A 126,188-nucleotide genomic window follows, 5' to 3' on the forward strand; every position below is an offset into this window, starting at 1 on the left:
AGATGGTCCACAAGGACTTGCATTAAAGTGGGGAAAAGGGACTAGGTTAACAAATAGAAATGGCTGAAAATTTTTTAAGCCTTGTTTAGGAGACTGTGTATGCATTTTATGGTCTACCTCCTGTCTGCAGAACACCATTTTCTCAGAGAAAATCTAAACCTGCCCTTTTAATGATTGGAAGTTAAGCAGAGCCCAGAAGCTGTGGCATAACCAGCTCTATTTAATCAGGTAAACTGTTTTGCTCCTCACTAGACTATGCTTGCATGTCATTCACTTCCCTGATTACCTTCTCACCCAGAAAATTGCTGCTCTCCTATTTCTAGATGTAGCATCTCAGCTCATTTTCTTACAATATGAACATAAAGGAGCTGCTGGCAGATATCCCTTATGATGCTCACTTCACACCACAGGTTTGCCATCAAACAAGTGCCTTCACCTTCCAGGCCCATTACAAAGCCTCTCTTTTTCTCATCACTGAGAGAGAGTTTCCTATCTGTGCAATAGTTTGAACTGCTCAGGTAGCAAACACATCCTCCATGAAACCAGCAGCGTGGGGAGAGATGAAATGGCCCTCTGGGGGCTCAGGACAGAACAGGAGTGTTGGTGGCTGCCTGTGTTGGCACACAGGACACCTCACTCCAGCTGGGGTCCAACCTCTGTCAACTGGTACGTGGCTTTACTAAAGATGCAGAAAGACCCAAAAGGGCTCTTCCTTTAAACATGCTCAGGGCAGAACATAGTGGGTTTATTTCAAAGAAAAAATATACAAATTCTCCTTTTTCTAGGACATTTCTTTGATATCTAGCAGGTCTATTTGTAGCAAGTGTTTCCATCAACTCTATGAGACAGCTCCCCAGCCTAACCTATCAATGGTCCACTTACTGCATACAATCAATACATCCTTCTTTCTGAGGCAGCTGGACGTATTAATAAAGCAAAAAACAACCAAATCATAAAAATTAGCTCAAAACACTGCTCCTGGCTTGGTTTCTGCTAGGGGCCACATTGGAGATGAGTCTGAACTCAGACCCTTTCCCTTGGTTTTTTGTGTGCTGAGAACACATCTTGGGGTGCCAGAAATGCCAAAGAAGCTGTGTAAGTCTTCCTTGAGGGCTGCATCCCAAAATAAACCTCCTGTCTTCAGGAGAATTGTACCAACCCATTACACACTGCTGTTGAGAAAGAATTTAGGTCATTAAGATTCAATGAGTAATATATTTGAAAATGCAATTTAAAAGTTTTTCAATCATTCATGAAAACTCTTTTGATGCAGAGTAAAGCTTGATAATGTCTGTGATTGTGCCTTGACTGATGAAAGATCTGAATGGAAACTTGTACAGTAGGTAATATTTATTCTGGCAGTGTGTCAGTAGGCAATGTCTACTGCTTTTATTGCTTTGTGGAATAAAAGTTTTGAATTTTCCTTAGTACTGAACCATTTATTGTCTTGAAATTGGCAGCAGTAACACCCAGCTGGATGCCGGTATGTTTTGTGTTTGCAAGCAGACTGATCCATGGGAAACAATCTAGCAGACAAATCAACCTTGTTATGAATTAAACAAAATCTTTACTTGGGTATGAGACATTTGAGCCTGAGGGATCTATTATTTTGGAAAAGGCCCATAAAAGGACTTTTTAAGACAGGGACTTTGTGAGTCTTTATGATATTCTTAGACTGCCTTTAGTTATGCCTTGCTTTGCATAACACAGTGGATTTTTATAAAACAATAACTTCTATGTAAATGGTACTGGGGTCCAAAACTCTGAGATGAAAGTCAGAACAGTGCTCAGTGCCTAGCCAAACCAGTGAGATGCTTAAATTGTTCTTCTGCCTGTCCCCAGGACAGGAACTGCCATTTCCTATCTGTATCTCCATTGCATAGCACTGAGAAAATCCTTCTTATAAGCAAAGAGAGAGGTAGAACATTTACCCAGAAATAACTGAGTGCTCAGTACCAAAACTAAGCATAGTATGAAGAGATAGTTCTGCATGCTTAGAGCCAGTCCTATCAATTCTCACAGCCTTGTGAATGTCATGGGATCTGATGCTTTCTTAATTCCCCAGCTGATGGTAATCGAGGAACCACATGATAACCTTGACTTCATTTACACAATGAAAAAAAATCACAAGTAAATAACTCACTTTGTGATTGCTGAGTAAATATGAAGCCAGTCTTAAATCCTGAAGGTAAATAAAATCCTGATGGTAATTCTGACCCTTTATTCACTCTTCATGGGTTATCACTCCCAATGTTTCTTAGCTGCTTCTTAGACACAACCACACAAAAAATTGATTCTTCATGAAATATCCTGTAACAGTCTGCATTCACCCCCTGTCAGCAACCTTTATGATTAATTTTTTTTTCTCCTTTGCTGGTCCAAAAGTGTGTGCTGACAATCAGCAATGTGCATTGGATAGTCTCACAATTTACACATGATTTGTTCTCTCTGTAGCTTTAATGAAGGCCTCGTGTACTCTTCTTCTCTGAAAATGTTGTATGCCCCTGCTATTACACATGTACTTTTTGGAAGTAGTTTCCATTCTCACGGACACCCCACATGATTTTGGGGAAGTTGCCCTAAGAGTTCCTCCACACTTTCTGTGTAAAATGTGGATAATTGTATTTCCCTTCCCGATCTGTTTTGGACAGGCTGTTTCTTGGTACAGGTATGTTATATAAAGCCAGGCTTTATAACCCATCTCTGTTTACTTTCTATGTCCCTTGGAGCAGGGACAGGGATTCAGCCTCCCCCTCTGCCAGGCTGGGCTAGAGGAGATGTGACAAAGGGAGGAAGCAGACACGGCTTGTCCCACAGCTGTGCACAGGCTGAGTGCCAGCGATTGCAGCCTGGACACTCACAGGTGAGCAACCTTGCACTGGGTTACATAAAACACCAACTGAGAACAGCTTAAGGCTGTTAATGCTGCTCTGAGCTGGGGCTGACATAATAACCATTACAAAAAAAAAATCAGGTTCAGTCTATAATCTGTGTCAAAGAATTTGTTCTGGGCAGGACTTTAGCCAGTGATTGGGATGATACCATTTGCTCTCTTGTAGCACAGCTTTCAGAGATGGGCAAGCAGATTCTTGTCACATGACTTTCTCTGGACTATGGTAAGCTTCAAAGTTTCCTTATTCTTGCCTTGAATTCATATAGCTTTAAGGTGCTGCTTAACCATAGCTTTAACCATATTTCAGAGTTTGAATGCTTGATATTTGCAGTCAGAAACGTGAAAAAGAAAGAAAAACATAATAGTTTCCGATCATCAAATATTTTGGGTGAGTCATTCGCCTGCATCGCCAGATAAATGCAACAGGACATCCTGTGACCGTTGGGCAGTTTCTTTAACTTCTCCCTTTTTTTCCCTACAACATAAATAGCAAAGTAGGAAAGAAAGTGGCAGTAGAGTCCTGTCTAGGCACTCCTCTTTGCTTGGATTCTCTCCCATGTCAGGAGAGGGAAGTCAGTCACCTCAGGGGTTACTACCTGCGCTGGTGCTGGGATATACAGATGGATTGTGGTCTGCTCCTGGCCAGCAGCAGGTAATTCAAAGGCAAAGCCTCCTGAGTGAGTTTAGAGAAGCTGATGTTATTTTCCGGAGCCTTTTGCCTTCTGGAGGAGTTTCTTCACTGGAGCTCTTCTGGGAAGGACCTGGAAGGGGCATTTCTGTGCTGCCAGTCCTTTCTCTCACCCAAATTCAAGACTAATCATCCCCAGCTAAATTTTTAGGTCTTGCATGCCTAGTAGAAGAGTTTTTAAGAGATCTCACTCATTTCTTTTGGATGCCAGCAAAGGGATACAGATGACCAGAATACCAGTAAAAGTGATGTAACTGAAGTAAAACAAATGCTGCTCCCAGCAAAAGAAAGCAATAAATCAGAACACCATAATTCTGGTCATAGAGTTGGCATATTTAAAGAGAGAGAAGGAAAAGCTGAATAACTGGAAAAATAAAATACTTCTTTCTACTCTATATACAAGCACAGACAGAGCTTTGAACCTTTGACCTATAAAAAGCCAATCTGATCTTATGCAAAGGCCTTGGAAAAAAAAGATCTGATCCAAGGAAGATAAACATCTAGTCGGAAATCTTAGAGTAAGTCTGAGAGACAAGTTTGCATATGTGTGAGTATACATATATAATCACCAAAAATTAAACAGACAGCTTTATGCTGACTGTTCAAGTGAGATGGAATTAGTGGAGAGAGAACAAATCAATAAAGCACAACTTTCAGTAATAGTCCTGGGCAGAATTTTGAAGGCATGACTTCACATGAAATAACTGGAATCTCCTGAGATTTATCTCACTCCTCAAAATCCCTTTTCCAAACTTGTCACTACTATGACACTTAGAAGTTGATGAAACTGGGATTGTCAAGTATTAAAAAGGGTTTTATTTCAATTAAAATTGTCTTTTATGATACATTCTCTTTACATCATGCCAGGAAACCTTCTACTTTGTTTATGCAGTACCTAGCATGGTGGTCCTCTATTGTGGCCATGGTTTCAATTAACTCCACTAATAATTACCAGGAACAAATATATCAATAAATAAGTCTCATAACTTCATGATCCAACAGGGAAATGAAGAAATGAAGCAGTCTAACTGCTATCATGTATGTTTAATTGTGGCACTGCTCTTCCCCTCTCCCATATACACAGAGCTTCAGCAGGCAGAACAATAAAGATCAGGCTCCTTGGTTTCATTTGTTATTTAATCACCACTATCTTCAGGGTGAGACCGTTCCCCATAGTTCTTTTACACACCTCTCATCTGGATTTCTCCCACTCCCTCATTCTTTGAGTGTTTTCCTGATCTGGTCACAGGTATGCTGGCAGCAGGCATTCTGTTCTTTGTATTGGCAAACTTTCCCCCCCCCCCCCCATTTTTCAATCACTGATTCTTTTCCTCTTCCAGTTCCATCTATTTCACAACAGGTTTTGTCAGCAAAACACCTTCTACTCCCTATCTGCTTTCCACATCAGATTCGTGCCTTAAGTCTAGACTGGAAGTCTTTAGGGCAGGGACTGTCTCTAGGTTAACATTTATATATGTTTACTTATCCTCAAAAAGCCCCAGCTTCAAACCTCAAAGTCCAATTACAGTAACTAATATTGGTGTGGGTGAAAAGGTTTTAGCCTATTAATTCCAGGAACCACTCTAAACACCACTTTCTAGCATTAATCAAAAGCTGATGGTTACTATCTGTTTCTTCCTGGCCCTCCTAACCCCTGAGTTCTTCTTTCATCCAGCTTCAGGCTCTGCAGCTTCTCTTGAGACTGCTCAATATTTGCAGTATTGAGCCTTTTCTTTTTCTCTCTTTTATTTGCAATAGCCTTCCTGAATAATTTGGGCTTTCCTGGCTTTTCTTCAAATATTACCTGAACCATATCTTCCTCTTATAATTGTTCTCACACTATTGTTTTCTAAAGCCTTTGATTTAGCTGGCTTAGTAAAATATGCTATGAAAAAAATGCCACAGGAAAAAAGTGTTCCTTTGTCCCAGATGCTATTTGTATTTCTGTAATAGCTGGGAACTCTCTATATAGTTTACCCACTAACCTGCTTTCAGTGTTTGTTGTTGGTGATTGCAGTATCACTTTTCTCTTATGTTCTTATCACCTGGTCTGGTGTAATCTCTGTAATCCTTTACTGCTCCTTGTACTTCAGAGCACACCTAATACTCCAGTTTCAAGTTGTACTTGTTCCCTTTATCTTTGATGACTAACACAGTTGAACCAGTTCACAAAAATAGTCTTTTCTGAGTAGTTAGTTGTAAAATTTTTGTTTAAATCATCTCAGGAAATAAACAGTGGAGCTGGGAAGGTTAGGCTTTTACATTTATGTTTGTCATTTTGCTTATTTATTTTTGTAAAACCTGCTTCAATGTAACCCACTACTGGATAATGTCAAAAAGCAGAACACAAAGCATGTGTAGCAGCATGTTTAAAGGTGTTTTTGTTGTTTTTATATGAGAAGTGGGTAATTCTCATACTTGTTTTTGTATGAGAAGTGGGTAATTCTCCACCTACTGCCTCTGTCTAGCCTTCTTTGACTGGCCAAAATGCATCTCTGTCAGAGAACTGGTGCATGGCTTATGTGGAGATCACACTGCCCCTTTCCTTAGGTGTGGCACAAACAGTCCTCAAGGTTCATGGTCTTGTTTGCAGGCAATGCAAGAGAATGACAAAGCAACAAAGGAAGCTGCCCTTTCGTGGCTTGGCTTTGCCCCAGTCTCCTGGGGCTGGAAGTCTGGGTGCTGGAGCCTGCAGCTGCAGGGCAGGGCTGTCCCAGGAGGTGACATGGCCTCCCAGAAGCTGTGGCCTGTGCCTGGGGCCGCCTGAAGCTCTGGCAAGTGCTGCATGACTGCTTTGCACAGGAGTTTGATCCTGGCTGGTGCACTCAGCCTCAGCTGCTGTCAGAGGCAGGTGCACAGAGTGGTGGCCCTGGGCAGGTGCTTCCTGACCACCCTGGAGCTGAGCCGAGGCACAGACCTGCCTTCACCCACCCAGTCAGGCAAACAAGAACCATCAGAATCTCCTACTGACATCTTTGTGCCTTGCAAACATCTGTGTCTGCCTCTCTCTGCCTTCACATCCTGCCACAGCCCAGTGTGGCAGACGCACTCTCCATCTCTGAATTCCCACATACAGGTAGCATGAGCAGCCCTCAAACCACAGCCAAATGCTAAGAGTGGATTTATTTCATGACCTCTCAAACGAGGCCTGGCCACAGGGACACAGGGACACAGGGTCCCTTTGGCTAAGTTCATCCCAGCTGGCAGCAGGGACAGGGGCTCACTGCCTGCCTCACCAGGACGAAGGATGGCTGTGCATGCCTGACAGGAATTCTCCTCAAAAAAGGCAGAGGATGAACAACAGTAGCCCTAAGAAATAGTGTTTCCCCACATCAACATTTTTAGTGTTCCCAGCTTCAAGGTCACTTTGAGCAAAACTATTCCCTCCTCATTAAGCTTCCTGTTTTAACCCTTTCCTCTCAAGAGTCTCACAAGTGCAACACCCAGGAAAGCAGCCCTGGAATACTGAGTGAAGCTCACCCCCATTGGTAAGGGGCCTGTTGTTCCCCCCAGGCCTTCTCACATTCACACACTCTTCATTTGAAGGTCCAAAATGTTTTGGGATCTCCTTGTCAGTTCCCTCCTGGCACATGCCACAGAAGTGTGGCTGTTGAGTGGAGAAGCTCTCTACCCCACCAAGTTCTTCCTTCCTCTTTCTGTCTCATGCAAGCTGGCAGTTTCTTTGAGCAGTGGGAATCCCATGGGACTCCTTCACAGAGATTTTCACTGTTTCTCTTTTTAAAGAAGTAGCCCACACTGGTTCCTGTTTATCTTCATTTGTAGTCTCCACTATGCAGATAAGGGGGAAGCCACGAGATCAAAAGTAAATGGGCTGCTTAGTCCTTGAAGAATTTATCTGCTGTGCCTGAGGGATCTGTCATTTCAATGACATTTCTAAGTGCCAAAATTAAATATTTTTATCACAGAGTCAATTAGGTTGGAAAAAACCTCTGAGATCATCAGGTCCAATCTTCTCATCCTAAGCAGCTTGTGTTCTGGGCCTGTTCTTTCAGGAAACAGCAGCGTGCAAGGTTTCCTTATGTGCTTACAATTACTGAGCAGCCTTAACTTTGCTCTGCACGCCATAAAAGCAACTTAATACTGCTGTTGGTAGTCAAAATCAGACTCTTGCCAAAACTGCTATTCATAACTCTCCTCTCAAGAAAGAACATATTACAGACTGCAGTCACCATGCAATTCTCAGATATATACATAAAACTTGGAGTTTTTTAATTTGCAATTACAATATTTATTATCATTATACAATTATAATTGTATTATTGCAATTATTGTAATTTTGTCCTTTTTTTCATACACTTTGCCTCATACTTCGTACAGATGTGTCTTAATATCTCTGTTGTTTTATGGTTTTTAAAGATTTTGGTCATTACATTACATTGGATGCTAAGAACTATATTTCAAAATCTGGATTTTAAATATTAAGCAGGGAAATAGCTGCACACAGTGGAAGTGCTGTCCTATGCAGAGATTGGATACAAGATCAGGGTACAATTTGAAGGGTGGGCTCAACCTCATGGGAACCAAGTTGGCTGTGACTCTTCCAGCACATTTCTTGGTCAATAGATTTCTTCTAGCCACTCTCTGCAGATCAGCAAAGAGCTAAAGCAACTTCTTCCTGTTCAAAGACAGCCAGGCATGGGAGAGCATGATGAAAAATTGTGGAGTGGAAGGTGTGCACATGAATAAAAAGAGTGGCCTCACTTTGGGGCTGGAGCTGCTGATGGCTGACCAGGCAGGGAAAAAGGCTTGACTGGGGTGGGTTGAAGAGAAACTTATTTGAGAAGAACGCCTTAAGGAAACAGAGATTAGCAGAACAAAGACATTTAATCTTCAATTTCCCACTCAAATCAGGGCTCGCTTCAAAGTTGCATCAGGTTGCTGAGGGTCCTGTCTAGGATTTCTGAGCATCTCCATGGATGGAGATCCTACAAGCTCTCTGGGCACTTGTTGGTTTAACTACCCTCGTGAAGAAAACTCTCTTCCTTAGATCTATCTGGAATTTTTACAGCTGTAACTTTGGCCATTGCATCTTATCATTTCATTCTGCACATCCAAAAATCTGGCACCTTCTTCCCTATAACACATCTTCAAGTAGCTAAAGATTAAAATTAGACCTTCATCCAGCCATTTCTTCTCCATGATGAACACAGTTACCAGCTTTTCCTCAGGCATCATTGTGATGCCGTTCTCTAAGCATCTTTGTGGCTCTCTGCTGAACCAGCTCCAGTCTGCAAATTGATCACTGATGAGGAAGGGGTGAAAGATAGTGGGGTAGGAGAAAAAGTAGGAGAATAAAGAGAACAAGGAGGGAAACCTTCAAAAAGCAAAGTCCAGAGAATTAGGATTCTGCATGCAAAAGAAAATAGAAGGTAGGAAGGCGAAAAAATAGCATGAGAAAAGTGGCCACATAGTTCCAGCTGTGCTCTGTAGTAGCTCTTTTACTAGATTACTAGAGCATCTCAAGATTTTTTTTCAAAAAGCTTTCATCTGAGAGAGCTGTTGTTCCACTTATTCATTATAAAGGTTAGTGTTGATGTGATTTTCTCTCAAAAATGGCTTACTAGATGTCTAATTAATTTTGCAGTAGTGTGCATGAATTATGGAGAGTGTGAAGTAGGAGGTTATTCACATAAGATATCTGCCCAGAAAAGTGAATGATACTGGTTTTTGCACTAGACTTGTTCTCTCACAAACCCTCATGCTTAAGACTAACAACCCTTAGACAGAGATGTAGGAGTGGCAGATAGTGATTCCCAGGTCCGGATTCCTTTATTTTCTTTATCACAGAAGGCATGTCCATGAACTTGCTGTGCAGCCACAATTCCCATCTGTTTTGAAGAATCCTCATCTTCTGGAAGCCGCTTGCAAAAGAGTCTCATGACAGTTTTTCCTCAAAATGGGCTGTAGCTGTCACTAATAGAAATGTCTCCTACTGCTTTGGGACTACTGTGAACCTTTCCTCTGATCATGAGCTTGACAGATGAACTGGCTGCTGCCTAATGACCCTGTTTCTGTAGCTGGCAGACATTGATTTGACACATCAGGGCAGGCAGGTTCTTTGGAGGCTGGATAATGTCATCCTTGACAATGCACTACATTCATGCAGAGATGATGGCAAAGCAGAGCAACATTTGAGTAATGTCACCAAGCCCCCATGATTTAAACTGTGCGCACATTGGCCTTTTTAGAGGAAATATTTAGTGTTTTACTCAGACAATTATATATTTTACATTTTCAGCAATGACTGCAAATTATTAATTACCTACCCCTGCCATGGATATTGTTTCCATTTAAAAAAATCTTCTTGACTAATCTATTTGATTAGTCATCTAAGTAGATGTCAGTAGTTTTCCAAAACTGTGACCTGTATTGAAATAATATTGTTATCAATAGGGGATGGAATTTCACCAAGGGCAAGTCCTGCCTGACCACCTTGTGACCTTCTAAGTTGGAGTGACTACATCAGTGGACAAGGGAAGGACCACAGATGTCATTTACCTGGACTGCTGTAAAGTCCATGGCATGATCCCCCAACATCCTTGTCTCTAATTTGGAGAGAGATGGATTTGACTAGCTGGATAAGAAATCAAAGGGACAGTTGCATCCAGAGGGTAGTGGTCAATGGCTCAGAGTGTCAATGGACATCAGTCTGAGGTCTGTACTGGGACAGTGTTATTTAATATCTTTATTAATGACATAGACAAAGGAATTGAGTGCACCCTCAGCAAATCTGCAGATGACACCAATCTGAGAGGTGCAGTTGCCACACCTGAAGGACTGGATGTCATCCAGAGGGACCTGGACAATCTCAAGAAGTATGGGAATCTCAATTTAATGAGGTTTAATAAGATCAAGTGCTGGTGCTGCACCTGGCTCAGGGCAGCCCCCTCTCTCAGCACAGGCTGGGGATGAACAGATCCAGAGCAGCCCTGTGAGAAGGACTTGGGGGTGTTAGTGGATGAGACACAGCAATGACCCAGCAATGGCACTCACAGCCCAGAAAGCCAAACATGTCCTGGGCTGCATCCAAAGCAGCCTGGGCAGCAGAGACAGGGAGGGGTTCTGCCCCTCTACTCCACTCTGGTGAGAGCACAGCTGCAGTGCTGCATCCAGCTCTGGGGTCCCCAGCACAGGAAGGACATGGAGCAAGTTGGAACAAGTCCAGAGGAGGGGCCACCAAGATGATTAGAGGGATGGAGCACCTCTCCTATGAGGAAAGGCTGAGAGAATTGAATTTATTTAGTCTGGAAAAGAAAAGGCTTGGGGGTGGTGGAATTGTGAAAAGAGCATGCAAGAAAGATGGAGAGGAGATGAAGGATCTTTTTGCAAGAGCAAAAAGTGACAAGGACAAGGGGAATGACCAAACTGAAAGAGACCATGTTTATCTTAGATATTAGGAAGAAGTTATTTCTGTGGGGGTGGCGAGGCACTGGAACAGGTTGCACGTAGAAGTTGTGGGAACCCCATCCCTGGAATTCCTGTCCCAGGCTGAATGGAGCTCTAAGCAACCTGTTCTAATGAAAAGCATCCCTGCCCATGCCAGGGGGTTGAAACTAGATGATCTTTAAGGTCTTTTACAATCCCAACCATTCTGTGATTCTATGATTCTTTGAATCAAACTGAACTCTTTTGGTGAAAATATCCAAGGTGCTGGGAGTTCCTTAGTAGCTCCACATCTTCTGGATGGTTCTGATACCCTCCATTCTCCTTTAGTAGCCTTCCTGGGAGGTAAAGAACGTGGAAAACATATATTGTCCTTTTTATTTTTCAAGTCCAAAATAATGTAGTTTTTCCTATTTACTTTCACCAGCTTTATTTAGCACAAATGTAAAACTGGAAAAACTCTTTCTATGATAATTTACATAGAAATTTAAATTAGATTAGAATCTACTGTGTATAATATTTTAGTTAAGAACATTAAAGATTGGGTTCATTCAGTTTATCTCTGGGCCTGCACAGTCCATGAGACCACTCACAGCTGCACCTGAAGAAACTCTGTTATAGACAAGCAAATATCAAATTAGCCATAATTATCATTAAGCAATTTGCATGGCTAATGCCATGTATGCTTCTCTGTTGGTTTGGGGACTACACAGTGCAGGTCTGTGTTTCTTTTTGTGAGTGAGCTTGACTTACCTCTGAGTACCAGGAAGCTAAAATTTAACCCTTTATGGGCAAGAGGGCTGCCTCAGCAGCAGCAGTGTGTACACATGCATGGAACCCAATTTCAGGTTGCACAGATGACCTTGTGTTAGTAGTATGAATGGTTCAACTCGTTAATGGAAGTTGTTTAATAAAATTGAATGTTACACACGGACCACAGAAAAAACATTGCCAATATGCTTGTCAATTTACTTCACACGGATGAAAATTAATTTAAATAATAAGACATCTCTTAACAGGCATGCCATCTACAGCAATAGCCTAATCACTCCAGAGCTCAGTCTGAAGTTGCTTTTAACATTTGAGATGTGTTTATAGTACCACCCGTGCCTCCAAGGCTGTTGTCCAACACAACAGTAAAGCTCACTTTAAATACTACTGGACCAATCTTGCAGCAGCTGTCTAATACAGAACACTGCCCTGATACATACAGTGTAATGTTTTGATGGCTTAAATTTAGATCAATGAACTTTAGGCTGGCTTTAAATTAAGATGGTTATAAGTATAAATTCAGTGCTTCTTTTACAGCTTGCACCATTCCAAGAGTCTGCCCAAATACCCTGTCTCTGCCCTGTTCAAGGACAATCATCCTTTGATGTCAGCTGCAAGCTTGCAGTCTTACTTGTGTTGGTCATCTCTAAGGAACACTCATCAGTCAGATATCTTTGTCATGGATCTTACCCTGGATTTCTGCCTTGCCTCATATCTTCTCACCAAATCTTTTCCTTCACCTTTTCCTTTGCCTTGGCATTCTCACAGCCTGCTAATACAGCACCATCACTGACCCACAGCCAAGCCATAAATTTTTGCAAGCCTCAAATACCACTTAAATACAGGTGGTGTTCCTCAGAAACCACCCCGAAGGCTGCTCTGCACGGAAGCTGCCAACAGCTGAGCTGATCCAGTCAGAGCAGAAGCTGCTGGTCTAGACTTTCAAGTAACCTTTGTAAAATTTCATTAGTTGTTTAGATAAGGAAAGAACAAGGATTACTTGTATTCACCTGCTAAACCAATTCAGATGACTGTGGCCAAAAACAGAACAGCAAGAACATGGTAGCCAGTAAGCTCAACAGTCCTGTGGCAGCCAATGGGTGGACACAATAAAGAGGTGGTTGTGATACTAAACAGAGTATCCTAGGACATCCAAAGAGTGGATCCAGGAGACAGAGCTCACATGGACTAGCACAGACTCAGAATAGGTTGATAGCGACCACAGAGAGTATCAGCAATTCCTTCTTCCTCAGAATTTCCTGCTACCTCAGACTTAGCCTTCCTGACTGCTTCATATCTTATCCTAAACACTTCCACACCAGATAACATACCCAAGGCTCAGCAGCTGCTAAGGAACAACTCCTACCAGAACAGGCACTGCCAGCAGGAGACACTGTATGAGCTTTTTGCTACAACCTGATCCAGGAGAAGAACTCTGGTAGTGCCCATCCTCCAGACTCCATGTGTGTGGAAATAGAGCCTGTGTCCAGTTTTGTTCAAGATATGATTTTTATTTTTTGCCTTTGCTTTTCAATTATTTTCTACTTTTTTTACCAGCTGAGACTGTTCTTTGGGGCTGGATGACATCAGAGATGTCCAGGGTTGAAATTCCAAATATTCCAAAGTCTGGGGCAAAGAGCTGCAGAGCTGGAATGGATGAGATGGCACAGCTGGGATTCCAAAGGCACTAGGGCCTGTCTCCAAGAGCAGGATACAAAAAGCTTCATGGGGAAACAAGAACTGGGAACAGGAAAGTCAGAGAAAAGATGATTTACTGCTCATGTCCGACATATGCGTGATTTCAAGTTACAGCAAACAGCTGTCAGCCACTCAACAGAAAGCAATTAGTCAGGTTGTCCCTGACAACGTGACCCTCACAAATTTCACAGGAAATGATCAAGCTGCAGCTGGTGGAGGGACTGGCTGTAGTTCCACTTGTTACACTCCTACCCTGCCACCATCTGCTCTTTTGGCTCTCTGAGTTTTTGTGAAGGACACAGCCTGCAGACAGGAGCGTGGTTTGGAAGGGCAGTTCAGAAGCCCTCCAGCAGCCTTTCAGACATGCTGCACATCAATTTGGGAACCCCACCCTGAGGTGGTAAAGCCAAAGGTCCTAGCAACAGCTAAGTTGCTCCTAAGTGCAAGAACAGGTAAGCAGGCTCATTCAAGATGAGGGTTATTCAGCAACTCCAGGACTCCAAATGGGCTCCGGAGCAGGTTTGTGCATGGCATGGCTGCACAGCATCAGACAGGCAGGAGATATGAAAGATGTGAGTGCTGTATGCCCTGCTAGACCAGCCAGCCCCAGCTGACAGCAGAAAAGGATCTGTGAAATGAACCATGCTAGTGCCTCTCAGGAGTCCTGATGGGGGAAAATTGTGCCGGGTCAGGAGACAGGGAGTGAAAAGATCACCCCTATGAGGTTGCCCTTACAGGCAGCATAGCCTTCCAACACATTCTCTATGTCCACAGAGAGTGCAAGCTGAGAACTTTAGAGATTGCAGGTGTCACCTCCTAACTTGCATAGGTGGCTGTCACCTTCCCAAACCCAAGTTGATGGGTAATGCATCAGAAAAAATTTAGGTTTCTAGGTTTCATATAACCAAGGCAACCTTCTTGATGCTCAGAGTTGCTCCAGTGATAACTACTCTGTGTCACAGATAAGAGCTGCTTCTCACAAACCCTGTTCAAGAAGGGAAGGGGTTTGATAACTTCCATCGTTACCAATTTTTTACTCAGTGGTACCAGCTGCGACTTCATTAACTCAGCTTCCAGAGGTTACCTGATGCTCTGTGCTGTCCCAGAGGAAAATGAAATTAAAATGAAAGCTGCATGTGGTCCATGGATGCTTCATACAGCTGTGACCAGTAATAGGATTATCTGCCCACTGCTACTGCAGCTGTTCAAGGGCAACCTGAGCACTGCTCTGCCCTTGCATGGCAGCAATGCTAACAATGGTCCAGTACCTTTCCACAGAGAAACTTTCTGTACCAAGTATCTGATCCTGGAAAAACAAAGCTACTCTTCAACAACAGCCCACTGTGGAAAATGCCTCCAGTAACACCAATTTGCTTCTGAACTAGCAATCTCTGTGGTGCAGGACCTGCAAGACACAGGCTGAATGCCTCTCCAGGCTGGTAATAGGAGGTGCAATGCCCCAAATACAAGGCAGAAAACAAACAAGCAAACAAAAATATCACCACTGTGTGATCTTGCTAATTTGAAATGATCACACACACCTGCTCCTGGATTAGCTCAAATCTGTTCTTTCAGGTAATTCAATATTAGTGTTCATAGAACTGTGTACTAAATTAAGCATAAATTAAACACATTCTTTATTAGTGTGGGCAGTCTCTTCAGATCAATAAGAATAACTGCAAATGGCCACAAATCTTTAAAAGAGGAAGATTCCTGGAATCACTTGTTGTCAGCTCAACCTTCTCACTGCCTACCTGAATGAACTGTGAAGAACCCATCAGTCCAGCTGCTTTTCTTGTCTCTGTAAGATGATATTCATGAGCACCACAACAACCCTTTATTTGAGCAGTCATTTCTACAGAAAGGCAATTGGGATATTCTGTAGAGTGCATATAGGCCATTTTCAGTCTCCATCAGGATACTCAGGATGCTGTCCCACCAACACAACCTAGTTCAATGCAGATGGTTCTCAAATTGCCTTCCAGTGTTGGACCTGCTTTGATTCACGGAATAACAATTTTTCCACTCACAGCCATGGAACAAGTGGAAACAAAATGCGAAAGATTTCTATGTATAAAAACACATAATGGCAAGTGAATAAAATATTTAAAATCAGCAAAGATGCAGAAGAAGCAGCTTTTACTAACTTTTAGAATTAGAGGATCTCAAGCTGAGTATTTTTTCTATCTGCTGTATTATTATGAGTTGTTCACAGAAACTGGAAGTAACAAGATGAAATAAAAAATGCTGAATTGAGGATTTATGGCCAGAAAGTATCAGTGTAATAAAATGCAAGTGGCTGTGCTTTATGCAGACCACTGCCTACAGGAAAGATGCTAGCTTTTGTAGCTTTAGCCTATTTATTTTGTGAATTGTTAGTCTGAACAACAGGTCAAATACATGTTGAGTCAATATACAAAGTTTACAAGGATCTGTGCATTATTCCCCAAAGCGGTTTTAATATTTTCCAAAATTTTAGTCACAAAATTAGTGAAGATTGTAAATTATTGTCTAATACACTTCAAATAATCATAATGGAACTACCTTTAAAAACTAAGATTTTGTTTGTTTGTTTGAATTTTTCTTTAGTGTCACAAAACTTAATTTTCTCAGGCTCCAAACTGGAAATGAGAGCAGGAACTTATAAATATCCACATATAAGGTGCATTAACTTGTCTCATACTTGAAAGTAAAATTTATTTTCTAATTTATTTTTTGAACAAACAAAAGCAACCCATCTTTAACACATGAAGGGCATATTTAGAATAAAATTTATAAATATTCTACTTATAGGTCAACATGACTTTCTTTAAAATAGTAGGTTGCAATAAGAAAGGAAACGATGAAAAAAAATAATACTAAAGAATATACTGCTTTAATTTTCTCTAGCAGCTCGGAGTGAAAATGACTGCATTACTTGTATCTCATTTTTTAAAATCCACTCTTTACTTCTTGCTTAAAAATTGCTACATTATTATAAAGCTGTGTTGACAATATGCAATTTACTTAAAGATAATGTCTTGAGATAAAATTATGAGAAAAGCAGTACAAGTAGTGACTGTGTAAGTGCAGGAATTTCTAAAGAAAAGACATTCTACTGTGATTCCAAAACTCTGGCTCATACAAAACAGCCAGATGTCTAAATGCTTCAGCTTTACATGTGTCTGTGCTCTATCTTTCCTTGTTCTTTTATGAAGAACTTATATCCTTGCAAATCTACTTTTGAACAAAGTGACCTTTTCCCTGCTTTTTCTTTAATTGAATGAGCCCAGGTATTCCTTGGGATCTCCCTCAAATTATTTCCCTGGTTATGCCATTTATGCTTTACTGACTGTTTTTTAGTCTTCTATTAATGCTTTGCTATTGTATTCAAACATACTGCAGAAAGAGCTCAGCAGCAATGAGATTAAGGAATATAAAAAATATAGAGAGAAGTTGGTTGCCTGTTTTCATTGTCCATGACAAAGTTTGATTTACTGCCCAGAGTCACTGTTCCCTGCAGTTTGTGCCTCTTCATGCCCCCAGACTCAATCCAAACAGGGATCAGCAGCAGCTACCTACACAGGTTTGTAGAGGGATTGGTGGGGACCCTACAAGTCTCATTAAGTCAGTAATTAACAGTGCCCAACCAAATATCATTGGATATTCCTCTGAGTCTACTGACAAATTGTTCAACTCATCCCTGGTCCAGGCCACCTACCACTCTCAAAAAATATTCCAGAGCTGATCTGAAAGTTAAAATGGTGTTGTGGTTTAACCCCAGCTGGCAACTAAGTACCAGGCAGCTGCTCACTCACTGCCCTCTTCCCAATGGGATAGGGAGGAGACCTGGAAAAAGGTAAAAACCCAGGGGTTGAGATAAGAACAGTTTAATAATCAAAACAAAGTAAAAAAGAATAGTAGTAGTAGTAGTAGTAGTAGTAGTAGTAGTAGTAGTAGTAGTAGTAGTAGTAGTAGTAGAGTAGTAGTAGTAGTTCACCTCATGGAGATTTCAGATTTCACCTGAACTACTACTACTAATAATAGTAGTAGTGATGAAAAGGAGAGAGAGAGAGGAGTAAAACCCAAGAGAAAACAAGTGTTGTCCAATAGAGTTGCTCATCACCCACTGATCGGTGCCCAGCCCACCCCAAGATATGATCAGCCCCCTCCTGGCCAACTTCTCCAGTATATAATAATATATATAATATATTTAAATACTGGGTATGACAGGTATGGAATATCCCTTTGGCCAGTTGAGGTCAGCTCCCTCCTGGCTTCTTGTGCACCTGCTCACTGTCAGAGCATGGAAAACTGAAAAGGCTTTGACTTAGGGAAAGCATAAACAACTAAACTACAGTGTGTTACCAACATTATTCTCATACTAAATCCAAAACACTGCACTGCACCAGCTAATAAGAAGAAAATGAGCTCTATCCCAGCAGAAACCAGGACACATGGGCCAGTTTGGGGTTGTCCCCACATTCTGGATGCCAAGAGCAGGGACGTGGACTCCTACATTGCCAGCTGGCCTTCACATTGGAGCAGTGCCTTGCAGCCATGCTTAAATCAGCAGCAGAGACATTGCCTGGGAGTCACATCTTCCCAAAGTGGGAAATCAATTGCTGGGCATGAACACTGGCTGGCTAATGTGACTCACAGTCCTTCCTGCAAGGACTTCCCCTTCAGTGACAGGCTTGAAGTTTCATTCCTGCCCCATTTCACACCATCCCCCAACTCTCTTGATCTATGCACAAAGACATTTAAAATGTGATGAACAGCTGATCTACAGATGTAGTGAGGCTGGAATCAGCTTTTTTCCCCTTTTGATGAATATATAATGAGAGAGAGAGAGCTCCTTTCCTGCTTTCTAAAGTAGATTTTGTAGATATTCTTCTTAACAGTGTTGATAAGTATATAAATGTCATATAAACCTATGACATTTCAAATGATACTAACAACCTGTCTTAAAAAAAAATTATAAAGCACAGTGTATTTATTCGACTCTAACCCTTTTTCATATTAGTTCTTTTAGAGCAGACCTGATGAGTTTGTTCTATGCCTCCTCAATTTACTATTGCACAGCAGTCTATTAAGGGTAATTCAGCACCTCTTTTATTTTTCCAGATTATTCACATTATAGATAGGATTGTATTCTACGAGACTGCTGGAATCTATTATGCCTTTATGAAACTAAATTTTATTTTCACCAATGCTTTGTTAGGAGAAGGTGAATATCAAACTCAGCGGAATAATTAATAATTAAATGAAGATATAAAGAGGAAAGGAGGGAGAGCAAGACAGATGTGAGATTTGTGCACCACTTCTCCAAGAAACTTACAAGATCAAGGTGCTTGTCCTATAGAGGAAAATGGAAACATGAGGTACTAACAGTACACTTCCAAAAAGAAATTTTTCATTTTATATAAACTTTTGGAATCCAAATTTCCTACCAAAGAAATCCCCAAACACAAGACAACGTATATGTAGTCCGATCTTTCCTTTTTGTATAAGCTTTTCATTGGGAAAAAGGTTGTTGTCTGGTTTGTTTATTTTATTGTTCTTTTTTTCTTATTGTTATTGTTATTATGACACATGTTTACCTAAGTTGGGGGAGGAGAGAAAACATTTACCAACTTTCTATAAATAGATCTGGAGGAATTCCTTATTGTCTCACTCTACAATACTTTTAGAGGCCTGTCTAATACTGAGTATTTACACAATATTATTTTAATCATCGACGATAGAATTCAAAGAAGACCAGAAACGATCGCCCACTACTTTTCAGAGCTCCACAGATGCCCAGGGACATCTGGGACTGATCAAGAAATGTGACAGATTACGGTCTCACTGCTTCTGTGGGCTGAGAGGATCAGGGCTGTGTGCCGGAGCCAGGGCATGGGGAGGGGACTGCAGCACACACCAACCAGAAGTGCTTGTGCCAGCTGCACACCGCCAAAGCGCCAGCACCAGAGATCTGTAAGTCCCATTGACATTAATCAGGTTCTCCCCATAAACCCAACAGGGTGTGAGCTGCACTGAGCTATTTTCAGCTATTGGGGTGCCCTGTTAGAAGTCCTCACTAGCTCCCGAGTCCACTCCAACCCACAGTTAGGCCGTACTGGCGGACTTTGGGAGAGTGTACAGAGGTGCCTTTGAGTGTCTTGCATCTTGTAACACTTTTACTGTTTCTCACACTTGATCCATTATCTAAACACTTTTATATGGAAAGCTTAAAGGCTTTTCATTTGAAATTCTGCCTTAGAAACCTCCATGACCTGAACTCGCCCACGTGGTCTGGCAGGACACACATGACACCTTGACTCTGGCTCCTGCAAAGCTTTTCACCTGCATCCTCTGGCTCTTATGTCCGCGCCTTCGTATTTCCTGTTTTGCTGACCTGTGAGATTTTTATTTCACTTTTCACCAGGCTAGTAAATCATTCTTGAAAGAAAAGAAACATTGAAAGATAAGCTTAATTGTTCTTTGTTTCTCTCAACCAAGCCTCCAATGGACCTTAGAAGCTGCTTACAGTGGATTTTTGGGGTTCAAGATGGTTTTTTGGCCGTTGGTAGAACAAGAGAGCCTTTTTTACCTCTCGGACTAACAGGGTTTTATTTCCTGTAACTTTTAGAGGTGGCTCGCTCCCTCTGAGGCAGCTCGGCGGGGCTGACCCCCGACACCCCGCTGCAGCCGCGGCCCCACCTCGTCCCGGCACAGCCTCCAGCCGGAGCAGCCGCCGGGCCGGGCCGCCCCCCGCTCTGCCGCTCTCCCCGCTGTCCACCCCATGCAAATGTTCCCGGCAGCAGGAAGTAACCGGGCTGCGAACCTCCCGCGGCCGCGCCCCGCCCGCGCAGCCACAGCCGCGCTCCGGCCCCGCCGCCCGGCGCCCGGGACAGCCGCTCCGCGCCCCGCGCTGCGCCCGCTGCCGCTCCGCCGGAGCCCCCGGCACTCAGTAAGTGCCTTCCCCGGGAGCGGCGGTGCCGGCTGCTCCCGCGGGGCCGCCCGGCCGCGCCGCTCCGCGCCCCCGCCCCGCTCCGCCCCGCCCGGCGCGGCGGGACCGGGCGCTCCCCGGGCGGCTCTCCCTCGCCTCTGCCCCCGCGAGGAGGTGCCGCTGCCGCCCGAGCTGCCCGGTAGGACTGGATGGGGTCTTAAGGGGAATAACCGCGTTTGGGATGAAATGATCGTTCTCAAAAGCGTGATTTGTCTCATATCCCTTTGCCTGGTTTCTGCTGGGATCCGGAGGGCTCGGGTGCCTTCTGGCTGTTTCGTGCCGGGGAGCGTGTGAAATTAGCTGGTTTAAGTCCGCAGTCGGCGTTTCGAGCCAAAACGATAGCCTTGACTGAGGTGAGGTGATGCGATACCTGGGTATCCCTTCTTACACTGCTTTTTTCTAGGAGCGTGTTTTCTGGTGCGTCCTGCAAGTTAAAGCTTCTTCCTCTTAAGTGTATGTTCAAATGTGCTTGGAATTAAAAGAAAGATGAGAAAATGTTGTTGTGATGTTTGGTGCACGGTGTTTCTTGCAGACTGCTATTATAGGTACTGCATTCCTGAGGAACGGTCTTTAAGGGTTTTCTCCTTACAATTTTAGTTTAGGAGCTGATGCTGTACCTTCAGTAAAGCAGTTAAGTTTCTGTTGAAATTGCATCTTTCAAGGGTTTGCAGTGAATGGGTTGGCACAAACTCATCTTGCTGCCTTGCTCCCGTCTGTTGGCACTAAAGACCAAAGGGATTAACAGTTAAAGCTCTTTTTAGCCAGGTTATATTCCCGTGGATATACATAGGGAGCATAGAGCTGGTTTCATCTGAAACCCCTGGTCAATATCCCATCTTCTGCCTTTCGTGCCCACCTTTGAAGAAAGAGAAACACTCTGACCAATCTTAATGTATTTTAGGACATCGTAGTACAAATTGAAAATTAAAAATTTTTAAGCTTGGTCCCATCAAGTACCTGTAAGACTTTAGCAATTTAGGAATAGTAATGTTAATTGAAAGTATCTGTGAAGTACAAGTGCCATGTAGAAGTCTGCACTCAACACAGTATCACTATAGTTAAAACAAAAAGCAGAAGATACGTGTTGAGAAATTGCAAAGCTATGTTGGGAAAACATAGCTCAGTTTTACCAAAAGGAGAGTGAAATTGTGTTTGTGTGTTTGCGTGTTTCCAACCCAACATTGAGGACAGAATAGGTGTTATCTTTTTAATATGTACTATCAACAGCACTGAAAGTATGGACGAGAAAAAAAATCAAATCATTTTCTCTCAAAGTCGCAACAGGCTAGAAATCAGTTAGATACTGTTAATAGGATATTATGAAACCTTGGAGAAGGATTGAAATTAATGAACTGTGAGATCAAAAGATGTCTCGTTTTATGGATCTCTTCTGAGATTTAAAGCTTTTTTCTTTCTCTGTTTCAACTTTGTGAGCTACAGACTAGTTAGGAAAGAATTCTTTACTTAATAATGTAAAAATCTCTTAATTGTTTGCTGTTGACATAGATTTTTTTAAACCATGACATAGAATGATCATCTTTGTACAGTACTACATCTACAGTAGCTGGCTGGCTTCAAGTTATTCTGCTTTTCTCTATTTTTTAGTAAATAAAAGGTTTTTTCCCACAGAAATATGCAGAAGACATGAGAAGATTTAGGCCTTCCTTTTTAAGCCCCTTGACCAGTGGAGTTGTGCAATGACTCTTTCTGACAAAGCAATCAGTTGTGAAACTTTACAGCACAAAGTTAAACCCTGTTGCCTTTAAGTTGTTTAATACTATGGGGTTTAATGTTACCCTTTTCAAGAGAGTTTCCATAAATGTGAAACAATTCCTTGCAGGTATTTATGAACTGATAAGTATTTATGAATGTGTAAGTAACTATTTCATAGTACTTTCCCCCCCTCAGTTTATCTATGTAATTGAAGTGACCTCTCTTCCTGTGGCCTTTCTGACTCCTGTAAGCTAAATGGCATCACAGAACAGCAAGTGTTGAGGGGAACAGTTCCTGTGACAGGCAATGAAAACAAGTCCAAGGTCTCCTGGCTCAGCTTAGTTCTGTTCTTCAGTGGGGTGCCTCACCAATTCAGAGATGCTACACCTGACCAATCCTTCTTGTGGGGCGCATCAGGGAGCAACATTGACCTCTCTGTAGTTAGCTGGGAAAGTTTAAGTGCTGCAATATTTAATCTCAGATGTTATTCCATTGCTGTCACAAAAAGGAGATGTTTTCCTACCTCTACTCTGCATGTTATTTTGAATCTTAATAGGAATCATTGAGATTTCAGGATGAACACATGTTGATCAGGAGACAATTTTTGTTTTTGTCAAAGGGCTAGGTGATCTGGGAAGGGGATGATATCTTTCCTCCTTTCCATGTGTGCATATCCTGAGTAACTGAGTGACATTTTTTTCTTCTGTTCAGGGAGTTGTAAAGCCATTTTTACTCTTAGGGTTCAGGGAGCCTTTTTCAAACTGAGTGAACACTGAAGACAAGTACATGGGGAATAACTAACTAACTAACTAACTAACTAATGGGGTGGGTGTTAGATATAACCTAGGATTCCTAGCAGTCTGCTGTGATAGCGTGGTTGTACACACACATATCTCTGGAAGAGATATGAGTACAGAGATGGATGTCTGCTGCCGCAGAGATCTCAGAAGGATATGAGCCATCATGTGCTAATGCAAGGAATAGGAGGAGAATCCGTGGGCTGGGGATCCTGGGGGTTGTGTGAGCTTTATATGCAGGGAATGATACTTCCTTTTGAAGCTATGGACTGTGTAAATAATTGCACCAAACCATGTGACTCTGTTAAGCAGCATTTGTTATAGTATTGCCTCTGTAGGATTTCCACCTCTAAGCAAAAAGGCTTCATTCTATAGAAAAACCAGTTGCCCAGCTGAGAATTAGGATTTTTTGTCCTGTTGCTCATATTCCTACTTCCTACTTCTCCCATTTATTTCTCTTCCCTCTTTAATGAGAGTGTAGGAATGCTAGAGATGGTGTAATAAGAAAGGCTTCCAGACTTGCTAAGTCTTACCACAGGAAACTGTAGATAAAAATGTAAAATTGCATTTGTATGAAAACAGTCTTTAATGACGCATGCAGGGTGAAAGAGTCTGCCACCCTGTAAACAGTAGTGGTGCCTTCTCCAAGAAATCAGCCTCTACTAATAAAAGACAAATGCAGTGTAACTGTCCTCAGTGTGACTGTTCCTAGTTTAAACTTCATTGTCCTTCAGGGAAGGATAGAAAGGTCTGTGCTTTCATATTTATTTTTGCCTGATTCAGATACATTTCCTGTTGACATTGTCATTAAATGCTGTAATTTCCGAGACTGAATTATTCACATTTGAGTTCAGCATCTTTCCTGAAAAATGTGGCTTCATGGAACAAAATGTGAAGGCAGAACTCATCATGTACTGGAAGCATTTCCTCCAAATATTTATGGGATACTTGTATTTGTTTTGTGCCCTAAAGAACTACTTATAGAGGTAAATAGATTGGTTACTTTTGTCAGGCAAGTGTCAGACGAGAAATGGTATTTTGACAGTAAGACTTTGCTGGGGAGAAAAGAAAGGAGGATACTAGGGAAAGGTGGAGGGAATAATGGGTAGATCTCATTTCTCTGGTGGGTTAAAAGGGTGGACTAGTTCTGTCTCCCTTAGGTCCAGCTTTGCCTATCTTTTTCAAGCTGCTGGCATCTTAAGTATCTACAATTGGTTCCTGTGTTTGCACAGCACACTTGTCTTACGTCTTCAGTTCAAAGGACTTCAATGATAAACAGTCTGAACAAAGTGTCCTTCTTCCTCTATGGTCCCTGCTGCATGTGGCAAAAGGCTTCTTCTTCCTGTGGTTGTCATATTGCAGAATTTCTTACTTTAATTTGCAAAGGCCGGCTGTGATAGGAAATAGTGCAATCTTAAACTGGAACATGTGATAGTTCACCAAAGGTATTGAACTATGGGATGCAGCTACTCTTCTGCAATGGCACTTTTTGCAGTTTTCTCTATTTTAGAGGGGTGCCCTAAGTATGGAAACGATAAAATTTTGAAGGGAAAGGACACCCTCTGGGATGTGCTTTTAACTTCTCCTTTGTTGGTTTAAAAAAAGCAGTTTCAGGAAGTTTGTCAAAAAAAGCATAATCTGTTAAGTGGGCTTTCTGATGTGGTATCTACAATCTATTGCTTGTTTTTCATGTTTCCTTCATTAGTTTGTACAGATAGGTGTATACAAACCTGTTTAATTTTTTTTTAATGAAATCTTACTTGGGTTTTACCTTAGGTTTAAACTGAAGCAATATGGTATCACAGGAATTAGTACAGAAGTATATTTGGCTGCTAAAGTTTTCTCTTTCCATATATGACTGCACTAGGGGCTTAGAACAAAATAATTACCAAAACTTAAAGACCATGTTTGAATGAATTGCTATGTAGTGGTAACACATTTATAAATCAGTAGGTCTGACCCGTGACTTAGTTCTACTTTATTCATACAAAAAGTATATTTCCTGGTAGTATCAACTGAGTAGGGAAAGATCTGAACAGTAGCACATCTATTGCATATATTGAAATTGCCTGCTAGAGTGTCCCTTGCCAGAATAATGAAGTTTATATTCATTAGATCCAGTGGACAGAAAATTGTTTTCTCCAGGGCAGCCCCAGCCTTACCATGTGTTTTGTTGGATCTTTTAAACCCTTCAGTAAGTACTAAATGCCCTGGGGAGCTTTGATTCAGGTGTGAGTGGACAAGGACTGGAGAACCAGGGTTAAGTGACTGCCAGAGCTGGTGTCAGTGTCACTGAGGAAGTGAAAGTTTTTGGTAAACAAACAGGAAGGGGATGGGCAGGAGAAAGAGGAAATCCTATATTGGATGTTCTGTGTTTGACTTGTTCAAAATACATTGCAAGAGTCATTTGAATGTGCCGTTGTGATGTAGCAGAATGTGCAAATGGGATTCAAAGTACATTTTTGTAACCCCAGGCTTACCATTGCAAAAGATATGCTGAACTGTGCAAAGGCTGGAGGGAAGCATTGCAGCCCATGAGGGGTGTTGGAAAACCTGCCTTTTAAGCAACTCTTCTGCTGGATTGCTGGTGTGGCAATTTGTCCTCCTTTCTCTGTCCAGCTATACCTGCACTGGCTTCAAGAGAGGTTGCAGCAGCTGTCATGGCACCAGTGGAGAAGCACCAAGTCATACTGAGGTGAATTCTAAGCCCACTTATCTTGGGATGTAGATGGCAAGCAGTAGACAGCAGTGCTCCTGCTGTGCCTGACTGGAGAGCTTGCCTCTTCTCAAAATCTCCTGCTAAATTTCCTTGGGAGCAGTTCCCCTCCCTCTGCCATAATGCTTACCAGCGCTTCCAAAAAGTCCTTGACCCACACTGCTTCAAATGTCTTCATTAGTAATGATGTGCTGTTTGTTTGAGGCTTTTACTCCCCAGTTTCCTGGAAAAATCCATGTTTCAGTCTTTACCCTGCTGTAGGAGTACTCCCTACCACAATTTCCTTGTTTTCTTTTTTCTTCTCCCATCATTCTTTTTTTTTTGCCAACATCATTCTGCTGTTTCTTTCTCTCCAATCTTCAGGATTGTCAATGTTATAAACTGTTTATTTCATCTCTTGATTTAGACATCTGCAGCAAATTTTCTTTTCCCTTTCTGGAAGAGTAAGCCTTATCAACTTTCATAATCCAATTATCATTTGTAAACTTCTTATCAGTGAATAGTCATCCAGAAATACATACCCTCAGCCTCTGGAAGAGATATGAGTCCAGTGGAGTACCAGCCTGGCAGGACTGGCATAGCCTTCAAAGTATTTTAAGGCTGTGCCTTGTTTAAGGGCAACTTTGTACTTCTGTAGGTGATCAGCAAGGACTCTTCTGTGTAGAGTACATTTTATGTGTAATGTACATTTATATGTACATTTTATGTAAGTGATCTTTAGAGACAGATAGCTGCTGTTTGATACATCTGATTTAAAATTGTGACCTCAAACTGATTTAAACGGGTTTCTGTCTTGAAAATGGCCAGTGTGGATTGTCCCCTGCCACTTTGTCTGCCCTTCTTGTGATGCTGCTTTGACCTTCTCTGGTCAAGTTTCTTTTCTGTTGCATGCAGGTTTTTGTGTGCTGTGTAGTTGTGCTTGGAAAAAGTTTTTGAGCCAGCACTGACCCTCCTTGTAAACACTTCTGGTTCAGGGAAGCAGAGCATGGATTTATCAGCATGCATGCTGGTCTGCAGAGAAGAAATCAAGTCTTGGTATTGTGTGGATGTGGTGCTGAGACAACAGCTCTTGCTCCAGGGTTGATGTTCTGTGCTCATTGATGTTGGTGTGCCCCATACACTGACTCCACAGAAAGTGAAACTGAAGAAATTTAGCTTTGAGAAGGCAGTGCAAGTTTAGAAGAACCTAGTTCAATGGAGCTGGCACTAGCAGAAAAGAGTTTTGGTAGAGTGAGCAAGTGGGAGAAGGGTGCTTCAGGTAAAATACTTCTGCTCTTAATGGAGCATTTAAGCAAGGCTACAAGTGTCAAAAATGCATCTGAGTAGCTTATTCAAATCATATGTATTGAACTAGGTTTGGATGAGTGAAAGGTCCTTTACCCTACTCCTGCAATAAAAGCAGGTGGCTTGTATGGTATGACACAGGAAGTAATTTCTCCTTGGAGCACAGAATGCATATGTTTGTTACATGTTCTGTATCTTGTCATACTGATTGAGGATATATGCTTTCCTAGGAACTACAATTGTCTCTACCCAATTAGTTATTATCCTTTGCATTCTTATTTGATTCGTTTTTCTCTTTTTGTCTTTTTGCTTCTGCAGTCTTCCTGCTTAATTTGTTTCTCAGTATCAACCCCAATTCTGATTTCTTAAGGATTTTGGCCTCCTCTCCTACACCTTTTCTCATATGGTTTGTGTTGTCCTGAGGACTTCCCATGCGTGGCCAAACAATGAAGAAGTCTTACCAGTTGTTAAAGCATCTTCTTTGCCCAATACTTAATACTGTGGAATTGAAATGCAAGCTGTGGACTCGTTACTGTTCTCCTGAAACAAACTTGGATAACCATTGTGAACACTGATTTAGTTTTAGTTCTTGCTTTGAAAGTTAGCTGCATGGGCTGGGAGGGCTAAAGTCACATTCAAACACTGGGGCTTGTGCACAATCTAAGTTTTTCAAAATATAGCATAATCACATGTCCTGCCTGTGAGCTGTATACTTTTGAACTATGTGGAGTTACAAAGGTTGCAAGCTTTAATGAGCAGCCAATAGTGCTATGAAATTCTTGCAATCTGCAGTATAAATGTAAAAATGATCGTTGTCATGGTCCTCCAGCTGACTGTGAGTATAAATCTGCTAGAACTATTGTGAGTGCTGGCCTATTTTTTAAGGTTTGTGTGCTGCCCTTTGTGCAGAAAGTCCTGGTGTGAGTCTCCTGAAGTTTGTCCAGCTCCTGCAAGCTGTGTGCTGTCACTTGCAGGATCAGAGCCTGGTTCAGTGAAAGTTGCTATGGTTGTAACTGCTAGGTCTTCATCTGCTATCAACTGACCATTAAGCAGGACTTGAAACAACAGAAAATACTAAGTGCTGCACAATCCAGAAGTGGCATTTTGTGAACACAAAAATGTTGGTTGTTTTTAGAGTGAGAAAACAAGAAATTTCAAGGCAAAGTTAAAATAGTAGCAGAGGTCAAATTATTAGTTATTGAAAATGAAATAAATTAGCATATTGAGCAAATTCAACGTGCATCTTTAAATCGGTCCCAAGTCAGATCTTCTGTTTAGTACAGAATAATTTCTCTCAAATAGAAAAGAACTTTAATCAAGTTAATATACCTGCATAGCTGCTGTCCTGGTAATATGGGAAACTGTTCATTCACGCCCTTGAGAAAGATCATCTGCAAAGACATACTTGTGTTTAAAATTGGAGCACTCCTGTTCTTCCTTAGAACCTTTGAAGCAGGAACAGTCAAGTGAACTGTCAGATCAGGTATTTACAATCTTTCCAGCAAAGAGAGCTTTCCAAATTCTCACTCTCACTCCTTTATGAAATAGAAAGCATGTAAAATATTTCTAATTTTGGTTAACTTTAGGGAAACTTCTTATTCTTGCTCATGTGTGTAATAAATGTGAAAAATATGCTTAGAAACTTGGGTGTGAATTCCTATTGATTCAATGACATATGTCCTTCAGTGAGGTATTTCCTTTTACACTCTTACTGCCACCCCAGCTTGAGCATGTAGTTTCACAAGACTTCAGTTAGAGTGTGCTTTCCTCTTTACATGACAAGCTTTCAGACCCAAATTGGTGAAATTTTGCAGCCCCTCAGGATATGTTTGGTAGACTTAAGAGAGGTCTACTTGTATCTATTAAAAAAACTCCTCTGATTTCAAGGACTTAATCTAAAAACCTCCCAAAATTGCAAGTCATAGAGCTCTTTTAATTCTATTTATCATGTTTGCAGCAAACTGTTGGTTCAGATGATACCCTTTGGTGCTACACCACCTGTGACAAATTGCAACAGTTGCTTGAAACATTTTACTAAGTTGGGCGAAAAATCAACTCGTACGTTCCTGGTTTAGATTCATGCCCTTGAAGGAATATAATAACACAGAGTTTAAAGTCAAGTAAAAGAATTGAGTTATAAATAGGCTTCTGTGAAATGCCAGAACCTGGAGGATGTTCTTACACCCCTGAAGTTCAGGGAGATTCCGCTACTTAACATCAGTGAGAACAAGACAAGGTGGTTTCTCCTCTGGATATTTTAGCAGTTGCTAAAGTGCTGAATGCTGGTCTAGTATCCCTGCAAAGATTAAACAGCAAAAAATTTCATTTCTGCCACGTAATTTAGTGGCACCAGATCTGATGCTGATTTTTTTTTTTTTTGAGAACTCTTGCAGTTTCCTCTTGCAACTTGAGCAAACTTGTCCAATGTTTGCAAACTTTCAGGAGGAACTGTACTTTGAGTGTTAGCTCGCGTCAGCATGAATGATTTAACCCCAAATTTTTATCTGAGCGTAGAATTCATTCTTGAATCCATATTACATACCCCAGTACAATGTCCTCTGTTTCAGGAGTGTTCTGTGTTCATCTAGTGCTGTACAGCTAATGAAACACAATATAATCTGCAGGAAGAGTAACTTTTTTTTTTTTGCGATTTAAATGTATGGTGGTGTTTGAAGATAGTGAAAAAAAATCTGCTTCTCTTTTGTGAAGTTCAGTGCTTTAGACATGCTCAAGACATAATATGATGCTATTATAACAAGAATGCTATGCTTAGTCATAAGTACATATCAGCATTCAAACATGGAGGTGACAGCAGATAAAGAAGCCTTCTGACCAATGAAGCAGAATGGCAAATTCAGCATGGGGCAAAGTAATATGAGTTGCACAATGGCAAGGCTGTTACAGTTAGGATCCATTGACACAGAAGTCATTCTGCCCTGATTTAGCCATAACTGTAATAATCCATGTTGAAAGTGGATTGTGGAATGCATGAAACCAGGTAAGGTTTATAAAAATTTATTTATACCCTGGGGATATAGTTACCCAAATCTGAAAGAACAAAAGCTAATATGCACTTCTGTTCTGTTCCCCATTTCTCTTCTATTAAACACACTGAAAACAGAAGATAAACCCAAAGGAGAAGTGGCATACTTTCTATGAGACCACCCTCAAAACCTTCATCAGGGCTTGCTGGCTGTGAATTTGCTGTCCTCCAGCATGTTTATATTGATGTGATGGGGGACTTGGACAGGCTGGGTTGATGGCTTGACGTCAGTTGCATGAGGTTCAACAAGACCAAATATTGGATGCTGCCCTTGGGTTGCAACAACCCCACACAGCGCTGCAGGCTGGGGGCAGAGTGGCTGGAAAGTGGCTTGGCAGAAAAGGACCTGGGGGTGCTGCTCAGCAGCCAGCTGAGCATGAGCCAGCCAGGTGGCCAAGAAGGTCAGTGGCATCCTGGGCTGGAACAGCCATGGCGTGGCCAGCAGGAGCAGGGCAGGGATTGACCCCTGCACTCAGCGCTGGTGGAGCCACACCTCAAATCCTGTGTTCAGTTTTAGGCCCATCTTTACAAGAAGGACATTGAGGTTCTGGAACGAGTCCAGAGAAGGGCAGTGGAGCTGGTGAAGGGTCTGGAGCACAGTCCTATGAGGAGTGGCTGAGGGAGCTGGGGCTGTTTAGCCTGGAGAAAAGGAGTCTCAGAGGAGACCTTATCACTCTCTGCAGTGCCCTGAAAGGAGGTTGTGTGAGGGTAGGCTTTGATCTCTTCTTCCAAGCAGCAAGCAACAGGACAGGAGGAAATTGCTTCAAGTTGTGCCAGGGGAGATTTAGACTGGATATTGGGAAAAATTTCTTAACTGACAGTGTAGCCAGGTGTTAGAACGGGCTGCCCAGGGCAGTGGTAGGATCTCCATCTCTGAAAGCATTCAAAACACCTCTCTAAATGTGGCAGCTGGGGACATGGTTTAGATGTGATGATCTTAAAGGTCTTTTCCTACCTTAACAAGTCCATGATTTTATGTTGTGGTGGTTTCATGATGTTCATGATCTTTGCATTCTATCTACAATACAACAATGGGTTTGAATTACAGGCACAATTCAAAGCAAGCGATCATATCTGCAAAATAGTCTTTATTGCCAAGATATTAATTACTTGAAGGCCACCTTCATAAGTAACTATCCTCTCCCCTAGGTCATAGTAGCTATTAATTAATTTGCTTCAACAAGAGTCCCATCAATCCATTTGTCCAAGCATGTGGAGGTTGAACATTAGGCTGCCTTACTTGAAGGAGACAAGAGTTTCAAGTATCAGCTGCTACCTGCAAATACACCTTCCTTTGCCCCTTCTGGAGAGGGCAGAGTAACAAATTCCAGCAGAAGAGCTCATTAGGGTGCAGCTTGGTGGTGATTCCCCAAACTCATTATAAGTTAGCAAGTTGCTAACTTTGTCCCTTTTTGTCTTCTGAGGCTCAGAAAACAGGAAGAAGCTCTCATTTCTCTTCCACGTGTCACGCTGTAAATGCAGGCATGGGGCACTGCACAGTGATGTGAAGATGATTTGTGTGGCTGTGCCTTTGCTTCCAGTACATCAAAGTGTATATCAAAATCAACACCTGAGTAAAGCCACTGTGGGCATGAACCAGGCCTTTGGGACTCACAGAGAAGCTCTGGTTGCACATCTCTCAACTATACCTTGTTTTGAGAGGCAAAGTATTTGTCTATGAAGGGGAAGGGGAGGATAAATAGCTGGGTAAAGAAGAATAGTTGTGAGTAAAGAAGAATAGTTCCCAGATGTGTGTTCTCCAAAGGAACTGTGTGAAACTTGTCCTATCCTTCCATCATGTCACTTGTTATGAGGATGAAGACCTTGGGGCTACTCTTGGGCCTCATTCCACCAACTTTTTTTTTATGGGTAGTTTCTCATTTTCCTATACCACAGTTATTGCTCTAATCATTAGAAAGGAGTGGAAAAAGATCCTTGTCCTAGTGGCAGGCATAGAAATACATAGCAACATACATACATAAAGTGCAGGGCAAAGATAGACTACTGAAAATTTAGCACACTGCCATTGTTGGCCAAAATCATCAATTTAAAGCTGGAAAAAACGGTATGTGAGTCATGGATACACTCAACCTGGAAAGTAGATGTCGACCTTGGGGTTTGCTAGCTGGATTGGGACACTTCCAAATAGTTAGGAAGAATGTTGATCCTTTTCAGTGTAGTGGTTTGGCCAAATTTTCATTTGGAAATGGAGATTTGGTTAAATGAAGCTGCTGTTTGTTATTACTGAGAGTTTTTACCAATCAAGAAAATGACATTTTTACTTATAGCTTGCATTACACTTTAAAGTCTTTAAAGTATTTTGGGAACCTTTGCTTTAAATTGGTTAATGTGTTGGCACGGCTTTTCTGTTCCATGTCATATGATCCTTTTGAAGAATTTGATAGAAGTATTTATTCTCTTATGTCAAATTAAGATGTTATTTGACCTTTCCCCCTATCTTCAAAAGATATAGTACAGTGGAAAAAAGTTGAGGAAATGGAAGATGTGGTTGCCTGAGGGCTGGCAAAGTGAATTAATTCATTGTTGATATTGATTCAAAATTCTGGAGGATGCAGTTGAGGCAAATGATTGTAATAAAATGAAGCAAGTATTATAAGGTCAGAAAACAGATGTTATTTTAATGTAAGACTTGGTTTAAAATTCGTGCCAAAAATACTAACTAAATGAATATGGAATATTTTCATAATATATAAAGTCTATTATGCAATGTTAGCAAAATTACAATCTTCTGTGGATTAACTTGTGTTTTGGTAATTTTTTTTCTTCAAGTCAATAAACTAGGATCAGCAGTTTGTACAAATTCTGCTTCATTTCAATGTGATGTTTTGTTTCAGGATTTTATTTTCATCCTTCCGAAAGCATTATAACATCATTATACCACCACAGTGACATTATTTTCAGTGTTTCTTGCTGATTTTTATTTACTTTAATGTGTTGGTTTTTTGTTTTTTACCAACTGCCAAAATTCCTTCCTGAAACTAAGACTTTAACTAATCTAGACAAAACTGCAGTGAATTTACAGAAAAATGGAAGATTTTTTTTTTCTTGGCCACAGCTTCCCACCCCTGTTAGAGCTACTTTTCATGTCATCAGCTATGATGATATTTATTTTACGTGTCATTTATGAGCTCCAGCAAAGACTGTGTATTTTAGCCAAGCACTGAATAAAGTTACCCTCTCCCTGGATACTTGAAGGAAAGACAGGCAAAGGCTGGAAAATGACATTTGAATAAAGAAAAGTGTTTACTTTGATAGAATTACTTTTACCAAAGCACTTCTTCCTATTGGAAGTTTGGGATGGGATAACTTAAGTCACTTATTTGCCATTTAGTATAGCAATGTGTTCGTTCATGTTGGTTAATGCATCACTAAAAAGCCTCATCTAGTAAGAAAAAAAATTAATGGGGAGTATAGGGAAAAAAAGATAGATATGATGATATGATATGATATTATATGATATGATGTGATATGATATTGCTGCTCAGAATGGGTCTGCCTTTTCCAGAAACACATCAATACAGCATCAGTATGGCAAGTCCAGATATTTTATCTCACCAAAAGTTCTCAGTTCTTATGTCAGCTGTTGGGACATTTTTTGCTGTATGACTCCTCTGGTCTTGTGAAGACAGACGTAGAGGTAGGGTTGTTCAGCCTGGAGAAGAGAAGGCTCCAGGGAGCAGCTTTCCAGTACCTACAGGGGGATGACAAGAGAGCTGGAGAGGGACTTTTTATAAGGGCATGGAGTGACTGGACATGGGGGAATGGCTTTAAACTGACAGAGAGCAGGTTTAGATTAGATATTAGGAAGTGTACTGTGAGGGCAATGAGGCCCTGGCACATATATGCCAGAGAAGCTGGGGCTGCCCCATCCCTGCAAAAGTTCAAGGTTGGACTGGGCTCTGAGTAACTTGGTCTAGTGGAGGGTGTCCTTGCTCAGAGCAGGGGGCTTGGAACTAGATGATCTGGCAGGTCCCTTCCAACCCAAACCATTTTATTGATTCTAATCCACAGTTCACTTCCAATACAGTTTTATGGCAGCACACCTTTTGGCCCTGTTGTAACTTGAATTTCCATTTTAAGGAAGTGGACTTGAGGTATGAATATTGTAAAGTCCTTATGCCTCATTTCAATATGAAGGCAAATGTGGGAAAGAAAAACAGGACACCAAACAATAGAGGAATGGGTGGTGAGAATTTCATTGAGAACAGCAGTCAGCTTGGTAGAGGATTCAGGGTAGGTGTCTGCCAACCCAGACTGGTTTAGTTGGTTTAATTTGTGCCTTTATGTTGGGAATCAGGTCTTGGAAAAGAAGAGACAGAAATACTGGTACAGGGCTCAAAACTGAGCATTGCAGAGGAAGTAGAAATGTGATAAATGTATCAGTATAGTAGGAATGCAGGTGTTTGGGAGCATGAACGTGGTAGGGTGATACTTTCTGTCACTGATGTAGGAAAGCATAAAAATAATCTGAGATAGCATGGACAGAGTAGGATTTGTCTTGGTCTCAATTGCTAAGGAAGGAATTGTGAAAGAAGTGGAACAAGGGGAAGTGCAGCAGACAGGAACCACTACCAGTCTCTTAGCAGGACCACTTTCTGTTTCCTGGTGTTACATTAGCATTATATTGAGACTTTTAAAATGTACTTTCATTTGCAATGAAAAAATGTGAGGTCCCTTGTGATATTGAGAGGCATTAGAAACACACAGGTGGCTGAGAATATTGTGCACGACAAATAGCCTGGGGAAATGATGGGGAGAAATGTAATATCAGGGTGTAATATAATGCCATAGGAGATAGGAAAGTCTGCTGTGACAATGACAGTAGTTTGTCATTATAAAATGATACAAACCTGGATGTCTTATTGGATGGCCATATGATTATGAAAGGCCAATGTGATGAAAGTGTGAAAATCATAAATTAATTTCTGGGATTTATTGAGTGATGTATTTCAGTAGATGGAAGAAATAGTAATATTATTTACTTCAAGGCGTTGCTGAAAATCATTTTGAAACATCTGGGCAGCTCCAACCTCTTGTAGTTTAAAGGGATGGCTTCAAAGTGAAACACATCTGGAGAAGGGTTGCTAGGATAACCAGTGGAAGTGGAAAAAACTGAGAGGGTTTGGTCTTTAAAGTCGAGAAGACAGGCTGAAAAAGATGTGACTTCTTCCTAATCTCCCAAGAGGATGAAGGGCTAAATGCCATTATTGTCTCCAAAACATTTTTAAGACTGGGACTTAACGTGACAGCTTCTAAGCCAAGCAGAGTGAGGTTCTGAAAAATTTCAGCAATAATATTTTGTTCTTCCCCACCATCACCCATTAATCTCTCTAAAAATGGAGCATGGAAAACTTGCTTCTGAGCTTGTGCCATGTGATTGTGTTGCCTAGAACAGATCTGCCTTTCCCAGAGAGTATTTTGTAGTCCTTTGCTCTAATCATGGTTGATAAACTAGATAGCAATGTTGTCTTGCTGTGACAGACCTTGGAAAATTTGAGGGATTGACTTAAGTGAGATCAGGTATGAGGAAATTTTAAAGTGACATGCTTGTTGCATACTTTTTCACCACAGTAATGTTGGTTACACAGGGGATTAACTTGTTTCTCTTCTTGACCTGTTTATATAGATATTTATGTCAAAATATTATTTTAACTTTGTCTCACCTTTTCCACAAAGAATATTGAAGCAGTTAAAAGAATTCCCCCATTATTTTTACTTTTCTTTTAAATGCTGGCAGCTGGACTGTGGCTTCTCACAACTGAGGAGCAGTGGGAGTCAACACAGGGCAAGTCTGTCATAGCCACGCACCGAGTGGATTCAGGTTATCCGTGCTCCTTTCCATGAGCCTTGCAGGGAGCACATGGTGATGTATGCCCATGCATATCATGTAAGGGATGAATTCCATTTGGGAGACACAGAGATGGAGTCATCCAGACCTACTATAAGCTAAATTTGACAAAATATTAAAATACATGCAACAAGGATTGACTGAGACAAACAGAACCATTTTAGCAGAAAGGCAATGGAGAAAGAAACTGCTTAAGTTCCCCTAGTTATCTGCCAGTGCAAAAACAAGATGTGGGAAGTGAAACAAGCTCAAAATGAAAGCTGACCCCAGATTTCTGCATTTGCATGAGTCTAGTTTGATGACAGTTATCAGACAGTCAGGACTTACAGTAAAATTGCAATGTGTATCTATAGATACTATTATATATTATTCAATTAATATATAGCTATAGATATATGTGGTGAATTGCTGGTATAAGAATAAGGCTGAACAAGCTTAAATCTAACAACTTCTGAGACCAGCGAGAAACAGAAAACAACTTCTCTTCAGTTGCTCTCCAGTTGATGTTTTCATATTGCTCCCAACCACAGATCATGTATTTTTGTCACTCTTATTCTCACTGTGGTCTAGTGGCAAATCTTCACTTGCACAAATATGTGTAGACCAGTACTGATAAGCCATTGCTGAGCTTTGCCACCTCTAGTTAAACTCCTGCTCTGTATTCCTTGGTAGTTGCTTTGCCATGTAATGATGGGTCAGAAATGAACCCAAGTTTCTCAGAAATAGTCCTCCTCATAGTCCCAATAACAGAGATAAAGGAGATCCTTACAACACTTTGCTTCCACAGATGATGTGGAAGCAGATCAACATAAAGTGAAAATAAGCACTGAAGATTAAGGTAAATGAAGTTCTTACATTTAAGATTTTTAAATATTTTTTCATAGAATTATAAATTTGAGCAGTTGATTGAAGTGATATAGAATGTTGGATGAGCTTCTGAGACAGCAGGTGTTTGTGTCTTTGAGTAGAGCAGGCTTACAATCCTTCCTCCCCAGCAGTTTTAATTTAAGCTGATCACTCTGAGTTTTGAGACACTTCTGCCTTGACTTTGAGGGAAATGCACAGGAGTTTAGGAGATCTGATGAAGGCATCACTGTGTTACCCTGACTATGACTTGCAAAGTAGCAGCATACCAACTGGCATTCAAGGCTAGAATGAAGCATCTAAAACAGAAGAGGGCAGTGGTATTGTTTTCAAATTTTGGAAGAGATATTAAAAATAGTACTATTTACTCCTCTGCTTTCTAAGCCTCCTTTAAAGCTCCAGGTGTGTAACCAGTTTGGATTTTATTTATAGATGTAAACAGTTGCTTCCTGTTCTTTGATTCAAAAGTTTAAATATAAAGCAATATTCAAGACTCAGAGTAAATTGGGGGTTTAAATTTTTTCCCTTATTCTTAATCATGAAAAATTTGTGGTTTAAATGAAGAGTTTACTTTTTGCACTCAGTTGAATACAAATTTATTTTATTTATGTACCTGTTAAAATGCATATGTATATATCTGTTAAAACCTTAAGCCACATAGGTGTTTTGGTAAGTGATTGCTAACCTTGTCAACAACAGATATTTAGTGGATAAAATACATACTTTGATAAAATAGAGCTTGTATGCTCAGTGCTGTAGTTCTAATTATTTTAAAAGTTAATTTATTATTGGAAAAGCTGAAGTATAATCTATGAAGATTTGAGAATCATTTCCATGAAGACATGACTTTGATCAAGAAAAGACCAGACATGTCAAGTGGGTTTTTTAGGAAATAACTTCTAATATGCACCATATACGTTGTATGTAACAAAATCACAAGGAAGAGAATGGTTATGAACACAAAATGAAAAATGAGATCACCTTTGTAGATGATACAAAGGGTAAGCACTGGGATGAAATGAAACCCCAAATGCTGCTGATGGTGGATGGACAGGTGATTGTCACATGAAACTTGGCTGCCTGCAGCAGGAAGTATTGTGTCTTTAGGCACATTACTTTGCTGGAAGTGTAGAAAAGGGCAGATAAAGGAATTCTATTTTGGGGACAGAGCAGCTATTAACCCTGGAAGAATGCTGCATTAGTTTCTGACTTCCACTCCTCCCAAACCATTTTGGAATGAAGACCCAAATGCTGTAGTAGTAGCAAGATGAGATAGGGGATTCAGGGAAAAAATTCAAGGCAAATGTAGACATCAAAATCAGTGTCTTGGCAAAACCTGCTGCAGAGGCTCTGTGTGATAGCTGTTATGGATGGTCCTGTGGCTTTTTGAAGGGTGTCTGAACCTAGATTCTTGTCACCTCTTGCAGCTGTTAACCTAAGTACTTGTGTTTACTTTCTAGCCATAAACTACAGTATGCTCTTTGTTAAAAGAGAAGCTGTTACTTTTTTAGATATCTATTTATAAAGATTAGCAGCTATGTAAAATAGAATTTCTTTTAATTCAGTGTTAATCTTTCATGTCTAGAGGTGTGGACAGGACAATAAATGCAAAGCATGAATAGGAAGTAGTCTCCTGTATTGCAGAGCTGTTGGAATGGGAAACTTCTGAGTAGGGACTGGCAGCATTTTCTGTGATGCATAAATTATGTTTATCTCTGATAAAGAATAATGGAGTTTGGTTTGTAATGATGCTGGGCTCTCTGTATTGCTCTTTGCTTACTGTATTCTCTTTCTCTTTTTATCTGCACAAAACACTTCCTTGTGACACAGCTACAGAGCACCAGGCAAACAAACATTTACAGCAAGTAAAATGTTTTATTTATTTATACTCTCCTCCCTGCACTGCTGTTTTAGTTAGGTCAGGATGCCACTCCTGAAGCAGTTGCCCACATGCTCAGCTGTAACCTGTGTTCCTGAGCAGAACTGAAGTGCAAGAATGGGGCTGCTTTGGGAGAATGCGGTGTGGGGTTCAGCTTTAGGTAAACCCTTGTCAGCTGGCTCCTCCTAGATGTTCAATCCTTGGGGCTGTACTGGAGTGAAAGGGGCAATAATCCCCTTGAACCAGCTGTGGGCTTCAGCACCCACAGCTGGGACTTTTTGCTCACATAGAACCAGCTGAGTCCTGTGGGGACTGTGGACTTTCACCTCCATGAGGAAAAGATCCCAGAAAAAACAATGCTTGATGATGAGGCTCAGGATCTTCTCTTTGTCTGAAGCCATCACAAGGGTCATCTCACAAACTGATTTGTGTGATTTCACATGGCATAAAGTAAACTTCTGTGTGATTTCAAAGCTCCTCTACATAGTTATTGCTGATCAGTTCTTACTGTCATGAACAAATGCCAACCTTGAGCTTAACACAGCCTCACAGCAGAGAACTGACAGCTGTTCATGTGCTTTCAGCTGCAGAAAAAAAATCTGAGTAAAAATGCTTTTCTCTGAGTTTACACTGACACTGGGCATGCTGCAATCTCTAAAGATGTGCTCAGCTTTCTTACAGGAATAGGGAAAGGGATTTTTGGCTGACAACTTAGATCAAATTACTTCATGCCCTCCACTTCAGCTGTTTGTTCTGTACAAGCAGAACTATTCAAGAGCAGAAAGGTTAGCACTTAAGTGGATAAATACCTGATCTTGCAGATACAGCAGGTAATTAAACACTGGCCTTCCTGATGTCTAGGGTGAGTTTGCAAACACCAGTCTGCCTGTGGGTGTACAGAAATTTCCTATGAACCATGAATGACAGAACAAGAGTCATCTACATACCCACAGTTAAAAATAAATAAAATAAATTTTAAAATCCTTCTCAGTATTGCAAAACAACTAGTATGCAACCCACATGTAGCTGAGCATCACAAAAATGAAAGCATTAAAATTAAGCATTAAAGATGTTTGCTTCTAAGGGAAGCTCCTGCATGAAGATGTGCTCCAGTACTTTCAAATAAGTGTGGGAACACTGAAATGTTGACAGTCAAGAAGAGGAAACTTTAATTCTCTCCCTGGTCAGTGCCTACTGATTTTTTGTAGGATTCCTTTTATTTTTAGTTCCAGAGAATACAAGAAGGGGAGCAATGGGTTTTAATGCTGCTTTAAACAGGATCACAGATCACTGCTGAATATTATAGACATCCAAGACGTGTTGGCAATAGGTGACAGATAATTTTCAGAAATGGTAGGAGAGGAAGTATCCTTCTGTCATATTTAGAAGAAAAAACTCTAACTGTGGATAGGACAGTGCATTGTGTGATTATGTAGTGCTTCCTCAGTGGCAGGATGGGACATTAAATGAAGGTGATGTTGGAAGTTGAGACTTGCCATGTGAGACTGCTTGTTGCCTTGGTTTATTTTTGTAATCAGTTAGGATTGTGATTGTCATAGGTGTTGTTACAAAAGTGAGTCTTAACATGGACCCAGTCCAGTCTGGTTAATTTTTGTGGCTGCAAGGCTCCATCCCATTGGTACAGTTGTGTCTGCCAATGGACACCTCTGCTACTACTTTACTTGTTCACTGCCATGAACCTATTCACTACCATGAACCTATTCACTACCATGAGCCTTTTCTATCCTAGAAATAAAGGTAAAAGTGGGATGAAAGTCTTAGAATCTGCTTTAGCTTCTCCAGCTGTGTTTGTTTACTTGAGCCTATATTTGCACCGAGCTCTTATTTTAGGTTTTACATTGTTCTTCAAAGAACTGGCTTTAAACATTAATTAGGGCAGGGGGGAGTGAGACTGTGTGCCTGCAAGGGAAAATGTGACTGTGAACCTAGCATTAGAGCACTGACCTGAAAGGAGGGAGAGAGGAGGGAAGGAGAGGGTTGAAAAGCATTCATAGTGGATTCTTTGAAGAGTAAGTATAATTACTCTCCTCGGAGGGAGGATTGTAGAGATAATGTTATATATATATATATATTTGCTGGAGTACTATGTGATTGTATCATGGGATTAGCAGTCAGGTTCCAGTCATGCAGATGCTGACAGCTGTATCTCATCTGATTTAGCATGGATGCACATCCTGAGAGAAGAATTAGCCTTCTAAATGATACTGAAGAAGAAATCCTGGTGTGGTGATTTGCCATGGTGTGGCACACACATCAGCTGTTTTAGGCTGCTGTAACGTGCCTGTGTGAGCAAGGAGATGCACTGCTGAAGGACACAGTAGCAGTGTGTCTGCCATGGAGCTGGGACTGCACAAGTCATCAGCCTCATGTGAGAGGGATTTGAATCAAACACAGCTCCCTGCTAGACTGGCATCTGCAAAATGAAGTGGGGATATACAGGCGTTGCTACTTCCAGCTGCAGTTCTCAGAATTTGGACAGGAATTTTTTTCATATATCTTCCAAAAGAGTATTTTCTTTAAAATATACAGATAAAAGTTATCCCTGCAATAATTGCATTTTTGTTTTGTCTATTCCAAAGCTCAGAGAAGTATCAGAAAGATACAAGGGGTTTGGGCAGGGAAAAGTAGATTAGGGAAAAAATATAAAAATTCTGAAGAAATGGCAAATAACTGTTTACTTCTTCTGTGGACTGAGATGAGGTAATTTTTTTCCTTTGCAACAGAAAAGAGTTATCAGTGTGTGGGCCTAACCTTCAGTTGATTTTTTTTTCCCATGAACTATTTTATATGAGAAGGAAGAACATTTTTACTATGTAGCTCAGATGATTTCACGGGAAAGGGCTTGCTTTATGGCACAATGATTTTGTTTAACACCTTTTTTATTTCAACAGGAAATATGGGGTGTATAAAATCAAAAAGGAAAGACAATCTGCATGGAGATGGGCTAGATTTGAAGAACCAACCAGTACGTAAAACTGAACGAACTATTTATGTGAGGGATCCAACGTCCAATAAACAGCAAAGGCCAGTAAGTAGATAGTCCCAGGAGAGAATTCCTGTAGCAAGAACAAAGCATGACTGGCGTAACTTAAATTTCAATCCAAAACATATGCATGGAAAAACTCAAATTGTGTGCAGTTCACCCTCAATGAATAAGTACCTAGAGGAATAAAAATTAAAACATGGCGGTTTGCTACTTTATGTTTGTCATAGTTTTCTGCATAAAAAAGTAACTTAGCAATGCTTGAGTAGATATAACCATGTCTGTAGAAGAATGCTAGGATGACATTAGAAAACCTGAAGTAGTTTAGATCCATTTTTTAAAGCATTGGTGTTGGGTTTTTATAGCTGTGGGATCCAGGTGTTGGTTATTCCATTTAAAGGCTGAATTAATCATGGGTGATTTTATACCAGCTCTAGTCAGCTTCACTCACTGAGGGCCACTACTCAGCCTTGCTGGGAGGGTGCAGTGGTGCAGGGAGCAGCTCTGTGCTGCAGGAGGAACAGGCTAACGTGTTCCATGTGTGCTGCCTGGCATTGGAAGGAGGAGTGCTGGGATGGGGAATTCTGCTGGGTACCAAGTGGTTTGCTAATTTTCAGCCTGACTGGTACCTTTTTTCCCCCACCTTCTCTACTGTGCTGAGGGAACTGTGTCCTGACTGTCTCTGTTCAGGGACCTGCTCCCTGCAGGTGTGAATGGCTCCCTGCTCTCCTCTCTCCCCAGCTGACACAGTGAACTCAGTGTGCTCTCAGTCGATGAACACACATCACAAACTCCTTTTTTTTTTTTTTTAATTACTCTTTTTTTCCCTTGCACAGTCTTGGTGGCATAACCATGCTTGTAGTTCTTTAGCATGACAGCTACATGGTAATAACTGTCCTGCTTAAGTGCCCTACCTAAAGCCTCTTCAGCAGAAGTCCCAGAGCTGTGAACTTGTTCCCCACAGCTTGTGCCACACCTTCACAAGGTCTGAGCTGCTCAATTTAAAATCTAGGGGACTTACTATATTTTTATATTGTCATATAAATAATGTATATTTTTATATATAAGACATATTTTGAAGAATGGTGGGAAAAAAATCTGAGCATTTCCTTTTAAGACATATGAGCTGATAGCAAAGCAACTGTATAATATGTAATTGTAATTTAAGATCATCACAAAGATCTAAAACTGCTTAATTAAAGACATATTTTATTGTAGGCAAATCCAGAAGCACAACTCTTACCAGGACAGAGGTTTATCAGTACAGGTATGTTTCTGTAGAAACCTCACAGCTCTGTGCTGTGCCCATGTCAGCCTGCAAAGTGATGTGAACATGCCTTTGTCTTTCTACTTTTGTAGATGCAGAGGAGCAGGGAGTCATTGTGGTAGCTTTGTATCCCTATGATGGCATTCATGAAGAGGACTTGTCCTTCAAAAAAGGAGAAAAACTGAAAGTTATTGAAGAGTAAGTATGGCAATATTGGTTGTATTGCAGATTTTCTTTGGGCTCATCTAATTCCCTCTACAGTGCTTTAATATCCTACTTGTACCATGGGTGTATGAACAGTAAGTGAGCTCTCTTACATGTCATAGTACAAATGCTTTATGGAGTTATTCCAGGTTGGATAGGACTTTGGCCAACTTGCTGCAGTGGAAGGTGTTCCTGCCCATGACAGGGATGATCTTTTAGGTCCCTTTTAACCCAAACCATTTTTGAGTCTATAGTTCTCTGGTTGGCAGCTGCCTCAGTAGCAGTGACCAAACATTGATCCAGCAGAGCCAGTGGCTTCTCAGGGCACTTGACCTCAGAGGAAAGGTTGTGCTTCTCTCTCCAGCCTGGGCAAAGCTCTCAGCAGACTAGAACCTAAATAACAATGCATCATTTTCCTTTCCTGTGAGTACTACTGTTTTTGTTTTTCAGATCCGGAGAATGGTGGAGAGCAAAATCTCTCACGACAAGAAAAGAAGGTTTCATTCCCAGCAACTATGTAGCAAAAGTAAACACCCTGGAAACAGAAGAGTAAGTTCTCCCAGTCTCCAAATTCTGGCAAACTTCTTCACCTTGGTGGTGTATCCTTCTTGGGTGAGGAAAGAGGTGGTTTTAACTCTCTGAAATACTTTTCAGATGGTTCTTCAAAGACATAACCCGAAAAGATGCTGAAAGACAACTCCTGGCTCCTGGAAATGGTCCTGGAGCTTTCCTTATCAGAGAAAGTGAAACATTGAAAGGTAGGGTTTGGGGTGGTACTTTGGAATTGGTATAGAGATAAAAAACATACAGTCAGTCTACACAAAAATTGGCATCAGGTGTGGAGTAATTTCAGTGCATCCTATTGTATGAATTTTCTGCAGATCTGTAGGAGTGAGAAGAATGAGAAAATTACCAGAAAAAGAGAGAAGAGAGTTGCAGGCTAATACCAAAAGATGAGATAAGGGGGGGGCAAAAAGCATTACGTGTGTGAGTACACTGACAAGAAGCAGGAATGAATGAAGTGGCATCTTTTCTTAATGTTTGTGACTCCTTTATTGAAAGGCATGCTGCTGTAATAGTAGCTGCTGCATTCTATAGTCTTCCATTATTGGGTCTGTATCCATTGCTATAAGTTTAAAGTAGTTAGTGCATAATGAGGGTTTTCACTTTGACAGTGTAGTGGGATTCTTTTCAGAAAACTTTTTGGTAAAATTTTGTGCTGTAAACAGAGTGCTTTGTGCTGAAAAGCTTAGTGAAGTCTCCAGGCTCTTCAGCTTTGAGAAGCCCTGGCCTGTGGACTCTGGCTTTAAGTCTGGATGGATATTCCAGCTGGATGCTGAATTATCCATCCAGAAGAAGACACTTGAGGCCTTTCAGCAGGTCATGCCTCTCCACAGGGTACCTTTTTTGGCTCTAATACTGCAGATTCTTGACTAGGTATCATCTGTAATGGGCCCGTATCATTGTGCTCTCAGCTGAAGACCCCTAAATGAAGTTCTCAAAGGAAGTTTCCTAAATTCTACATAGGGTACTGAGAGTATGGGAAAGTACCCCCCAGAATCACTGGATATGTGTGTGAGGAGAGATAAGGGGGAGAGATCCTTTTTTATCCTTTGAAAATGTGTGAGAATCGTACAAGTAGAAGAAACAAAGAGTGCTGTAGTTAAAGGTAGATGCTCTCCTGCCCCAATTTAAATCCCAGATGATGTTAGGCTCCCTAGGGCTGCCTAGGGATCGACAGATCAGCAGATCTGCTCTCCTTCCTCTCTGCCTGAAGCCACCTCCAAACTATCCTTTTGCTAGCTGGCCCATGACAACCAGCATGTTCCTTTTTCAAAATGCTGATCTCCAGATTTCAGCTTTTGCCTGAGCAGGGTGACAGCCACAGTCCTGCTCTCCCAGCTACTTCTACTCAAGCTGGGGGACTTTCTGCAATTCTGGGCATTAACTGTGGAGCTGCCTGGAATATGGAACCAGTGAGTTTGTCGAATAAGATTGAAAAAGAAAGTGTGACCGTAAGCATTTTGGTGACCAGTTCAGGGCTGGTTTTTGCTAACTTCCTCCTGTGGATTGCAAAATGCTTTTTGAGGAAATAAGGGAGCAAAAAGAAAAGCAGACAAATCAGTGATTTTCTTAGGCTCAACTGTGCATGTGTGGACTCTGTAGATTTTTGCTGTGTGTTAATGAGGGTTCCTTCTTTATCCACAGGCAGCTATTCTCTCTCCATACGGGACTATGATCCAGAGCATGGTGACGTTATTAAGCACTACAAAATCAGGAGTCTAGACAATGGAGGGTTTTACATCTCTCCAAGAATAACTTTTCCTAACATCAATGATATGATCAAACATTACCAAAGTAAGTTAAATCATTTAGTGGAGTACTTATTAGAATGCAGCCATTATTTCCTGTGAAGGAAAATAAATGGTTTCTTCTTTTCTTTCAAAGCTTTTCTTTTTTCTTTTTTTTTTTTCCTAAATAACTTGATCATGCATGTTATCAAAGATAAAGTAAAACTGATTGGAACCCAAGTATTGTTGTTACCATAACCAGATCTAGTGCTGGTTGTTCTGTGGCATACCATTGTGAAATGAAAACTAGCTTTATAACACAATTCATCAAACTTAGGGTGATGTGAAGCTATAATAAGAACTGCCTACATTGTAAATAATGTTTTCTTTGAGAGTAAATTTTTACTCATAATTAGCAAAAATACATATAGACTTGTGAATGTTGTCTTGTACCTAGTGTTGAGTGTGAAATTGGTTTTATTTTTCCTGTAAATGTGGTTTTTTAATTATCAATTTTTAAGGGAAGAAATATTCCATATACTTCAAAGAAATAAAATTGCACCCTCATAGAATGTATATATTTATTTTAAAAAAGAAAAGGTGGGTAGAGGAAGGGACAAGTCTATCTATGTTTTAGCTGCAAAACTGGCTTCTCATTCTGCATAACCTCATGCTGAATAGCTCCAAAATTCAGGGTTTTTTTAGTCTTGTACCTGGAAATAAAGACAGGACAATAAAATGTAGGACATAAAATCACATAGTAATTTTTCAAAGCCATTCTGAGGACTTGGCCATGAAATTTTTCTGAATAGTTAGATATGTGTGCTAGCTGTTCAGCACAGCTGGAAAACCTGAGAATTATTCAACATTCATATAAAAGTTATAGCTGGTCAGTGTCTGGAGAAAAAATAATGTTGACCTACTTATGCTTGCATGCACATCTGTCTGAAACTATGGTGCAAGAAAATTTAATGACAAAATGAGAATACAGATTCCAAACCTGACTCCATTGTACATCTTAATCAACATAGTGTCAGGAATAAGATCTGATATTGTACTTACTTGGTGCAAATTGTACTAAAACCCCTTAATAATCTGACAGTAGCCAGATGCATGTGATACTTTTTTATTAAATTTGTCTCTGAATGTGGAATTTCAGATCAGAGGCACTTAAACTTCTGTGAAAGCACCAGAAAGGCTACATTTTCATCATAGCATCTTGATATTTTGAACATTATTGTGGGCTGGCTGGTGCAATTATGCAATGTTTGTCTCAAGTCATGCAGCACAGGAGTGTAATGTATTTTGCATTTTGTTTTTCCTTTGAAAACCAGGGCAATCAGATGGCTTATGCAGAAAGTTGGAAAAAGCTTGTATTAGTCCCAAACCTCAAAAACCATGGGATAAAGATGCATGGGAAATTCCACGGGAATCGATTAAATTGGTGAAGAAACTTGGAGCTGGTCAGTTTGGAGAAGTCTGGATGGGTAAGTTTATTCTTTTGAAATGAGTATTTAACTCTGAAGGAAGTGTTCTTTCAGAGTCATTCAAAAAAACATAGTGGACATGAACCTGATCCTGTATACTTGTAAAACAGCAAAATCAGGCCCAGAATATACCTTCTTGTGAGGAGAGAGGGTTTGTGAAAGGGGGTAGATACCTGACAAGGAAGTGGAACAAATCCTTTCAGTGTTTCTTAAAGGAAAAGAATAGTGAGTAAGCACTGTAATTTAGAAAGTCAAGGACAATAGAGTCTTTTGTTATGTTTTGAGGCAGAAATACAAGATTATAGTAAGATGCAGCTCCTGAATCTCAAAACCAATGAGCCTCTCAGAACTTTGTTTCAAATCAGAAAGTGTTAAAGAATACGAAATAGAAAGAAACAGTGTCTTTTAGTGAACTGTGGATAGAGATATCATAGTCCATTTGTGAAGAAGATGCCTCCTGCAATGTAGTGCATGGTACTGCCATGCTGGGTGAAGAAAGGGAACAGACTTAACCCAAGAGTGTTGTCTGCCAGGGTGCTGCTCAGAAAGTGGGTGATTCATGTAGTAAGAAGACTGGAGATTGAACAGCCCATACCTTGACTCATCAGGCAGTAATAAAACTGTCATAAGACTTACAAGTTGTAAACATTAATATATGCCCAGCAGAAAATGATAGCATTAATTATTGCAACCTGAATAACCTGCTTTATTGGCTTACAAGCATATTTCCTCAGCCTTAGTGACTTCCTACTGGCAAGAGGCTATGCCCAGTGTCACATTCTGTGGAAATGGTTTAATCATCTTGCTTTTGAAATGCTGCCTTTTCTGACATCAGATTATTCTTTTGGCTTCTTCATTGCATGTTCTGTGTACTATTCATTGCTTACACACTTTTTGCCAGTTAGCATCTTAACTGAGGTAAACTATATCTTCCTCCCAAAGTCTTCATTAAGATGTTTTTTTCAGGCCAAGTATTCTCTTAGCCTTTCCCCAAATCTGTTTTTTGGGATGTTATGTTTAAGTAGGAATAAATTTGTTATAGTTATAATAAAAGATCAGATTATGGTGATGATGATCATTATTAATTTTAAGACCTAAGGTTCTATGGGCAGAGCATTTCTGAGCAACTTAAAAGTGTGTCCCAAAGCTGGCTAGAAGACACAAGGCTATGAAGTGGTCTCTGATAACCCATGGGAGTGTGTCAGTCTGACAGGAATGTCATTGCTTTGAAGAGATGCTCTCATTTAGAATAGCAAAGCACAGACTGGTGCAGTTTGAGTGGCAAATTAAACACACTCAACTGCAGTGTCAATCAGAAAGCTCTAACTGAGTCTTAGGTGCAGTCTTTTGGTATAAATCATGTAAAAAGTGCAAGCAACACATCTCTAATGTAATATATCCAAATTCAGCCTTTTATCTGCCTTCACAAGAGGAGGCTTAAGAAACCCTCCAGCTATGATATACATGAATGACAATTTAGATACTAGTCAGGACAAGTGTCAACCATTGTGCAGTTATTTCTGCCTAATAAACCAGGACAACAAATGTTTAACTTACACTGAAACACTGTGGAAGACTTTGTGGTAGGAGCTAATCACCTGCTTGAAAATGCAGATCATTTTGGGAAGTGACTACTTCTGCACATAGACACAGAAAATAATAGAACTTTAAAAGGGTGTTTCTGCTTCAAGATGCTTCCTCTTGTTTTTGTCATTATTTTAACATCTAAACTGGGCCTGAGCCCTATGTCTGAATTGCTGCACTGTGAGAAAAACTAATGTACTGTGAAAGCAATCGCTGCATTTCCTCTTCTTTGCTTTCTTTCTGAAGCGAAAGAAGATGATTTGCATGGCACAGATCCTCTCAAATCAGGAGCATGGTTCATCTTAGAACCAAGGAAGTTCAAGATGGAAAAGCATATTAGGTTAGCTATGTGTCAGCAAACCCTGTGTATTGTAATGATCACCCAGGGAGTTATGTAGGAGTACTGAGCAATAATCTGGTTGCTGTGCTCTCCTGATTTGAGAGCTGGTTCTTACACTGCCTCCTCACAGAGAACAAAATTGTTTTTCAGCGATCATGTGAATTAGAAATGTTGTTCCATGGTTCCATTACTAAATAAATTTCTTCTTGATAAAGGATACTTGGAATTGTGCTTTCAGAGGGAACAGTGTCCCACTCAGAGGAATTGTGCTTTTGAGTAAAGAAAGTTGTAGAGCTACTGGACAGTATCCCACAAAGAGCCACAGAGATGATGAGGGGACTGGAGCACCTCTCTTTTGAGGGAAGGCTTAGGAGGATCTTATCAGTGTATGCTAATAGCTGCAGGAGGTATGCAAGGTGGATGGAGCCAGGCTCTTCTCAGTGGTGCCCAGTGACAGGGCCAGGGGCAACGGGCACACACTGAAACACAGATGTTCCTTCCTAACACTCACTGTGTGAGTGGCCAAGCATGGCACAGGCTGCCCAGAGAGGTTGTGGAGTCTCCATTCTTGGAGAGAATCAAAAGCCAACTGGACAATTCCTGGACAGCCAGCTCTAGGTGTCCCTGGAGGTGTTGGATACAGATGTTTTTCACAGGTCCTTTCTGTGTTTCTGAGAGGTATAAGAATATAGAGATAATGCTGATACTGCAATGTGAAGATATGCAATTATAGCTTTTATGGTCTTTTCTTTTTAGTATCTCTGTAACTACTCTCTGAACATCCATGTGGATATCTTCCTCTTGAACAGTTTGGAGGAAATTAATTTATATTATGGAAAGAGTAAGAAAATCCTAGGAACAAAAAGCAGGCCTCCATATGCCCCCAGCACTTGGCTGTGTTCCTGTATGACCTGTGCAGAAAATGTGTTTTGTGGAATGGGCTGGTGAATCTCCTCCAGCTCTGAAAGAGTTGCTGTTACACAGAGAAAAGTTGCTAACAGTTTGCCTTTATTTTTTCTATCAATACAAGTGCAATTTTATGCATTTTATAGAGATTTTCTGGGTTTAGGCTACCCAGTTAGTGTTTATGTGTGCATTTTGGTCATCAGTGCAGCCTGGGCTTTCTGCCTTCACATTTAATGGGCTGTGTGGAGATGAGTGAGAGATGGAGCTGCTGCTGCATTATTCTGCTCTGCAGCTGAATGATGGCTGTAGGAGGTGAAGGAGTGAAGTGCTGATGTGCAGTTGGATGCAGAGAAGCTGCTGTTCCTCAGGCTCTTTCCCAGTACCTCCTCCAACAGTAACTGCTCCAGCCATTATCTGCCTTCTAGCAGTGTCTTATCTCCATAGCTCCAAGTTGTTCCAGTATACCCTGCAGGGAATTACTGGAAAAGCAGAGGAAGGAGAAAGCTGCATATTAGAGGCTTGTTCACAACGCTCTGCATCTTCAGTCCTGTTCAGAAATGTAGGCTCAACCTCACTTGCCTATTCCAAGTTCATATCACACCTTGGCCTGATTAAGCCCATGCAAGAATCTGGGGACAGCCTGGCTATGCAAGACACCTCTCTGTCTAAATAATAGTAATCAACTGCACAATAAATACCTAAAACACTTCTTTTTTTTTTTTTTTTTTTGAAAATTCAGTTCTAATATGTAAAAAAGAACATGGCTCATTGTGTGAGACATAATCACACAATCCTCAGACTTTCATGCTAGTGCTTGCTTCACATTTGATTCTTAACAGTGGCTAAAACTGCAAAGAGACTGCCTTCCTGCCATGGTATGACAGGTTTTTAGACCATGGAGTTCAGTGCATCTGAGCAGCTACTTTAGTGATGTGATGAAGCAGAGCAGCACTGCAAGAGCAGGGTCTATGTTTTATGCATTTTTGTTCCTAGTGAGAACTGATATGATGTGAATCATGATGCTCTGTGGTATTAATAATCCATGAAGAGAATTCTCAAGCAGGGCTAAGAGGAAAGTTAACAAGGCAAATGCAGTGATTATAGTGTAGTTTATTAATGAGTCACATCTTGCTTGCATCTCAGGTGTAAAAGATTCTCTTATTCAATAAGCTCTGAATTAGAATGTAAGTAATGTGTGCTTTGGAAGTGTATTTTCTTCTGCAGTTGTTAGAAATACCAGAGTGTGCTCATAGAGCTCATGGCCATCTTGTTTTGGTGTCCCATCACTCCCAATACATAATGAAGTGAATGAACAAGAGAGAAATCCAAGATAAGGTATTTCTAGTGCTCTCACCAGCTATTTATTTTATACAATACCAACAGAGAGTCAAGGTAGACTTCTTTACAGCAGAAAACCTCAGTATCACAGAAATGGTGTAGTAAAGCAAACTATCTTTTTTGAAACAAAAGACCTGAGTTTGATGGATATCTTTTGTGAATGTAAAATCCTGTTACATAGTTAATGTTAAGTGTGTTGGTCATAATTTCTTCACTGAAGGAGTTGTATTAATTAGTATGTTCAGTAGAGAATTCAACCAATTGAGAGTGGAGCTCATGCTCTGTTTTAGGGCATGGAATGGGATAGTAGAAATAGTCTTTCTGCTTCTTAAACAGAGAGAAATATATTTATTTTCTGTTATTCTGATAGTTATAAATCATATACCTGAGCTTTGACAGTGGATTTGACCTGTAACTGTAATTTCTTACTATTAGGTAACTTAGAGAAATGTCTTTGGTATGGTTTCACCTGACCATGTTTGGAAAAATAGATTTAATAATCATGCAGGTGGTGATGATTGTGGCATAGTGGCTTAGTGGTTTTTGTGGCATAGTGGCTTTTCTCAGGTGATGATCCTTCTACAAAAAAGATGCAGTGCTCAGAGCAAGCACTTAAGATCTGGAAGCTAGGTCCTTGTTTTGCCACTGATTTCTTTGGTTGGACAATAAATAGCATAAGGAAATGGTGGATTCCAGTTTAGAAGTGTATCCATCATGGCAATGGTCTGGATTGTTGCTGAATACGGAAATGAGTTATTTTGTTGAGTCATGAAGGTTTTACCTCTTCTGAGAAATATTTCTACCATGTTGCAATGGGTATGGTCAGGGATAAAAGTTGCATTTATATCCCTATTTCTCTCTCTTTTATTTCGTCATTTTTCTAATTATATGACTTCACAAGACAAACTTTAGGGTAAAGATAAACTTTAGGATCAGTGCTTGCTACTCTACATTTTTAATGCTACTTGGACATTTATTTATTTATTGTTTGACAAACATTAAATCTGAAAATAATTTGCTGCTTTTCTCTTTACTGCTAGTTGCTCTTTATATAATTAGAATGTTACATTAGAAGGTTTGCTAAACAGAGAAATGAGCCACAGGCACAGTCTCCTCCACTCCTGGCATGGGCTGTGTGATAAGAAGTTATCACATTTTAAATCTTGTGCTGAGCACTGCAGGATTGCAGTCCTGGCAGCGTGTCCTTGGTGGTCACGAGAACCACTCAGCTGCTCTTTCCCGTAATGCTTCATTTTGAGCACCAAGGGCTACAGGAAGGATTATAAGCATGAGACTGGCATGCATGAAATAAGTGGAATCATGGGATTTAAGATACTTCAGAAATTTCCAGGCAGTCCTTGGACTCTATTGTTCTGAGGCAATTTAAGTGGACATTCATTGAAATGTGCCTTGACTAAGTATTTCAGGGGCTACTTGTGAATGGAAACTTGGTATGAAGTAAGATCATTTGCTTGCTTTATTTTTTTTCAGATAACTGATTTCTAAAAATAGGGAATGGATCATTTTTCTCTGCAGTGCTGTATAAGTTGCAAAATAAAAAGGAATTCTAGCATAAATATTTGTGCTACATCTGGCACTTGTTTTCAGGCTCTCAGCTATTCCTGGAATCCAGCCTCACCTGCATTACAAATTCCTGCTGGTCAGGACACTGTGGGCTGCAGAGTGACTTCAGTGCACTGATCATGTTCCCTCCTTGTAGGTTATTATCATAACAGTACCAAAGTGGCTGTGAAGACTCTGAAGCCTGGAACAATGTCTGTGCAAGCCTTCCTGGAGGAAGCCAACCTCATGAAAACACTTCAGCATGATAAGCTCGTTAGGCTTTATGCTGTGGTGACCAAAGAAGAGCCTATTTATATTATAACAGAGTTCATGGCAAAAGGTGAGAAAAACATTGCATCTGCATGCTGATTTGGGCTGAGCTAGAGTTAATTTTCTTCCCAGTGGCTGGTATGGGGCTGTGTTTTGGATTTGTGCTGAACAGAGAGTTGATAATACAGAGATGTTTTTGTTATCACTGGGCAGGGCTTGCACAGAGCCAAGGCCTTTCCTGCTTTTTGTGCTGCCCCACTGGTGAGGGGGCTGGGGGTGCTTGGGAGGGTGGGAGGAGACACAGCCAGGACAGGTGACCCCAGCTGACCAAAGGGATATTCCAGACCATGTGGCATCATGCTCAGTATAGAAAGTGGGGGAAGAAGGAGGAAAGAGGGACAGTGTTTGTTTTCCTGAGTAACCATTAAATGGGATGGAGTCCTGCTCTCCTGGAAATGGCTGAGTACCTGCCTGCCCATGGGAAGCACTGAATTAATTCCTTGTTTTGCTTTGCTAGTGTGCACAGCTTTTGCTTTTCATCTTCCTATTAATCTGTCTATATCTCAGCCCATGAGTTCTCTACCTTTTACCCTTCTGATTCTCTCCCTGGTCCCACTGGTGGGAAGTGGGTGAGTGGCTGCATGGGTTCTGGTTGATGGCTGGGGTTAAACCACGACAATCTGCAAGCAATAGTTTAGTGAGCTCTTCTGCTTCTCCTAAACTAGTTCCCTTTCTTTTTAAAGAAAGGAATGATAGAGTTATTTTTAAATGTTCAAATATTAAACGGAGGAGCACCTATCCTTAAGATGGGCTGAAGCTTTAATTTTATGACTCATTACTGCATTTGTGAGATAAACCATTTTTACAGTTTTCTTAAATGCAGCATTTTCTATTGTTTCTGAATTGGAGGATAACCCCCAGAATAGCTCTGGCTCCTTTGGACTCCCTACCTAACTTTTGTTTCTAGTATCATAGCAAGGCAGTTAAAACAGACCTTAGGAATTGCCTTATGTGGGACTTGAATTGATAAAGGTGAGTGAGGAATGGTCCTGCAAGGGTGGCTGCACTACTAGGAAAGGACTCTATAGAGCATTCCTACATAAAATATGCAAAGTTTCCTTCTCAGATTATCTTGGATAGTAGTTTTTCTTGTTCTGTTCTGTTTTCAAGCAATTTTGCTGGTAATTTAATGAACAAATGTTGAAGCACTTAGTCTGTGTGACTTGGAAAGAATTGATGTATGTGATTCTCCTAGACAGCTTTCCTGATGGTCCAGAGTAGGATGCTTATTAAACTCAGCCCCATTGAACTGAGGTGTGATCTCATGGGAGTTTTCTACAGCCAGGGAAACAGCAAAACTTGAATGTCTGACATGCTGATTTGGGTTCCTGTCATTAAATCATGCAAAGAGACTGTCTTGCTGTTGTCAGCTTGAAAAAACATCAAAATACTTTACTGCATTAATTTTATTATCCAGAAAATTGGGGAACCAATGTGACATTTATTTTTGTTATAAGATGCACTGATCTAATCTTTCTCTGTTTTAACAGGAAGTTTGCTGGATTTTCTGAAGAGTGATGAAGGAAGTAAACTGTTGCTTCCAAAGCTAATAGACTTCTCTGCTCAGGTAAAACTTAAAAAATGTGCTCAAAATAATTTTTTTGAGGTTACTTCTCTGAGAGTCTGAAATTCATACTAGGCCATTTTATCCTAAGGATTTTTGCATACAAAAATGTAATTTACAGGTCAATTTTGAGTGAATACAGTTAATTGAAAGGAGGAAGGAGATGGAAGAGTTTTCAAAGGGAGTATGTGGTTAGGCTTAACTCTTAGATACTGCTGGTGACCTGTTCACATGGCAGCAGTACTCAGCTGCCTTCCTTTGTGAAAAGGCTGCTTTCAATTTAAGCAGCTACAAATTGAAAGTGTTAGGGCAAGTTTGTGAGTTTTTGCTTAGCAAATCCTTTCAGAGTTAATAAATATGTCATTTTTTTACTTCTTAAGTTAGGTTAACTGGTCAAACTCCTCTTAACCTCAGTGTACTCCTCTTGGTTTCAAATTCTTAGGTGAATTATTGTGAAATGGTGTTTCAGGTACTAATGTATGATTTATGAACCAGGATGATTGTTTCAAAATATACAAGTTATTTCTGTCTTAAATGAAATCTGAAGAGAGACTCTGGAGTGATTTGTGTGTCAAAGCCTCAATCAAAGCTCCCAGAGCCCGGGGTTTTTTCTTAGACAGTTATCAGAATTGGGTGTCCAGGGAGGCATGTAACAAAAACAGAGTAATAATTCTGCTTTTACAGGTTGTACTTCATGTTAGTAGTAGGTAATGATGGCATTTCTGGTAGGTTATTGTTAACCAACCTTTTTTGTTGTTTTTTTTTTAATGTGCATTAGAGTTTACAGATTATTGTACCCTGTTATGTTAACTTGTTATAACTCATGAGGAAAACAATAATAGGTATAATAAAGCATTAGGAATTTATACAAAAAATTCACAATAATAATATTATATGAATTTTAATGTACATTGCTATACAAATAATTATAGGATTAGATATTAGGAAGTATTTCATTACCAAAAAAGTTGTCAAACCTAGGAACAGACTTCCTAGAGAGGTGATCAATGCCCCAAACCTGTCATATTTTAAAAGTTTATTATTGTCATATTTTAAAAGTTATTTATTTGGTCAATGTCTTGATATATGCTTTAATTTCTGGTTAAAGTGGCCTGAAGTGGTAAAGCAGTTGGACTAGATGATCACTGAAGGTCCTTTCCATCAGAAACTATTGTATTCTATAGTATATTATAGATCACATATTGTTATGTAGATGTTCAATAGATCAAATACAGGTTTTTATTTCACATAGACTCAATGGAAGAGCTATTTTCCCTATAATTATTGGTTTATTGTGGCTATAGGCTCTTTAAATTTTATGAACTCTTTGGGAAATTTGTCCTTGAGAATTTATTTTTAGTGGGATAAAAGCTTTGTAGATGCAGAAAACCTGCTGGATCCCAGGTCATGGTCTGAAGACATGAGTGACAGTGGGCAAAAAAGAGGTAGCTTTGAAAATAATGTGTAGAATTCAAGAGAGCAAAGAATATCTGTGAGTGCTGATGTGAAAGGAGACCTGAGATGGGGAGAGAGAAGCACATGTGGTTTCACAGCAGAACATTTTTATTGGAGTTAGGGACGTTGTGTTCATTTTAAATTAATGCTGTGTTTTCAGAAATTTAAGGCTTGAACAGGGTAATGAGCTAAAGAGCAACTCTGTGTACAGCTTGGGTAAATCACATTGAGATAGCAAGGGTCAGAGATTGCCATTCTCAGAGCTTTGAAGGTCACTTCAAATGGCCATCACTTGTCACCCTGATCTGACAGCAACCCCTCACAGCCAGCTCCTGCACTGGGCCCAGGGGCCAGGACCTTGTGCTGCACAGGTGGTGTGAGAAGTCCCTCTTGTCATATAAGATGCAGATCATCAAGAGAAATTCCTGAGACTGGCTTGCAGTCATCTAAAGGGATATTCAGGAATGCCTCTCTGAGGATTTCTGGCTGAGGCCCAAACAAAACTTTGGAACAGAGATATTGGGATTTTTCTTACGGAAAGAATTTGTAGGGTTTTTGAGCACATTTGTAAAGAGCCCTTAATGCCACTGTCTGATAACAGGAGTGTGAGGAATAGACTTGCAGGCTGCATGTGTGTGGTTCCAGACCAGAGATTTCCCTCTGACCAACACAGATGTTCCGCCAGTCTTCTCTATCTCTGGCAGTCTGAATTAATTGATAGGTCTTTAGGGCAAAAGATGGACAGAAATCTTTTCAGACCTCTGCTAAGGTAACCTGTGGATCACACTTTTCCTGAATGTAGGCTGTGTGTAAAGGAGAACACAAGAGGTGTGTAGTTTTTTGGCGTGACTCTGGTTTGTACCAATGGAACACTAATTTATTTTTACAGAAGTGATGTTAGCCTCTCTGCAGAGCAAAGGGGAAAGAAATTTGGAGAGCTATGTTTCAGGAGAGTTTAAAATTAACATAGAAGGAAGCTTGTGGTGAAGAGGTGAGGATTCTTATTCTTAGATAAGATCAAGCTTTTTTTTTTTTCCTTGGTGGACACACACTTGAGCTCTTCATTAGTCTCTGATCATACCATTCTGGCAAAGCACTTTGCTTTATCCAAGATTCTCAGGAACACTGAAAATGCAAGAAATGGTAGCTGAGCATTAGGGCTTTTTTGCCCTCATCCATCTGTGATTTTACAAGACACAGGAGGGACTGGGAATGGGAGAAAGGGAGAGGAGGATGTGGTCTCTGTGACCATTAGCTGGGTAAAGAAGGCAGTTGTACAGGAAACCCCAGCTGAAGCTGATTTTCCAAGTCAAGAGCACCGTGGGTTGTTGTTTGCATTGCCAGGCTGTTCTTTAGTGCTCCTGAGCTCATTGTGCCTTTGCCTTGAAGAGTCTTGAAAAAAATACAAGTGTTTGCAAGAGGTGAAACACTCTGACTTTGCAAAATGAGGACTGCTCCTCTGGGTGAAATAAACAACTTTTTGAAAGTAAGCACTTTTCAAGCAAGTAATGAAATACGCTGCTGCTCTGCTATACTGGCTTAGCTGTCTGGTCAGGTGAGCACACCTGCTGATGGGGATTTTTGGAGACATAGCTGTTACTGGGTTACACTTACATCTAGTGCCTACCCTAACTTACAGCTGTGGGGTCTGGACTTTGGTGGTTTACTTTCTGTACTAATGGTCATGATTTGTGAAATCAGGTTTGTGGAAAAGATGGCAAGAAAATGCCTGCTGGGAAGGTGATACAGCTCAGTTTCTAAAGCAGCCTGCTCTCTGACAGAGCTGAAGGTACCTCTCGTGTTTTAATCAGTGCATATGAAGAGGGGCTGGAGGAATTTAATGTTAGCTATGCCCTGGCAAAGACAAGTTTATCCATTGGAGATGAATGTTAGAGGTCTCTGAAATTAGAATGTTTTAAGGGAAACTGAGTTTTGCAAGCATATCTGTGGCATTTCCTGTAGGAGTCAGCACCAGCCTGGCTCCTTCAGTTCCTAAAGCAACTGGAAGTCTCAGGGTTTTACTGGCTGGTTTCTCTCTTGCCTCAGAGGCAATTTACCAGAAGAGCCTCCAATTCTTTGTTTCACATTTCCTGAATTCATAGTTGTTCCTGCTTGATTAGATCTGCTGAAAACATATGACACAAATTCAGCAAACCTTTTGTATGTGTAAACTCTTCCTGCTTCTTATGCAAATCCATTACCATCTGTGTAGGATGCACATGTGTAGTGGCTGTGCTTAGGAGAACTGTACCTGTTTTTACTAAACAAACTCATAACTTTCTAAAGGGTCAAAGCTTTGTCCTAAAAACAGTCATTTCTTCTTTCTCATGCAGTGATGATAGTTTCATTAATTCTTCTATGATCTGCAGCTTGACTGGCAACTTCTTTCTGTCTTCCAAGGCTACAGTGCCATTGAAATAATAGTAAACTTAGAATAAAATAAATAGAGATTTTTGATGCAGTGTTTTAATTCCTCTCTACCCACATTTTTAAAATCATAGTGGAAAGTCATCCCTAGATTACAATTAATTTTAAGTCTTATTTGGCATTGTAATATTTCCACTGTGTATTCCTTTTCATGCTTCTTTGAATTTTAATGATACACTCTAATGTTCCAGTGCATAATTATATACATTACTTTTATAATATTTTTTTTCTCTGTGAATCTGCTTTAACTACATAGCTGCTTGACTGGGACAAGAGGAATATGATTTTGCAGCCTCTCCTGACTTCACCTTTAGGATAAGCACTGCTGCAAACTGAAAATTGTTATTACACTGATGTAAGATATGTAAGATATACACTTGAAGATATGTGTCTTTTGCAATAGTTTTCAATGGCCAGATAAAAAGGGTTTACACCCTCTTCACAGAAGAAGAGTCACAGGAAGATGAACTGTCTTTTTGAAAACTCTGTGATCAAGAAGTATATTTTATTTTATCATGCATCTGGACATTATTGAAAGGTACAGCTATTGAAAGGTTGATCCCAGACCACAGACAGCCCTGTCCAAATCAATAACACCTCCACTGTCTCCTGGAGGACTTTTCTTCCATTCTTACCCTGGGTGCACAGTTCCTAATATGTAGAGATTTGTTTGGGGTTTTTTTGAAAGTATTTTATTTGGGTTTTTCAAAAGTGTGTGTCAGTACTTCATTAAAGGTGACTGGGAACTACTTCCTTCTTGGCAGTAACACTTGAGCAGTGTAGGCAGAATTCTCTTTTAAAGGCCACAAAAGATATTCCTGAAGCCCAAATTAGCTTTCCCATTCCGCTCCTGAATAGATGTTACGTGTAGCTGAGCAGTCTTGACAGGTACCAATGATCATTAAAAGAAAGGGGAAAAGGCTTTAATTTTCTTTTGTTCATATGAATTTCTCTAGCATTAACATTTCATTTGGCAATGAAAATCCAACAATAATCATTAGGAGTTATCACGTGGGTTCTGGCACCCATCTCAATCAAAAAATCTCAATTTTTTTCCTTCTTCTTTTCCTATTAGGAAAGGTTTAACATGACCAGATGTGTGAATTCAGTTGTTTAGTCACTGTGTTTCCCCTCCTTCACTGATTCAAAATTCCTTGCTGTTAATTTTTTCCTACTTTGGAATTTTCTGCATTTTTCAGTGAATCTAGCTCAAATAAGAGGAAATAAAATTGTCTTTCCAATAGCTTTTCTTTGTTGGACTTGGAAACTAAATATCACGGTCACAAATGTTTCTTTTGTGAAGTGATTCTTCATTCCCTATCCAGCAGTTCACCCAAATGTTATATCTGTGCAGGGAAGAAGGAGGAAAGCTGATTCCTCTGTGGTGTTTGATGTATTTTTGGTGGCATTACCAGACCTGTCTGCATTTTGGGTGTATCTTCCATGCTGGCCAGTCCAAACTCAGCATCAATCTTAAAGCAAAACCTTCCCCTTCATCTCTGCTTCCTCCCCAAACCCATGTAATGGCATGGGGAGCAGAGAGAGGCAGAGCAGACTCTAAATTAAATACTGCTCTTCTATGGTGCCTGTAAGCCCCTAATAAGACTCTCTGTGGCAATTATTCACTAGCAGCTACTTCCTTCATTAGTAAATGTTTGACTTGCTTCTAGAAAACGTGAAATGCAGGTGTTGCTCATTCTCTTCATCAGAGTTTCTTCTTGGTTTAGTGTGAGAACCCCCCTGCACTGTACAAGGGCAATGTTACACTTCTCTGAAGAATGTATCTGACTGTAACAAGAGGTTTGCAGTGGAGGAAGTGGGAGGGCAAGTGGCTCTATTTTTCCATTGCTTAAACCAAAAAAGGGGAACAAAGACCGTGAGGTTTTGTGTTGTAAGTGGTGGCAGTGTGTGCCCTGGCAGCACCCCTCGGGGACTTTTTAAAAACGAAGAAGCAGAAGTGATGTTCATGTCCTCTTCAAGTTTGGGCAGCTGCTGTGCCTGCTTTACTGCAGGGCTGAAAGGAGCACCTCTGCTGCTGGGGAGGGATCCCTGCATGGTCTGCTCCTCAGGGGACAGCACAGAGCCTGTGGGAAGGTGCCAGGCTCTGGCACTGCTGAAGGACCCTCCCTGCTCCACTGGCAGATCTGAGGGTGTGGGTGCTCCCCAAATCATGCGGCCAAGAGGGGTCTGTCCCCCCCCCAGATACCTGTGGCACAGGTGGAACCTTGACTGGGAATGTCCCATCACCAGTCTCACAAGAAAGATAAAAACTGATGGCTCCCAAAGACAAGGTTTTGTTTTTTTCTTAACTCTGCTTTAACTTTTGGACAGAATACTGTCTACACATCAGTTTTATTGCTCTGAGTTTAGAAACTATTATCTCTATTATCTCAATTTCTTTTATTTTTTTTTTCCTGAAAAAAAAATCATCCCCTCTGCATATTTTAGAGGTTATTAATTTGGTTTGGAAATCAATTTGGGCTGCTGAAATGCAGACTATATTTACTTATGATACTATCTGAGAGCTGGCTGTTGCCAAAAATTCCTCATGTACGAACAGGTACGTGTTGCAGAAGAAAATAAAGGTGTTTCCCCTATCTTAGTAATTGCTTCCTAATTGTCCAGGCTTATACTGGGTAGATAGAAAGTTGTGGGGTTTTTTAACTTTCTCTGCGCTGCCACTTTATCAGTACCTGCTTCATCAGAACACCTGTATCCTAAGTCATTAATTCCTTCTATTTTCTTAGTATTCAGAAAATAAACTGGTTAATAATTTAGGAAAAAGGATATTTTAATAGAAATCTTAGGAACATTTCATTCCATATTTTCTTTCAGGAAATGTCTTCCATACGTCTCTAATCCTGCCAGCTGTTACTCACCCAAATAATTCTTTCAGAGCTGCTACCATAAGCAGAGTTTTGCAGGGCTGGATCTGTGCATAGGTTTTCCATGGCAATCCCCCCTTTCCTGGTTTCCATCTAAAAAATTCTCCAAAGACACCAGTAAGGAACAGATGGATGTGGCTTTGCTGATACCTTTGAAGAAAGAAGGATCAGACCTGCTAATGGAGCTCTGTGGTATTGAAATATCAAAATAGTTGTTCTTTTGGTTACAGATTGCAGAAGGGATGGCATACATAGAAAGAAAAAATTATATCCATCGAGATTTGAGAGCAGCAAATGTTCTGGTTTCAGACCTACTGATGTGCAAAATTGCTGATTTTGGATTAGCAAGAGTGATCGAAGACAATGAATACACAGCAAGGGAAGGTATGTATTTTTATTTTTGTCTTTAAAGCTTCTGCCTCTGGGAGGTGGTGACGCTGTATCTAACAGAAATATGGTCACCAAGGACAGGAAGTGCTGTAAGAGCTTCCTAGGGGCTGCATTCTAAGGCCAACTTCTAAAATGAGTAAAGGAAACAAATAACCTTTCTGTGCTGCCCAAGCTTTTTGATGAGTTTATTTTAAATAAATTTGAAAGACAAGGACAATCTACAGTATTTAACTGCACACCAATTTTTCCTAAATTGAACAAAGTAATTGTATATTCTCAGCTTCCATCTCACAGAATTAAAGGCCAAGAAACTGTGATCTAATATTCTCTTAACATCCTTAAGTGCCTTGTGGAACTCCTTTCAAAGGAAGAAACCCTAGCAGCTGTAGTTGCTGACAACAGGAAAAGCTTTAGCAGAACTTTGGAAGCTCTTTGAGTAGCTGCAGCATCAATTTGCATGTTCAGCAGCATAGCAGGGACCCTGGAAGGCTGGGCCATGTCCCTGTTCAGCACATGGATGAGAGGTGACAGGGTCAGGACTGGCCAGAGGAAAAACCTGCTGTGAACGGTGTATGTCTGGGTTTGGCCACGAGTGTTTTGCTAATGTTGTCAAGGATCCTTTCAAGATTGTTGGTTGCAGTGAAAAGTTTTTATTTTTGCTTCCATGCTTACAGGTAGCTTTTCAGAGTGGTTTGTTGGCTGGCTTTGCCCTTCTCCTTTTAAGGACACAGCCTTTTAAGGTTTTCAGTCTGGATGGATACTCTGGTAACATAGGCAAGAGGGGAAGAACTAAAATATGAAGAAAGAGAGCAACACACTACAGCTGAGATTAAAGGAAGATGAGCTCTTCAGCAGGCACTGAGTTGTAGTAATTCAGTAGATCAGCAGGAAGGGTCTGGTTAAGCAGTTTTCAGAGGTACAGACCCATATCTGTGGGTTTTAGCTAGCTCTGGACTTTGTATATTGATTAAATTAACTTCTCAGGTTATAAATTTTTATGTCAAGTTTCTTTGAAGTGTTTTCTGCTATCAGAAATGTTTCCTAGCTTACCTGGTATTTTGTGCCAGGATGTTAGAGCAGGCTAAAATGGGCTTAGAGAGACTCTGCTTGTATTACTCCTCATTGTGAAATGAATTAATGTAGTATTCCCAACAAAGGCTGCCTGAATGTTTTTATTAACTGTCAGGAGTTTGCTTTTATCTGGCAATTTCTGGAATCACTTAGTTAGATATGAAAGACAGTAATTTAAGATATTAATTTTTAAGGTATATCTTGTTACTGCTTTTGCATCTGTGGCTGAATGTGAAATGGATTAAAGTGACTGTTTGAGACTGTACTTTTTTTTTAGGTGCAAAATTCCCTATTAAATGGACGGCACCAGAGGCAATTAACTATGGATCTTTCACTATTAAATCTGATGTATGGTCATTTGGGATTCTCCTGTATGAAATTGTTACATATGGAAAGATTCCTTATCCAGGTATGGGCCTGTGGTTTTGCTCTGTATTTATACTTGGGTGTTAAAAGGCAAAGAAAATATTCAGGGAAAGGGCTGGCATCTGATAGTAGTGACACTGATGATTGAAAAAATGTCTTACAAGTAATCTTACTGTTTTGAAAAAGGTACATGCCTCTCCAGGGTAAATTTTAGCAGAGTAATGGGACCACGGGTATACAGTAATTTTTATATGTTCTAAAGGTGTTACAACTGCAGCAAATGCAGATCCTGTGTTTCTGACATCCCTGTTTTGTGGACAGAAGCACAGTCCCATGGCGAGGATGCAGTTCTGCAAGTCCTAACAGTGCTCTGTAAGCTGCTGGGGACTTCAATAACATAATATGTGAAGACACTAAGAAAGTGTGTTTTCACAAGCAATTAGGCTGTAGTAATTTGTCAGTGCTAGCCTAGTCTAAAAAATATATGACAGCAGACCCTAAAGCAGTGTTGATGAACCACTAGGAATGTTTACTGTTTGTTGTTCCTTACAGTCAGGTACAAGGCCACAGAGGTGTGCACATCAGCTGCATTGGGCAGCTGTGAGATGGTCGTGTGCTTCATGCTTCATTTTTCATTGTTAAACAAAATATATATTCATGTTAAATATATATAATGTAAAATTATATATTCATGCTTCCAGCACATTGAGATACTTTGTATGAAGGGGTCTTTTATGCACATAAAATTGCTACATGTCAGGCAAAGATGATTAATTCTGGGCAACAGACTGCATTCATTCGAGCTTACTGAGGTTATGGGAAATTGCCCTAAATTCCCTTCTCTGGTGGGCAAATGGGGAAAAGTACAGCCATGTTCACCTGCACTGCACATCTCATGGGCATCTCTGAGAAGAACCTTGGGATCCTGACAGGAAAGGGAGACCAGATATTTCATCCAGGCAAAGCTTTCCCAGTGCTTCCAGTGCAGCAGCTCTTGCTGTTTAAACAGTGAAAACATTTTCACCACTTCATGAGCAGCTGGAATTCTGCATCCTGAGCTGACAGAGATGGTAGAGGCAGACCCAAATCCCTGAAGTGACAGGCTGAACACCTCTGGACACAGGGAGATGGGAAATCCCACAGGACTCGGGCAGTGGGAAGGGGGTGATGGCAGCCAACTTTACACTGCTATGGAAGAACACAGTGACTTTCCATACAGAGGTAGAGCCAAACCAGACATTCTCATGGCACAGTTCTAGGCCAGGAAAACACTTAAGCTCAAGACTAGCCCCTTTAAACTTCAAGAGGTGATAGGGCTGCTTGCACAGCTAGGTGCTCTGGGTCACTTTGTCGGCGAGGGCTATGAAATACTGGACAGCATAGCAGGCCCTCCCAAAGCTCTTCTTAAACACTGCTCATGGAAGCACTGTTTAAGGAGGATGGATGAAGGATCAAGGAAGGGAGATGGGAAGGATCAGAAGGGAGATGTCTGCAGCCAAGTAATGCATGGCTCTTCCCACAGTCAAGATGCCTTTTTTTTCCCCAGTTAGAACTTGCCTGTGTATACAGAGAGCTCCTGCACCGAGCTGGGCTCACAAGATTATTTCTGAAGAATTTCTGCTTAGAAAATGGTCATTCTCTGAGCAGACCTACAAAGTGACCTGGAAACCAGCACTACAAAAATACAAAAAGTCAATCCAGTACTTAATTCTGCAGCTAAATCTGCTCTCTCTTTACCTTCGTAAGCCATATCATGGTTCTATTCTAAGAATAAAGTCAAGCTGTACAGCAGATGTGGTACTGCTACACTGCTGTGGGAAAATTTCTCTTCTAGGGGAAGTCTGGGCAATATTTTTTTTTAAATGTGGGAGCATTTCTATGAGCACCATAAATACTCCGTGCCCTGTGGATTCATTTATCAACCAGTAGGTACATGTGGAAGGCTCTTGACTGCATATTAGAAGATTTTAATGTTGCAGGTATTTTGTTTTAATATTTGCAAGTATTGCTTGCATTAAAATGGATGAGAGATATACATCTATTTTAAATAGAAGTATAAACTGAAATAGCCTATTAGCCTGAAAGTTGATTCTGAGCACCAGAATCACAGCAAAATACACGGGTGACCAATCTACTTTACACAAAGAGATGTGCCAGATTTGGGAAAATTACCCCAGCATGGCAATAGTAACCTGGTGATGGATTGTGACCAGTAACAACTGGACAGAAACAGTAAATTGATTTTTCACTTCTAGTGGGAATGCTTCAAAATATTATTTTCAATTATTAAGCAGCTCTAGGAACCAGAGTATTCAGCACAGAGCTGCATTGAAATTGGCAAGTAGCTAATACCTGTACTCAAGTTGGTAGGAAGCATTTCTAGCCAAGAAATTTGGAGCTTTTGTGATCTTTGTTCTTAAATTCCAACAGATGTTTCTCCTCCTGAGAAACTCAAAGCCATTAGTGGAACTAGAGTTTCAGGAACTACCTCTGAAATTTAAAACAAGTATCTGATTCTCTGGGCACAAAAGTTGAATTGGTAGTTAAAACCTGATTTCTGGGTGATTATGTAGTATGTCAATACTGGCAGCATCCATAATTGCATTCCAGTTATGCCTGGAACTCTTCACAAGATATGACCCTTTCTGTACAGTGGGATTCCTCTTCCATACCAATCTGTTCACATCATTTCCCAGGCCTTAATATAAAGAAATATGTCTTTGTGAAACCTAACAGGTACCACAGCATTAATTAACAGACATGCACCAAAACTTTAGCATTCAAGAGGGTGTAAGTGTGATAAATACATATGTGGGATATATTTCTGTCACTGATTAGGATGTAGATATGGTAAGACAGCTGAAAAGGAAAAAATTGAAACAATTTTTAAAAGGTAAACTTAAACAAGTAGCTATTTGGAGAATACTGTTTGGACTGTGGATAACCCTTTTTGTTTTAAATAAAACCCCAAACACAGGGAAGTATGTACATGACGTATTTGCTTTAAAAATGTTTTCATTTTTTGCTTCTGTACTTAAATGGATGTTAAACAGATCTTTTTCCTGCAGGGAAGCTAAAACACAGTCTTTGTCCTTAGCATTCACAAGGTAACAATCAGTCCTGCAGACAGCAGATCTAAGCACAATCCTATGAAGTACTTAAACCCCAAAAATCATGCCCATTCTGCACAAAAGCCCAGTAGCAGCAGTCTTCATATAGCAGCACGGTTAACTAAGATTGTGTAGGGTAGGAATAACTGTTTTACTGCATATATTATGTACAATCCAATTTCTTGAGGTTCAGGCAGTCCAGTCACTGTTCTCTATAAAATACTTTATTGAATTTTTTCCTGTATTTAATTTGTCTCTATATAGCAGTAATTCCTTATTCTGTGACAACATGCCCTTCCCCTACTTTGAAGTACTTCACTGAAATAAATGGGCAGTGTTAGTTCAGGAAAACTTCCCTTCTCCTTCCAAAGAGGAACTGAAAATACAAAAGATGTGCCCAAAGTAAGCACTTTGATCCAGACTCAGATTACATGGCTGAAGGTATTTTTGGAAAAGCTTAAAGCCAACAAGCTTGAGCTGAAGTCAACTATATGAACTATGGTCAGCTTGAATAATCCAAGTAGTTATACTGGATAAAGTTGTCATTTGGTTGTAATTCAAATGTGTCCTTACCTGCCAAGTGGCTCAACTCACAGCCACAGCAGTCAGATAATACATGCAGAGGTCTGCAGAGTCTGCAGCAGCAGAGCTGCACCGAGGGGTCAGGGGACCACTGCATCTGCACCTCCACTCCTGACCTTGCTGAGAGCAGGACCCATCCTCCCTCCTGTCAGCCGAGCAGAGCTGCTCTCCCTGCCCTCTGGGGAGCTGGGGGGTGCAGGAGCCTGTCCTGCATGGACCTGAGCAGAGGCTGAATGGCCTGAGAAAAAAAACCTGGAGGAGCTGTAGTCTTGGGCAGAACTGCACCACATGGAGCATTTAGCCTGAGGAGTGGCTGAGAGGTCTGGGATACCCTTCCCAAAAGGGAAAGCCTTCTCTGGTGAGCAGGAATCTCTAGGCTGAAGCACAGGTGCTTCCTGCATGCCCAGCCATCAGAACAAACAGCATCACTGAGTACAGAAAAGAGTCTGTGCCAGAGAAGGCAATGCAACCACTGGGATGGTTAGATTAGATTTGCCGAGGAAGGGATAAGCCCAAAGGCAGGTTTCTGGGTAGGAAGTGGTGAGCCTAAAATAGCAAAAGCTGCCCCTAGCATAGCTGGCCTTATGAAAGTAGGTGTTGAAATTGTTCTAAGAACCAGTTTCTCAAGGGTTTGCTAAAGGGGGGGAAGGGTGACAGGAAATTTAAAAAAGGGGGAGAAGGATGGAGTCTAGGGCAGGACTCTCATGTGGCATTAGCTGGCATGTGAGATGCAGGATGCACTGCTGGTACTTACAGTTCTTATCCTCCAGAAGAAAACCATAGCAGGGAAAAAAAGCAAAGCTCAGCATAGCTGGCAAGAAGGTTTTGCATGACAGGAGTAGGACAAGAGGGGAAATTGCCTATTACAATGAATGATTTAATGAGTGACTGTCCAGTATCTTTCAATCAGCAGCATTTACACAAAAGCCGATGTAGAAGAAATCCTGAAATTTTGGGCAGGCTGACTGCAGTGTGGTCAAACAGGGGGACTACTCTCCATCTCAGGATGGATGGGTCTCCAGCAAGCAGAGCAGCAGCTCTGCAGCTAGAGATGAAGGCTGGTGCCAAGGCAGGCTTTTACTGGGAATCACACCACCACAGGAAGCAGAATAAATGGAGACAGGATTGGTCAGAAAAACAGAGCAGAGATGGTTCTGGAGACAAGAATTGTGATTTTTCTCACAGTTTTGTTAGACTTGACACTAAAGAGGTTGTGGTGCTCAGCTGCAGTAATGGAAATGTTCCCACCAGGATTTTCAGAGCAAGTCCCTCATTGCTGGTGCACACCTCGACCATTATTGAACTCATGGTAGGATCTACCTTTAATAAGTAGCAAAGATATTAAACTAGTGGGTGAAGATCTTTAGAGTGAAGTAAAAAAAAAGAAAAAAATAACTTCTCTAGGAATGGAGATAATTTCATCAAATCTTTCTTCTTTGTTTTTTGTTGAAGGTATGAGCAATTCTGACGTGATGGTTGCTCTTCAGCGTGGGTACCGGATGCCGCGCATGGAAACCTGCCCAGCTGAGCTTTATGATATCATGAAAACATGCTGGAAAGACAAAGCAGAAGAGAGGCCAACCTTTGATTACCTACAGAGTGTGCTCGATGACTTCTACACAGCAACAGAAGGGCAGTATCAACAGCAGCCATAGAACAAAGAACACTTTTTCTATTGCCATAGATCATTGGCACAGACTATCTTTAGAAGAGACTGCTCAAACCAGTTACTTCATGCATTCAGATGTCTTAACAGAGTGTGGAAGCTGAAATGCTGAAGAATAATTCTGCAGAGAAATAATGTTTTCATTTTGTTAAAGGAGTTCCTCTAAAGCTTCAAGTTCTCCTTAAAGGCTCTGTGTTTTGCATCTGTAGAAACACCCCAAAGCAAACAGGCTTTTTGGGGTGGGGAGGGAGAAGGAAGGAAAGCAGTCATGCCCTGGTACAGTTTGACAAGACCTTCTTAGGATCTAAATCATGCAATATGTTACAAGGAGACATTGATAAAAGGGTTGAGAAGATGCATGAACAGCTGTTTTCAAAACAAAAAGTCACAAAGATTTAAGGCATGGTGACGTTCTTAAATCATGTTTTTTGAAATACAGCATATAGCAAAAATTATTTTTATATCCTTGTTATTTCACATTACTATCAGGCATACTGTCACCTCTTGTAAGGCTTCTAAACAGGTTTCCTTTGAGGAAGAGTTATGTATGTAATTCTTTACACTGAAAAAAGTTCTGATTTTCTGCTGTAAAACCCTAAATTTAAAATCATTTTCAAAGCATTACAAAAGCATCAGATGCAGAAGTGCAAGAGGAACACACATGACTGCAGACATGGCAGCACACCTCACTCTGTGTTCAAGCTTCAGCTTCCCACAAGGCCAAAGTCATCCTCTGAAGTCCATGGAAAAGCACAGGACTTTGAAGGAAGTTAATACCTTCATTGTGGTCGTTGAAAATGTTACCAGTGAAAATATTTTAATCTTCATTTTTAATCCTCTGTGGTTATTCAAGAATATTCCTTATATTTTTGCTGCTTTAATCAACTAACCTCAAATCTGTTTGAAAGCTAAAACTAGCTCTAGCACTATCAAAAACAATTTGTGGAAACATGCAATGAGATATCAAGTTATATTGCAGTAACACTGTCATTTGTTGCTTAGTATTACAAATCTAATTCTTAAAGTGAAGGCAAGTTGCTGTGCTCTTGACATGGAATTGTTCTATCAAATTACTTACCCAAACAGATGAGCAAGCCAGTGCACTTGCAGTGTAACCACAGCACAGCATAGATTACTTCTTTTTCAAAGTGACACTGGTTCTTAGAGCTGAAACCCAGTACACATCTTTGTAAATCCTTCAGCCCAGTTATTTAGGCAAATGGTACTTTGCAGAAGCTCAAAACTTTTCTGAGAAAGCTTCAGTGTGCCTGCAGTTGAAGCTCAGCAGCAGAAGTATTCATGGCTTTTCTTTCCAAGGGCTTCCTTCAGTCAAGTTTAAACAGACTGTCAGTCAAATATGTAAATAGTTTCTATTGTATGGTGATTTTTAATTTTAATAAATACTTACTCTGAAGCTAGTAGTATGGCAGTGATTTGAGATAAAACAAACTGCTGATGTTCTATTCCATGGTAGCTTCATGTGGAACAGGGGAATCTCTGATTATCACCACTACCAAGATTAATGGGCTCTGCTTTCCTTACACCTTTGAGAAACTGAAAAGGACCAAACCCACCATTTTTGCATCCTTCTTGTGACTTCTTATTATCCTGGAGGGCATGAAGAGAAGAACCAACCCCTCAGCTATTCTTGAAAACAGCTTCTCAAAAGCCTTAAACATAAAAGCTACACTGTGCTTTAGCAACTTGTAGGAAAACATTAACAGTTCAGCACTGGCCAGTAGTTCACTACAGGCTTTATTTTATTTTAAGAATGAAAAAAAAAAAGAAGAAAAAAGCTCTAGATAGTAACTTTGTCTTTCAAACCATTTCCTGTAGCCTACCAAAGAGCTCTGTGAAGTGAGAGGGAACAGTTGCTCAGGGAGTAGGAGGTAATAGTGTTACATAAAGTTGCTAGACAGGCTGCCAAGGTGTAGCACAAGGTTTGAAATGGTATTATGGAAATTTTCCAGTATTATCCTGTTCTGATGATTTTTTAAACTTCTGTTTTAATTGCTTTTCCTAAAGCAATTTGTACATAACAGCTTTCTTATTCGAGAGATCAGCATTCAGTGTCTCATATAACTACTCCAAAATATTTTTTATAGCTGAAATAGTTTATGTGGGAGAGGACAAATATTTTAGAAATTCTACCTTGTAGGGATTATAGGCCTTCAGAACTACTAAAACCAGATAACCCTGTATTTAACAGAAACAGTTCAAAACATGAGGAAAGCAATGGCTGAAGAGCAACCTCAACAGCCTTGTTAAATAGATGTCAGAGTGATGATTACTGATCACAGACCAACCCAAAACTCCCAGCAACCTGGCAAGAGGAGTCACAGCAGAGCAGGGCTGTCCTCCTGTCAGACAGGCAGGCTGCACCACCTACTGTCTCCCCAGGGAGGGTGAGGTTCTTGCTTTGAACTCTGTCCCCTTCCACTGAGAGAAACTCCCTTACAGGGACTGATCAATCCAATTCACTTACAGATTCCACAGCAAGCCTCCAGCAATTACAGGCATTGTACTTCCAGAGTAGTTAAAAATCCCCTCACCTTCACTGACTGGAAAGGGCTTTAGGAAAACTACTTCAAATTTTATCATGCTCCAGTCTTCCATCCTTAAGCTACTAGATAAAAGCTAAGTAATATTCAAGACCATCCTATATCAATCACTGTCATTATTTGGGCTCTAATTTCATGATCTTTTCTTATCTTGGTTTTGCTGATTTGTAAAATGAAGAGTCAGAGCTGAATTTAGCAATGAAAAATTTTATTAAATACATGTTTCAAAGTTTAATCCATATTCCTAGTGGAAATTCAAATTTTATTTAAAGAAATTTCTTTGCAAAGCCAAGTTAGCTGAAAAATAGCAAGGAGCCAGATCAGATTTCATTTCATCACCTTCTTTAGCAGTTTGCTTAGAAGCAAGTCTCCAGGTCAAAACCAGAATATTAACTGAAGAACCATGCTATTTTAACTACTTAGGATTAAGTTTACAATCCATCTGATTTCTAGGAATCAACCATGATATAAAATAACTTAAAAAGATAATGAACAGCAGATGAGGGACATCCCACTTTGCATGAACCACACATCTGTTGTACTGCACTAAAGACACAGATTCTTACACACATTTATCAGTACAGAAGACCATGATAGCAGTTACTCCAGAATTAAAATATATATATTTCTCAAATCACATCCCTATATCAACAGTAAAAGCACATGTCTAGACTCATACTTTTATAGCTCTAAATTCAACCCTGATTCAATTAAAGTTCTGTATTAAACATTTTTCTCCATCAACATGACAGTGAAGATGGCATCTAAGAGTGAGAAAGAGCGACCAACAGTTTAAGATTAATAAAGAAGCCTAGTAACTTCACACTTTGATTTATCAAATGTTATTCTTTTGCTTTATGAAGCAACTTACTTATTTTCTTGAATAGGGTAAAGCCTCTTCATACTTCCCCCAGCCTTTACCAAGAGGTGTACTAGCAGTGGATGCTACTGTGGATTTCAGGTTAGCCAGCAAACCTCTCCTGGGTTTCTGTTTTGATTCCTCCGCAAAGAAATTCTTTTTCTGTTCTTCAAGCTCTTTTTGCAGGGAAGACACTGTTTCTTCAAGCTCAAGAACACGTTTAGCCCAGTTCTGAAGACTATCCATTTCTTGATCCTATGAGGATAAGGCTCTGTTAAGTATGTGAACACTCCATGGTCTCTCTCTCTTTCATGCAGTTAATTTTCTGGTTCACATTATTTTATTAAACCCATAAACACCCTTGTTATTGCAGTGTCATATGGCCATTCACTAGCCATTTCCTCTAAATTACAAAGTAATTAAAAACCCAGCAAACTACAGGGCCATACAATCTAGTTAGAGACCAACTCTGACTAAGAGGCTGATGCTAAAATGCTTTGCCACACTATGCAAAGAATTGATGCTGTTCTAGGAACCAGATAAAGGTAGCTTTCCTGCCTTGCAATTTCTGAAAGCAAAACTGGGCAAATCAAAACTCTCATAGCTTAAGTCTGCTTACCAGGACTGAGTAAATGCTTTGAGTGGGCAGAATACAGAGTGTTAAATACACCCTTTAATCTCTGTGGTTAGCAAAATCACCTTGCTATCAATAAGGGATAGGAAGGTAACTTCCAATTAAAAAGTTCAAGTCAAATAATTTTCAGTCTCAGATTTAAACTAAAAATATGCAGAAAGTAATCTAATGTTCAAAGAAAGACATCAGTAAGCAGTTATTATACCTGCAGATTACAAGTGAGACATAGATTCAAAGTGCCAAGAGTTGAAAAGTTTCATTTTTTTGTTTAGGACTCTAGTTGATATATCTGAGGTCAGATGCAGTCAAGGAAGTCCCTGCTTTTGAAGGAAAGATGGCTATTTCTGTATTAAACAGTTTATCTGCCCATATATCAGTTTGGCCACTTCTGGCAGGACCATCCATATAAAGCCATAGATCCTTAGGCCTTATTGCAATGGCATTTGTGCACTGATACCTTGCTTGCCTCAGCAACATGCCTCATGATGAGTTCTAAGGAGTATTTTCTTTGCTTGACAAGAATTCATGGCATCTTCAGATGAGCAGGCTTTGTCAGCAGAGTTACCCCATTGACAGAGTCATTCACTTAAGTTGAAAAATGAGTTTTGTCTTACAAGATTCAGAGTCAAGTAGTGAAACACAAGGGCTCTGAGCTCATAATTCAGGAAGTTAGGCACAGAAAATTGCTAACATGAAAACAAATTGCTAATTTAACAGTGGTTTTATATGTAAAAATGTGCAGAAGCAGCCAGTACAACTATAGATACAAGCCATGTTAAAGTTGGTTTTAAATTATTGACTAACCTTGAGCATGATTGTGTGCTTCAGTTGACTGTTTTCTTCTGCCATTTTTCTGTAGCCTTCATTAGCTTCTAGCAGGGTTTCATTTAGTTTCTGTATTTTAAACTTCAGAGATTTTATAAGCTGAAAACAAAGCCCATACACATGGAAGTTCAGAACAGCATGTTTTACACTAATTTTGTTTATGACTAGAACAGTGCAAACTGCAAGATCAAAACAAGAAAGTCTGCTTCTCTCAACATCCTCTGTCCCAGCTCATCCTTTCAGGTGATAAAATGCAGCTGGAGCATTCAAAGACTGTTGAGTTGAAGCTACTGTGATTTACAGAGCTGCCAATCAAAGAACAGTAGCACAGACCAGGCTACATGTGGAACAGCCTGCTCCATTTCAGTAAGAGTGGTTAAAAGAACACTTTTGTCTCATTAATACTATTCACATTGGAGCACAGCTAGCACAGAAGGCCTCACCTTTCTGATGGGAAAATTAATTAATTAAGCCTAAGCCCCAATAGGCAAAAAATTCTGAAGCAGAAAAATAGATGTTAATAGATATTATTGTTAATTTACTTCTACAGAGTTGCTAAAAAAACTCACACCCTTAGCCCATTTAATGGCTGAATGGGAAGAAAAAAGTGGTGAATTACAAATCACACATGCACTGATCTTTGAGGCAAAGCAGCAGAAAGGCACTGACGGAATGAACTGGTTTAAACTATTCTCGCTTCAGTTATTGCCAGGAATCAATCTCATCATTCTAGCACTTTCTAGCCACACAAAACAATCAATAACTGTATCCTCACAACAAGCATAAAAGCCAAACTTTCACCAAAATTTGAAAGTGACATGGGAAAATAAAGTAGAGCTCTCAAAAACAGTGCAAAACAAATCCCACAGCCATAGCACAAGACATTAAACTTGGTAAGGAAAAAGTTATTTTTGGAGTATTCTTTCTTAATAGAAAGGGATTTAAGTTCACTTTCTATTTACATGGCTTATTAGAACCAGCTGGAACTATTTATCCAATCCCTACTCATATTTGATATTAGAGAAAGAAGCAACACTTACGTCTTCCCTTCTCCCCATATCCTCTTTAATCATGGGAAACAAACTGTATCTTTACAAGATCATCACTCAAGGAGTAGAATGAAAATGCATACTTAAAAATTATTGTTTTCCATAATTCCCACCTCTATATGGTACTCAGAGCACAGCGATCTTGTTTGAAGAACAGAGATATTCACCTTTACTTAAGTTTAGGGTGATAGTGGAGTTGAGTACTTCCAGAAAGGACTGCTTTAAGGCATTATTTTTTATTTTAGATCTAAAATTTAAACTATTGCCAGGTTCTGTAACTGTTCCCCTATGCAGAAGCAGGCAGCATTTCAGGAAGGAAAGCTCTGAGGTCATGGCAGCAATATTTACAATGAATTCCAGCACAAAACTAAACATACTTCCTTACTTCCAACTCACACCACATTCACCAAGACTTGTTACAGTAGCAAATGGTTGTATAGACCAGAATAAAGCCAGAACAGTCTCTGGCAAAAGTCATCCACAACTGAGCAAGGGCTTTTTTTGGATAACCTCAATGCCCATTTGCAGGAATCTTCATGCTTTTGTCTACAATGCACATCTTTAAGCATTGAACCATGATAGAGTTCACAATCTTTATCCCCAGAAAAATACTAAGCAGGAGCTACCTCTTCCTTCTCTTCACATTGTTTCTGCAATCCTTCATTGGCTCTCTTCAACGTGCTGTCCATAAGATCTATAAGAAAAAGAAGGCAAAAGAAAAGTTTGTTTATACACATTACCAGGAGTAAATTGAACTTTGAATACCCCAGATTACATTCCTACCTCGTTCCATGTTATTTTCAGAAGTCGGAATATCCAAGCTCAGGCTTCCCAGAGCCAACAGCCTCCCTGACTGCTCATCAAGTTGCCTTTCCAATTGCAGTATTTTCCTCTCTCTATCCTGAAAAAAAATAAGGGCATATGGTCGAATTTGTCTGCATTTCTGCTTGATCCGATGCATTAGTGCACATCCTTCAATTATACCACACACGTGTAATTTTAAATTATTTCACAGGTTATGGTTAGGAAATCACAGTAAGGGATAACACTCAGGTCACAAAGACATCTAGGAGGAAGTTTCTTTGCAAAGGAGTCAACTCTTCCAGTCTGAGCATTTTCATACGATATTAAAAGTAACCATATGGCAGAAAGGAAACTTTAGCATGTCTGTGCTAAACATTGTTGCAAGTTAGCTTGCTAACTAAGGAAAAAAAAATACTTCACAGAGCTACATTTTAATCTCAAATCCTTTCCCAGTATCTGTCAGATTGCTGGTGGGGTATTTCAGAATGAGAAATCAAAAAAGTGGCATCATCAAGAAAAGTTATTCATCTAATTCTGGTTTTCTGAAGCTGCCCACTCAGATTCATGCTGTTCTCTTCTTTTGTCAGCTAACCCTTCTACATCTCAGGGATTTCAGTAGTTTCTTATCTGACTTGCTACCAAAAGCATCTTGCTCTTTGAATTTTCCCTTATGCAGCCTCTTGGCCAGTATAAGAGCACTATTAAAACTCTTTTTGTCCACTGTAACATAGTGTATAGCTAGGATTTGACTGAACACAGAAACAGAGTCCAAGTGAGGAAAAGAGATAAATTTGAAGGAGATGGAAAAACATAGGCCATTACATAATATGGTGTTGCTTGTCAGCACCTGAATGGAGAGCTGTAAAAGCAGAAATATTTCTATACCACAATCTACAAGAGAAACCCACTTCTCAGTTCTTGAAAGGAACCTGTCTATCCATAGAGTGTGATGGCTTATCAGTTCCAGAACAGGGGAGTGCAGTGAGAAAGCTCCTCTAGTGGGCATCACAGCTGTTCTATTCTTCCACTAAAACCTTCTGAAAACAAGACCCACAGGGCCCATCTGCTGCCTGGATGCACTTAACCATCTATGCAGAGGTTAGAAAACTGAGTTGCTCATAGCTAACCTGGCTGCATTGCAAAAGGAGTAGCAACTCACTGATGCCAACCCTGAGCAATTCTATGTTTGAGTACATTCAGGAGATTCAGTTCTCTCCTGCATGACGTTGGATTTTTCATGGGTTTCTCATCCCACAACCCTCCCACCACCTCCAGACCAGTTATAATTAAAATAGCTATCCTGTAACAAATTCCCCATCACCATCTCAGAGTAGCATTGTAATCTACATCCTATGATGCCAAAGATCTCTAGAAAGCCAGACTCCTGTATACATCACTTCCCTGGGTGTTCCAGTCACTGCACCTTTATCACATTGCACCTTTATCACAAAGATAAAGATTACTTGGATTTAACTGAACTGTGCCCTCAAAAATCAAGAGGTTTAGGTGCTGCACTATAGGTGGTACCAGACAAAAAGACATCTGTATGCTTATGGTGAGCACTGAACACAGAACAGCAAGGCTGAACTGCTAGTTATTTTCCTTGTTTAGTGTTATATCCAAAATCCCAGAGTGATTCTGTTAAAGAAAAGCAAAATTTACAGTTAAGAAGCTAGAGCATACTTTAATAGCAGTCAAGTCATACCTCAACTTTCTCTTGTTCAGCTAGAAATTCCTCTATGGGGACATAATGCTCTTCAATTTGTTCCATTGCACACATATATGCATGTTTCTTAATGGCTTCTTTATACATTTCAAATTTGCTCTCGAGTTTTTCTTCATAGCTGTCTTTCATGTCTTCCAAGCGGTTGCTGAAGAGAACATGGTGGTTATGTATAATATAACTTAGTTATGTAAAATATAACTAACTTTGCATTCTAGCTAGTGCATTTGACTACATGTATTCAACTGAGAATATTCAAGTTATCTCTCTAATCAGAAATAGTGAAACAAAAAGACAAAAATGCACTTTTTTTCATTTTAATCTAAATGATCCTACAGACTTGCACCAAAGTGTAACTTCTACTTGGCATATACCAAAGAAATGCTATAGAAGAACACACAGTTAACAGAAAAAAAATTATAGAAATCAAGAAAATCTACCAACATACAGCAACAGAAGTGACTACACCCATTTAGATGTTATATTTGAAACATGCATCCTGGGGCCATCTTTCAATTTGGTTTTGGTTGGTTTTTCTTTTTTTCCACTTAAGATAAATGCCAAATCCATTTTCATAGAATCGGAAAATGGCCTGGGTTGGGAGGCACCTTAAAGATCATCTAATTCTCACATCCCTATCGTGGGATCTCACATCACTATCATGGGGAGGGACACTTTTCACTAAACCTTTCCAACATGTCCTTCAAACACTTTCAGGAATGGGGCACCCACAACTTCTCTAGGCAACCTGTTCCAGTCCCTCATCACACTCACAGTAAAGAATTTTTTCATAGCAACCAAGCTAAACCAACTCTCACAGTTTGAATTCACTCCCTCTTCTCCTGTCACTACATACTCTTGTGAGAAGTCCCTCCCCATCTATTATTTCAATACTTCCCACATTACTGTCAAAATTTAAAAACATGCCCCATCAATGATGCAGAAAATCACCTCAGAGAAAAAGCATCAATGCTAATTCATCTGTTTGGCCAAAGAACACCAAACAATTTTAAAGCTAGTGCAGGGGTTAAACCATAGTGTGCTCAGCTGGCAACTTGGTGTTAGTTTTTTAAACAATTCAAACAGCAGGAAACTGATTTAAAGAAGAGTTAAGAGGAAGTGAACTCAACTTGAGGAATCTGGACTTGAAAAAAAAATTCCTAAATTAACATCAATGCAGGGTTCATAATTCATAAGATAATTCATAAAGGCACAGTAATAGATAGTAAACTAACAGTGGCTCATAAGTCATGCAGAGCAGCTCAAAAGAGCCATGAGTCAAACTACCTTAAGCACATGCATGCATATTAACATAACAGAGTGTGTTTTGGAAAAATAGCCTCAGTGGGATACCTGTAGCAATCTTCCACATCTGCTAAGTAGCAATAACAAGCCAGGACAGGCTCCAGTAATTACACATTCAGCAGAGGAAAGTTGAAGAGAAAACAGCATTACTTTTTCACTGTAAATGGGAAGAGGCTGTTCTGAACAAGTTTAATGCTCTTTCTTCCCTTTCCTTCTGAGGTTTTGAAATTGTGCAGCCCTGTCTTCTCTAAATAACACCAGCAGAAATGTCCTGAATATACACCTGTATGTACACACATCCACACGTGTGCATTGACACCCATGGAACCCTTTCAGTCTCAAAGCAGGCTGCAATGGGACTTGCCTCCAGGCTTCCTCTGTTTCCAGCAGCTGTCGAAACATTGCTTCTGCCATCTCTTTACGGATCTTCACCTCCAGAAGGAGCTTACTTCGCCTTTCTGCAGCTACCTTCTCCTTTAAGTCCTCTGCAGCTTTCAAGAGCTCCTAAATTTAAAATATTTCACTTCAAAAACCAACACTGAAATGCATATTGACATGCATCTCAAAATATTCATACAGGCAGACATCCACAGAGGGTACATTTACAAACTAATGTTTTTTGAGGGTCTGCACCAAAGTTTAAATATTTTCAAATATAAATTTCTACTGCAAATACATCCTGTATTTGCAGTAGACAAAGTGGACATCTTGATGGTGTCCACTATCAAAAAGTTCACTTCTGTTTTGGCATTTAAATATTCGTTTGTACAGCATAACAACATAAAACCTATTTGATTTTTACAAATCAAGATTTGTACTTTGATTTGACACTTGATTGCTATTAGATTGTTTATCTTTGTTTTTGAAATGCTGCATCTTAACTTGTTACTGCTGTTTCAAAAAAAAACGCACAAAAAACTAAATTATGTTATTTTAAAGATATGTACTGCTTCCTTAGTCTTCTTGTTGGGCAATCAGTTGAATTCCAAATTTAGCACTTGACCTAACTAGAAAGCCACAGGACATCCTTCCACAGCTACACTGAACTAGGCCACTCAAAGTCTAGTCAGTCTGACACTGAACAGAAACTTAAACTTCCCATTTGATGCAGCTTTCAGCACATCTCTTATGCTAAAACAATATTAGAACTAACAGAAGTGCTTTCTTGGGTGCAGTTCTAAGTAGACATGCATTTACCTCATGACTCAGAATGGTGATGTCCACTTCCTCTTCTGCAGAGGTTTCAGTACTGTCAGCAAAGTCATCTACAGATGTGTTAGCATCAAAGTGCATCATAGGTTTGCCATCACCTCCAACTAGCTTTGGTGGAAAATAACCAAAATTTTTGGGCAGGATTGTCTGGATAACCTGAAAAATCCAGAGATTATTTACTAATGCTGTCAATATTGTAGGTATCAGGATACCAGGAAGAAGTAGCATGAATGCATTGTTGTGTTTACACAATATTTTATGATTACATGAATGTCAACAAAAGCTTACATGCCTTTTAGCAGAAAAAAGAAGAATCCATCAATGTAACATGATTCTTACATGAACATAAGACTTAAGTACTCTAAAAAGAGTGAAAATAGAAATATTATCTGCTAGCAAACTTAGCATACTTGTCTAGACAGGTGGTTTCTCTTCCCCTAAAATATAAGGGTTTTGGTGTAGTTTCCTGCAAAGTTAATGAAAAGCAGAAAATCCCTGCAACATTGCTCCTTCCTGAAACAACATGACTAAGAGTCAGAAATTCATGTTATTTACATAAAGACTTTAAGTAACTATGCCATAGGACAGCATATCAGAGAAGTTTTTCTCCACAGTACACACTTATAACAAAAGTCACACCTGAAGAGAATTAGAATGATCTTCCTCTCTGAGATCATATTAGACATACTAATACAGATTTGTTACAACATGACAGAAATCATCTGTGGCTCCAGACTAAAAAATTACTTTATTTCTGCCATGAAACACAGCATAGCCCACCATCCCACTCCCTGCAAGAAGAAGCTTCAGGGAACTTTAATGAGGTTAAGGACAAACATCAACCCCAAGTCCTGAATTTAGGGGGAGATTGAGACAGAGAGCAGAATGAGGCCCCCATATTCCAGGAGGAAACGGCCATTGACCTCCTGCAGCACAAAGACACACACAAGTCTATGTGGCTGGATGGGATCCACCTAAGAGTATTGAAGAAGATGGAGGAAAAGCTTGCCAAGACACTTCTTTATTATTAATTATTGGCATTAATTACTTACTTTAGCCAAATAGGAGCAATGCACTTGGAAAATATCTCATTTAGACTACAGAAGATGATGATACTTTTACCACCACCAACTGTCCAAGAAGTTGTTAACAACTCATCTTGTGCAACAGATGTTTAACTGCACCCAGGTTAAGTAATACATGAAAACTTCAAATTGAAATCCTGCATTTGCTCAACTATATGGTATAAATCAGTCATATCTGACAGTGCCCTGTGCTTTGCACAGAACATCAGTGGTGTAGAACTGAACAGTCAGACAGCTGCAGTTGTCTTAACTTCTTCTCACAAATAGGTTTGAAGATGGGCAAGGCTACTAGGAGCCTTTTAGAGGGAGGCCACGTGCAGAAGAACTAATATGAATAATCAAGAATCCAAATCACACTAAAATCCATGCAACCTGATAATTTCACAAATCACGACAAACAAAAAAAAATGCAGAATAGCAGAAAAAAGTAGATATACTCTTACCTGTCTGGCTAGAGCTGAAAATTTCATTACATGCAGTGTTTCATCATATGTGGAAGTATGCTGATTGATGTTTACAATCATACAAGCTTTGCCTTTCCCACAGAAAAATGGCTGAAACAGACGAGTCAGCTTACTCTCTCTGAATGGAATATAGCTTGGCTTCATCCTCAGGGAGGGAAAAAATTAAAATTAAACTGTGGGAAAAAATTATATTGTGGGCTATTGTAGCTCACATTAATTCTGCTTCTCCTTTTCAGGAAAGGCATCCAGTAGGATGCTCATATTTAAGCCTAAGGGATTTTACATCAAAGAGCAACATCTTTGCTGGATTTCATAGGCTTTCTAACAAACTGAACTATTTAAAAGTAAAAGTAGCATGGTGTCTGCATCACAGTTTCCTATTGTTCCAAAGCAGATAGTGGAACAAGCTAAAATCTAAGTACAGGTCATCTATCAGCTGCCTGATGAATATACCTGTATAATTTGCAGGTGGATGTGAAGATGACAAAACTGAAGCTTTGTACACAAAGTGTATTGTTCATATATATACACTAAAAAAATGTTGACACTTCACTGCAAATTACCTTTTTTTGCTCTCCGCAAACACCAGTTATGGAGAGACGGTTCTTTGCAGGTATTACAGTGACATCCTAATAAAGAAGACTTAAAAGATTTCGTAGGTCTCCAATTTTCTCTGTGCAAACTGCTTGCAGAAATACAAGGGGATACTTAGTGTTTCCACCTAAAACTGAGCATGTAAATAACTTGTCACTTACTTTGGGTTTTGATTTTGCTTCAGTGCTGCAATGCACTTTCCAAGGATGTGAAGAGAATTATTAATATTTCCTGCTTCTTTTAGTCTGTCTCCAAAGACATGTGTTTTATTACACCTCTCTGAACCAGCCAAGTCACAGAAGGACAACCTGCATGAAAGAGTTATCCAGAACACACACATGAAGTCCTTCTCAGCTCACCTTAGAGCTCTTTGCTTGGCTATAGAATTATTTGCTGCTAAACTCAGGCCACTGAATTGTCCCTCATGGCACTATAGGTTACAATCAGAAAATCAGCCTGGATAATCAAGGAATTCAATAAATTTTACTTTATATTAGGAAAGCTGTTGAAATACAGGAAGTTCTGGAAGTTGGATAATTTATGTGACCATACCATTACGCATAAATAACTTATTTAAATAATTTGTAAGACCATAACCTTTCATACAGCTAAAGTAAGTCCTATACAAATCATTAAGGCACCTATTTCAAATGTATGAAAACCTTATGTTCTTTATCCTTTCCAGCACAAGATGAAAAGCTTTTTTCTTCCTTAAGCAACATACAAACTCTGTCATTCACCTAACAGCTGCTGCAAGTTTTGCCAGGGGGATACACTATGACAGAGAACAGCAAAAAAAAAACCAAAACAGATGCAGTCATTTTCTCAAGTTATCTTTTCTTAAGAGTATTTATCACTGTAACATCTGACATTTAAATGTGTTACCTCACAGTGAAGTATATTTATTACCATCCCTGCTCAGCAGAGTCAAGGGAGAAAGCAGTAGGAGCTAGGACTGAACTAAAACATTCTGTTACAGGCTGTCTGTATCAATTTTTCTCTATCAAGCTAAATTAATCAGAAGAAAGACAGACACACCATCCCAAAAAAAGCTATCTTCTGGCCTTCAGGCCAGAAGATAAGGCTGCTTCCCCTAAACCAGGAAAGAGCAGAGACTTAAGTGTAAGGACTTAACACTGCTCTCACAGGATGCACTTACATTGGAATTTTACATTAATGAGAACAGTTTTCAAGCAAATCATTTGATGGTCCCTTTCTTACTGTACATTGGACCATGGAACAGTCTGAGATCATGCCACCAGAATTCTTTTAGGATGAAAGATTTTCATTTACATTCTAGGAGCACACTAAATGTGTTGTCACAAACATTTGACCCATGAAGTTTAGTCTGGTCCCAGGGCAGAAAGACAGATTGGCACAGCTTGGCCCTTCAGCAGCAACTGCTGCCCTCCAGCTGCAGAGATCACCCTCTATCAGCCAGACACTTCAACTCTGCTTACCAGGACATATCATCTGGTGCTGCATGGTCTTACTCTGCCACCACCTCCCCATTATGTGAGAAAAGACACATTTTCCTCAATTTACACACTACTGACAGAGCTGCTCCAGCAAAACCTTAGAGTAAGAGACAGGAAAACACTTTTGTGCTTGTCCCTGTTGAGCTTCCAGTCAGCTTATGTGCTCAGTGGAGTTCTGATTTCCTCCTCAACTCTCAGAGAATTTGTTTATTATTAAAAAGTTCAGCAGTTTGGCATGCTTACACCTTAATAATTTTTCCAAAATATTTACATTGCTGGTAATCACATGAAGCATTCACTTACTCTGACACTCCAAGAACACGAGGCTGATGCTCATCAGTTAGCTTGAGTAGCCTGATGGAAAATATACTGTGACTGGAATGGAAAAAAGCTCTTTTTAATAGTCAGTTACGAAAATTAAGCAGTCATTGAAGCAAAGTAAAATTTGTATGCTACAGAAAGCTCAGTGGTGAGAGAGGACAAGAATTAATTCACTAGTTATCTTGGTATATTAGTTACTTTTGCAATGCATTCATTCAGCAGCAAAAAAAGCTTTATTTTATGACTTTCTATTTCTTTTTGCACAGGAAAAAGAAAAATACCACATAAAGTCTACAATCTGTCTTGGAGAAAAACACCCAGCCAGTTCACTAAAGTCTACTGGTCAAAAGAAGAGTGGACATGTAGCTACTTCATATAGAAAACCTTTGGCAGTACCTGAATTCAGCAAATCTGAAGGATTAACTTAGAAACAAATGGTAGGGAGAAGGGAATAAGTTAAAGTTTTACAGTCCTGTAATTTTGCCTACTTCAATATGCACAGTTACTTGTTTGGTTTTAAAATAAATCTGTTTTCCAGAAAGGTTGAGTTTGTAACACTTGAAAATCCAGTAACTCTGGTTTAGAAAACAATCTAGACAGGCAGTAGGGCATGCTGTGTGAAACCAAAGAGAAAAGTCACAAAACCAGAAGTGCCCAGTTTCTCTGATTCATCAGGAAGCACAACTCACAAACTTCTTTAGCATATTTCTCAAGCAGTGGGCATTCTAGGCATAAAACTCTGTAAGAAGAGCATGAACTTTAACAGCAGCTGTCTTTAGCTAACACAGAACAAAATAACTCTTTTTACAGAAAAAAGCAGGCTTAGTAACACTATGATTGTATTAGCTAAAAATAAAACACAACCCTTCCACACTTAAAGGACAAATTATTAAGAGGTCATTAAAATCAAGAAAGGAGGCACTTTCAATAGAAATTATACAACCTCCTCTATTTCCTCTTGCTCCATCAAAAGCCAGTTTCTCCCTGACCTCTGTCCAGAGCTGGATAAAAAGGTAGGGGTTTAATTCTTAAGATACCAAGTATGCTCAGCTTGAACACAGCAATCGAAAAGCATCTAGAAAATCCAGCAGCACTGCAAGACACCACATGATCTGATCCTTCCTCTATCCCCCAGTGGCAGGTTCCAGGTTTCCAAGAATTATACTGCCAGTTATGAAAAATTAACCAGCTTTTCCTTCAGCATCCTCACACATCCATTCTCACTCAGCACCACTAGCATTTGCCAAGATGCATAGCCCTGTTGGCACTCAAAAATGAACATGATTTGATCTTTTTGGTTGTCCAAAGACATGAATAGCAACCCAAGTGTAGCTACTACTAGTCACAGAATCTCTCCTGGTTTTATTTCAGAGAGAATTTGATAACAAAAGCAGAATAATCAAGTGATGTATTAAACCATTATTGAAGGGTGATTCATTTCACACATATTCTAAAGTGCCCTCCCTTCCCATCAAAAGGGACAGAGTATGCTTATAATTAGAGGAACAAACCTTCTACTTGATTGCTCATTCATTCTAGTACAGGCAAAGCTTCGGTTCTTGTTTCCTATTTTTAGTAGTCTGCAGCCTTCTTCAGTGCTCTGAACATTAATCCACTTTAAATCTGCAAAAAGAGATCTTTTACATACATTTCTGATCATCAGAGAAATTCTGTGCAACTGCCCAGGCCACAAAACAGTATTATTACCTTTAATGTAACAATTTCCTCCTTGATCCTCACAAATCCTTAAAACTCTGCGCCTTTGAGGTTTTGATGTAGATAAAATACTCAATAGGTCGTACACATATTCATTGTAAATTTCACAAAAGGAAATCCACACAGATGCTTGTGTTCTTTGCTGCATATTGGTCTTATGAATGTCAAGTGGAACCAAGTTCTTCTCTGCTAACCCAAAACAGAGGAAGAGTTCAAAGATCAACTCATTGAGAGAGTTTAAATCAGTATATAGAATCTTCTAAAAGGACCTATAGAACCTGCTAAAGGAGAAGGCTTAAATTCATCTGTGTTGTACAATTAAATACACATGGATAACTTCAGCTTTATCCAAAAATGTCCAGACTTCTCAGCAGTCATCTGTTACAAGAATATGCCCAAGTTCTAAGATGATGGCCTTGCTTTATCACAGACTTCCAGCAGTTTATACATTTTATTTGCAAAACTAAGTCTCCCTCTTCCCCCCAAAAGGAGTGAAATTATCAAAATACTTTTATATAGTTGCCCTTTCTCCAGAGGAAGACAAAAATTTGGTTAAAACCTATATATATTTACTTTGCAGTACAGTATAAGGATTTTTTTATCCACTGGTAATAACCCACTCATATTTCTTAATTCATGTTATGTTTTTCCCCACACATGACAGTTTTCCACTTTACCTAGGGAGTTAGAAGGGTAATTGTCTGAAGTACAGGTAGAAGAGTCCAACTTCACATCACAGAAATTTGTTATTGTATTTGAGATACTCTCTGTCTCCTTGAGAAAATAAGAGACTATTAAACCCACATGAACAGATGATGAGAAAAGCAGAAGTTTAAAATGACAGCAATTCCAGTACTTGAGATTTAAATATTGAAGTGATATTAAGTGTTAGGCCACCCTTACTCTGGCTGAAAGTAAAATGTATTTAATAGTACTGAACTATAATCAATAACTGCTCTTTCCACCACATAAATTATTGCTTGCTCCTACTCCCAGCAACCAGTTTCAGTGGCCAGTTGCTGCTAACACTGGAGACTTAACTTCAGAGTCCTAGGAGAAAAAGGATTCTGTCAGACTGCAACAGCTCAGAGTGCCTTTATGAGCCATTGTCCAAATCTGAGCAGTGCTTCAGTCATCCAAAAGAACTGGAGAAGTTTCCTCCATGAGTACTGCCAAGGTGGTAGGACTTAAGTTATCACAAACCAACATGCTATGTTGCTTTAATTCAGACTGAACTAAAAGGCCATGAAATACAGACAACAGCATAGTTTCTTTAAATACACACATTTGCTGAATTTCTTTACACCAACAGATCTGTTTTAAATCTGCCAAGATTGACCAAAGCACAGCCTTGAAGTTACGGCTGGAAAAGCTAATGTAACAAAGTAGGAACTCCCACTAGAGCCCAGCATCTCTACATACTACCCCTCTCTCCATATTTCATAGGGTCCTATAAATCAGGACATTCACCCTGATTTCTCTTTCCTGACAGAGGATCATCCTGCAGTAGGAGGGAACAGATCCAGAGAAGCAAACCCTAGTGTTAGAGTAATTCAAATGCAGCACTAACTTGATCATGGATTGGCTGCTGATGCCAATGTTACCCACTTGGTACACCCAAACCACAATTCTTACAAACAGAGAGGCACAACACCATACTTTGAGGTCTTCCATTTTAAAAATAAATAGCATAGAATAGAATTACAACAAAATCATACAAGTGACCATTTTGCAGAAGCTGCACTGTCTATATGATTGTTTCTTGAGTATTAGAAGCCTAACCACAGCAGGGGTTCTCTTCATTGTTTGTGAAGTGCCAAGCAGGATATGGGACTGACACACATGCATGTCAAAAATGCAGTGGAATTTAGAAAACCCAACCCCACATTACTTGTGCATGTGGTAAGTTTTCATAAAGGTATTGTGAGAAAACTGAGTGAATTAACTGTTGCTATACTACTTTTCAAGTGGAATACAGACAAGAGCATGAAGATGCTAAAAAACAAGTGGGAACAGGAACTGACATTGTTTGCCAACAACAGAAGCTGACATTTAATAGAAAATACAATAAACAGGTGGGAATAGGAATGCTCATAAAGCATCTTTTAATCCAGTAAAAACCAGTATTTAACCCCATGAAGAGAACCAGGAAAGGGAAGGAAGGGAGGGTAAGAACCATCCTAAGCAAGAGTTGTTGCAATACTGTAACAGTACTGCATACAGAATAGAAAGTAGGACATTAAGTGCTGCAGTAACTCAGAGCAGTTAAAACTGGGAGAATGAAAGGAACAGCAAGCTCTCTCTGTGAGATATGTAAACTGAGCCTGGGAAATGAGCCTACAGAAATCCATGTCAACCAAAGCCAAGCCCACCAAATCCTATCTGCTCTCAGATTACAGCAGAGGGAGCATCCAAACAGTGATGCAATTCATTCATAAGCTATCAGAACTGGGGATGGTTGAGCTACCTCTATGGAAGCATTGTAACACACAAACAGGGTTCTGTCACGTAATAGTTTCCTGATTCAGCTTTACCTGTCCTTCTGATAGTGGAGTGTTGCTCTCTCTGCACTGCAGTGCATCAGCATCTAGACCACCTACTGCAACATTCAGTTACTAAGCTACAAGTAAGTCAGACTGTGACTTAACAGAATGAAATATTTTTATAGAGTTATCTTCAAAATAAGATATTGACCCTTTGTTCCAGACCCTGGGCTCCTGCCTGTTCCTCTTTTATGGAAGCTACAAGGCTGTAGCTTCCATAAAGTTTTTGAAGGTATTTACTTACTATCCTCCTAACCATCTCAACTTTTCTTTAAGATGCCCTCCTCCTCTATGTGCATACACACACTCAGAGACACTTTCAAAAGAAATAGGTAATCTTTCAAATCTTTTAGATTTTTCATCTGAGATGTTTCCTCAAGAGTTTACCAGACTCACAATAAACAAAATTTTGGGTTGCAGGATTTAAATTAAGCAACAAAATTTAATGTGAAAGTTAACATATGAATTTGAATCATAGAATGATATTTTTTCAGGGTTAACTGGAGTACTTAAACAAGGTTAGTGTTAAACACTACAGAAAAAAGAAAAACCAATCACTATTTCTGTACATCCCAGAATTAATTTAGAGTTGCTTTGAATGATAACCAGCTGAGCCTACTGCATCCTGGGATTAGATGCACAGAATCACAGTTCAGGGGAAAATGTCCTGAGCAAAAGGAATTTGACAGCAAACTGCAACTTGACTTAGAAGTATAAAATAGTCCCAAGTACATGGATGCCCACTTTCTGGTGAGGCAGTTTCTTACCATAGAAACAGAAATCACTAGATAATAAGAACAGGAGGGTTGCCACAGTAAAGACTTCTCTATTCTATCTACAGTCTTCAGAGACCAGCCTTAGTCATATAACTATCTCCTAAGGTAGAGAAGAATCCTTTTAGGACATTCATTCTGTGGCATCTCCCTTCACATGCTGAGTCAGAAAGCTTCACTGTGAAGTTCCATAAATCACAGGTTTATAAACTTTTTAATCTGCCTTAAGACTGTCTTCCACCAAAAGAGACTCTCCCTGCCTTCTTCACTGCCTCTGCTAAGACAGTGCCATCATCTCTCCTGAGCTAGTACAAGCATTTGAATGACTGCACCAAGATCCAGCCTGGGAACCCAACCTGCACAAAGAGCCACTTAACAAGAAGCAGGTTTTAGTTAGATCATGCAGCTCTCAGACTTTTCAAAGGCTACTGTCACCACAGTGTCAGAACTGCTCTCTCCAGAAGTTGAGATTTGGCTTTGTGATGGTTTTTGGTTTGAACTCTGTGCTGCAGAAAGTTCTTCCAGTTTACCCTGAGCTCCAAGACCAGCCAATTGCCTTATTATTCCAAAATTCACCAAGTATGCATACTGTAGATTTTAACATATATAAAGAATCAATAGTGGAATAAAGACTTTTAAAACTTCCTTTCTTACAGAACAGCTTTAAGAAGCATTTGGTCACTGACCTCTTTCAGTGATGCAAGAATAGCAGTTTTTAAGGCTTCTTCTTGCTTAACTTGTTCATCTTCTAGTTTCTTAACATCATTGCTCAAATATGGTTTGAAGTTCATCTTCAGGTAATGTCTTCCTCTTATGTGGTTAAAAATCACATCAAGTGAGCGAGGTAAAATACCAAGATCTTTTGAAGTCCCTTAAAAATATTAAAAAACTAAGTGTAAACATTCATGTAAGCTTGTCATTGGCTTTGACTCGGGTTTTACACATGCAAATATTTTATACCTTGGATAGTGAATGTCTTGCCTGCATTTGTAACTCCATAAGTAAATACCAGTCCATTCACTCCATTAATATATGCTCTTATGATATCTTTCATTGAGCCTTCAAAAAATTCACTCTGAGTAGTTTCTGGTCCAAAGACCTAGGATAAGGGAAAGAAAGAAAAAAGGAGTGACAAATGGCACAAAGAAGTTTAATAAGCCAAAATATTGAGTACTGATTGGACATGACTGATTTTTTCAGAACAAGCTGGGTAGGAGACACCAGCTTAATTTCCTGTCTTGCCTGAACCCTTCTGATTCAATGTTTTCTGTTGGGTTCTCACAGGATGCCTGCTTAATTCTGAGAGGCACTCAGGCTTGCACTCATTTTTGAATATTTTCCTACTCCTAAAATAAACTGCTCAGAATTCTATTGAGAACATGCTGTTCAGCATACATTTTCAAGAGCTCTGCTGGTGATGTGAAGCTCCCTCCTCATTCTTCACCAGTTAGCCACAATTGATGAGAAAAATCAGCATTACAATGGTCTAAATAACTCAATCTCTGGAACTGTTTATCTTTTGGCACTGTAAGAACAGAACTTCTTGCAGTAGGCAAAGCTACTGCAAGAAATTTGAAAGAAATTTGCTTTCAGAATAGAAGGTTTAAGCAGTTAAGCTGCTATTCTTTCAAAAGGAAGTTACTAAGTGACATGCTTACATAAATTCCTACAAACATAAGGTTTCTGAGATAAAAGCATCTGCAGGAACAGCAGAACTACAGTAAGTTTGTGTCTACAATATGTTTCTGTAGCATCTAATCAAAGGAAACCACAGACCTGCCAAAGAAGCTTCTTTGTCTCATCTAATAGGCACCTCCATGGTAATACAGCTTTCTTGACACCTTATCAGTAATTAATAAGCAGAGTTTTCAGGGTTTTTTTTTAAAAAAGGCAAGTACCACATGTAATTAAAAAAAATCATATTGCATGACATAATACAAAATTCAGCTTTCATTATAGTGAAAAAAAAAACCAAAATCAAAAATTTGAAATAATTTGGCCTACCTGAGAAAAGGTGAAACTGTGCACAGCATGACCAATCCCTCTTTCACTGTTTTTCATTGCAGAAGACTCTTTGGGTGCATTAAGAATTACTGTCTGTGCATCTTCAATAGTTACACAACCCTTAAAAAAACAAGACAAGGTAAACCAAAGCACAGCACAAAGTTAATCAGGAAGAAAGCTAATTAAAGGAAAAAAAAATGAACATCCCCTCCAACAACCCCCAAAAGCCAAGTGTCTTCATCCATTTACCAGAGCTACAAGAAGTGCCACAATTTACATTAAATGTTCAATTTACATTAAATTATCATCTCAAGGCATGTCACTACAGAGATATTCACTTCACATGAAAGCCAGAGTACAGACAAAGTCAAGGCAATCCTTTGGGGTTTTCTAAGAGGTAAAAACTTCTACTAGTATTCCTTCCAGCAACTTTTCCTTGGGAACACTTTCTAAACCCTTGTATTTTGTGACTGTGACTTGCACAATCACTACAAAAATAAAATTACATAGAAATCTGCTATTTTTCCCCATCAGTCATTTTCACTGTGAAACAGACTAGGAGCAGAATTAACAAAGTAAAGTTACCCTTTGATTGATAAATAGTGTTACCAGTACTGAAGGAAACTGAATTAGTTTCAAGTAATTTGATTGCTATCTCTCAATTAAGTAAAGGTGAAACACAATTACCAAACACTCACTAGCTTGAGAATTGTAGGCTGCAGTGTTGAAGGAAAATTTATTTTATACCAGATAGGCCACCAAAGATGCAAAGTGAACTCCCAGTATAGCATAACACTCATATAACAACTCCCATAACAATGTCTTGATGCATCATCTGAAAGGACTGATTGTAACTTAATCTGACATTTATGTTCAGAGACTGGCCAGAACTTCTAAGATCAATAATCCACGTGTGGTGTGTACATAGGAAGAACTGCTGCTCCTAGGAGCCTCAATTAACAAGTCTGATTATTAACTGATATAGAAGCTCTGTGCCAGTAATTAACTGGCAGAGACCTCACAGCAGCCCACAACTTGCTCACAAGGAAACAAAAATGGGCAGGCACTGATCTCTTCTCTCTGGTGACCAGTGACAAGACATGAAGGAATGGCCTGAAGTTGTCAGGGGAGGTTTAGGTTGGACATTAGAAAAAGGTTTTTCCCCCAGAGGATGGCTGCACACTGAACAGGCTCCCCAGAGAAGTGGTCACAGCACCAAGACTGACAGGGCTCAAGGAGCATTTGGACAATGCTCCCAGGCACACAGTGTGGCTCTTGGGGCTGTCCTGTGCCACAAGTTGAGCTTTGATGCTCCTTGCAGGTCTCCTCAAACCCAGCTTATTCTGTGATTCTGAGAAGCTCTAAGAAACTGCTTTCTGAATTCAGACCAATCACCTGCTCCCTGTGCCAGGCTCTGAACCTGTATAGTCTTTAACATTTCTCCCACATCAGCAGGGACAGGAGTGCTGTCAGATGTACTAAACCCCAGAGAGCTACAGAATAATCCAGGATGTGCAGCATGTGCCATCAGCTGCCACCAACCCCACAGAAGCCTGAGTAGAGGCCCAAAGCAGTGAGATCTGCAGAGATGGAAACCAGCTGGTAACAACTCACTCCACTTGTCTCCCCCAGCTAACCCTGCAGGTAAGTTGGCAGGAGCTGCACCATTTCTGGCACTGAACACATAATTTATATCCAAAAAACACAACTTCCTGCTTTCCCACAGGTGACTCTGGAGAATTGCTGACAGGAGTACAGAATTTCACCCAGAGCTCTCAAGCTTTACTTCCATAATTCATTATTTCTATAAGCATCAGCTGATCAGTTAACCTGTTGATTGTCTTTGTTTAAAGTACCAGCCTATAACTATAAGAAATAGGTTCTACTTTTTTTTTTTTGTGCTACAGATTTGGAACAAAGGTGCTTTCCTGAAAATTATGAATGGCAAGGAGGAATAAGACCTAAAAATTAAATTGATCTGTTTGATTTAACAATTAGGAAGTTGACTGTTTTGTGTGGGCTTCTTCCATTTGTTACCAAGCATTTTCTTCTTGGATTCAGGTGATAGTAAAGAAAGTAGTAAAGTATAGAAAACACTAAAAATGTTGAACACTAAATAGTAAAGTAAAGAAAACACTAAAAATGTTGAAGATCTTTCAATCATTCTATTTTTGGAGGCTGAGAAAAAAGCCTTAATCCCATGCAAAACAAATTCTACAGCTAAAAGGTTGGAAGTTCAACTATTTCAGCCTGAACTATATGAAAACAAAAAAAAAATTTGGACAAACTTCAACGTTCACTTTTTCCTCCCTGCTTTTAAGAAATGTCTTGCTCCAAAGAGGAATGCACTAAACAACTCCTGAAACAATTTGATTTTGCAAATCAATTTACACTTGGAGCCAGCTCAGACTGCAGAATTTACCAAACTGGAAGCACTGTGGAAGTACACACTATTCAAGGAGAGCTAAGAAACGGCAAAGGGAAGTCGGGGGCAAGGGAGGGGGGAAGAATTATCCAAGTGAAAACAATACAAAGGTTTCAACTCTGGTAGATCAAAAGCAAGAATGCATTTTTTAAAAGAAATTTGCAAGAAGCAAATAAGAACTAACACTAAATCTTTCTTAGAGCTCTTCAAGCTGACCTTTCCTCAATCAGACAGCCTGCAAAGACAAGGGCTAAGAGATATGATATAGAGATCTTGTCCTCCAAAGACAGCTAAAGGAATTCTTTGCATCAGTGATCACACTGAGGGAAAGGAGAGCACTTCTAAATGTTTGTACATGTGTGTGTATAAAACACTGAAGCACCCGAATCTGACAGTGTGGAGGTTACAGAAGATTTTTGACAGGCCAATCAAGAAGTCACCAGGATGAGGTAGGAGATTATTCAAGCATTTCAAAGAAGCTTAAAGGTCAGATATTCAAATTATGCCTAGAATTGCATAATCTCTTCCATGGAAAACTCTTTGGTATGTTGAGCACTACAGAGAGGTGACACCAATTTTTAAATAATGTACCCAGTGAAACTTTGAAGAGCTACAGGTGTGCACATCTATATCATACAAATTATTAAAAGTCATGGGGGTGAGAAAAAAAAAATATTGCATCTATCCAGATGCCAAATAATTCTACATAAGGGCAGTACATGGCTTATGCAAAAGAAAGTTCTGCCTTACAACACTTTGTGTTGTCCAGGGGAGGGGAAAAAAAAAAACCACGTTATTCCTTAGTTCTACAACATACCTGGGATTCATGGCTTTCAAGCTCTGCTATAGAAAAGGGCCTCACTCTCAAGAAGACTTTCAAAGGCTCATACACCTATTCAATAAAAAGAAGAAAGACACAAAACACAGTTATAATTGCCACTTTTTAAACAGAACAGCCCCAAATCATATCAGCATACCATCTGATACGGTGTTTCCTATTTTATATTAATGCCTTACGTTTTCCTTTCATGTCAAGCTCAGGCTCTAAGCTTTTATTTGCCTCTTTCCCTTCTACTGTCCTCAAGTAACCCTTCTTTTGTGTGCACCCCCTCCCCTCCCTTTAGCATTCTTTCACGACAAAAGCAGTATTTTGATTTTACAAGAGCACACTATCGGAGGCACGAACTGCAGTGCTTCCACCTTCTGGTCTCCCGCTGTACTGAATTCAAGCTGATTTATTCTAACAGCTGCTACCCAGCACTTTCATTTCCTACGGAGCATTAACCCCGAGTGACACATTCCTAGCCCCAAGAGACCTCTTCCTTGCCACCATCCAGGCACCAGACCCTCATCTTCCTCACAGTCACAAGCAGGAAACTGCTCTCAGTTGCTCAGGTGGCCTTTTCCATTCCCCAACCATTATAAAACAGCCTCCCCTCCCAGGTAAAGCACTGATAGCAGGGAGCATTTTAGAGGGATCCCAGCACTCCTTCCTTTCTCAAGGAATTTCTGTCTTCATTTTGGCAACCTTTCATTCAGCAGATGGATTTAATGAGCTCTCCACAGCCCTATCATGACCAGCACTAATCAGGCAAAGTGAAGTCACCTGAGGAAAAGTCACCCAGGAAACAGATCCCTCTAAAAAGGCAGAGCTGGGTATATTATCTTCTGCCTGAGCCCAGCAGAGCATTATAGATTTTTATTTCCAAGCACCCAATGAGCTTTCACATCAAGGATCCATGTATTTTTTAAAGCTTATTTAAAAGAACACTACAGTCTCACTACATTTAAATTGCAATTACTGAAGTCCTTTACTTTTTTTCTCAAAGTTTAGCACATCAGATGACATAGCATTGACCACGTGTCTGCATTTGGTGCAGGTTATGACCCGTGTGTAAGCAAAGAGAAATAAGCAGAAGAATCAAACACATCTCAGGGGAAGAGGAGTACAGCAGTTGTCACCAAAGAAACATTTATTAAAGCTTAAAAAAACCCCAAAATCCACCAAAAAACAACCCAGCATCAGCAGAATGCACCTTGTAAAACCAATGCACACCTGCTGTTCCTCTGTATTAGGCAATAGTGTTGACGCCAAGGGTGAAGATTTACCCTCTACACTCAGAAAAGAAACCGATTCCAACACATCACACACTTTCGTGGGAACACAGCTTTTCCCCTCATCAGCCATCGTTCTCTGCAGAGGAACTTAAAAGGAAAGAGGAAAGAAAAAAAAAAAAGCCCATCATTTTCTGAGAGAACGGACAAAAATACACGCGGAGCATAACAAGGATGGGGGCAGCTCGTATATAAACAAGCACTTCCGAAGAAAACAGGGCAATCTGGAGAAGTTTGGGGAGTACAACCTTTAAAAAAAAAAAAAAAAAACCACCTGGCAGGTTATACTAGGAAAAACACACAGGGGAAAGCCTCAGCTGGACACTGCTCTCATCCAGCTACAGCCCCCTCCCCGGCAGGCTCGACACTCGCAGGCACCGGGGCCAAGGGCCACCCCCGCTCCCGAGGCCGCCGAGCCCCGCTCCCGATCCCGGCTCCCATTCCCGGGAGCGCCCCCGGAGCGCCGCCGCTACCTGGGCGCGCGCGAGAACCCGCGAGCCAGGCCCGCGCCAGGGTGGGGGGGCCATTTTGGGAGGAGAGGCGGGCGCTGATTGGCCGGGCGCGGGGGAAGGCGGGCGCTGATTGGCCGAGCGCGGGGGAGAGGGGAAGGCGCGGGCAGGGCTCCCTCGGGCCGGCAGGGGGCGCCGCCGCACAGCGCACGGCGCTGGAGCCGCCGGCTCGTGAGGGAAGGAGGGAACGGGGAATGAGGGGAGCGGGATGTAGCGGCGTGTGCTCGGCACGTAGGGTTTGTTTATCGTCCTGAGTAAGGCACGGCGGTAACGAAGAGCTTTGAACCCACAGCCAGGCGGCCAGAGGAGAGAGGTGTTCTGCCTGGAGGAGGGGAGGCGGGAGGATGGGCGGGGGAGACGCGGGTACCGAAATGTTTCCATCCGAGCGGGTTATATAAAGTCAGCGTGGGTGTTACGTAACCGTCCCGGCGCTGCCGCGGTGTAGGCGTAGAAAACGAAGTGAGGAAATAAATGAAATCGTGAAATGTGCGGGTCACGCGAAAGCCCGGAGTGTGCGAGTCAGGGACGGCGGGGAAGGCAGGATGAGCCTGGAAGTGCTCCACAGTCCAGCGCCTTCCACAAGCCAAGGATTGACCGACCCTCCCGGTAACAAATGTAAAACCCTCCCGAGTGAGCCGGCCTGGTCACACAGGAGGCGGGTAGCAGTATTTCTGCACAGTGAGGGACCCAGACACAAAGGTAAAGTTGCGTCTGTGTTTATGGGTAAGTAGGAGACAAGTGAAGAGATGACAAAGGAAATTGGTCCTCGAAGTTCCACAGCTGAAAGAAGATCGGTGGGACTTCAGGTCATTTAGGTGTGTTTAAGAGGCACCCGGCAAGTCCGAGGTACAGCCAGGTGTAAGCGAGTACAAAACTGTTCTACAGTTTTGACCAACAGAAAAACCAAAGGCAGCAATAGTGTCAAACCCAGCCTGCCGTGCCTAGATCCCTCCAAGTGCTGTCAGTCACAGGGCTACTCTGTTAATCAGACTACCTGAGTACAAGTAATTTATGTCAGTGAGGGAGTGCTAAGTTATCTCTCCATGTGCTATTTGCCAATTATTCCTGTAAAGAGCAACCCAGATAATACAAGTAATTTCAAAACTACAGCTTTATACTTGTGGCATATTACCAGAAACAAACTTTAAGGAAGACACAGGTGTTTTGTGGTGGGGACTATTGTCCCCTCTGCTCACATAGTTATTTCTCAAGGGAGTAGGATTGACACTATCTGTTCCCATTAACTCACTCACCTCCCTTCAACCAAAGCTCTCAAGCCTACTGACTGGGGGGACAGAATCCTTGCATGGCCTTCAATTTAAGGAAACTTGGGAGAATCAGAATACTTGCAAGGCCCTAAATTCAAGGAAATCAAAAACCTCTCTTATCTTGAGTATGAAAGCTCAAGCTTTGGTCAGTTTTAGGTCTCAGCAAACATAAACAGGACCTCAACCTGCTTGCAGAGAACCACCACTGCTTGTTTTAATTGGAATTCAAGTTCTCTCCTATGCTTGAAGCAGAAGCAGCAGCCTGATCCTAAATGGATTAAACAAAATGTTTTTTACAACTCTGGGCTTTGTTTTGTTGGTTTAAGGATTAATCAAAGTTCCTTTGAGAGACTTAAAAGCGACAATAAAAATGGCTGTTTTGTTGCTTTACATATGAAGCTTACTCTTAGCATTAATATCTTTGGAAATCTAAACCTGAAAAGACTTAGTTCCATAGTTCAGTATTGTGACTCTACACGCACATCAAAAGAATAAACTTGTTAATTCAATGTGTTCACCACAATTTATGAAGTTTTATAAATAGCAGCCTGCCCCCAGGATCCTTTGATTGTGACACACATGGGAAGAAAAATAAATCCAAATAAGCTAAGCGTTAGTTCAGTCTTGCACAGCAAGAACCAAGAATTAAAACTTTGGTAATTTTACCTAAATATCAATTTTAATGCAGGTACGGTGTATAAACTAACATTTCAGCCAAAATCAAACCCTAAATTATGGAAAATATATTTTTCATAAAGTGCTGCACAACCATGTAGCTGCCAGCCTCCAATGAAACCAGGACACTCAAGTTAAATTTTGTATATTAAAGGAGTCCACAGGCACTGGGGGACTTAGCCCTGGTGCCTGTAGACTCCTTAAATATACAAAATTGAACAAAATTTAAGGACTGTATATTGAAGGAAGAATATGCCAGTATTTACAACTGGCATATGCTTCCTTAAATATACAGTCCTCTCACACAGCATTCTGACTGTGGTTTCTGCTGTCCTTCACAAAAACCGTCACAGAACTATCTCTTGGCACACTTAAGAAAAGAAACAAGTGGTGAAAATTTGTAAATCAACTTTATTCAAGGATGACCATGTTTAGGCATCGGCAATAGTAACTTCAACTTCTACGCCTGGCTCGATGCTGATGGAAGTGATCTGCTTCACGATCTCCGAAGGGCTGTGAAGGTCGATGAGCCGCTTATGGATACGCATTTGGAAGCGATCCCAGGTCTTGGAACCCTCACCACAAGGCGTCTTCCTAGTAGTGATCCGCAGGGTCTGAAAAGTCAAACACGGGGCATTGAGCTGATGCACTGAGAGAGAGGAGTAATCTACAACCACATGGAAAGATCATCACCTACAAATACTGTATGGTACCTATGCCATTAGGAAGTTACCTGTGAAGTTATAATAGGTCTACTGATGTTAACACTCACTCCCTTCTATATTTCATTTAAAAAATGAGGTCGTTATTAAAATAAATTGAACAGAAAAGCCCCTTCCACATTCAACATGTTTTTTACCACTTAACAGTTACCCTAAGTGTCAAAACAATGTGTGAGATAATCTTTTTACACTGGGTCAACCCTCAGTTTAGTAGCACTGCTTTTTACCTCACCTTTTGCTCTTTAAAAAAAATATGTTTTTAAGCACACAGTTGCAAAAAGAAAACCTACTTTTAAGACAGGAAAACAGTGTCAAGTACCTTGGTAGGCATGCGAACAGGTCCCTTCACCTTCAGGTTTTTTTCCTTAGCACCTCTGATCAAGTCAGCACAGACTGTAAAAAGACATGCAACAGCTCAGGTTTGTGACTATTTTACTTGCTTGATTTTTTTGAGCAAGTATTTTAAACAAGATGTTGGCTCAGAATAGCGTATGAGTGATCACTGCAATTCATTTTAAGCGTTATCCTCATAGCCAACCACATACAACTGGAAGTGTTGTGACATGATGAGCAAAGTCATGGCGCAACAACAAGCAAAAGCCATTACTAGACGTTTAAACCATATTTAAGCTGTTATCAGCCTGAAGATCCTGCAAATAGTAACTTTTTTTTACATTATTACATGATTAAATACTGGCAAAGCTAGTTCCTAAACAAGATTTATTTTTTTTTAAAGAACGTTACACTAAACTCTTCATAAGAGAAATGACAAAATATGGAGAAACCAGTGCTTTTCAGTTCTTATACATTCAAAGTGTGATAACTATTTCAAAATTCCCCATAAGAGCTAAAGGGAAGAAGCTGCACTTTCTTACATTAGTCATTATGACGTAAGTTTTCCATATAATGAAAACCCCCTAAACACTAACTGTCATTAAAAATTAAATCAGAATTTACTTTCTGTGGTGTATGAAGCACTTTGGGTTGGCTTTGCAAGCCGAGGCACGTACAAAAAGGCAAACAGTAACATCTTTAATTACAACTGGTTTCAATACATTGTATTTTGCAATGCCTTGCATGGCACCTATTATTTATTACTCGACAAGCTCCCAAGTAAGCAGAGAAGCACACTCACCCTTCTCCAGTGATTTTACATTGCGACTTGTCAAAGTGATTCTAATGCGATGAATTGCCACCTCTTGTTCCACAGGTGCTTTGCCAGTATCCTTAAACGCCTAAAATGTTGAAGTTACAAGTATCAGACACTGCAGTAAACACCAACTAACACTATCCACTGTCTTGTAAAAACAGATCTCCAAAGTGCAAAGAACAATTTAGCTATGGGACTAGAAGAGCTATCTGAAGGGCATGGCAGCATGGTAGAAATAATGGGAAGAGATGAAAGGTCAAAGTCCTAACTCTAAGGAAAAGTGATTTTTTAGTGTGTAACTACACCTCAGGGTGGGAAGCTGCAAGCACACCCTTCCCTATATACAGCTGTATATATATGGTTTGCCTATATACAGCTGTAACCAACATTCCTTTTCCTCAAAAAAAAAAGTCAGTCTTTGTGTATCTTACAACTTAACCTCAGCACAAATGAAGCAGCAAACACTTGATCAATAAACCTGCAACAACTCACACCACAAGAACAAAAAGGGGCACCTGGCCAGAAAGACTAATTCAGCCACTCAGGAAACTGATTTGAGGAGCTTAAGCAATTTAACACTTGCAAATAATAGGGCATTAATGTGAGTTAAGTGAGCTGATGAAATAGGAATAAAAACATGGATAAATGAAGGTCTTAAGAGAAGAGGAATGAAATATATATTTACATATGCTTCTATAAAAATGTAAACAGGGGGGTTGCCCAGAGGATGGAGCCAGGCTCTTCTAGGTGGTGCCAACCAGTAAGACAGGAGACAACGGGCAGAAACTGATGCACAGAAATTCCATCTGAACACGAAGAACTTTTTTACCGTGCATGTGACTCAGCACAGGAACAGACTGCCCAGAGCGGCTGTGTATGGCGTATCCCCCACAGGAGATACTCAAGAGCCGTCCGGGCTCAATCCTGTGCCATGTGCTCTAGGACGACCCACTGCGCTCCCTTACAACGTGACCTATTCTGTGGTTCTGTGAAACACTGCGTGTCACACTGACCATGAGGTGCTACCTGCCGCATTAGGTGACCGCGTTCGCTAACATGGGCGGCCCATGAGGGCAGACACTAGGCCAGATCAGCGCCGCTCACGCCGGGCTGCGTCCGCCTGCCCTCCGCCTGCGCTGCCCCGCGGTGCCGCTCCCGAAAGGAACGGCACTGCCGGGCCCCCAGGCCGCCCTCCGTCCCCGCCGGCTCGGGGTGAGCCCTCCGCCCACCGCACGGCCGGGAAGCGCAGCGCTCTCCCGGGGCCGAGGGCCTGCACCGCCCGGGCCGGCGCGGCGCCCACGCGGCGGGGCCGGCGCGGCGGCCCCGCTCCCTCCCCCATGTCCCTGGCGCTCCCCCGCCTCACCATGGCGGGAGCGGAGCCTTCCTGACCGACTTATTCCCGGGCTCGGGCGGCGCGGGGCCCAGCGAACAGCGGTGAGCCAGGAGGCGGCGGCGGCGGCGCGGGAGAGGCGGGCGCGGTGGCGGCGGGCGCTTATATAGCGGAGCGGCGCCGCCTCCATCCGGGCGCCGCGGGACCTTTCACCCGCCCGCCGGGCGCGGAAGCCGTGAGGGCTCCGCTTCCTGCGGGGATGGATGGATGGCGGCCCTGTAGTCCCGGCTCGTGGCGAGCGGAGCGGGATCTGGGGCTGGCACCTCCTGTGCCCCCTCCTCGGGCTTGGCCCTTCCCGCTCGGGTCCCGCGGGCATCTCGGGCTCCCTCTTGCCTTTCCCGGGAGATTCCGGTGTTCTGCTGGGGGGAGGGCCGGGATTTGGCGCACAGGCGAGGCTTCATCGCTTCCAGTGACAGCGAACCCGTACCCGTCTGAGCCTTTGGGTCTTTTCATCTTCTTTCGCTATTGAAAGCGACAGGACGAGAGGCAACGGTCTTAAGTTGTGCCAGGGGAGGTTTATGTTGGAATTTAGTAGGGATTTATTTACTCGCAAAAAGGGTGATTAGACATTGGAAGGGGCTGCCCAGGGAGATGGTGGGCGCTGTTCCTGGAGGTGTTTAAGGAACGGCTGGATGTGCCATGGTTTAGCTGGACGTGGTGGTGTTCTGGCACAGGTTGCACTCGATGGCCCCAGCGGTCTGGTCCAGCCCAGTGTGAATCTGTCAAGTGGAGCTGCGAGAGCAGAATTGAATGTTTTAAGTAAAAGCGCTCGTTATATTCATGCTTAAATTTAAAAACTTAAATGAATTTTATTTATGGAAGGTCCATTATCTGTTCAGTTTGGGCATTGGAGGGATATTTCTTACTGAGCGTTGTCGTTGATTTGGCCTGGACAGTAATTCTTAGTCCCAAGCCAAGTGTTTTGCTGAAAATATGTCTGTTTCAAGTTAGCTCACTGGAGAACCTGAGAAACATGTATTGAAATGATGGCTTATAGTAGGGTCACTATGAGTGTCTTTTAAAATTAATTACTAAATTCTAATTTAGAGTTATGTCCAGGAATCATAGACATGTGTAATGTTAGCATAACTACTGCACCTGTGGAAGCTTAGTTATTACTACAGTTATTCAAGAAAGTTTGCTTGGTATTTTAAGATGAGCTTATTTTCAGCTGTCACACTCTGCTTTAATGTTTTTATTTTCCTTGCCAGTTGCTTTAGATGTCTTCATTTGGTCCTTAAACCTCATGTGATGCAGTTAACTTTTATATGCCAACTATTCCATTGTTTAGGCTTGTTTACCTAAACTTGGATTGTTTCTACTCTTTGAAATCTCTAATTTACTAATATCTTCTTTGAAAGTATTAGAGGCTGTATTCTGATAAAGCAGCTCCAAAAAAATGTGGATAAAGAAGTTGTCATCCTGGTGCTGTTTCCTGAAATGCAGCAATGTCTTTTGCCAATGGAGATCAGTACGTGAAAAATATGTTTTGGTGATACTCATGTTTCTCTGGTCTCTTGCCATCTGCAATGAAAACATCATTTTGTTCTGGTGGTTTGTTTTGGAACCATTTAACAATTACATTTATACTATTTTTGAACTCATACCCATGTTTATTCTGTTACCAGCTATTCCATCTACTTCCTGAGGAAGTTTTCCATCTATAAGTGTTTTAAATTCATCACTCTTAAATACATGACCTCACACTGATCATGCTGAAGCACTTAGTTTTCCAGTAATCCAGATGGTTCCCAATCAGCAGCCTTGCTGCACTATTTACTTAGAGCTTTTATGAATGTTCTTAGTAAACTTTATTTCCAGATAAAATACTGAGTACCTTGCTGCCAAGAACTAATTCCTGTGGGATTCAATTAGAAAGACTGAGACAGACCTGTAGCCTTGGTTTTAATTTGCTTGCTGTGAACTGTAGGTGCACGACTGTGCCAGTTTCTCTGTGTCCTACTGAAAAAGTCCATGTGCAAATATGTTATATCAACACTGTTCCTATTGTCCACCAAACAAATGCTGTAATTGCATGAGAAAAAAAAAGTAATTCTGAAAATATACCTTTTCCATACATTTAAGCTGTGTAATTTAAGTACAATTTGCTCATTTATTTCTTATTCCTATATGAAGAAGTTGGTTTGGGTTTGTTTGGTTTTTTTTCCCTGGGATTAAGGCGAGGTTGAACATAAGTGCCAAATTTGTTCCTTTCTTACTTATTTTCCTAGTATTGGCATTACCTCAGCTTTCTTTGAGATTTTTCCTTTTTTTCCTGAGCTTCCCCAAATTTCTCAGACCTTATGGAAAATCCACATTAACAGCACACAAGTCTCTTTTGCCAGCTCTTAAAATTCTTGGATGCAGGCTATCTGGAGCTGCTGATTTAAAAACCGCCTCACTTCTGTTCCTATGTTTAAGGCTTACCATGGCTATTGTTGGAATTTTCTGATATATGTTGTTTTTCTCCACAAATGTGCAACAGAAATTTATCTAAACTTTGTTTTCTCTGAAATACGCTATCTATTAAAAAATGCTCCTTCTTGCCATTCATGTGAGTAAAAAGCCATTCTAAATACAACTTTTTGTTTATCTTGTATTTTTTCATTCTTAGCCTCTAATTCATATTTTGTATTCTGCCTGGTTTTCCTCTGATTACATACTGCTTTTCGTGTAGGTTTTTCTCCCCAGACAGTGCTAACTTTAGTTAAGAGATTTTGATTCTGTGACTTCAATTAATACACAGCAGCCTGTGCTTTTTAGGTGAAGCTTCCAGGAACATTTCCCTTGTGTCAAGTAATTAAGAGGATAAACGATTAGGAAGCAGGACATGCTCTTGACATGATTTAGTGGTCTGTAGCAAAAAGAACTTGATACCTAATTTAATGATTTATCATGCAGAGTATCAGTCCATGTGCATTCATGATACTTTCTGACTTTTGGTTTGGGGTTTACAGATCACAGGGATTTTTTTTTTTCTCTCTGCCTTTGACTAGTTTGTCCTTCAGAAGAGTAAATCCTTGGATGAGTCTGTCTATGTGACAGAAGGAGCATGTGCTGTAGTCAGTCAGGTCTTTTGTAGTAACTTAGTGAAATGCAGATTTTTGTTGTCTTCTGGTGAATGTTGAACCTTTCTGATGCACTTTTGGCTGGGTGAAAGGACAGACATACTCTCCAGACTTTGCAGCTTGGGTTGTGAACACCATCCATTTTTTGGAGTAGATTTATTCTGCTTGTTTCACACTGGTGGCCCGTGGATGGTTTTGGTAGAGCTCACAGTAGCTTTCTTAAATCTGCTGTGTCACTTTTCATAGTGGTTGTTTCATGTGGGCAGCTCCCTGGAAGCTGTCTTGGTTATGCCAGCCTAATACCTCTAATATTTGCTTTCAGTGGTGATGAACATATTCCTATTTACTTGTAAATCACTTCCTTCTCCAAGGTCATTGGGATCTGAACACACTTTTAAGGGTTTTGTTTGAGCTTCTGGTCTTCAAATACCTGTGAAGCAGGATCATAGGAAGCAGGCTTCCATGAAGGTCATCAGTAGATGGTTGAGTCACTAAACCACTCAGGAGAAATCCAATGAAATCTATTTTCAACCCTTTTAAGAATAGCCTTTTAAGAATGGCTACAGCATCTGTTTGGTCTTAATTATAGGTATCTGCTGATCCTCTTGTGTTAAGTTTCTCAGTTGTATCACATATTGCAGAACTTTCATCCAAGTTCTTTGCTCAGCAATTAGCTTTCTCTACAGGTGCCTGAGCTACTGGAACTTCAGAAAAAAACCTGAAACTAAAAAATACTCCCTTCTAAAAGACTGATTTCTGTAGATGGGTAGCTAACTGGTATTGCTCTCTGAAGGTAGTAGGCAGACAGAATGCACAGCTGGAGTTCTCATATTAGCCTATCCATTTTACCATTTCTAAATTTTCATGCTAATTCTAGAGTAAAGCTCAGCATATAAAAATGCAACTACTTCTTAAAATACTAGATTGTCTTTACCTTAAAAAGTCCTCATGTAAGCATGACTCGATCTGTGATTCAGAAAAAGAGCAACTGTGCCTTGATGGAGTCTTTTACTGTTGACAAACATTGCTACAAATATTGATTGTTAGGAGATGTTTTCAAGTGGGCAACTTGAACTTCATCAAGCTCTTTCTACATGTGTGTTTTTTGCCTGGCAGATAATATCATTGATATAGACTTGGCTTCTAATGTCATTGATGTGATTAGAGCAAAACTTCTCCCTTGTCAGCCTGTTTTGCCTTGTTTTTCTGACACAGGTCACTGTGACAAAAAATACAAAGCTGCTGATATGCTACAGCATTTCTAGTGACATTGAATCTGGTACATCCCTACAATATTTGGGGCTGAAACATCATTGTCCATCTGGGAGGCTTTCAGGAGGATATTTGAATTCATCATGTTCTAGTTCAATCTTAATTTTTTTTTTTTTCAAATTAATGAATTACATGTTCTCTGCTTTCTTGGGAGACTGTTTTCTCTCCACTTCTTGCTCTGCAGATGTGATGCTTCCGTCAAATTTGTAATAATGAAAAAACAGCTTTGGCAGAAAATGATTCTGTAACTCAGACTTGAGAGCAACTAAGGTGGTTTATTGATTAGCAACCTATGATTTGCTGGTAATCAATGAACTATGTATTGTGGGTCGGTATCAGCACTACAACAGAAATCAGAATACAAGAGGCTTACAAACTGCTGGTAAGCACCTACAAGTTTCATACCTTTCTACAGTGATCTCACTTACATAGTCATACATTTCTTACATGCACTTCCACTCTCTTGCAAGAAGTGTGCATTACAATACACAGTCCCACTTTTGGAAGCCTGTGCAGCCGTTCCACATACAGGAGGGGTGTGGGTCCCTACTATTCCTTCATCCTGTCAGTCCCCCCCACTGTCTGTACCAGCAGTGGGGTGGCAGCTACTTACCATATCTGATGAGGAGGGTCTTAGAAATATTAGCACCTGCTGCAAGTTTTCTTCTAATAATCACAAATTCTCATACTGCTTTTCAAGCTTTTTTTTCCCCCTCAGAAGCCTCTTGTTAATCTAATTCCCTGGTTAGCATTTAATCTGGGTGGTCATTGTCTTAAGCAAGCTTTTTTATTGTTAATATTCTCTTAGTGTTATCAGGTTTTGGGCAAGCATCCTCTCAGAACATGCCAGTTTGGGTATTCTGTTCACACACTATTTATACTTGCATTCCTACCCTATCACCCATCCTTATCCAGGCCAGGTTACCAAGAGTGGGGGCATGCAATTCCTGTACAAAAAATCCCCAGTATCAGCCCAGTGAAAGCAGAACTAGTGCTGTGGGATTTTTGCATCCAGTTTTCAGTTTAGAAATCACCTCAGACGACTTCATGTGGGTAAATGTTAATCAAGTACAAAAAATAATAAACTCCACAAATCTCTCCAGCCTGGATTTGGCCACTTGAGGCAGCACCACTTGGCATTGCTTGTTGTGAAACAACCACTTGGCATTGCTTGTTGTGATATTTTCACTTTGTGAAAATAATTCAAGAAGACTGCAGTAGTTCTTAGAACACATTGAAAACTTGCACCTACCCAAATAATATCTGTGTGACTTATTGAACAGAACACGCTGTTTTAACACCAGAATTGGCTGGTGGCTTCCAGGATACAGGTTGTTTTGCTGCTCTTACCTCACTGGCTTCTCTATGGATGCTTTGTACTGACAGTGTTTAGGCACTAGTGGCACATACTGGTGCATGCAAACTCTCACAAGACTCTGCTATGAAAGACTTTGGAGTTGCCTTTTCTCTTTGTGTCTGCCTCCTGCAGAGACTGTGGGAGGCTGCCAGCCTCAGGGTATTAGCAGGGTTGGATGATGTCTGTCCTGGGAAGAAGAAATGGTGTTTCATTTTACAGCAATTCTGTTTACCAGTATATGTAGACCATATACATGTTTGCCCATGTGTTTTAGAGCCCAGATATGAAGTTGCTGATCATGGCTTTTTTCATCCAAAGACCAGTTTAATCTAATGTAATTCTTTGGCGAGACAGAGTAGTAGGGAATTGTTTCACGGGGCTTGTGCTGCTTCTCTGTCATGGAACAGGGATAATTTAAGGAATGGTTCTGGCCTCACACTGCCTTATGACTAAAAGAAAAATTTCTCTTGATATGGAATGCATCACTCCCTATATTTGTGGTTTTGTGTTCGTGAAAAGTTTTTCCTCATCTCTTGAGAACTGGTGTCCTTTTGTGATATTCTTGATCCAACGAGTTTTCAGATGATGAATGTTTGCAAGCAAAAAATTTAACAAAGGCTTGCCACAGATGACGAAGGGACTTAAAGCAAGGGGTGAGTTCCACCTTGATGTTACAGGGCTATTAGAGCCTGATATTAGTTGCAACTTGCAATCTTATGTAGATTACATCCAGGTGTCGGCCTTCTCTGGGACTTAAGGTGCCCTTCCCAACCCTGGCATCTGGAAAGAAAGATTAAAACCCATTCAGCAATGCTTCTCCTGTTGTGACCTGACCCTCTGTGAACCAGCCAAGCTAAATTACTCAAAACCTGACAGAAACAGGAATAGTAACACAGAACTTAGGACCTGGAACTAAAGGAGATATTGTGGTGTTAAAGATGTGCTTTAGAAACAGGAGTCAGTAGCCACTGAGGAAATCATCACACTGTGATTGCTCAGAACAGCTGGTCAGATCCACAATATAACATGAAAGTGATCCAAGAGGCATCAAATATGAAGAAGTTTTGGTTTCAAAGGGTTTACTAACTTCTCCACAAGGCTAATGTGGCAAAGTGGCAGCTGCAGTTTACTGCATGGAAGTTATGAGGTTGCAGTAGCAGGGCCGGAGCAACAACCATTGAGCTTGTAATATCATTCATAGAAGGCTCAGAAGTTTTGTTTAAGAGAATACCTTAGTAGGAGATTACAGCAAGTCTATTAAACTTATCTTTCACCTAAATGCATGCCAGAAGTTCCTACTTCATAAAAATGGGGCTTGTCCATGGCCTTTCATGCCAGTCTACAAAATGTGGTTGTAAATGTGGAATATAATTTGCTCTATTTTTCCCCTAGGAAATGATATAAAACAGAAAAGTATTATTCCCCCTGCAGCAATCACTTAAAAACAGCAACTATATGTAAATGAATATGCACTAATGTGAAATGATTGCACATCCGACATTCCTGCCTCCATACACAGTGAAATCCCCAGCAACAGGTCTTCCAGATCAAGGGAAGCAGTATTTCCTACAGGTTTAAAACTGAGGAAGAGATAGTATTAACATTTTTTAGGGTTGTGGTCAAGCATTCAATTTTTAGGCAAATAAAATTAAGTACTGTGGTAAACATAGAAGGTGGGTTTGAGTATGGTACCTATATCCCCTGAAAAGAATTTGTAGATATTAATACTTGTCATTTTTTCAGCATTATGACCTCAGGTTTTTAGTTTATGTGTGAAACACATATGTTTAAAGATACTGTTTCAATAGTTATGACTGTTGGAAGTTGTTTCTGAGAGCATCCAGCAGTCACTTCATCTTACCAATAGCCCCTTACCACACTGCCACAGGTGTATTTCCTTTTTGAGAGTCCCTTATTCAGAGAAATAACTGATTCTCATACACTCTTCTGAAATGTTCCTGAGGTGAGGGAGAGCCGATCCCTTTGTTCTGGCATGAACAAATGCTTATGCTAATACCTAGGAATTATTTCTCATTTTTCCTAGCGGAAAAAAAAAAGGCAAAAGCAGCAGCACACCTTTGATACAGAAAAGGGAGTTTTTTACTCTTAAAAATCTTCTGTATATAAAGCAAATTTCTTTTCCAATGAAAAATTTACCAGTTCTTGTGTACTAGCATACATTGCTAAGTCATTGGTGCTACTTAAATATAACACTAACTAATCATAATCAGTAATAGTGTAATCATAAAGAAAAGGAAATTTTAAAGCCCTCTCAGGCAGTCTGGGCACTGGTAATGGCTTGCAGAGCCATTAAAATTAAACAAGTTTTAAGATCAATTGGGGCTTTTGGGGGCTGGGAGCAAGAGGAAGTCTATGCTTCATTCAACAAACCAAGAGACTACTCTGACCTGGTGGAAACAGGTGACCACTCTGAACTAAATCAGTGGCCTTCTCTGATGTTAAGCACTAGTTCAAGACTCAGGACCCTGACAGTTCAGTGGGCAGGTATCTCCAGGATACAACAGAGAAAGCCACACACCAGTATAAACTTACTTTTCAGTGAGAGCTTCACTGATTGAAAGGGTTGTAGCAGATAGGTTTGGATTTTGGAGTGTCTCCTGGCTCCCTGTCTCTGGCTTATCTCCTTGCCTCCTCCAGCTCCCTCCCTCCCTGGGCAAATGGCTCTTTTGCTGTGATCAGTCAGGTAGTGCTGATTTCTCATGATCATGACACTTTTTCAAATGCTGTTTGCAATTCAATGTACAACTTTTTAAACAAACAATGCAACCATGAAAACTTTTTTTAAAATTTACTACTAACTACATTTGTTTCCTCTGAAAGTCAGCTGTTGGCAGGAATGATTTATTAAACTTTAGGAATATCTAATTTTCCCCTTTCAATGAGACAACATCTAATAGAAATCATTTCACTCCCAAAAGTTGTACAAGGATTGACAACTTTATGGGAGGTCTGGAGTTCTGTAAGCTTCTTAACAAACAGAAATCAGTGTGACATTCATCTATTGGCACGTTAGTGCAGTGATACATTCCTTCAAAGGTTTTGCATGTAGCTTTTGTGTTATCTGCAAACCATTTTATTGGAACTGTTAATTAAGAGAAAAACAAGGATGTGGAAAAGGTGTGTGGTATCTCTCTAAATTTACTGTACTATGTAATATATACTATTAACTGCTATTAAAAAAGAAATCCAGCCTCCCCAGCCTATCAGTTCCCTTATTTACATTCAGCTTTTTTACAATCTCTGTTCAGGTGCAACTTTTTATACTTGTCTCTGGTACCGGCTTCATTTGTGCCATATCTGAATCAAAACCCTTTCACCATTTTTAAGTGGTCGAGAAAAATACATGGCTTGAAAATAAAACTGGTTTTCCTTCTGCCCTTGTGGAGGGAGTGACTTAAAAAGAACTGGACACATACATTTCCAATTTGCAGCCTACTTTGCTCTTTGTAGCCTGGCACATGTGCAGTAGAATATTTATTAAGTTATGAATTGCTCTATTATCCCAGGTGCCCTGCAAAGGCAAATGCAATCACCTCCCTGCTCTGCTGAACACTTGGGCTATTGAACTTCAGGCTGGGTCGACAGCAGAACTCAGCCTTGTGCTCAGGGAAGTCCAGGGCTGGGTGGTGGTGCCTCCACTGTCAAATTGTCCCATGGCATCCCTAGCTACTGGCAGACTGGGATAGATGCCAGTAAACTTTTTTGTTCCATTTGCCTTCTTTAACTGGTTTTAAGGCTTTTCTTTGACAGGCAGACAAATATTTGGCAGCTGGGTTAACTGAAGCATAGAAAGAGCCTCTTTGAGCGCTGCATGAAGGTATTTGCAGCAGATAAATAGCTAGAACAAAGTAAAACTAGAATATTCCACATACAGTTAATTTTTAAAATAACCATTTCCTATCCTTATTTTCATCTTAGTTGTAGCTGATGAAATTATGTACACAGATACTAACACTGCAAAAAATTGATACATGAGTCAAATAATAAGCATCCACTTAAGTCCCATTGAATTTACAAATGTTTGTGGTATATCATGTGAAACAGTTTTTGTTTGTTTTCTTTGCTGTGGTATATCTTACCACAGAATACAGAAGCAACCCATACTTCTTCAGACTTATGTTTTCATGCTTCCCATCCTACCTTCTGAATTGACTATGTGCCCCCTTCCAAGTTATGTAGTATTTTTATTGTTTGAAAATAGTGATGTTATCACTTTCTTTCTGGACTGAGATAAAGCATAATAAAAAAAAAAAAAAAAGTAGAAAGAGGAGCAAACAACATAAAGAGCATAGCATCAAGCATTGTATCTTATGCTAACTTCTTTTAAAACCCATCATGAAATGTCTCTTGATATTTCTACTTGGGATCCAAAGACACTTAGCCTTCAATAATAGCTATAGTAATTGAAGATTAATATGGAATTATAGGCATCCATGCTTTTTCTTTTCCTTTTTTCTCATTTTCCTAGAAACTGTTTATTATAATTGCATTGTTCCCATGCTTCTAGCCATCTTTTCTTGTCTTTCTTGTAATCACTTGACTACTAAAATAATTGTTGCACTTTGCAGAACTCAGGATAATGTGGAAGTTGCTTTTCATTGTAACGCATGAAAAAAAATTAATTTTGACCTAAAACCATTCCAGCACTAATTAGTATTGGCTCTTATCTGGGGATTCACTTTGAATTAGGTAAAATTACATAAAATCATTTATAAGTGCATTAAAAATCATTAAGTGCATCCTGTCAAGCTTTATACATGAGCCCATTTGAGTAAGGAGATGTGTCAGGGGAGATTGGGATGGTGAATGACATTTTTTATAAATAAAAGAAAAAAAAGGCCAGAATCAGGACTTTTAACTCATGCTTTCCCTTAGTGGACAATACTGTCTGTATAACCAAGAAAGCACAAAATACAACACTCTAATATGGATAATATGTCCAGCACTACTGCTGTTGGTTAGTACCCATAAGAATACAAGCACTTTCCAGTATCTTCTTTATATGTACTTTCCAAATGCAACCAGGTCTGGTAGTTAGGTACTGGGAGATTAATGAGAAAGACCTGAGGTTTCCATGCAGGCTGTGGTTACCCCAGACTGCCATGAGGCAGGAGCTAACCCACCCAGTTTTTGAATAGTTAGCTCTCAGTGCTGCAGAGCTGGAAGTTTGAAAGGCAGCTTGTGCTGCTTAGGGACAGAAAACATAAAACAAAACAAAAGCTCACCTTGAGAAGCTGGCTACTGTGACATGGCATCCCAGGGTCCCAGAACCAGCACTTGGCACATTAAAAACAATACCCAAAACAAACAAATAAACAAACTAACTAAACTAAACACGAGAATAGTTGAGTTTCCAAGGAAAATAATTATTACAAGCTGTGAAATTTGGTTAATAGTAAGACAGATCTAACCTGATCTTAAGATCTGATCTGATCTTAATAGAAAGACCTGACCTTTACATTTACCAGCTGGGAGAAATGAGGCTTTGTTCTTTCCCCAGAACACAGTCAAGATGAGTGGTGATTCTTATTTGAGGAGGTACACTCTTATTGATGTTCTTAGCATCAGTAGCTAATAGCTCATGCCTTGAATAGAGCATCCCTGGCTGTCAAAGACATTCCAATACCACCAATTCCCAGACTTACACTTGCATTATCTGAATCTCTGCAATACTTCAATAAACCTTCTGTTTAGGCTGATCAAGCTACTGGCAATCAGTTCCAGAAACAAAGAGAATAAATAAACTAGGTTCAAGTAGCACTTAAGGTTTATAACTTAGAATCATGTCTTGCTAACCATCTGGAGCTGTGTTGCATACACATGCAAGGGCAAAGAGAGAGAAAGGACAAAACCAGTTTATAGAAAGGGAAAAATCTTGATGAACAGAATCCCCTTAGAGTTGTGACACAATTGTCTGCAACTGCTCTGCTAGCATCATGTCCCTTCTACTGAACGTTTTTTGGGGGTATGCAAGTGTGACAAAGTTAATAGCAAAGTGCAGCTACACTTATTAGCTCATTCCAGCTTTAGGAGCAGGAAAGAATCTTTTAAAAACCTGAATCTGGGTCCAGATGAAGAAAACAAAAAGGAAAAAAGTCTGGTGGATTACATATAAAAATAGAGGGAGAAAAAAAACTTCAAGGAACTAACAGAAACTCCATAATTTTTTATTTTCAGAATATCAAGAACAAGAAATCTGTCAAGACTCACTGGCAGATCTATTGATGTCAGGTTTCAGGTTTTTAAAAGAAAAACAAAACAAAACAAAAAAATCCCAAAAACAAGATCAAGACTACTCCCACCTAAACATTTTCACCTGTTTCCCCCTCAAGACAACAAGCCATTGTAAAGAACCAGAGTGATCCTTGCATGTACATTGTCCTGAAGGAAACACAACATAGGCTCTTGCTAGGATTTTTGTAGAACTCAGGAGATGTCTGAAATTCAAACATCTATGAATGTTATTATTGAGGAAGGAGATGTGTCAGGGGAGATTGGGATGGTGAATGCCATTTTTTATAAAACAAAAGAAAAAAAGGCCAGAATCAGGCATTTTAACTCATGGTTTTTATGACTGGAGAACTTCTGTGGTTAGAAGTGACCTCTGGAGACTGTCTAGTCCAACCCTCTCGAAAACAGGGTCAACTAGAGCTGCTTGTTCTGTACCATGTCAAGCTGGGCTCTGAGTATCTCCAAGGATGAAGACTCCTTAACCCTTCTGAACAACCTGCTCCAGTGTTTGACCATTTTCACTGTAAAAATGTTTTCTCTTGCATTTAAATGGGGTTTCCTGTCCTTCTATTTTTGTCCATTACATCTCATCCTGCCACTGAGCAGCACTGAGAAGACGCTGTCTCCATCTTTATTGGATGATAAATACTGCCTCCTATCCGTATTTCTACAAACTGGCAAGATCCCCCCGAGCCTTCTTTTTTGAGGCTGAAGGCTCCCATCTCTCAGTTCCTCCTCACATGCAGAAGTTCCAATTCTGTGATCAACTTAATGGCCCTTTGCTGCACTCCTGGTCCAGTACCTCCGTGACTTTCTTGTTCCGGCAGAGCCCTGACACATTGTCCTGCGTGTACGACTATTATCTTCAATAATCTCCTGTAGCCGTGCTGAAGAGCTGGCAGCAGCCTCTGGAGCGCACGCCAGGTGCTGTTGGCCGCCTCTGCCGCAAGGGCGCATTGCTCGCTCATGTTCTGCTCGCTGTCTGCCAGCAGCTCCAGCTCCTTCCTGCAAAGCTCCTTCCCAGCCCTTGGCCCCGGCCGCGTCCTGGTGCACGGGCCGCAGCTCCCTGCACTGGTCGCCATCAGCAGATTTCTGCAGCTTGGTAATGTCTCTGAACACCGGCACAGCCACCCAAGGTATTGCCTGCTCCGTCCAATTCTGTATCACCTGCAAACTTGCAGAGAGTGCTCCATCCCATCATCCAAGCCCTCAGTGCAGATGTTAGCCAGCCCAGTGCTGATCTCTGGCATTCACCACTAATGACTGGTCTCCCACTGGACCTCATGTCACTGATCACAACCCTTTGAGCCCAGTAGCTCAGCTAATTTTCAGTTTTTACTATTTAGTCAGTACTTCATCAACTTCTGAGGATGTAATGGCAAACAGTGCTAAAAACCTCCCTAAGGTCAAGATGAGCAACCACCACTGCCCTCCAGCAGCCAGTAATCTCATGGCAAAAGGCTACTAAGTTGGTCAAGCATGATTTCCTCTTCATAAATCCCAGATGACCACTCCAAATCACTTTTTGTCCTTCATATGTTTGGCAATGATTTCCAGAGTTTTTTTTTTTTTCCACCAGTTTTCCAGGGATTTAGATGAGGTTGACTGGCTGTAAGTTTTCCAGCTCCTCCTTCTTGGCCATCTTGCAGACAGGAGTTACATTTGTTTTCTTTGAGACCTCAGAATTCTCTCCTGAGCACCACGACCTTCCAAAGACAGCCTAGAGTTGCCTAGCAAGGACATTGGCAAGCTCCCTCAGCATTTGTGAGCACATCCCATCAGGGCCAAAGAACTTCTGTACACCTTGGTTGTTTCCGTGTTCCCTAACCTGATCTTTCTTTATCAATAGTAAATCTTCTTTGCTTCAGACCCCACACTGGTCTCTCAACTCTTGCATATTTATTATTTATGCTTTAGTTTAATCAGAAGCTCCTTGCTTATCCTTGGAGGCATCCTGTCACCTTTACCTGATTTGCTGCTCATGGGGATGGACCAGTCTTGAGGCTGGAGAAGGCAATTCGTGAAAATCAACCAGGTGTTGTTGGCCCTTCTTCTCTCCAGGATCATATCCTGGGGAAGTCTTTAAAAAATCAATTTCCTAATTCCATGAGTGATATCTGTACAAGATACATTAGCAGATTCTATATTAAAGGAAATAACAGATACATAGAGATGATTTGTTTAGAAGGAGCCAATATTGCTTTCATTGGAAGAATTGCACTTCACAGTTGTGTTGGATTGTATTGGAATTCTTTAGGAGCAGTGACAGCATGTTGATAAGGCACTGATTGATATGTTCCCTTAGAGTTTCCAAAGGCATTTAAAAAATCCTTCACTACAAACTTTTGAAAGGTACTAAGCAGCCACATTTAGCAGAGAAATCCCTGCTGGGTAAGGGGCTGGGTAAGTCAAAGATAGGCACAGGGAGTAAAACTGTCAGTTCTCCCAGCAGGAAAAAGTGGCCACTGGTGTTTCAGGGGATGCTCTGCTGCCCAGCACATCCACAAATGAAGTTCAAGATGGAGAGCCAGAATATGAACAAATTTGCTAATGGTGGAGTTATTTAATTGCAAGGGCCAACTACAAACTGGCAGAAAGAAATTCAAGGTATATTGGTATAAAGTGAGGCAAACAGGCAAACTTACCATCTTACATAGAACCAAGGATTCTGAGCTGTTCAGCTAGAGATATTTCTTGATTAGCATTAACTCAGAGCTCATTAGCAATCAAAAAACAAAACAAACCTTTGAAGTTAATAAAACAGAGACCATCATTATGGCAGCAGAGTATGGTGTGCCTACATCTTGAGTGCTGTGCAGAGCTCTCTCTCACACTATCAAAAGAGAACCCCATAAAATTGACAGAAACATCTGCAGGGCTGATTATACTTCAAGAGTAGACCTTGGCCATTCAGTATCCTTCTGTCAAGTACAACAGAGAATTTGAAGGGTGCTTGATTTTTCACAGAGGCTCAAGTAGCACTTGTTGATGCTAAAGTATCATTAAGGAAAAAATCACAGGTTTCTAGCAGTATAAGCAGCAAGCTTCCTAGACTGGCAAAATAAATACAACACAAGCATTTAGGAGCTACTAGAAAAAATTAATTCAATTTTTTATTATTTTCAAAGCTGCAGAAACATTTTTACTGCTTGATATTGAGGTAAGGCACGTCAATGGCTTTATCTAAAAATTTATCTTGCATGCCCTCAGCTAATCATTTCAAAGGTAACTGACTTAGTATCATAACTTCTATAAAACAACTTCTTTATTAAATAAGTTACACAATAAACACACACACAAAAAGTTCTGGGTCTATAGCATAATTATTTTGACAGAGAAACACAGGAAACTTTTCCCAGAATTTACTTCAGGGTTTTTTATTCCAGCCAGCATTTTCTATTTCCACTTAAGGGGGACAGAAGACCAAGAAATAGTTAAGCTTAGATATGCTTTATAAACCATTAATTTCAATTACCAACCCAAATACCATAAAGACCTACAGAATCATCTCAAATTCACACAGTTGCTCATTTCCAGGATTTCACGGGGCTAAGAACAGATGTGTGTCAGAAATCAGGAAACTGGCTCCATTCCTTTGGGATTTTTTTTTTCCAGAATGGAACTGGGGGGAGGGAGGGTAAAGAAGAAAAACAATTTGACTGAAACATCACTCTTTCTCCTGTCTTAAAAAGAAGCAGAGGCTTTGAGCAGAATGGCAATATCAGCTACAGCAGGCAGCTCCAGATAAGGGTGCAGATGTACAATTATCAGTTCTGATAAGTCAGGGATCAGAGCTTTTTGTCTTCAGCGTTGCCTACAGCACTTCCTTTCCCAGACACACTACAACCAGATTAGGAAAGATAGCAGATAAGACATAAGCAGTGCACAGGATAGTTCAATAGTGTACTTTGAGCACCAGCAGAGGAACATTATTGCTGCTGTAAGCAAACTTCCTTTTCAGTACTTCCAGTATCTTGTCCAACACTGAGCCATGTGTTATAAAGCAAAATAATCCTCACTTTACCATTCTTCCCCCCCCTTTTTTAAACTCTATTCTGCACAAAATCTTATAATGCTTCAAAATTTACAGTGTTCCAACTAGCAAGTTGCTACTGACACACCTGGTAGCAGGGAAGTCTTGTAAAAGGACAAGTTGTTAATGCAACTTCTTACTCTTAGTAGCCTTAGACTGACAAAAAGGTTCTTTATTTCAAGGAGTATGTGAGTAGTTCACATTTTCCATATCAGAAGCAGCATACTTACTGAAATTAGGTACATCTAAGAACAAGTTAAATAGACCACTGACACTCTGTATTTATTTTTCTGCATTCATTGATTTGTAATACATACTCATTCCTTGGTTAGTGAAGAGGAAAAGCTGAAGTGCACTACCCTAGCTGGTGTCAAGAACTACTCATATTTGACATTTTAAAAATACCAAAAGGTATTATGCATAAAGAACCTTCCAAAAGCAGACCCTTGTTTCTACTTCACTTACTTACAACCAACATTTTTTCTGCACATCACATTTCCTAGTGAGCAAGGCAGCACACAACACATCAACCAGAAAAAATCATGTTTGCCAACATCTTCATCTTTGCCACTACCCCCTTCCAGGGTAAAACCCCACAGTTTCATTAAATCTCTTTATTTTTAATTGTCCTATATCAAAACAATTTGGGGTATTTTTTCCCAGTATAAAAAACAGCAACAAAACCTTTAGATCACACAGTGGCTGAATTCATCGCGTTCAGAGGAAGGGTAGAGGGAAAGAAAAGCCCGCAAAAGGAATATAAAGAGTCCTGAGTTTTCCTAGAGGCTCTGCTTGAGGGCGCTGAGGCTGGGGAGCAGCTGCTCTGCACACAGACGCTCCTCTGCATTGGCCTTCCAGCAGCAGCTGATGATGCTGTGCAGTGCCTGGCCCACGGCAGACTCGTGGAACTCCCCGGCAGCCAGCGACGGGCGCAGGTTGTAGGCGACCACGGCGTAGAGCACATGCTGCCGCTCGCCCAGGTATGGCTGCTCCCGGGTCACCATCTGCCAGAGAGTGATGGCAAACGAGTAGATGTCTGCTTTGGCAGTGACCCTCTCCCCCTTGAGGAGCTCAGGGGCACGGTGTGTGTACGTGCCCCCTTGCTGGCAAACACGGGCGCTCTGGGACGAGCCCTTCTCCAGTTTCTGGGAGCACCCAAAGTCTCCAATCTTGCACACTCCCTGCTCAGTGATGAAAACATTTGCAGGTTTCAGGTCCAAGTGCACAATGTCCTGTGAGTGCAGAAAGGCTAAGCCTGTCGCGATGTCACAAGAATAGCACACAGTCTCTTCCATGCTCAGGGCCTTCCCTCCACATCCTTCTTCCTCGTCCTCCCCCTGTCTCCATGCATCCCCAGTGCCATAAATGACATGGTGCAGGGTGATGTTACCCACATACTCCATGATGATGGTGCCCAGGCTGTTCTCGCTGGCTGGGGCGCAGGTGCTGGCAGCCACCACACGTACCACATTATCGTGTTGGAGCTGGGCCACGTTCAGCTCAGCCCAGAAGCTCTGCCGCGATGCCAGCCGGTTTTTGCTGCTCTTCTTCACCTGCTTCACAGCCACCGTGGCACCATGGTAGGTGGCTTTGTAGACAGAGCCAAAGCCCCCAGATCCCAAGGGCTGCAGCAGGCAGAGTTGCTCCCAGTCAATGGAGCACCAGGACAGACGTGAGGGCAAGCGGCGAGTCCTGGCTGAAGAAGCTCCCCCCAAAAAGCTTTTGCTGTCTTTGCCAGGGATAACTAAAGGGCTGCTGCAGGGGCGCAAATTTGCAGAGGGGGAATACTCAAAAGAAAGAAAACAATTAAGAGGAATAGGTGATGGCATAATATGAAGGAGAAAACAACAGGCAGCTACTAAGACAGAAGACTACAAAGCTTCCCTGGTAGAAAGGACTCTAAACCACCTTCCAAAGCCTTTTATCCTCCCTTCACCATTTTCCCTCCCTCCCCCAAATGAACTGCATCTGTCCCAACTGTCAGAACCAAATCAGGTTCACCTGGAAACATTCTTCTCCAACCCTGAAGCAAATCTCTAGAAAATCAAGGCAAACAGATTTAAAGCTAAAAAATGATTAACTCATAAGTATTTCACATCATTTCTAATCTCAAAAGAAAAAGAAATATGTTCTGCCCATTGAATGCCTCTAGCAAAATGCCCCAGGAATAAATAAAGCAGTGACAGGTGATTGCATTTCACCATGGCTCCAGGCAGGAATGATCAGCATCAGGTGCATTAAACAGCTCAAAGTCTTTCTCAGTGGAAGCAGCTGAAGTGGTGAGTGCTAATGTTTGATGATGCTATGGCAGGCATAAATATAAAATTGTGTTTGTAGGACCCTACCACTTAAACATAACTGGGACAAGGGGACTGGTTTGGGTGCTTAGCTTTGCCCATGCAGTACCACAACTTTAATAGCAGCATAAAGACAAATTATTGTTGAGCATCTTCCTTTGGATACAGTAACTAGAATTACACACAAGTATTTGGTCATTTTCTCATCACACCCCTTGCAGTACTACAGGTGTGTATTTTATTTCTGGATTCTTCTTAGAAAAATTATTGCTGAATTTACAGAGCTGTTCTGGCAGAAATCAAAGAAACATAATTGTGTTAGTGGTCCATGTGGTTTTTAAGGAGCTTTTTTAAATTTTGACCCTCTCACATATTTGCAGTGCTTGTGCTAACTGACATGGTGTTTGGTACCAGCTGTACTGCCCAGACAGCAGAGCACCCTTATGGGATAAAGGATTTTTGAAAATTCCAATATCTTTCTGTACATGTTGACAAATATCTTGGAAAACTTGGAAGCCATTTCCTACCTCCTCACTCTTCAGAACCTTCCTCTGGATGTCAGATTTTTCAGTACAGATTCTGCCATGGGACTTCAAACTGACAGTGCCTCTTTCTCCAGGGTTTCTCTCTGGGCAGCACTGACTGCAGGTGGTCCTGGTGTTTTCTTTTCATTTTTGTTGGGGTTTTTTTTGTTTGGTTTTTTTTTGTTTGGTTTTGGTTTTTTTTGTTTTTTGTTTTTTTTTTTAATCTGGGTGTGTATAATGTGGACCACAGGCTGCTGAGAGGGGGTTTAAAGGGTAGCCAGACCATGTGCAAGCAGAACTGGAGTGTTCTCCTCCTTGAGCTGGGTTCAGTTTTTCACCCTAACACACAAACCTGATGTTCCAAAGTCATCTCCTGACCCTCCCTGAACTCTAGATCAGCTGGACCAGGGCGTCTCAAAGACATCACTCCTCGGTGAATCAGTGATGGAGATCTTCCCCAGTACTGAGATTTAGGACGATCAGCTCCTCTTTCCTGGCCCCTCCCAGAAGGGACTGTGGCAGTGCAAGAGGCCCCAGGACCCACCAGGTGCTGCCACAGCCCGTTGTACAGCATGAGCCAGCCAAGTAATATCCTACTGCTACCCCTGCTTCAGGGCATTTCTCTGGCTCATCATCAGTTACTCAGGGATGTTTTGGGGTGGGGGAGGACCAGAGGATCTTTAGCGTGGTTTTAAATATGCAGTGAAATAAGCCATGGAGACAACAGGTATTAACTTTCCTTTCCTGAGCAGTACTCAGGTGTTAAGCCTGTATGTAAAGTCTTCATTTCCAATGTTTACAGAGAATGTCTTCTAGGCAGCTGAGTTGTGGTGGAAATGAAAAGCTGCAGAAAGTGGATGAAGCTACAGAAGAGAGGAAAGATTTTTATGCCTGTTTTCTGAGTGCTAGTAGGGCTCCAGTTCTTCAACAGGCTTCTGTGCCATACAGTATATAAAAGCACCAGAAAGACATTTCTGCTCTGAATTTTCCAAGCCTGATTTCACCAGGTTATGGTGGCAGTGAAGTTCAAAGGGAAAGCTGAATGTGGAGAGGCACAGGTAGAAGGATGTGTGGATGAAAAGACTGAGCACAGACCTGTTAAGCTGACAGCTATAGCAGCCTTTCTGATGATTGTGAATGCTATAAAACAGCAATAAAATCTATGTTCATAAAATAGACAGGATTAGGGCTGTTTCCAAATTTCTTTGATTGAAATCTCATTCTAAAGGCTGTATCAGACCTTCCATATCATTATTTCCAAATTCCATGTCCACATCTGTCAGCTGTCCTTTTGCTGCCATTTCAGGTCATTTTCTTGTTACCCTTTTCTGTCAGAAATCTTTCTGTTTTGCCCTGCCATTGTAGACATTGTTGTATTGTTCTTGGAGAATACACTGAATTTTTGAACAGGAAGAGGGGCATTCTCTGGGATGTAAAGTGCCCCAATGTAACCTACAGTCCTGCCTCAATCTTACGGCTGAGGACCATAGGAAGGGAACATCCAGAGTCTTTCAGTGTGAATACGATTAAATCTGATTTAAATGCAAGCAGGCTTTTATTCTTAGTGAACACCATTTTCCTGTAATCCATTGATGATTTGGCCCAGTGACTTCCCAGGAGCCACAACTGCTGTAGGATGTCCATGTTAAGCTTCATGTCCCCATTTAGCTCTGGCTTTCCTGCAGGCTGGGGAAGCTCCCAGTGAGGCTGGGGAGCCACCTGCAGAGGGGAGCAGGGCTGCTGGGGACACACTGCCCCTTCCCTCCCGGCCACCCTTCCCCAGGGCAGCCCTCAGCAGCCTCCAACCGCACTGTTCCCATTGCACCGCCTTTTCCAGGAGGAAAAAGGAAGCTGTAGGAGCCAGAAGTCATCAGTACAGAGTGCAATAGGAGCTTTTACAAGGGACAGGGGGGAAGCACACAGTCTGTGTCCTGTGGGCTCCAATATGTCCCAGCTACAATAAACTGCAGCATCAATGGGTTTGTTCCAAGCTTGTGCGTTGCATTTCTGCCAGTAAAACATACCTGTGCACCCAGTGCTGCACCAGCTGCCCAATCTACTCTGTGCTTCTGGATGAGAAGGAGTACAGAATCTCACTCGGTTCCCCCATTCTTATTTCACTTGCATATCAGGAATATAGAAACTCTTTGTTTGCCATTGTTCTTAGTTACCACTGCTGTTTGTTTGGTCACTGCACAGGAGGAATCAGACCTGATACCAAGGGCCTTAAAGGGCAGGCATGGATGTAACCCAGCACAGCACAGGCCACGTACCAAACACCAGTTTTGTTTTCATCAAGGTGCATCACTCTTGTGCTTAATAGCCAGTTTTGTCTAAAACAGGAGAGGGACAGGGCTGGGGATCAGAACTGACTTCAGAGAGTTTAGGAGTGTATAGTTATATACATGTATCTAGTTCTCCTCAATGATTAATTTATTTGTACATTTGGTGGTTGTACTATGTAACAATCCCTTGAAGGCTTGGCTATCTAGAGGCTTCTAAGAACTGCCTTACAATACAGAGGTAGCATTGTGTTTCTAATAGGTTACTTTGTAACCTTGCTAAAGGAGCCAAGTGTAGCTCTTCAGTGCTTAAATTACAGTCCTACTCAAAGCAAGACAGTTCCGTAGCCTGTGGCTTAGTGACTTCTGAGAGGTTTTCTTCTCTGTTTGAAACCAAGTTTTCTTTTTTCTTCTTCTACTGTTAGTCCGTCTGATCTCAGTTTAGGATTTGATGATGAACCTACATTCTCCTCATGCACAGAGTTTCATAGTCCAAGTGTTGCTTCCGACCACACCTCATAGACCTCAAATGATATTCAGAGTTGCCTGAAAGGAATTCTGATATGATCAATTGCACAGGTGTAAGTGATAGCATTGTCTGGAGCCAGTCCCTACAGAGGCTTGCTCTGAGGATAGGCCACTGATTAACAACTTGTTTTTTTCTTTTTCTTTTTCTTTTTTTTCCCTACAAGAACAAGCCAGAAAAGAATCCAGTTCATGTTTCAGAGTTTCACTGTTTTGGTGAGACAAATGACACCTTGGAACTGCAAATACAAGCAAGTTTTCATTAAAGCAGTGAAAGGTAAACCCAAATGCAAAGAAAAAATACATCTGCAAGAACTGTGATGCTGTTTTACTGTTGAGACATAATAATAAACATTTTAAAAGGTTAAACCCTAGTTTATAAATAATAAGATCAAGTTTCAAACACACATTGCCAAACAGCTGTTTGATGCTTTTTTTCCTCACACTAAGGTTACTCCATGTGTTCAAGAGCATGAAGCAAAGGCTCTTCTTACCTGAACACACTGAGGTTTTAACTGGAGGCACTGGAAAGGCAGATGAGGTTTCACAGCTAATTTACAGGGGCTCAGTGATCAAGGTGGACCAGGGATAATAATCTGAGACCTGCTGCTGCAGATTAATACTACAATTTCAAACTAGCACCTTGTGACGAGAAAAAAGAATCCAAACTTAGGGATAAAGACAATGAAATGTAAACTGCAGGCTCTCACCCACAGCAGAGTTTTCTGGCCATGCAAAGACCAATACCTATCCTGGCAGGTTGACTGCTGTCACATGGCAGGCACCTTGTGCAGTATTTTCAGCCAAATTGTCCAAGACTGGTTTTGCAGTCTTGCCCCTGGAGCAAAGCTGACTTTGCTGGGTACAAGGAGATGCCAGATATAGTGGTGGAATTTAAGACTTGTAGCTTAAGGACTAGGAAACAGCTTCAATGCTTAATGAGCAAAATTAATCATGTACAGCAAAGGACCTGGGGGGTAATGTCAGAGCTAAGTCAAGCACTGGAGGCTGCTGCTTTGCCAGGTACATGGATTTAATGCTGATGCCTAGACTGATGCCTAAAGGGTTGAGTCTCTCCCAGCAGCTTGCACAATCCCATTAACACAGATCACACCCAGCTCTGGGATGTATATTAAATACACTGCCATAGCAAATGTGGTGGCTTCCTGCAAACACCACCACTTGGGAGGGTTGTAGAGGGGAAGAGGGAAGAGAATCCTCTAAATTTGATGGCTCTGACGTGGTGGCCTGGGTACTCTGGTGGGGCATAGCAAATTCTCAGAGGTGCCTTAAGTCAAAAGGTTTTAAGCCCAATATTAAAATGGGTCATACAATTCAAATACATTATTGCAAGCTTTCAGTGAGTAAGCAGAAGCTTCCTGTAAAAACACTGCTGAATTCAGCCTGAGCCGAACAGAGCATATAAAGTATGGGGCAACCCTGTAATACTTCACTGGTGTAAGGAGTCAAACACTGACAAAATAAAAGGAGACAATTTTCAGGTGAGACTTAAGAAAGTTTGGGACTTTAGTCTGTGTTTATTTGTCATGAATGTTTGATATTTGATAGTCTTATGTTACAGCTCAGATGTTGCCCACTTATGGTATGCCCCTAAACCATAAACAAAATCTGTATTTTATTTTTATTTTCAATATAAGTACTTGTGAAGGAACTTTAAGGATTTACCCATGACCATGTGTGTGTAACAATTTAACACAAAAGCCAGTAAGCCAGAGTTGAGCCTAATTTCAGAGGCACAGCCTATAGAGCTTTTCTGCTGAAATTCTATCTAGGACGACACAAGGAGAGCTGACAAACACCTTCCTCACTGGAGTCTGTGCACCCTTTAGATAAACTGCTGTGTCTCATAGATTAATCAAGTAGTTGGAAGAAGCTCTGCCAGCTTGCCTGGGAAGCCACACACTGTGCTAACTTGGGGATACCTTAATAAACAATACGATTCACTTTGGATTTGTAAAATACAAACACTTTAGACTTAAACATTTTGGAGGAAACCAAAATGAAAAAACCCTGAAATTAATTTAGCAACTGTTCCAGCTTGGATTACTTTCCCATGCCTACATGCATGCACACATACATGTGCACACAAAATATTCACCAGAGTTCAAGCAATGTACTGATTTTTAGGAACTGTGACTTTTCAGGTTTTCTGCACTACTTAGCACACATCAAAGAGAGATCTGACACATAAAAGTGACACTAAACCATTCTTTGTACGTGGCAGTTCAGTGCAACAGTGAGAATCAACCCCACAGGTAAAATATCAAGGGATCAATTCAAAGGATTTCCAGCTCAGCCACAGCAGGCATTACTGTGGCTTGTTCTCAGAAAGCTCAGCTGGTAGCTGATGTCTTCTCAGTCCCCTCTCAGGCAAACCAGCTCTGAAGCTGGTGATCTTGTGATACAAATATCCACAAATGTGAAAAGGCTGAGTGATGATAATGACAACGAAGAATAGAATTGTTCATTCTGTTTTTTACAAATACTTATTTCTCTGAAAACATTCATTACTTGAGGACATGCAGATCAATAAATCAGTAAATAAATGTATAGAAAGATAAAAATACCAGGCAAAGTGTTACATCTTTATTAGGAGAAGAGAACGTTCATACTGAATTACCTGGGATATAGCACATGAGCAGGAACTTGAAACTTCACACTACTGCTGGGGTCTGTCATTTTCAATACCATTGTCTCCGGTGTTGTTCAAAACAGAAATACAGTGTTGCTGTTTATTTGCTAAAGGCCCCAGCTTACACTGATAAGCACCACTAACATCTTCCAAAATGCTTCTTGAACTATTAAGTACAGACTAAATTTTGTAATTTTGTAATTATCTTGCTGTCCTGCTTGCTGCCTGCGTGTGATCGCCAATCCTTGCTGTGCCAACTACAGCAGATGACACTTTGGAAAACTTAATTTCTATCCAGTTTTATAGAATATTTTGATTTGCAAAGCAGGGAAACCAATAGCATGTAGCTGCTCAGTTCTTGCTCATCCAGCAGTAGCTCTGTATCAGTTCTGGATTTCTCTGTCAAAAACCAGTTTTCATCCTAGGACATGCTTGTATGTGGAAAGAAAAAGAAGGTGTAAAGAATGAGGAAAAGTGAAGGGGAAAACTAAACCAACCTTCCTCTTCCACTCCTGGAGGACAGTGAGGCCAGCTACAGAGGATACCGCAGAACCATTTTTCTGTACTTTCTTATGCAAGTTTTGGAAAGAAGTGGTTACAGGAGAGACAGAAGGGAAGATGTCTGTGGCTCTGAATTTAACAAGGAAATTCTGGAGGGACTTCAAGAGATCCCCATATAATACAGATGTCATCTGTGCAATCCCATTCCAATTATTGCAGAGGCTGATGGAATTTCTAGAGGCTATCTGCTTGGAAGGAGGGCATATTAAATCAGTTACAGTGGGTGAGACCAGCTAGGACAGCAACACAGTGAATGGGGTGGTTTTCTCTCGAGGGTGTATGTGGGGGGTATGTGTCTGTGGGTGGTTATAAATTGCTTTGCAGAGTATTTCATATCATAGAGCATGTGTTGAGCTTTTGACTCTCAAAATAACAAGGCCAACCCTCTCAAACAACTTAGAAACCTGTGGCACAGAAGTGATAAGTCAGCTCAGAGGAGTGGGGTAGGGATCACAAGAAAGGAAAGATGTCTGCATGTGGAGAAGCTGAAAACCACCAACTCTCTCAAACAATAATTTCTCTCCTGCTGGGTTACAGCAAGGAACCTAAAAAGCCAAGATTTGGAAAAGAAAGGAATTCAAAAGCAGGGAAATCCAGACAGTGCTACAGATGTTAACAAAATATGTTCCAAAAAGCAAAGAAATGTGAAATGCTGTTCTTTTACTTTCCTGGCCAACAGTCTATGCTAGGGAACACACCTGTGGAACGAGCAGAGGTAACTTTCTGCAGTTGTGTGCA

General features: G+C 40.6%; 4 protein-coding genes, 1 long non-coding RNA gene and 1 other non-coding gene across 12 annotated transcripts; 2 read left to right on the forward strand and 4 right to left on the reverse strand.

The window, feature by feature from the left end:
- Positions 1-20,237: 20,237 nt before the first annotated feature.
- Positions 20,238-69,840, forward strand: LYN (LYN proto-oncogene, Src family tyrosine kinase). 7 transcript variants are annotated; one of them, XM_054633723.2, is made up of 13 exons: positions 20,238-20,388; positions 41,505-41,641; positions 42,815-42,863; positions 42,956-43,061; positions 43,518-43,616; positions 43,722-43,825; positions 45,276-45,425; positions 46,693-46,845; positions 52,734-52,916; positions 54,397-54,473; positions 61,468-61,621; positions 62,976-63,107; positions 68,209-69,840. In XM_054633723.2, the coding sequence occupies exons 2-13, from the start codon at positions 41,510-41,512 to the stop codon at positions 68,409-68,411; spliced, it is 1,542 nt and encodes a 513-aa protein (XP_054489698.1). In that variant the 5' UTR covers positions 20,238-20,388; positions 41,505-41,509; the 3' UTR covers positions 68,412-69,840. The 7 variants fall into 7 exon arrangements, with proteins under 7 accessions (XP_054489698.1, XP_054489721.1, XP_077041802.1 ...); XM_054633746.2 differs by having other exon boundaries at positions 41,505-41,578; XM_077185687.1 differs by lacking the exon at positions 20,238-20,388 and adding an exon at positions 20,418-20,566 and having other exon boundaries at positions 41,505-41,578.
- Positions 69,841-71,555: 1,715 nt separating this feature from the next.
- LOC129123877 (kinesin-like protein KIF20A) lies at positions 71,556-95,119 on the reverse strand. Its single transcript, XM_077185692.1, has 18 exons — positions 94,854-95,119; positions 93,615-93,689; positions 90,373-90,492; positions 89,329-89,467; positions 89,055-89,239; positions 85,730-85,826; positions 85,044-85,238; positions 84,848-84,959; positions 83,319-83,390; positions 81,699-81,845; positions 80,923-81,088; positions 79,380-79,550; positions 78,547-78,686; positions 76,860-77,025; positions 75,134-75,251; positions 74,977-75,044; positions 73,281-73,400; positions 71,556-72,097 (listed from the first exon to the last, which is right to left on the reverse strand). The coding sequence occupies exons 1-18, from the start codon at positions 94,983-94,985 to the stop codon at positions 71,855-71,857; spliced, it is 2,466 nt and encodes an 821-aa protein (XP_077041807.1). The 5' UTR covers positions 94,986-95,119; the 3' UTR covers positions 71,556-71,854.
- Positions 95,120-95,563: 444 nt separating this feature from the next.
- Positions 95,564-97,047, forward strand: LOC129123910 (uncharacterized). The gene is made up of 2 exons (XR_008534741.2): positions 95,564-96,120; positions 96,691-97,047. It is a non-coding gene; the product is annotated as an uncharacterized LOC129123910 (long non-coding RNA).
- Positions 97,048-97,755: 708 nt separating this feature from the next.
- RPS20 (ribosomal protein S20) lies at positions 97,756-100,762 on the reverse strand. Its single transcript, XM_054638523.2, has 4 exons — positions 100,600-100,762; positions 99,222-99,321; positions 98,406-98,479; positions 97,756-97,978 (listed from the first exon to the last, which is right to left on the reverse strand). The coding sequence occupies exons 1-4, from the start codon at positions 100,600-100,602 to the stop codon at positions 97,796-97,798; spliced, it is 360 nt and encodes a 119-aa protein (XP_054494498.1). The 5' UTR covers positions 100,603-100,762; the 3' UTR covers positions 97,756-97,795.
- LOC129131600 (small nucleolar RNA U54) lies at positions 98,559-98,622 on the reverse strand. Its single transcript, XR_008535704.1, has one exon. It is a non-coding gene; the product is annotated as a small nucleolar RNA U54 (small nucleolar RNA).
- Positions 100,763-115,660: 14,898 nt separating the features above from the next.
- Positions 115,661-119,589, reverse strand: MOS (MOS proto-oncogene, serine/threonine kinase). The gene has a single exon (XM_077185721.1). It carries the CDS (start codon positions 118,435-118,437, stop codon positions 117,388-117,390), a length of 1,050 nt encoding a protein of 349 aa, XP_077041836.1. The 5' UTR covers positions 118,438-119,589; the 3' UTR covers positions 115,661-117,387.
- Positions 119,590-126,188: the final 6,599 nt, after the last annotated feature.

This window comes from Agelaius phoeniceus, chromosome 1, assembly GCF_051311805.1.
Source record: "Agelaius phoeniceus isolate bAgePho1 chromosome 1, bAgePho1.hap1, whole genome shotgun sequence".
NCBI classification, from domain to species: domain Eukaryota; kingdom Metazoa; phylum Chordata; class Aves; order Passeriformes; family Icteridae; genus Agelaius; species Agelaius phoeniceus.

Excerpts from the sequence above, each read along its gene's own strand:
- LYN (XM_054633723.2), top strand. The coding sequence starts at position 41,510 with ATGGGGTGTATAAAATCAAAAAGGAAAGACAATCTGCATGGAGATGGG. Across the intron at positions 42,864-42,955 it reads ACAGAGGTTTATCAGTACAG|ATGCAGAGGAGCAGGGAGTC; the intron begins GTATGTTTCTGT and ends CTACTTTTGTAG. Across the intron at positions 43,826-45,275 it reads AGAAAGTGAAACATTGAAAG|GCAGCTATTCTCTCTCCATA; the intron begins GTAGGGTTTGGG and ends CTTTATCCACAG.
- LOC129123877 (XM_077185692.1), bottom strand. The coding sequence starts at position 94,985 with ATGGCTGATGAGGGGAAAAGCTGTGTTCCCACGAAAGTGTGTGATGTG. Across the intron at positions 90,493-93,614 it reads TTGAAAGCCATGAATCCCAG|GGTTGTGTAACTATTGAAGA; the intron begins GTATGTTGTAGA and ends TGTTTTTTTAAG. Across the intron at positions 81,846-83,318 it reads CGTGTTCTTGGAGTGTCAGA|GTTGTCCTTCTGTGACTTGG; the intron begins GTAAGTGAATGC and ends TCTTTCATGCAG.
- RPS20 (XM_054638523.2), bottom strand. Across the intron at positions 98,480-99,221 it reads TGTAAAATCACTGGAGAAGG|TCTGTGCTGACTTGATCAGA; the intron begins GTGAGTGTGCTT and ends GTCTTTTTACAG. Across the intron at positions 97,979-98,405 it reads CTGTTCGCATGCCTACCAAG|ACCCTGCGGATCACTACTAG; the intron begins GTACTTGACACT and ends TTGACTTTTCAG.
- MOS (XM_077185721.1), bottom strand. The coding sequence starts at position 118,437 with ATGCCATCACCTATTCCTCTTAATTGTTTTCTTTCTTTTGAGTATTCC.